Consider the following 144,179-nt stretch of genomic DNA (forward strand, 5'->3'; position numbering starts at 1 on the left):
ACCACGTTCACCGTTACCATAACAACAACCGATGGCACAATACCCTACCCTGACCCATCTCAACAACTATTAGGTGTCATCATAGACAATAACCTCACATGTGACATACATGTTACCAGATTAGCCAAGCCATCAATAGAAAGCTAGGGTCACTTTACAGAATTAAAGCCTTCCTAGCCCCTCCAGCTAGAGGTGCCATAGCTTCTCACACCGTGTTGCAGCCCTTCTGTATGCATCCCCTCTACTCTCACATATGAACAAGACTGTCCTTAACAAGCACTGGATTTGCTACAACCACATTGCCAGGCTTGCCACTGGCCCGCCTGGTAGGACACATCATTGCATCAATCTAAATCAGCTTGTTTGGCTTGCAATACCCAGCCTAATACAGTATAACCAAATGATTATGGCCTATAACATTCTGTATAATCCGGACAATACTCCTGCACGTAAATTCCACTCACCCCCTATGACAATCCTAGACCGCTTCGGGCCTCTAACATTGTACTGCTACAGCACCTGTACATTGACTACATGTACACTATATGGGCCAGACCAGATGTGTATCCCGTGCTGTAGGTCTTTCACCATGGACACCCACACTGTTTAGGGACATACCACGTGCGGACCCTGCACAGCAGGACACACTGTCATAATGGTATACATTGCTAATACCATTTATCCACACAAAGCATGTGTCAGACATGGTAACTACTGCGGCTCACAGGTATTTCTGTGTATGTCACACACATACATCATGTGTGCAATGCCATTGCTGGGTTAGGCAATGGCATGCATTGGAATGTACACACACCCGCACAAGGTCATACTGTGTGACACAACCACACGCAATAGTTGTGGGTTACCCAAACATACCTATCTGTACTCTGACGATGGTAATAGACACAGTAGCAGAGCACACTATTGGCATTACTAGCCAAATAGCCCCGTCTGGCTGTGCTGATAGTGTGGTGACATCTCCTGTGTTTACTGGTGGGGTATGCAGCATCTGGTGTACAGTATTATTTGCCAAAAGTATCTGTACCCTCACACTTGCATTTACACACACCCTACTACCCCCACACACATGCAAACGTGCCATATGCAGGATTCATTCCCCTACCTACCTATGTCATGACACATGGGAGGGACGCATTAGCAAAGCGCACTGTTCGGTTCACTACATAGTTCCTCGTCCCCGGATATACTTAGAGGGTGCTGACAACATCAGTACTTTGAAAGGGTAATGTGCATCAGGTGGTGTGATCACCTGATTGCCAAAACTAACATGTCTTTCATATGGACATGCACACACACACATGTATGTACAGGTGTCAAATCCCTACGTAATGACATTATGATACACAGGGGAAACACATTAGCAGAGCGCGCTATTCGCATTACTGGGAGCCTTCCCTTCTCCTGCTGTACCTATACGGTGCTGACATCATTTGTGTCAAGAAAGGGGTGTGAGCATCCTGTAGTGTGTTCTCCTATCTGGCAAACGGAACATTTCCCTCATACATACCTGCACACACACAATCACCCCCCCACTTCCACACACACACACACACACATGGCATCTGCAGGATTCAAACCCCTACCTAACTATGTTATGACACTTGAGACGGACGCATTAGCAGAGCGCGCTATTCGCATTACTGGGAGGTTTCTTTCCTCCTGCTGTACTTATTGGGTGCTGATGTCATCGGTGTTTGGAAAGGGAATGTGCATCCTGTAGTGTGTTGTCCTATTTGCCAAAAGGGACATTTCCCTCACACACACTACCCCTCTCAGGCAGGCACACACACTTGCCATTCACAGGATTCAAACCCCTACCTAACTATGTTATGACACTTGAGACGGACGCATTAGTAGAGCGCGCTATTCGCATTACTGGGAGGTTTCTTTCCTTCTGCTGTACTTATTGGGTGCTGATGTCATCGGTGTTTGGAAAGGGAATGTGCATCCTGTAGTGTGTTGTCCTATTTGCCAAAAGGGACATTTCCCTCACACACACACACTGCTCCCTTCAGACAGGAACACACAATTGCCATTCACAGGATTCAAACCCCTACCTAACTATGTTATGACACTTGAGACGGACGCATTAGCAGAGCGCGCTATTCGCATTACTGGGAGGTTTCTTTCCTCCTGCTGTACTTATTGGGTGCTGATGTCATCGGTGTTTGGAAAGGGAATGTGCATCCTGTAGTGTGTTGTCCTATTTGCCAAAAGGGACATTTTCCTCACACACACTACCCCCCTCAGACAGGCACACACACTTGCCATTTACAGGATTCAAACCCCTATCTAACTATGTTATAACACTTGAGACGGACGCATTAGCAGAGCACGCTATTCACATTACTGGGAGGTTTCTTTTCTCCTGCTGTACTTATTGGGTGCTGATGTCATCGGTGTTTAGAAAGGGAATGTGCATCCTGTAGTGTGTTTTCCTATTTGCCAAAAGGGGCATTTCTCTCCCGAAGACTTACACACACACCAACCCCACTCACACACACACACTGAGCATTTGCAGGATTTGAAACCCCTACCTAACTGTGTTATGACATTTGAGAAGGACGCATTAGCAGAGCGCGCTATTCGCATTGCTGGGAGGTTTCTTTTCTCCTGCTGTACTTATTGGGTGCTGATGTCATCTGTGTTTAGAAAGGGAATGTGCATCCTGTAGTGTGTTTTCCTATTTCCCAAAAGGGGCATTTCTCTCCCGCAGACTTACACACACACCAACCCCACTCACACACACACACACACACACACACACACACACTGAGCATTTGAAACCCCTACCTAACTGTGTTATGACACTTGAGACGGACGCAGTAGCAGAGCGCGCTATTCGGATTACTGGGAAGTTACTTTCCTCCTGCTGTACTTATAGGGTGCAGACATCATCTGTGTTTAGAAAGGGGAATGTGCATCCTGTGGGGAGGCAGACACCAAGCACACTCTGGCTAAGCTGTCATTCCCTAGGGCAAACGGCCTACTGTTGACCTCTACACCCATATGTTTAATTGTCAAATGCACATTATTTGTTGCTGATAGACTGTTTGCACATCTTTATTGCCATAACATTCCATGTTTGAATGAACAACTTGTTCATCTGTGGAAGATGTTTGCATATGGGAGGGATCCACTATATCACGTATGTCTCTGTAGTCATCTAGCTGTGTGCACTGGGCAGACTGCTATAATGTGGTTGGTTCCTGGATTACAACATAACAATACCAGCTATGTGTGTCCAACTGCTACACCAAGATTTGGCCTAAGTGTGTGAGCATGCCCAGTTCAGCCTTCCCATGGCATGTTGTCAATGTGTGTGAGCATGCCCAGTGTGAGCATTCCATATGTTGGACTCTGCAGCCCACCACATTTGTGGATGCGTGTGAACTTCAACTACTATCACCCGTTTATGGTTGTGTGTTGTGTGTCATGTTGTGTGGTTACGGTACAACTGCTTTGTGTGTGAACACAACAGGGTTATACTGTGCCTGCAGTGTTTGCATGGGATACTTTGCATACAGTTGTCAACATCCTTTCACACTGACCTAACACTGTAGTACTGTATAGTGTACTGGTAGTACTTTGACTGTGGTGGGCAGTATCCTAGGCTTTACTGCTATCACTGCTTTACATTTCGATAGTGGGCACAACAGCCTGGTTACGGGCCAGTTGTGTACATCTGACCATGTTGCATTCTGTTCAGATATGAACTACTTACACCAGGCTTGTCCGACATTGGTAGTGTATTCCACAACATAGGTGTACATTTGCAAACACTAGTGATGTGCCCTAGTCCATGTGTAATGCTAGTTGGGGAGTATGTTTGTCCTTCAACACACATTGTAAGTGGAGTTTGCCATGACATATGTCATGGTTTGTATACTGTGCCTCTGTCTACCTGTGACATGACAGTGGTACCCAGGTTAAATGTACCATCTCCCATCCACTCATCTGGATTCCTATTGAGGTAGATTGATATGTGACTCTATGGGTAGCCTGTGCTGGGGTGGCTTCTGTGTTATGGAGCACACTTGGTACAGCTTGTCCTATGTAAGTCAGTGCTGGGGTTCAGGTCTCTCATGTGCATAGCTCACTGCCATTCAGATTGTGCAAGGTGCAGCATGTTTATTGATGCCAGCAACACAGGCAACACATGGCATATGGGCGAGCTCTTTGATACTCCTGATGAGGTACTGTTGGGGACTTTACAGTTGCTGGAAGTGTCTGCTGAGGTACATCCCACAGGGGCGATTGTAGTCAATTGTACCGCTGATGATGGATGACTGCAGAGCCACAATGACCTCCCCTTATCTAGATCTGACAGCCTTCATGATTAGGTGGGTATATGGTATGTTCCTGTAAACACTACAGCACATGTTTGTCCAATGCAGGATATCTATCACCTTGTGTCCCCAGGTCTCTCATTACATGTTGACTACATAATGGGTTAACACATATGTGGTAATTGGTGGGCACTTACTGTATATCCACGGGGTTGACTATACACGTTTCTGCACTGAGCTTGCTGACATGGCTATGGCACGGTTGTCTGTTTCTATGTGGCCCTTTGTGGGATGCTTGTGTCAGCTGGTGGATCATATGTGGTGAGCAGTTTGTAGTCCTCTGCAACCATGTTTGGACACAGTCCTTCCATGTTTGCCTGTACCTATGGGACATATATACCAGACAGGGGAGATCCCAGGACGAAGCCTTGTGGGATGCCAGTTATATCTGGTTTGTAGTCTGACATGGCTGCAGCATGTCTGACCATGTCTGTTCTATCCTTGGTCTGGTTTGCAACCCCTCTACTGACATGTGGGTTTATATTTAGGCTGGTGAGCATATCTATGATGAACACGTAGGGTATTGTATAGATGCCTTTGCAAGGTCCAGATACACTGTGTGGAGCACATTGCCCTCATCAATGACCTTACTGGCTGTTTCAATTGAGTCAAACATGGTTAGGGGCAGGATCTGCACTTGGGTGATCCACACTGGGTTGGGTCCAGTGTCAGTAGGTCCCCAATATCTTTATGTCTGTGGTACATGCTGATCCTTTCCATAGCTGTGCAAACCGAGCTTCTCAGGATTCTGGGGTGGTACTGTTCAGTATCCATTCAGGCAACACCTTTGTTGAGAAGGACCACTGTTGTTGTACACTGCTCTTTGGGTACATATTCTTTGGTAAGGCTGACATTGAGCAGTAGTGTGGTTTTGCATTCCATTCATCTTGGAGTCCATGTTGCACTAAGCCCTGGACAACATCTCATACCTTTGCTGCTGTGTGTTTTGCTTTGTAGATGTTGGCTGTTACCTCAGCATCTGCAATGTCAGGGGGCCAGCAGTCTGCTGGGATAGATATTCTGCATTCGGGGGGTGGGGGAGTTTGCACTGCACCTGTCAGGATGTATGTTGGCAGTATGTGTGTGTGTTTGTGATATTTGTGTGATTCAGGGCATATCTGTGAATTCCCAACATGGTTCCTACCATCAGTTGTGATGGCCTTGGGATTATCCTTAGTGTCCTGTACGATTTGTATCTTCATAGGTTCATAGGGTCATACTAGGCTATCCACCCTGGGCATTTGTTAGCCTAGCCAGAGTGTGTGTGGCTTTTGACACCCCTTGCTATGTGCATATTATGGCCATTGATGTTGTGCTTGGCTGTGCCCTGTCTGGACATGACACAGTGAAGACCCCCAGTGTAACTCTACAATCATCCATCCACTTGGCAAGATTCCTGTTGAAGGGTGTCAGTGAGGGGCTCTGCCTAACATGGAATGGGATTCTGGTCCAGGGTGTGGGGAGCCTCTGGAATGTGTATCTGTCCCACCAGCACATCCTATTTCATTATTAGTTGAGGTTGACATCTCTCCCTCTCACAGCTCCAATGGCTTTGTGTTTTCTAGGGTGGGGCATGTCCATTACTCCTGTGTTGGGCATGGCCTCCTACAACAGGCATGCAATGCCTCTGTGTAGGCCGTATGTGACTGGATTCAGCTGGGGTGTCTACAGCCAGGCAGCATATGACATGTATTTGTGACCCTTTATCCTATTGGTGAGGTACCTTTGAGGTCTTTCTAACTGCTGCAGGTGTCAGGTAAGATACATCCCATATGAGGCATTGTACTGGATTATGGGTGTGATTGGAGAAAGGTATAGGGGCACAATGACCTCTGTTGCCGTAGATGTGATTCCTTTCCTGCTACAGTGTCACATGTAGACAGTCTTCCTAGCCACATTGGCAATGTGGGTGTCACATAACAGGTTACTGTCCACGTGTGTCCCTAAGTCCCTGGTTCCTCTTTCTATACATACTGGTTTACCACCTATGTGGTAATTTGTGGTACCTTGTTTGTTATTTGGTGGGACATTCATACTGTCCATTGTCTTTAGGACTGGGTGGGGTTATTGTGTGAGAGTGCGTTTGTAGCATACTACAGACTGCACAGCAGTCTTGCCTACAGTTAGTTGCACATGTGTGTACTCCAATGCCTTGTGCATTGTCAGTTACCTGGACGTATGGGTGTCTGTGCTGACTAGGATACTCACCCTCCTTTTATGTTTCGTTCCAGGGTTTGGGGCCATGACACATGATACGTGGTATAACCTGGTAGTGCTGGTGTGCTGTCAGGAGGCTTGCAGCAGGATTCTGTCACTGCACAGACATCGATGTTCTCCATTCTGGGGATGGCCTCGGGAGCATGCATATTGGGCGTACACATCTGGCATTGGTCAGCATTTCCCTTATGTTTCTTCCCACTTATGTTTTGTAGGGTGGTGGGTCAGTCTTTTCAGCCTTGCCTACGGAAGGCTCTATGGAGGTGGCAAAGGCCTTATCCAATATTCAGACGCCCAGGGGTAACAGGTGCAGGCCATCCCAAGGACAGCTGCGTGGCTTGTCAAGCATGCCATCCCAGGTGGACAGACATTGCATCCCCTTGGACTAACACCAGTAAGTGTGCCACTTGCTATGACTGATCATTCCGTGTTTGTACTGTGGCATTACTCTTGTAAGGGTAGGATGCTGTGAACGGTGTGTGTCATACCGGCCTGGACTACATAATCAGATAGCTCTTCTATGTCTCTTTTCCTGTAGTCTAGGGTGGTACATCTCAGGTCATTCACACCGGCATGGACTATGACTGCATCATATTTCTACTTGCTTTGGAGTGACCTACATACTTCTGTTATGTGGCATATTGTGGCAGCCTACAGGCAGCTTACTGTACCCTTTCCCTTGTTCAGTCTGGTGTGCAGGACAGTGGTGTGTCTGACTATGGAGTCACCTATTACAACTGTATCAGGCATGTTGTTTCTCCTTCTGGCCTCAGACTATTTGGCACACCAGCTTTGTGTGCTATGTGTTGCATGTGCTATGTTTGGGGGCTGTTGGATTGGGTGTCTGCTTTAGAGGCCTCTGTTGATGGGCTGTGTTTCTAATTTGTGCCTCTGGGAATGTTTGTCTGTGTTTATGTGTTTGGTTTGCAGTTGTGATAGGTCTATGTGGGACTGTGTTTGTGGTGTGTGTGGTTACCTTCTCCTACTGACTTGTTTTGGGAGTACTGGGTTGAGGGAGCTCAGCCTCCTGTTTGGATGGATGGTTGCATCTCTCACATATTTTTGTATTTCTTGGGTGGAGTTGGAGGTTGTCTGTGTACTTGGGCCAGGTGTGACATTGCCTCAGGATTCACAGATTCCACTTGTTGTGGCTGGCCTTAGTGGATTGCATGTGTGGACAGATGTTATTGCCATACTACTGATCTGTGCTTACGTCATTGTTTATGTTTGCTCTATCATGTAGTAGCTTCCTCGTTCTCTTGCATGTTTTGGTTATGGGTGGTGTCCACCATGCCAGATATAGGCACTGTGTCTTGTTTTAATTTAGGACTGCATAATCCAAGCATTCCTGGCAGTGTTCATGGAATGGCTGTATTACAGGTTCTGTGGTGTGGCCCATATTTTGCACCTGCACGGGACCTTTAATGGATTCCACATCAGTTTGGAGGGGGTGCAGATATTGCTTAACACATGTTTTCCACTGTGGTTTCCTGGCCAGGGACTGTGGTCAGGTTTTGGATATCCAGTGTGATTACTCTATGGTCTGGTTTTACCAGTGAGCAATACACTTCTCATCTTGACATCCAGTACCCATGTTGCTGATTATCACATCCGTATGCTTACCCTCTTGTGGGCGTGGTACGTTGTTCCTGGGCCTTTGGTTTGTGGATTCTATGAACCTTTGTCCGACACTGTTGGAGCTAGTATAATGTTCCAAGTCTATATATGTCTGGTATTTGCAGTCACCCAATATAATGTGGGTTGGGGACTTGATATATTCATGTATTCCAGCATAGGCCAGATGCAGTTCCTGGTGTTGGGACAGTAGTCTGTAGCAGGCTATAAACTGGGGGCAGTTTTAGCCACTGTTACTTGAGCATGGCTAGTCCATGCTGCTTTTGTTGTGGTACCGACATGGGGTGTGGTTATCCTTGCCAATTCTTGCTAGTCACCCTCCTTTTGTAGCTTGTTCCAAGTTTTGCGGCTGTACAGCACAGTATGGGGTGTAACCTGGTAGTGTTAGGGTGCTGCTGTGGGCCTTGCCTCAGTTTTCTGTTACAGCACAGTTATCAACATTCTCCATACTGGGTGAGTCCAGACTGCATGCATCTTGCTGTTTCAACTTATCCATTATCGTATTCTTATCCCTTCTGGTACCTATGGAGATAGGTTTGTCTTTTGTGCCTTACCTATTCAGGGCACACTGTGGGTGACGACAGCCTTTGCCAGTATCCATACGGCCTGCACTGATAGGTGCACGCCAGTCCTAGCAGGTGGTGCGTCATGTCATGCTCAGCATGTCATACAAGACTGACACACATTGGGTCCCCTTTGACTAACTGCGATACTTCAGTCAATTGTTGCACTTGATCATCTCGTTGTCATGTTGTGGCATGATGCTTGGTGAGGATAGGATGTTAGTCAGGGTCCACAGGTGTGCATATAGTACTTGGTGTTACATTACTTGACACATAGCATTCATGCCTCAGGTGGTGCAGCAGGGCTGCCTCTGTCGGATGCGCATATTACACTTCCCTGTACATGTTTGAGAGCAGGTTGTGTCATGTTAGGCATCCCTGTTACTATATGAGTGAATCAGAGAGGGTATCATTCCCAAGGTTCCTACTGTGCCAATGTATGTGCTATCGTTGCCTCTTTGCCAAGGCCAGGGCATACTGGGCACGCCTCCTTCTGCCTACTGGGGCAGGCTCAGGTTGTTCCTCCTCCGAGTCACGCCTGCCTGTGCTGGCCTTGGCAATGGTGGGGGGCTGTTTGGCCCGGCCCTATGCTGGTCCTGCTGCAGCTGTTTTCGCAAGATCATATTATGTAGCATAGCACATACCATGACAATTTGGGTACATGTAGTTGGTGTGTACTGCAAGGCTCCACCAGATGTGTCCAGACACCGGAACCGTGACTTGAACAGCCCAAACACATGCTCTATCACATTACGTGTTTGTGCGTGTGCCTCATTATGGCGTTCCTGTTCAGGTGTGTGTGCGTTTCTGATGGGTGTCATCAGCCACGGCTCCAGTGCATAACCTGCATCCCCCACTAGGTGTCCGTGTGGGATGTCCCCATTGGCAAATGTCTGGTACAGCTGCGTCAAATGCCAGATGTGGGAATCATGGTAACTCCTAGGGCAGCCAGCACACATATTCATTATTATGCCCTGGGCGTCACACACGACCTGGCAGTTGATGGAGGGGAAGCCCTTGCCGTTTATGTAGGCCCTACCCCACTCTCCTGCTGGTGCTTTGATGCGTATGTGCGTGCAGTCTATAGCACCCAGTACCTCAGGGTATTCCGCTATTTGCTGGAAGAGACGCATATTGCTGGCCAATACCTCACGGGCATTGGGGAAATATACATGATCACTGACATGTGCTGACATGGCATCCAGGAACTGGTGTAGTACCCTGGAGGCTGATGCCTGTGATATCCCCATCATATCGCCTGTTGGTCTCTGGAAGGTACCTGTTGCTAGTATTCTTAGGCCAACACATACCTTGGTTTCCACTGGGATGGGTTCCCCTCTGTTGGTTCTGTGTGTGAGGCGTGGCCTGCACAGCTCAACAATCTGCTGCAGGAGCTCTCTGTCCACTCTATAGCGCTCTACTATCTCCAGCTCATGTAACCCGTGGTAGGTGACCCTGGGCCTGTACACTCTTCTCCGCCTCCTCACTGTGGGTTGTCTGGCACCATCTGCATTGTCACCACCCTCAGCAAGTCGCCTATGTCTCATTAAGACAGCTATGGTAGCCCCTAGCATTTCTGCTCTGAGTTCAGCTTTTCAGTTTTCACTTCTATTAGCTTACTCCTGTTTTGCAGTGTCTCTTAATGACAACATCCTGCAGTACTGTTTGCAGTGTTTTAAGTGCTGGGCTGGCCTACTGATTTGCCTGTGTAATTGCCTGCTTCTAATTATTTTCACCTGCTAGCTTCAGCAGTTATCCCTGCTAGCTTCCTATTAATTCTGTTGCTTCCTTTTTCCTTTCTGTTTCCTGAGGGGGGAGCAACTTGCATACTACCTGAAACACGCTCACAGTGGTTTAAACGCGCTACGTGCTTACAAGGTTTAGGATCTACTTATTCAGGTTTAGACGCGCGTACACCCGCGCAAACACTGTTACACGTCTGCCAACAGCCTCCAACATACTCACACTGCCTTCCACGCTGCAGACCCGCAAACAGTGTTAAACATCTCCCAACACGCTCCCACATGCTCACACAGCCTTACACGTGCACACTGCCTTACTTGCTTCATTGCGCGCACGCGCATGCACAGCCAGCAAGAAACTTTAGTGTAGGTAACAGTGTACACCTTCCATTTCTTGGCTTTCCTTGACTTATCTAGTGGCACACCTCTTTCCATGATCTGTGCCTGTCATCTGTCATGTTACACTGGCCTCCAATGAACTGCGGTTCTTTCTACCATTCCCCCCAGTGATGTCACCTATCTCCTACTCTATTCCTCCCCTTTGTATCTCTTACACTACTCAGGCCATGCTCATTTGTTATGTGACTGTGGTATTCAGTATCCTAACCCTCATTTACATAAGATTGCCTACTAATGCTTAGTTACATGTCTTAGACTCAGCTTCCCCCCTTAGCAACCACTACACGGTAGCCATGTTGGTTTTGGTCTGCTGGTCCCTGCATTGTCATTCCATGTATTACATGAATCCCACATTTGTGGGTTTATACCCTTCTTTTATGCTTTTATACAGCGCAGCCCGCTTATGGGGCTGCGCTGGTTTAAACATCGGCGATTGCGAAAAAAAATTATATTTTGATATTTTTGCATCGGGTTATCATGCCAATGGCCACATATTTGGCCATTGGCATGCTGCCTGATTCATATGCAACCTTTTTTGGGAGCTGACATCGCTCCGTTGTGGATTTTGCAGAAATGTACTCAGTTGTCAACTGAGTACATTTCTGCAGCTAAAACGTCTCTACACGGACTGGCTTGCTTGGATCGCTAATATACCTCACTTGCATACCTTTCTGGTGCAAGTGAGTTATTTAGCTTGTCCACGCCAGTCCGTGTAAGACGTTTTAGCTGGTCTCTTACACGGAGTTTAGGGCTGTTCCTGGATCGCGAGGCTTGCATGGAGTGTTGCACGTCTCTTACACTCCGTGCAAGCCTTCGTGAATCCTGCCCCCGGTCTAGTTCCATTTGCTGGGTTTACTTTTTTAATGAGTTCAGCTTTAACTATTTAATTTTAATTTATTTTATTTTATTTTACATTTGTTAACCGGGGGTGTCTGACTGAGCTGAAAAGGCCCTTTTTCAGCAGTGGCCCGGGGAGAAAAGCTCCACATAGAAAAATTACAGATACATTTAGATATTTGGACATGATCAGTATACACACAAATTACTATATACATGTTTTTACAGTGGTATGCAGCACATCAACAGTTACAGTGGAGAGAACAAACAAGAAAATATTAATTTAAAATAAAGTTAATTAATAGATTTGTGGTGTACAGTTGAAATTTGGAACATAGGTAGAATACATACATAGTACACAGGTACAGTACATACATTGTACATTAGCCAATGTTTGTGAGTAAGAGTGAAAACTATTATCAAGTACTCTAGGTTTAGTATGTGTACCTTATCCGCTTTCACTAGCCTGGGGAGCAATCATGGCACTGCCAACTTTGCTTGAGATGTTGCCTAATGAGGTTTTTAAAGGAGGATTTGGATGATGTGTTTTGTATGCTAATGGGGAGAGAGTTTCATTCCTTAGCCACCAAACTACTATATAATGTGTCTCCAAAGCTATTGTAGATGTTGGTGACTTCTAGCAGTAGTTTGCTTGAAGATCTCAGAGGCCTTTTGGCTGAGTGATGTCGTACTAGATTTTTGAAGGCAGGACACTTATTGGGGAGGTAATAGATAGAATGACAGAGGCAGAGCTAATTGTAGGTTAGGAGGTTGGGCAGTTCAAGCCAGTGGAGCTGTCTCAGAGCAGTACAGTGCTGAGTTCTATATGAGCAATTTGCAGCAAAGTGGGCAATTCTGCTATCGCAGGCTTCTATTTTGCTTAGTTCAGTTTTGTTGAGATTAGTCAGAATGGGAGATGCATAGTGTAGGGTGGATAGAAGTTGGGAGCGAGCAATGGCTGATCTTGTGTTGTTGGTAAGAAATGGTTTGATACGGCAGAGTGATCCCAGTCTGGCATGTACTTTTTTAATAGTTAAGTTGACATGACTCAAATTTTAGGTGGGAGTCTATGGTTATTCCCAATAGCTTAGCCTGTGCCACTGGAGCGATTGGAGTAGCATTTGTGGAGTAGATAGTTAATTGACTGTTATCAGTGTTTTTGTTAGAACTGGTTATAATCATAAGCTGAGTTTTCTTTGGAATGAGGATAAGGTGGACTTTGGTAAGGTAGTTTTCAATGTCAGAGATTGCTAACTGAGTTGTTTGCAGGAGGGTGGGAGTGTTTTGTGCAGCACGGATTAAGGTAGTATCATCTGCATATTGAATGATAGATGCATGCTGGGTGGAGGTATGGAGGTCATTTGTGAAGACTGTGAATAGTAGTGGTCCTAAGATAGAACCCTGTAGGACTCCTATAGTTATGAGCAACTGCAGAGAGAGAGAATCTTCCCATTTCACAGCTTGGTACCTGTCAGTTAAGTAGCTTTGGAACCAGGTAAGATTGGAATTTGATAGGTGATATTGGTTTCGTTTGTTTAGCAGGATTTGGTGCGAGACTGTGTCAAATGCTTTGGACATACCCAAAAAGAGTTGACACCTGTAGGCCTTTGTTTTTGAGATGGTTTACTGTGTCTGTGAAGCAGAGGAGGGCTGCAGTGGTACTATAGGAAGGTCAGAAACCATGCTGAGTAGGTGACAGGATGTTGCTGTCTAGGAGATATTTTAGCACCTGGGTATGGATGCATTTTTCTAGGATTTTGGCCAGGGGGAGAGTAAAGCAATGGGTCTGTAGTTATTAAGTTCAGTGGAGGTCCCGCCTTTATGTATGTATGTAACATATGATATTTTCCAGAGTTTGGGCACATAGTTTTCAACAATTGATCTGTTTATGAGAGTGGAGATTGGGATAGCAATAGCATCTGCTGTGAGTTTCAAGAAATAGATGGGAAGTAGGTCGGCTGCTGTTGATGAGGTTTTTAGTTTGGAGAGCATGCTTTTGATTGAAGTGGTGGAAACTGTTTTGAGGGTAAAGCTTGTATTAGTGTTATTTGTGTTGGGGGGGTAGTGAGGTAGGAACTGTACTGTGATACTAAGGATAGAAATGAGTTCACAAAGTGGGAGTTGAATTGTGTTTCGATGGGAACTTTAGTGTCAGGGGTGGTTGGTTTGGGGGAGGGTAGCCTTTTGGGTGGGTTTTAGTAGCTGGTTTACATTTTTCCAAAATTTTTGTGGGTTGTGTAGGTATTTAGTTTGTAATGTCATGTAGTAGGATTTTTTGTCCAGACGAATGCATTTTTTTGCATGGTTGCGCAGTCCTTGGTACTTAGTTAGGCTTTGTGTTTCTTTGTTTTTTTTATAGTAAAGCCAGGCAGTGTCTCTGGACTTGAGGATTTGTTTGGTTTCTTTTCCAGTGCCATGGGTTTGTAAAGCTTCTAACCTTGATTTTGCACAATGGAGCAACAGTGTCTAGGTGTTGTAGAAATGTTTTGTTGAAATATGCTACAGTCTGGTCAGATGGGAGAGTTTTTAGGTGGGGTCCAGTCACAGTTACAGAGTAAAGTATTGAGGACCTCAGAAGAGAATGTTTTTGTGTTTCTAGTGGATTTATAGTTAGTGGTTTTGCATATGCTTGTTCTACTACATATAAGGTATATTATGTTTTGGTCACTTAAGGTGTCTGGGAGACTGCCTGTGTGGGGGTACAATGTGGGGTTGTTAGGACCCAATCAAGGATGGAGTCCCTTTTAGATTTTTTATCACATTTAGTTAGAATTTGGACTAGCTGCTGGTAGCCATGGAGATTTATTAGATTACTTGGTGGTTCTGATATACAGGTGAACCTATCTAGGTTGACATCTCCCAGAATAAGGGTTTCCTTGTGAGTATGTGGAAGAACACCAGGATAAGAAGTCTTCAAGGCTAGCAGGTGTATTACCAGGTGGAATATAGATCACAATTGTGGTGATGACTTTGTTATGGTGAAGTTGAAGTTGTGAGATAAGTATGTCCCAATTATTGGGGGAGGGGTGGGCATTTGGTAATTGTCGGACAGTTAAGTAGGACTTATACAGTAAGGCAGTTCCACCCCCTTTATGAAGTGGTCTGTCTTGTCTAATGATATTGTAGCTGGTAGGGAGAACTTCTGAGTTAGCTATGTTTTTATTTAGCCAGGTTTCTGTTAAAGCAACTGTCTGGGGAGTAGTGTGCTATTGTGGCCTGGAGTTCAGGTATTTTTTTTTTGATACTTCTAATATTAATATCTAGCATTAAAAGATGGTTGGTTTTGCTGCTGTTGTTGATTTGCGCATTGTTTATTAGTTTTAGCTTTTGATTGGTTTGTGTATTATGACAGCATTATATAAATGTTTAGTAAAAATGTTGTTTCATTAGGGTCTGAAGAAGCTATGATTCCATAGCGAAAGTGCTTACCAGTTTGTATATGCATTAAACTTGGATTTATTTAATCTGCTGCCTGTTGTTTTGTGGCCTACTTTACCTTTGGATATTTTAAATTGTGAGTGCTGTGTTTCCATACTTGGATTTATTTTACCTGATGCCTGCTGTTTGCTGCCAATTTTACCTGTGGATATTTTGAACTGTGACTGCTGTGTTTCCACACTGATGCTTTTCTTTGCACTTAGTTTTGATTTCTGGGTACTAGTGTGGCTTGTCTGCTTGTGGAATTTTTGTGGTTTACATTTTAGATATTGAGTCAGCCACTAAATTGTATGGTGCACTGGTATTCAGTTTAAAGAGAACTACTTTGCTTTTAATTCACAGCTTTTCAGACTGACATACCATTTTGTTCTCTTTCATAGCTTAATTAATATGTATGCAGTCAATCTGGACATCAATGAATGCATTATCATTGCATTTACCATACAGTGTAATCAAAGACTATATTTCAATGGGGCTCACAAATATTTCAGGTCATTATTTATCTTTAGTTTCAATAACGTTAGTGATTTGTTGTACTTTTTCCATTTCATATGCACTCTGTTGAAATTATTAATGCCTCCACGTAATATACAGACTTGCCTTTTAGGTCTACAGCATGTTTTTTTATGTGCAATGGGATATTATTTAAACAGGGTATGGGTTCTACCTCTTCATTTGTTTCTCAAATGCCACCTTAGTTACTATACAATTTGGTTATTTCTGTTAATTTCAACATCACATCATTTTCATACACAGTCTGAACACATTGCAAGAGCTTTAGTAATGCCTTTACTCATTCATGCCTACAACATCAAACTCACTGAGCTCTTCTTTATACTTAAAGCATTAGATGTATGTGCTGCTTGTCACAATCTCACATACAGCACTGATCAAGTGTGAAAGATAAAACACACAGTGCTGGTTGCTATAGAATTTGTAGTGTTATGTGTTATTATGCAGTTTAAATGTGAGAAAATTATTTTAACTATTCATATAAGACAAAAACCTAATTGGCATGTTCAGTTGGAAATATTTGCCTGTCATTTAATGTTTGCTTTGAGTCTGAAACCCAGTTAATTGTTGTGCCGCATGCCTGAAATCAGGAATATGACACCTCATGAAAATGTCTGCCTGGAGAAGAGAATGAGTTAATTTGCCCAGTCAACATTTCATTGAAATGGTACGCATCTATGATTTTATTGTCAAAGTTAAATCACCTTCTCTCAATAGTTTGCCACTTAAGTATTCATTGTTTTTTTACATGCAGTTGTGTCTTTTACTAGTGATTCGAACAAGTAAATAATTAGCAGTTTAGTTGCCTATGCTTGGAATCAGTGACATAAGCACCTATAATGGCTTGAAACCTCTTGCATTTAAGGTCAAAAATATGTCACTTGTTGCAGGTTCTTCACAGACATATGGTGTTTATGGTATTTGTTTTTAATTCTGCAGTTGTGTCCCCCACTTTCTCTTTAAATTTCATTTTGTTTAATATATTTATGGCTACATTGCCTGCAACATTTTCAGCGAGATTCTCCAAATATTTAAGTGCATAAAAACAAGATAATTTTCTAAGTGCAGTTTTAGAATGACTGTGCAATAAGAACACACTCATTTTCATTTGTTCATATGTTCATATATTCAGATACACTGTTTACACCATTCATACATCAAAGAACACTGATTCCAGAATATGTGGCATGTAAACATTATCACCACCCAAATATCCAACGCCCTTTTAAAACTACAAAAACTATTTGAATTACATATGCTTATAGGGAGATTGTTCCAAAGTCTTGTAAATTTAACAGCAATAAACTGCTCTCTGAATTTGAGATTTCCCTTTTTTAGTACAAACATCATATTCTTATGTTTGTACTTTTTAATACATCCATTAAACTCAATGCTGTACATAATTTGTAATATAGGGTCATGACAGATCTTATATGCTAATAACAACTTTGTGCATATATACCTGTAGCAGGGACTATAATGGAGACTATATCAATTTTTAGCAACACGTCATCAAAATATGAAGAACAAGATAAATGACAGGGTAACCATACAAGTCTTGCACTGTCTTTCAGTTGTGTTGTCTATGCTGTATCTCAAGTACAGACCCAAAGTAGAAAGGATGTGGCAATAGGATAATATATCAAGCACAGAGCCAAAACAGAAAAGTTTTTCTCAGAACCCTATATAAAATTTTTCTTCTGACATCATATCAGCTCTGTAAATAAAGATCAGGTTAAATGTTATAGTTTAGAGGATGGGAGAGACACATAATCATCACAGACACAGTTGAGAGGCTTATTTACTACATAATGAAGATCAAAACCAAGACCAGATTAGATGACTCAGGATACAGATCACTGATTCTTTTAAAGACATGTAACACCATATGCTGACTATTTTTTTCAACACCATAAAGTAAAATTGGTGAGGAAACAAATATAAGTGAACTCTTCTTATTGCATGTGATGAATACTTTATACTTGTAAGGACCCAAGACCAGAACAGTGTCTAGATAAATAAAAATGTGCATCTCAATACAGAGCAGGACAGGTCAGCTGCCATCTTTTTTTTCTATTTTAAAAACCTGTAGAGGTCATTGAACAAAAGTTGTAACTTATGTCAGGGAGTGCAAGTGAGCCAGAGTGGGCACACATTTTCACTTCTGTTACTCAATGCTTGCTATGTTTGACTGCACATGTAAACTGTAGTGTAGAGAAAAAAAAAAACATAAAGGAGAAAGCAAGAGGAAACAGTAGCAAAAGTGTTAAAATGTAATGACTTTGTAAACACTAAACATCTTGAGGAGGGAGCCTGTGAGCTTGAATCCTGAATGTGATGATATGTACTTCAGATCACTGGTTTGCCTACCCACATGATGTTTAAAATTAGTGAGGGATGAAGAAATGTGGACGAAATTGGGCAAATGATTCTATAAACTAGCTCATGAATGTAAAATAATTGGTGTTAATACTTAAATAAAACTGATCAATAATGAAGATCCAGTCTATATTTCTTGTGGCAATCAAATAATCTAAAAAATGCATATTAGCACAGAGTTGGTGAATTTCACTGCTCTTGATCTTGTAGACAGTAATCAGATCACCCCTAGCAGATCTGTAGTACACTGAGTACATACCAAGTTCACTCAGTCTTTCATGATATCCTATATTAGTCCCACTGTATGCTTAATTAAATCACTTTGAATCTTGATATGTTTCTTAATGTCAGAAACTGAACATCTACAAAAAAATAGTTGTATTCAAAAACTGCCATAATTAGGCTTTAAAAATTAATAAAATGACTGATGTTTCCTTTGATGCAATGGAATTTATAATTTATTTTATAACATAAAAAATATACTATGATATTGCAGATGGTAGCAGACAAAAAGTGTTTTGTTTGCAGATCTTTATAACAATAGGATAAACTGAAAACTGTCTTTTTATATAACAAAAATATACGAACCACAAACAGGATGAAATCACTTCATCAGTAGAAACTCTTCACCAAAAACAAAAACAAAGTGAAAACATCAGTGAAGAGCAAATGATATATTTGATTTAGCCAAACATATTTTAAAGTGGATATTCTTAATTGGAGAAATTGGATAGGGATGCTACAATTACGAAAACTAAGTTACTTAGCCTCATCATAAAGCTAACAATAAGAAAAACAGGAGAAATAGCATTGTTAACTAGGCCAACAATATGGTTGAAGTTAATACTTACAGTACTTAGGAAGTTCTGGCTATCAGAACTGTTGAGAATGTTAATGAATTAAGGGACCAGGGTGGAGACCTAGATGACCTTTAGAGTTTCCCCCTTTATGAAGATCTGAGAGAATAGCACAATCAGAATCCTTGAATAACACAAGGTGTTATCCCTGGTAAAATAATCAATTTCAGATGTCTGGGGAACAAGATAACATGGAAATAGAAAAGGAAACATGAAAGACTCAGAGCAGGAAAGGGTGTGAGAAATCTTTTTCACAGATAATATTGAATCCAAACAGATTGCATTATTTACAAAAGGAATGGCTACAACATTTTATTTAAAGCCACTTTGGAATTATAGCCACCTATTTTGATTTGTTTGAAAAGGCTTTCTCATTTGTCCCAATTAAGTGGAATGATTTGGCAAATATACTAGTGGAGTTTAAACTATTTATTAGGAAGTTTAATTTAGCATGTTTAAATGTTAGCAAGGACATAAACAAGTCAAAGGAATATTGCAACAAAGGGTTTACAAAAAAGTATATTTATAATCCACCCCTTATCCATCTGGTTCAAACTTTTGACAGGGTATGTAAAAGTGAGAGATTAATCAGATGTTCTCTTCAAGATAAAAAAAAAACAATGATATGCAACTTTAATTTAGAGCAAAGAAAGCTATTGTAGTTTCTCTCTCACATGATTCATTTATACATGTAATGAAATCAGATGGGAGCATTATTATGGATATCACTAATTATTCAGGCAAAATGTTTGACATGCTACAATGCTATAATAAATTCATGCAGCCTTCAAGAAATCTTATAGATCCGGCATACAAAAAGATTGATTTATTTTTATACAATTGTCTTATGAGGGGTGATTAATATTCACCAATACAGAGTTTTGTACATGAAGGATCCCCTTGTTCCAGTTATTTTGGGAATACCCAAGGTCTATGAAAGTGTAGAAATCTCCCCTTTAGGCCCATTGTGAGAGCACAAGGGTCCAAAATATACTCCTTACCAACAGACAGAAGTTTGAAACTTTTTAATAATAAACATTGCTATATTTTAAGAGGTTTCCTTCATTTTTTTATCAAATGTCAATGACCAGCTATGAGCAAATAAGTTTTTAACTGTGGAGTTTAATAATTTGTTTACATGCATACCACATGAAGGAATTGATATGTTCTGGCAAGTTATGATTTTTCTGGACACTAGGAGAGTAGAATATTTTGCAACCCTGATTGGGAGTGCGTTAATTTTTTTTTTTTTTTTTTTTGTATTTTGAGGGCAAATTTTATCAACAAATCAGAGGTGTCGCTATGGTGGCCACTTATGCCCCCATTTATACCAACATTGTTAAGTGGAGATGGGAGTTGGATTTTATTTTAAATCCAGGTTTATTTCTAATTGGGCATGGTATGCCAGATGTCTGGATGATATATGTATTTTTTGAAGGGTAATGAACAAACGACAGATGAATTTATTGATTAAATAAGTAGCTAAGATAATTTTTTGGGGTATTCCCACTCCCATAATCATAATAAGGTTCATTTTTAGATGTTACTGTCATCAAAACTGAAAGAGGATTTGATTCAAATATATACAGAAAACGTACATTCAAATTATTGTTTTTTATTTCACTAGTCACCTTATATTAAAAAATGATGAAGGGACAATTTGTTAGAATATCTAGGATGATCTCTCAGGATTCATTTTTTTGCAAGGAAAGGGATGCCTGAATAATGATGTTTTTATAAAGAGGCTATCCACAAAATGTTGTTAAAGGATTAGCTGAAGAGGTTACTAAAGCAATTTAAACCCTTACTAGGGTGTGGTATGAGTAACCTACAATCAAATAACAAGAGGGATGGTAGTTCAGCATATTTTTAAAGAGCCATGGTCCTACAGTTTGGGACAGATTCAGATTTAGTTAACAGCATTATTAACACAAATTGAACTATATTTAAATTGGCTGTGAATTTATGTTTGCTGCAAGGGTGGTATGTATTTCAATCAGCAGTATGCAAAAGGGATAAAAATCTCAAAAACGGTTTTGAGATCAGTGGCAAGCAGGTTGACAATACTGGAAATTACTTCAGTTTTAGTTCCAAAAAATGTGCGGGGGTGCAACTAATGAGAATATACATGTATGATAACAGCAATATTGCTATTTATGATATGAGAGCCCGTTTTTGAAATTAATTGGCTTTACCCATTGTGGTAGCATGTGAGTTATTTATGGTGCCATTTGTCAGCTGTATCACTCATTTTCATAGGAGATACTGGACATGCATTGAGAAAAATAATTTATGAGCCTCACTATAATTCTAAACATGCATTAGTCCATGACTGTCCTGCCAGTTTTATGTTTCTAGTTATTGAGAGGATTATAAAAAAATGTGTGGGGGCTGTCCATGGGAGACTAGAATTAAGTTTAAGGACTTGCTATGGCAACTGAGGCTGAATGCAACCATACCCCAGGGTTTGAATGAATATATTTCAATCAAAGGTATACTGAAGTTATACTCAGCCAAGTTGTAACTCAGTTCCATATTTGTGCCTAATTTAGTATAATTTATATAGGATAAACTTTATATTGCATATTTTATATGGCACAGACTTCACAGAAACATTTCACAATATTTATTTGATTATATATAAGTTTTAATAATTTTATATTCAATTTTTTTATTCCAATCACTGTTGATTCCTATTTTACTACATTTAATGTTTATTAGTTTTTGTGGAATTTAACATTATGACATATATGTTCCTGATGTGATGAGTATAAAACACAGGAAGGTATTTTTTGTTCTTTCTTTAGCAGAGCTTGGATGTTATATATGAATGTGTATTTTTAGGTTTTTAGCTTTGATGTTTTAAAAGTTGTCTTTAAATGTTCTGAAATATACCTAAGTAATGAGTTTTATGGTTAATTAATCTCTTGAGAAGACTGAATTAGGAATTGTGAAATATGTGTTTTTTTTATTTATAGGTGGTCTTGTGTGAATGGACTTTAGTTCTAATGAAGTTCTGTTATATCGATGATGAAAGTGTTAACTAAAGTAAAGAAATACATTTGGTGCATTCAAGTGTATCATGTGCTGTAGGCTGCTGATTTTTCTTTATAATGAAAACATACACTATTAGACCCAAATGCCTTATTGTACATTTGGTGCTGTTGAACTTCATTTTATTATCTACTTATCACTGTCAAAGGTTATCTAGATAAACTTGAAGATCTAATTGTCTTTAACCTGTGAAACCACTGATCCAGTTTCAGAATCATCAGTGAATTTTGTACCTCAGACATTAAGGGCACCAGTTGCTGAACAGACAGAGTATTACAAAGGAATGGATCCAATCATTATCCCTGTGGGATGTCACATAAAGTGTATATATTGTGATAAAGCACTTAATTTTAATGTGAATGATCTGGGTACCATAACAAAAGAGACAGTTCCTAAGCTCCTAAGGCCCCATGTATATATATATATATATATATATATATATATATATATATATATATATATATATATATATATGTGTGTGTGTGTGTGTGTGTGTGTGTGTGTGCGTGTGTGTGTGTATATGTGTTTGTGTACTTGCATATCTATCTGTCTCTGTGTCTTTCTCTCCTACTGTCTCATGACAGTGCATGGGTACATCAGGATTTACCCACAGTAATTCCAAAATGGTGGTGGACAGCCTGTAAGCACACTAACTGTATAGCTCCTCCACTCTTAATCATTATCTGACCTTTTGCCGGCACATCATTCAAAGAAAATATCCTAAACCTCTAAGGCTTGAGGGAATAATACAAATATAATCTATCTTTACCATTATTTTTGATAGAAAATTCATTTTTGCACCAAAATATTACTTACTGGATGCTAAATCCTGAACCGCATGGTGTGGACACTTCCAGACACTGAGGCCTAAACAAAAGAAACAACAGAGGAGAAGAACTGTGTGACTTGGAATTAGCAAACTGAATTGCATTCTGTAATTTCAAACAATTACTTCTTTAATTGAAATGGATAATCAGTCAGACCAAATGTAAACATTAACTACTAAAACCAAACTGTCCCTGATAACTACTCCAGAAAAGGGCACCTCTTCCAAAATTCAAAAAACTAGTAAGCCACAGCAACAGGCCATGAAGTTAGCCCTTAGATCAAAACACGATCAATCTTTAACAATCGAAGACCTTAAAATGGCATTGCAACCTCTGCAAACTGAAATCCAAGGTTTTTCATATAAGCTAGCCTCGTTTGGTTCTAACCTAGACAAAATTATGCTCAGACTTGAACAGAATGAAGCAAAATCAATGGACAATGAAATTAAAATAAATGAACTTAAACAAAACCTGCAGGCTAGTGATAACACCATCAAAGACTTACATCAAAGAATGCTAGATCTTGAAGCCAGAAGACAGGTATTCCTGCGTCTTTTGAAAATGCCCAACTTAATGCAATAATAAAAGAAGTTTTAAATACACTACTAGACAACAAATATCTTCTTAATGACATAATAATAGAAAGAGCCCACAGGTCTATCAGGCGTTCTCAAATACATGAAACCCCAAGGCAAATCTATGTTAGACTGTTGAATTCAGCACATGTTCAACCATACTTGCGACCTTCAAAGCCAAAAAAGAACTTTACCTGGAGAGGTCATAAAATGACTATACTACAAGGCCTTCTTTTAGAAATTAAGCAGAAATGCCAAAAACCTCAGCAAGCATTCTTTTCCAGATGAAATATCCTGCAACTTTAATCTTCTATCATAAAGATACCAAAATATCAGTTGAAACCCCTGAGGAGGCCAAATCAACTTTTTTGCATGTTTTCTAAGTGAATCCTGCATGAAACAACTTACCCTGTGAATCGCTGAATCAACGACAAGCAAACCAAAAGGTTTTCTCCATCTCTATGCCTTAGCTGCTTTATTTTAATGAAATAAGCTTCTGTTTCCAAGGTTTGATATCCGTTAGCATCTCAGCATTCTATTTCCCAGAAGGCCTTTCAAGCTTATGAGGAACTGCAGACCTGTTACCTTTAACCTAAACAACGTCATCTCTGACTCACTTCCTGTCCCTGTGTCTCACTGGGAGCAGCTAAACGATAGAAACAAGTCGTGAATGTCATTTAATATTCTGAAGTTCAGAAACCCTTCTTTCTTTTATTCTTCACATTAAATTACTTCTTTTTTGTGTTAAACCTCAAGCCATTAGGAAATACAAGAAAAGAAGAAGAAATTGATACTCGCACTCGCCCATACAAACCAGAAAATGTAAGAATCAGCTGCAATTCAGTATTAAACTTGGGTACTGTTACCTTTTTTCTTTCTTTACTGGACTGGAATTGCTTTTAATGAGTAACACATTTTAATAGTGCAGCATTATTCTGGCTGTATTAACTGTACTCCTGCTACTGCCAATGTAATATTGTGACAGTTTTCTTTCTTTTGTAAATAGAAGATCAAAAATAATATTAGGCTTGGAAATTAGATTTTGACAGTTGACTATAAAGTTACAAGCCTAAAAGGAAAAACAATTTTCTTTAGCTTGGTATTAGAAAAATGTTACAAGTTCAATTATAGCAAAATGACTCATTAGATCACAAGGAAACAGACGAGACTGAACATATCAGCAAGTAGTGTAAAAGGTTTTATTTTAGATTTAGTGTTTTATTTGAATTAGTTGTCTTAGAATGACCTCTGCAATACCCAGTAAATGACTAACCAATTGTTTATAAAGCATAGGTCTTCATATTAGTTGCAACTTGCAAGTTAATAAAGCTTAATAGCTAGATGTACATTTGCTTTACAAGACTATCCTAAGGACAGAAATAGACAAAACTAAACTTTTGCCAAAAAAATCTGCAAATATGTATTTCATTGGTAGAAGCAGCAAACAGACAGGGCATCTGTATGACTACAGAACCAAGAAAACAATGAAGTGGAAGATTTCTATTTTTTTATACATTGGCGGTGATATATCTGCAGCATTTTGGAACTCTTGAAACCAGCTGCTACAACCACTTCTATAGAGTACTTAACCCTATTAATGTATGAGAATTTCTAACTGAAATGTCCTGCATATAATTCCTTTGCCGGTTTGACAATTATAAACAAGAATGACTCTGTTTATCTTTGTATTTGATATAATAGTAACGTAAACACCCCCTAACTTTTGATATACCAATGGTTTCACTAGGTACATTCTAACCTGATGTAAGGTTTCCTTCTTCCTTCTATACCATTACTTTCCTAAGCGACTTAATATGTCTTAAAAGAACTCCTACTAAGCTGTGTATAAAAATGTCTGACTTTTGGAGCTTATTACTCTTATCAGATTAGTATACATACAGAGATATGTTTGTTTTAAAGTTAAGCAATATCTTTATAAGTGAGAATGCTGTTAGTATTGACTGTTAAAGCTTTGTTATTGTACTATTATACTTCTGCCAGAATTATCCTAATTTTTGTTTTGTCTACTTAGGATATTTTTATCATTATCAAGACCTGAACCATTCTAACTGCTGGTATTACCGAATATCCCTGTGCTTTTGCTTTTCCAGTTCCAGCAAGATATTTAAGTAGATATTACTACTATTAAACTATGAGGCTAGATAATGACTTCCTTTAATTGTCAATAACTGAAAGGAATAGTTTTGCACAGTTTGTAGCTGATGCCTGTTTACGTTTGGATCACCTTAGGTAATTTTATCATCCCTCTGCTACTTACCTCTCTCACCTTAGCTCAAACTCTAATTATTTCCCGCTATCCAATAAATATCTCCACACTTTCACAGAGGGATGGGTAGTTAGGCACCTACATAGGGTTTAGGATTATAGACGTCACCTCATTTAAAGTATTTTCTACCATAACAACTATAAATATACACCTTCATTCTTACTTTTATCAATCAACAACATTCTTAAAAACAAATTCAGATTGTGATAATGATTACAATAGATTCATGGAACATTAAGGGGCTATCAGATAAAATCAAAAAAGAAATCTAATCGTGCATCTCACATTTCAAAATAAATCTAATATAACTTTTCTACAAGAGACTCATATGACCAATCAACTTTGGGATAATGAAAGAAAGAAGAAATGGATGAAAAAAAATAAGTGCTGCAGGATATAACTCATCATCTAGGGGAGAAGCCATTATAATAAATAAATCTTATCAAGGAGAGATCACCTCCATTAAAAGTGATCCTAATGGAAGATGGGTTCTGTTTACTAGTAACTATCATACCCTAAATAAGCCCATACTCTTTGTTAATGTTTTTAGCCCCTGTTCAAGCCAACATCTTTTTATCTATGATATATTCAATATCCTAGTTAATTATCTAAATCATTTATACATTATAGGAGGGGATTGGAACGCTTTGCTTAGTCCAGACAAGGATAGGTCACATAAAGAGACTAGGCAATCTCAACATACTACAATAGCCCTAGAAGAATTACAAAATACCTTTGATTTAATGGACCCCTATGCAAAATTCCAACACAATAACTCAATTCCTAGATTCATCTTTTTTCTCAGGCACACATAAAACCTGGCCAAGAACTGATACCTTTCTAATTACCCACACTTTCACTTCTTATAGACTAAACTCAGAGTCTCCCCTAGATCCATATCGGGGCATTCCAAAATCAATACCTCCATTAACATCTTGACTTCTAACCAAAGATCCTCCTATTTCAACAATTGGACTTTACATCCTAATATCATTCAAATACAAGAAGTAATACAGGAAATAAATGCTACTTTTGCCCAACTGGATAATGATCTTATCTCTAATCAAACCCCTATGACATGCAATGGGCTGCTGCTAAATCAGTCATAAGAGGTCTCATTATTCAAACATCCTCGGGTATAAGAAAAAACATAATCTTAATCTCAAACTGGAGACCCAAATCAAAGATATTGAATTAGAACTCCAGCATAAGAACTCAAATGAGTTAGAAGATACTATGACCAATTTACAAAAGCAATTGCACAATCTCTACCTAAAAAATATCTCATTTGTGGAGATGAGATCGATATACCAATATTCAGAGTGGGCACAAATTCCCTCAAGAATACTCACAAGATTAATTAATATTAAAAATAAACCCCCTGGGATCAAAGAAATCAAGTTCAAAGGACTGCTGAAATATAAAGACCAAGACATTATAAATACATTTGAGGCTATTTACAAAAAACTATATAATCTACCAAACTCTCCCTCTACAGACAAATTAGAAGAGTTTATGCAGAAGCTAAAATTCCCACAGATTGCCGATTATCAAAAGAACCTATTAAAATCACCCCTGCATCTAGAAGAAGTCAAAATTGCAATTAATAAACTTAGACCAGGTAAATCTCCTGGCCCTGATGGATACACGGCGGAATTCTACAAAAAAATCTCTAAACGTGTTTCTAAAATTTTATTAAAAGTATTTAACTACATAATCCAGTGTGGCATAATGGATAGATATTTTATCAACTCAAAAAACATTCTAATTCTTAAGCCAAATTCTGACCCATTCGACCCAGGCAGCTATAGACCAATTGCTCTTATCAATACTGACCATAAGATTCTAGCCCAAGTTATTGCTAATAGATTGAAAAATATACTCCCTTCCATTATCTCACACAAACAAATGGGTTTTATGCAGAAAAGACAAACATGTGATAACACTCTTCTATTAGCTACCATTATAAGACTTCTAGACAATGATAGGCATCCTAGGTACATCCTTACTGCTGATGCAAGCAGAGCATTCAACAGAGTAAACCTAAACTTCTTATTTGATGTCTTGCCCTCTTTTGGAATCCCACAAGAATTCATAAAAATAATTAAAGTACTTTATCAAAAAGCCTCCACTACTATTCAAATAAATAAACTCAAATCCAACCCTATCCCCATCTTTAATGGTACAAGGCAAGTATGCCCTCTCTCTCCATACCTTTTTAATCTTTATTTAGAACCCCTGCTCTTATATATATATATATATATATATATATATATATATATATATATATATATATATACATATCCTGAAAAACCTTCCACCATATACCTAAAATTTCATACATAAAAGTTTTATATTCTGCCTTTGCTGATGATTTAAATTTATATTTTGAACTTCCTAACACCATCTTCCCAAAAGTACTTAATTCATTAGACTCATATTCTGTTATATCCAATTATAAAATAAATCTGAGTAAATCTCATATATTCCCCTTAAATCTTCTAGGCCATAAAGAATTCTACTTTCCTACTAGTGAGGTTAAACCCAAGTACCAGATAAAATTCCTAGGCATAACTTATACTTCTAACTTTACAGAGATCATTAAGAACAATTTATTGCATACATGGTCAAACATTGAAAATTATATTAACAGATGGAGAAATATTAATATGTCCCTACTATCAAAAGCTAGTGTGGTCAAAATGAATGTCTTATGTAGAATTCTCTTCCAGTTATATGCTACTTTCTCAATCATTCCGCAAAAATTATTTATGATGGTAGAAAAAGCCATATCTAAATTCTTGTGGTATCCTAAATCTGTTAGAATCAAACATGACAAACTTTCCCTAACAAAGGATAAAGGTGGCTTGGGGTTGCCAGACTTTAAACTTGACTGTAGTATAATCACTTCTTGTAGGGTGATATATAGTAAATTATGACCCTAACCTGAGTTGCTGGACACCCCAATGGATTAAAATCTGGTATAATCAACTTAAATCCCTTGACATTAACCCTAAATCTCTCCCTTTTTAAAATTTAAATCAAAGAGACTCTTACACTAGGAACCTACACCCACTGATCAAACATATGATTTTAACGATCCAAAATGTATTCAAATTTATACAACCTTCCAATGTCCTTGCTTTTATACAATCGCTCCATCTAAATCCTAACCTATTAATTAATAACCAACCAATAAATTTAACAAACTTCCCTCTAATAAAGGATCTCACAGTGTGGGAAATACACAAATGTCAGGAAACTAATATAACACAACTAAGGCAGAGACTTGAACTCCCAAAGAAATATGCTACCATTCTTACGCTGTTCCTTTATCTAATTAAAACTGTTACCTTTTATTAAAATTGACCATCAGGATATTAACTCAGCTATTATAATATTTAAAAACCCAGCCGCTAAAGATAAAATGATTTCTAGGACATATAAATTAATAACGAGCATAAAATCTCAGAATTCACTCTTATTCTCAACCTACTAGCAGGGGAAAAGCCAACTAATTTCAGACGAAAATAAAAAATTGGCCATTGAAAATATGATTGAGCTTATTCCCTTCAAGCGTTTGTTATACACCCAAATCATGATTAACAGCAACACTTACTATATGCCATCAATTCGTAATAAGTTCAATCCCAAATATTCAGCAAACTGCCCATATTGCCCAAATGAAGTAGCAGACACTTTACATGTTTTTGGGGCTGTAAGAGAGTCTACAATGTATGGTGTTCCCTAAGAGTAAGATTAGAGAAGATGGGGTATGAAAAATCCACCTTTTCATGGGAAATGGCTATCTTACATATCACCACAACCAAACTTCCTAAAATCTTAAAACATATTCTTATCACTATTTGTGCCCTTATTAAATTTTATATCACCAATAACTGGACTGATAAATCCATAATCTCATGGGAAGATTTTTGTAGTGTGGCTATTAAGTATATTTTCTCCCATAAATTGGCATACGCTGCTACAAAACAAAAATGATACTACCATAAATACTGGGGATACCTGCTGGACTTAATCCTTAAGAATTAAATGCTGACGTCATACAAGCCTACTCTGATAGACTCTGACACTAACTTGTTGCAATAGAATCAGACTATTCCTTTCATTATCTTAACTTTATAAGTATTTATACAATATACCTGGATCTAACAGAGCTTATGTACTTCATCCACACATATCAATATGATATGCTCCTTCTCTTATCTCCCTTCTATTAGTTACAAACATTTTAGTTTGCAGATGGGACTTCTACTGTATATAATGTGCATAGTTATAGGTTTAATGTTTTAATTTTCTTGTTGTAAATACTTGCTTTTTGTTGTTGTTAACTTGATCTACTGTTATTTTGCATTACAAAAATTTAAATAAAAAGATTTTTGAGAAAAAAAAGAATTTACCCACGGTTGTTGTAGTCTGATCATGAGGGCAAAACCCAAGTTATTAAACAAAGCCAGCTGTGGAGAAATCCTGATATAACCACAAACAGGTGTGAATTATTGCTTTTATACAATTAAATTATTAAATAAAGAAATAGCTTACCTTTCTTAAATAATGTCTTTGTATATTCTCAATTCAGTCTCCTTCCGCATTGTCTTCTGTGGGCAGATGCACTGTACATACATATGGGACTTACTTTCCCATGTTTTCACAGTAAATCAGTGCAGTGCAGGAGAAGCAACAGAAAAAAGACAGTCTACATTGTTGTTTTTTCTTTTTAATGTTTAGAAAGTCAGTATTTTTATGAGGGACAGCGGAAAAATACTGGGAAAATCAGGTATGTTTCTGTTTCTTTAGTTTTGCAGAACATACCTGATCTTTCTCGTATTTTGCTGTCTGCAAGCATATGACAATAGAAAGTGTGGCTGATTAGTGGTACTTCAGCAGCTGAACTTTTTTTCTTTTGGTATATGCTTGATTTGCAGCAAGCATGCTGGTTGGACTGTCCAATCCGTGTGTTTATTTTTGAATATCAATGAGCAGTCATTCTATATATATATATATATATATATATATATATATATATATATATATATATATATAAAATATATAATATATATATTATACATGTATATAACAGTGCAAATGCATATACACACACACACACACACACACACACACACACACACACACACACACACACACACACATATATATATATATATATATATATATATATATATACATACACAATACACACATGCATACAAACACATATAATTATAATTTGAAAGAGTGAACACTCATATAAGCAAACACTATTTCTGATGAAAAAAGTGAACTGAACGTTCTCTCAAATGGAGATTTTGCTAAAAGCCTTTTGTATGGGATTGCACTGCAGTGAGGGTAAAGGTAAAAAAATTAATTTTAGGTTTCAATATTTTGTGTATATGGGTCTACCTGAAAACACCGAATGCTGACAATGCCGACAATGAGATAACTGACACCGGAAGATCGACAACAGAGATGACCGACGATTGAAAATCCCGACGCTGAGAACACCAACATGTTAAGGTAAGTGTGTGATAGTGACGGACGTTAGGATCAGGCTGCAGGTAAGGTAAGTGGGCGATAGTGACAGACTTTAAGGTTAGGGGTAGGTTAAGTGAGTTAGGGTTAGGGCGCGGGTTAGGTGAGTGTGCGATAGTGACGGACCTTAGGGTTAGGGTTTGGGTTAAGGTTAGTGCATAGATAGTTGTATATGTAAGGTTTAGTGTAAGTTTGTAAGGTTTTTGGTGTGCTTGTGTTGTGTGTGCGTTTTACGGAAAAGGTATTTGTTTTGTTTTGTTGATTGTCGGGATTGTGGTTTGTCGGGCATGTGAAGTTTCGTGTTTTTGAACTTTTGGTTTTGTGGTATCGGTTATCTCATTGTTGGTGTTTTTGCATGTCGGTGTTTTCAGGTAGACCCGTGTGCGTGTGGGTGTGTGTATGTATATGTGTATATATAGATATATAGATATATATATATATATATATATATATATATATATATATATATATATATATATATATATATATACACACACACACACACACACACACACACACACACACACACACACATATATATATATATATATATATATATATATATATATATATACACACACACACACACACACACACACACACACACACACACACACACACACACACACACACACACACACACACACACACACACACACACACATGGACTATGAGAGTGAGATCAATAACAATTCATTTTCAGTACAGATTAGGATAATGTGTTAAAGTTAATATGTGTTTATGATATAATTGTATGGAGCTACTTGACATAATTGAAAACGCAAAACACTGAATTTCATTTGACTGAAACCACAATACCTAATTTTAAAAATATTGAAAACTCATTTGACTGAGTCTCATTATACTGAAAGCTTACAATGCTGAATTTCAAAATACTGAAATTTAAATTAAGCCATAGACATGCACACTTACAACACCAATGACTAACGCTTTCTAAAACTTAAAAACTACTTGCTTACCCTATTAAAAGAAAGTGGACGATATAAAACTGAACTAGTTGGGGGGCTTTGCCCGCCACACCCCACAACTATATATACTAACTCCAGGATCACTATACATTGGGGAAAAGGGCATATACCTTATAGTTACCTTACAGTACTGTACACACTACCACTACTGCCAGGAGCGTACAAAACATATGCCATATTAGATATTTCCCATAAAAATGTAAAGAGACATACCCACATTTAGAAACAGTATGACACTAATTTCTTCGCTACTATCGGTATTCTGACAGTTGGCACTTTAATTTATAGTAATTGTTTTTATCACAAGCAAGTCACAGGTGAAGGGAAACACAACACTTCTATGGGTTAAAATTCAGTATTTTGAAATTTAACATTGTAAGCTTTCAGTATAATGAGACTCAGTCATATGAGTTTTCAGTATTTTGAAAATTAGGTATTGTGGTCTCAGTCAAATGAAATTCAGTATTTTGAGTTTACAGTCAAGTAAAGTAGATCCAATTGATTATATATGCACCTGTGGCTATGAGTCTTCTTACAGACTCATAAGCTAAATTGTAAACTGCAACATGTTCAAACGTATCATACTACTGTGAAGCAGAGCTGTATAAATATAACTCGCATTGTCCAGTTGTACAGTTACCCTGTAGCAATACAAGCAAGCTACATTTTCTTTGCATTGTCACCAGTTACATTGTGACACATTCTATAATAATTATTTTCTTCATTTTCTTCACATGCTAAGAATTTCTTTCAACTTTTAACATTGTTTTAGCTGAATAAATGTTACTGCTGTTATCAGTGAAACATTCTAAATCTTGGAAATCCTTTTAACAGTGTGTGGAAAGGAGATCCTGTTGATATCTACTTTAACTTCAAAAAAGTAATTTAATACACTTCTTAGAAACGTTCAAAGTAAAAAATACATCAGACCAACTAACATATTCTTCTGGGTGTGTAGTTTCTGCTGTCAATCACCAAAGTGATTTAGTGCTGCAGGTTAGTAAGAAAGTATGTTATTATCACCTTAAGCAAGTCTGGTGTGCTCCTTTAAACCCAATAACCCAGAAACTAAAAAGTCATAGACAACAGTGAAACTCCAGTTATTTTCTTTCTTTATTTATTTTGGTAAATAGACATAAATGCCTCTTTAAGGGGTGACCTTTAACCTTTGTTTTGGTTAAATGAAATCTTGAATGTCACATGATGTAGAGGCAGAGAGTGATGGAATGAAGTTTATGACCTGATATAAAATATTCAAAGCTGTTTATACATACAATCACAACACCAGGGTAAGAGAAAATATCTGTGACTCATTTAAACACTTAAAAAACAAAGGCAACGTCATATATGTGCAGGGATATGGTCTCAAGCTTGTTTTACTACAGAAACACATACCCAGTATACAGAATATGATATAATCAAACATGAAGTCCTAAACAGGCTATTATTAGCAAATGCACATCTTTTCACTTATTAGATTTAAAACCTCAGTTAATGATCATTAACAAAGTATTTTTTGTTGCATAAAATATGCTGTTTCTTTAGCAGTAAGATTTTATGATTGCATACTATTTCTTCTGTAGCATTAAAAAGTTACACAGACACAGTATACTCAATGGCAACCATTCTGGGATTGACGTAGTAACAGGCTCCTAGGAAGCCATCCTAATCTTCACTGCTATCCCCAATACTCTTTGAATTACTGTTATAGCTGATGAAATAGTAGATGCCTCATATGTAGCTAAGACATGCTCTCTCTGTTTCAAGGTTTAAGTACTGGTTTTAGAAGCTGAGGCCCGATTCCCTTGTTTGAGGCTACTCCTAATACTGATGCACATAAGAATACATGGGCATTCTCTGGTGGACAGCTTGTTTTTCCAGCTCTGAGTGAGTTCTAACCCTGCTCTGCATGCATCACTTACATTTGCAATATTCGGACAAGTAATGTAATCTAGTGGACTCAACTAGTCCCTGTGTGATTTGTTGTCCATATTGTTTTATGACATTTGTCCCATTCTTTACTTGGTAATTACTGATACATACAAAAATAGAAGGCAAGTGTTTTACAATAGCAAACACATGTTTCTAATAACGACATATTGAGACCTATTCTGTGAGAACAAAATAATTGTATCAAAATACTATGCCACTAGGAGCTATTCAATGAATATAAATGTAGCAGCCCAAAATAACTGGCAGACTGCCAGAGTGGCAATCTGTGACTGGTAACCAGTAAAATATCCAAATATATATATAGAGAGAGTGAGAGATAGCTGAGAAAGCCTTACTTTTATAGTTAGAAGTTCAACATTGAGCAGCCAAGTGCAGAGACATTATGAAAACAAACTTGCATGTGTTGTTTTCTCAGGACATATAAAATGAGTAATGCAAGCTTTTCTGGTGATATATGCACACACCAAGACTAAAAATGTATGGGGACATTTCAGGAATGCACACTGTCTAACTCTAACTAAACCTAAAGTTCCAGGGAGATGCACAAAAGGAATTCTCATTCATGAGAACACATATACAATTCTTTGTGGAAAACACATGACAATAGATTGTGCAACCCATTATTACCCTTAATCAAACTTGTGCTAGTCAGGTTTCTTCAAACGTGGCGCTTTGTTTTTGTGCTGGTGTTGGTTCGGCAATTCTTATGCAGTTCTGCAGAACTAACAGTCTTCCTTTTCAGGTTAAGGCATACTTAGTAGAAATGGTTTTACAAGTTTATTCTTGCTTGGTATGATTGATTTGATGTGATACTAGTAAACTATGCATATACCTGTTTTAACCCTTCCCATTTATTATAGCCATACCCAGAATTCAGAATCTTTTTTTTCCCTTTTATTCTGAACTAGAATGGTGTCAAATGTTTTTTTCATGGAAGATTACATTATCCCTTTATATATTTTAAAACACAAATAAAATAAAGATCACATGATTTCAAATATATTTACTGAGGAGCCTCCTGTACATACCCTTTATATCCTCTTAATGTTCACATGGGTTTGCACCACATTCTTAGTTTCTTCATAAAGAGACATACAGTAAGTGAATTTAACATTTTCCATTTACCTGTAGTCCTGTATGCCATGTACCAGTTATCATGCATGCATGTGTGTGTGTGTGTGTGTGTGTGTGTGTGTGTGTGTGTGTGTGTGTGTGTGTGTGTGTGTGTGTGTGTGTGTGTGTGTGTGTGTGTGTGTGTATTCCACAATGGGCTGATGCCCCATTCAGGAATAGCATCACTGCCTTGCACTGAATGACTGTTGGCCTAAGGTGGTCATCAGAGATTAAATACACACATACATACATATATATATATATATATATATATATATATATATATATATATATATATATATATATATATATATATATATATATACATGTATAATGGTGATTCTGTGAGTTTAATCATAAGTCCTCAAATATATTGCAGTATAAATCTATAATATATATTTTTGTCAAATTAACATCACCTGAATGTCACTGACTGCACTTGCACAACCGTACTCAAACATACAGTAGTTCTTTAAATGAACTTATATGAGCTTATATAAAACATTCATGCAATGTATTCTAACATGTAAATTTCTAAAGAATGCTATATCAATGTTGTCATACACTTCACTTATTTTTATATCTCTCTTCCTTCTTAAAAAAATAGAGCTCATTCAGTATGCCTTCTGTGAACACATTACTGCTTAAAAAATACCCAGTTGAAAAAAGGACCTATAGATTCACTGCAATATATTTTATTTGCTTTTTTCTTTATTAATAGGATCATAGAAAGTTACTAGGGTAACGACCCTAGAGCCATTTAAGCCTAGCCATTCATGCTCCAATTTTCCAAATTATCAATGCCCGTGGGCTTGAATGGGTTTGGTATATGCCTGTGCCTTGGGGCATCTACAAAATGCCCCTGTTCTTACTAAGCTGAAAAGACCCTTTCTGGTAATGAAGGACTGCTTTCCTGTTGTGCTTTGACCCTTAAGCTTGGCAATATACCTACAAAGAGTGGAAGTGATTCAAAACTTGTCAGAAGTGGGAATTGAACCAGCACCTACAGAAGGAGCTGCAATCTTAGCTTAACACCTTAGACCACTCTTATATCCTAGCATTTACAATATGTTAGACTGCTGTGTATGTGTGTAAGTGTTATTCTATAATTAACTCATATTTATTTTTATGTAGAATGAAGACTGGAAATGATATTGTCTTGCATTCATTTATTTACTTTTCTTATGAGAACACTAACTTAGTTATTGCAGCTCTTTTTTTCACACTGCTATGCTATGCTATTTTTACTTATGAAGCTGATTTATCTTAGCAAATGATAACATTGTGGATGGCTCAGATGATGAAATAACTCCATTTACAGGATTTTTAACTTTAAACTTGCACAAATCAATGGTTTGAAATAAAAAAAATGGAAAAAATCAAGTGTTTGAATAAAAAAATAAGTTATCTACCTTCATTTCAGTTCAGGATAGAATATGGATGGTGCAGTGGTAGTGTTGTCACCTCACAGAAAGAGGTTCTCTGATTCGATTCTCAGCTGGAGTGCCTTCTGTGCGGAGTCTGCATGTCCTCCCTACATTTCTGTGGGTTTTCTCCCACATTAAAAAGACATACATCTGGAGCATTTCTCCATGGGCCTCTGCTAAAAATTGGCTTCATTCCAAGTCAGACTTTCCTGATAAACAAATATTAAATAAATAAATGTTGTTAATATAGTTAAGGTACTAGAAGATAATAACATTTACATTAACTTGAACCCATTAGGTCTAATTATAATGCTGTCTCACTTCCCAGACTGCTACAGTAAGTGCTTATAGTTAACAAAGCCATAGCATGTTTCCATGTAGCATAAGCACTAACATTGCTTGTTTAAATGCAACCAGTGTTACTGTAATTACCTCCTAACTTCACTCACTTTTTTTGCTCTCTTTTTCCATGCTGTTATGTCAATCATCAGTCCCTTCCCAGTCAATCAGCCTCTTTATTTTCCATCTTCGGGGCAAGGGTTTACCAGAAGGAGCTATAATTTCAAGCAACTATCAAGGATGGTTTGAAGTTTTTTTCACCTTTTTTACAGTCCTACACCCTGCATGGACTTCACAAAGCTCCCGGGAAGGATGCACAAAGAGCTGTCTGTGGAGGATATCTCTGATTTCTTCTTTTCTGCTAAGCAGTTATGTCCCTCCTGTCAACACATGAACAAAACTTTCAGATGTCTCTTCTGGGGAAATTGAATGACCCAGTGTACCCTTGTGTGCATGCATCCATCCTCACCCTCCATGGAGGTGAGTAGACCACACCCTTTCCCTTCTCCTCCTTTCTGCCAGGATCCTCCAGTGCTGGGAGTGATAATTAATTTCCAATCACCTGAATCCAAGTGAAGGATCCACACCTCTGTGCTGCAGAGCAAGGCAACCTCACCTCAAAAGAAGTAGGCATACTTCAGGTAAATGGGATGATTTTCTCTTCATATGCATTTGGTTATAAAATTAGACACAGAAAGCCATATAATAAATTTTATAGGCAGTTGTCCTGCACATGCAACAATACAAAGCAATAATTAATCTTTTTTTTTCAGTGGGACATTTTCGGGACACACATCAGATTTTACAGGCCGACACATACCCACGGTCAGTACAAAGGATAGAACTTAACTTTTTTGCCTAAATTAAAGCTTATTCTTGTAGCAGTTTAGTTGCGTATTCTGTTTCTTGTAGCATTTATGTATTTTAGATACAGAAATAACTATTTTATGCAACTATTACATAAAATATGGGACATAATTATGTCCTACAATCTCAGGACATTTGCCATTTTTAATATTTTTTGTCAGGACACAATTGCCAAAAGAGGGACTGTCCCTTGCAAAGTGGGACAGGTGGTAACCCTAACGCACGCGCGCGCACACACACACACACACACACACACACACACACACACACACACACACACACACACACACACACACACACTACTACTACATCTATCCCTTAACTTACCCCTCACTTTAACTGTAACCCTCAAATATTTGCACATACACTCCTACCATCAATCCCCTTTCCATGCTCTTACTCAATTTGTAACTGACAAACACAAGTTCACACATAGAAATGCACACACACACACACACACACACACACACACACACACACACACACACACACACACACACACACACACACACACACACACACACACACACACACACACTGCTGCATCCTAATGGGGAAAATTTCAGTACATCTGAAAGTTTTGGCAAAAAGACTAAAAACCAAAATTAAAATTGCATTGTTCCTCTATATTACACAAAATTATATATATATATATATATATATATATATATATATATATATATATATATATATATATATATATCCCCTTCATATGAACGAACTTTCAAAAGTTCAACTTTCATATGGCCGAGACCATATGATCAATCTTTTAAAAGTTCAAACGTTCTTAACGGAGATCTCCATACAGCACGGAATGGGAAGATTTCTCTTTTATGCACTGTAGTGCGATGTTTGAGTTGCTATATTTAAATAGCAAGGGGTGTGGGGGGTGCAAGGGGCTTGCCCGCCTGCTAAAAGCATTCAGTTAATTTTTTTGTTTTGTTTTAATTTTTTTATTAGATATTCAAACTTTTAAATGTTCGATCATATGGTCTTGGCCATATGAAAGTCGAACATTTGAAAGTTCGATCATGTGAAGTAGACACATAACACATGCAATAACATGCAGACACACACACACACACACACACACACACACACACACACACACACACACACACACACACACACACACACACACACACACACACACACCCACACATACACACTGCTACATCCTAATGGGGAAAGTTTCAGTGCATCTGAAAGTTTTGGCAGTAAGACTAAAAACCAAAATCAAAATTACTTTGTTCCTCTGTAATACACAAAATGCATATCAAACATGCTAAGTACAAATAGGCCAAATTGGGCAAAATACTCATTCATCCACTGCCCAGCATCCCATATATATATATATATATATATATATATATATATATATATATATATATATATATATATATATATATATATATATATGGGTCCCCTTAATATTATCGAACTTTCAAAAGTTTGACTTTCATATGGCCGAGACTATATGATTGAACTTTTAAAAGTTCGAACGTTCTTAATGGAGATCTCCATACAACACGGAATAGGAAGATTTCTCTTTTCTGCACTGTAGTGTGATCTCGGAGTTGGTATGTTTAAATAGCAGGGGGTATGGGGGGTGCAGCAGGGCTTGCCCCCCTGATAAAAGCATTTGGTTAATTTTTTTGTTTTGTTTTAATTTTTTTATTATATGTTCGAACTTTTAAATGTTTGATCATGTGGTCACAGCCATATAAAAGTTGAACATTTGAAAGTTCGATCATCTGAAGTAGACCTATATATATATATATATATATATATATATATATATATATATATATGTAAAATATATATCTACACACACACACACACACACACACACACACACACACACACACACACACACACACACACACACACACACATATGATTAATCTTATCAACCATGGAGAGGGCTGAAGTACATAAAAAACAAAAATAGTCATTTTTTTAGGGGGCAAGCTTCCCTGTATCCCCCATTCCCCTGTTACTTAAATATACCAACTCATTTCCCCTCTATTCCATGATCTTAGAGAAAAATGCAGTAAAAGTTCTAAAGTACCATTCAATCAAAAACAATTAAATGAAGAAATATGATGACTTCTTTTTTCAGTCATACAGTCATATCAACAAACAATAAAAGTCTATGTACACACACACACACACACACACACACACACACACACACACACACACACACACACACACACACACACACACACACACACACACACACACACACACACACACACACACACACACACACACACACACACACACACACACAGACATTTATGCGTGTATGTTGTTTTATCGAAAAGCAGCAAATTACATTACATTTCACTGAGTACAAATACTTGAAAATCAAACTACTGAAAAAAAATAACCAAAACTCCTCTAACTTTTGCAGATGGGAAACCTCAACTGCACGCCAACAATCCCTGCTAATTATAGTTATCAATGCTGCGATCACACTACAGTGAGAAAAGGGTGACTTCCTTTATCTGTACTGCACTGCAATCTCACACAGAAATAAGTCAGGATGTGAGATAAGCTGATTTTTGATCACACAAGCCAGCTTTTATTTCTTTTGCTAACAAACAAGTGTAGACTATATGACTATATATCAGTTGATGAAGATGGTTAATGCTGTCTGCTGTAGTTCCTGTGGTACAGGGTATGATTCCCTCAGAATTCATTTGCCTGCTGTGTTGCTTTGAACAAGTCACTTAACCAGACATTGCTCCTGGGTTGCCCTTTAAAATGGATTGTTTATCCAGTTGGCCTACCTGGTTAACAATCGTGTATTTTTTATATTGTTGCTGCAAGAATGCTTGAACAGAGTTTAGTCAAGTACAATTTATCCATCATATTCTGTTGAGTCTAGATTGTTCATGTGCATTAACAATTTTGACTTGAACTCAAACCAACTGTAGCACTCATATTAGAGAGTTGACCATTTCTGATGCAATGTTCAGCATCACTGGGTTGTTTTCTTTCTCTAGTGCAATTCAACAACATAATTGCTGTGATCTACTGTGGGTGTGTGTGTGTGTGTGTGTGTGTGTGTGTGTGTGTGTGTGTGTGTGTACATTGCTGTATGACTTAGGTGCTAGTGGTGCAATCACCTTTGGTGCAGAAAGCTTTGGATTTTATTCTTACTCCAGGTAGATGGATTGCTGAATCTGCAGTGAGGCATAAGGGGAGTGCTGTATGCCTGAGTGTGTCATTCTTTGGATGAGATGTTAAACCAATGTTCCCATATGCTTGATTTGGTGGTAGCTCAGGTGGATGTAAAAGGTCACGGCACCTATCAAAAAAGAATAGGTGCTTTATTTATATATACATTTACACAAAACCTATTAGACAATTTCTCAAAAGATCATTAAAAAAGGAGCGTAAAAATGATTAATCAATCAAAGATAATAAAAACTAAAAGACATTGAATTCTAGAAGATATTATCAACTCCCAACACTTATTATACAACCATTTTTTGATATCATTCACAACACTCCACACAGCCTATGTTTTACTATAGAGTAACTTGTTACATCTCATATTTCAAGTAATCCATATATAAGTATTAAAATATTCTTTCTTTTCTTTTTCTTCATAATAACCATACAGTACCATACCCATAATTGTTTTATAACTCATATTTTCATTATTTTTTACATAAAACCCAAACCTCTTTCATTCAACTATATTCTTACAGGAAATTCTCTAAAGTTTCCTCTACCTAACACCTATTACACATTCTATCATTCACTTGTTAATATTTCAAGTATGCCTTAAAGGTAGTTTTCTAACATCAACCTCCACAAAAATCTAATTCTAAAACATACTTAAATCTTTCTAACCTTTTATAATTTCCCCACTTTTATTCTCCCATGGTTTAATTTAATAATACTTTTCCATAATATACAATATGCCATTCTTTTCTTGTCTTAATAGCCTCATTCACATTCAAATTATATCTTTTTATCATATTAAAATGTTCTAACCAATAGAGATATTGCCAACTCTCTTCTTTTTTCAAGCACACACACAGTCTTATATCTTTGCTATAAACCACTTAGTTTTGAAAAAGAAAAAAAAAAAAAAACAGCAAAAAACACCCAGTTACGCTAAAAATGGATTTATAAGTCTCAACACATTGTTTTTTGTCTTTGCAATATAGCATAGCCCGTTTAGTACCTGAAACCCCATATAAAACTAAAATGAATTCATAACAATTCCTTTTCTGTATTCTGAGGCAATAAAAACACCACCAAAATAATATGACCTAATTTTCCATAAACCTATGATTGAATCAAATAAACTTCCCTAAAATAAGATAACTCAAAAGTCGTCCACATATTAATCATTCTTTAACTTTCTGAAAAAATTCTCACTACAGATCCTTAACCATCTTATAATCCTGAAAGTTAACATCCAATAAACTCACCTCTACCCTTGAAAAATATTATAGTTATCCATACCCTTCACTGTTTTACCAACTCCTTTATACTTTTCCTTATTCATTCTTAAACCTGCTTTATTCATTCAATATTCAATTTCACAAATACCCACCTTAATCCACCCTTTTTAATTTACAGTAACTACCAAATCATTTGCATAAGACATATGCATAGGAATACCCAACATTTTCAAGTAATTCTAACCTGTCTTCTTTAACTCTTAATTTTGTCATCTATATCACAGCAAGCATAACTATAGGGAATGATATGCCACTTAGAGGACACCACTTCTTTAGTCCTTTCTTGATCCTAATCTCCTTACTAAACAACCTATTGACATATATTTTGATAAATAGCTTTCATATACTGCTTTAATGAGTCCTAACAATTTATTACTAAATTTATAATGCTCCAATATCTCTATCACCTTTTAAGACCAACAGTATCATAATCCTTCTCGATGTCTCACACATCTATCATACTATCTCCGTTCTCTTCTTTAATATTATTTAAAACTTCTTTATTATTAACATATCCTTAATATTTCTTTCTTCAATTCCAAATATTCTATCACCAGCAAGTTGCAATATAATTTTAGTCACCCTGTTTTGTAAGATTCTCAACAAAAATTGTAATCTGTATTATTAAGAGTTAAAAGCATCCAAGTCCTAACTCTAGCTCTCTGCCCCTTTTTATAAATACATTTATAATGCTTTCACATAGGTTTTTATTCTCAAAACCATTCTCAAGCCATACATTCATCGCTTTTAAAATTATTATCTTTTTATCTACCTCTATTTCTTTATAAAATTCATACTGCATATCATGTGGACCCATCAAGCTCATCTTTTTAATTGCTTGTAATACATATTTCTACTCCTTCAATTCTATCCTTTCACATCAATGATTTTGTATACCCTTACCTACTTTCCTAACTTTCCATAAAATACTATTTTCTATTATACCTCCCTTTTATAAATTCATGGCATAAGTTCCCATTTCTCTTGTATTTTTTCATATTACTGCAAACAGTTCCTCATTTACTTTTAACATCCATCATTTTCTCCTAATCCCTTTTAATTTTTTTCCTTAAAAAAGGGGAGACTTCCTTAATTCACCATTAGACTATTTTTTTGCTTGTAAATCATAGAAATATTTTTACTGATATTTTCCATAATCATTCCTTTTTCTTTAATACCCTTTCCTTTTCATTTTTTTCTATCAGCTCCTCATATTCTTTTAATAAATATGCATTTTTCTATTTTCTCATGATCCAAAGTTTTATTTCTAATCTTATATATTCCATCTTACATTTCTGTTTCAAGTTATCAACTATCCAAATATTTATAAATATCTACTGTACCTAAATGTTCTTTTGACAAATATTCTACATCAAACTTAATCACTATTTCCCCTATTAAACACTTATTTCCTCTCCCCTTTTATAGTTTCTTCACAATTCAATTATATAGATATTATATCACAATGGTTAGAAAATATAACTTAAGTTTTTAATGTAACTTCCTTTAGTCCATCTAAAAACAATAATTAATTTCTATTCTAATTTTATTGCTGTTGTATGTATAACCTCTTTTTTCCTCAGTGTTAATGTCCCATCCCTCATCATTCATCTTCAGCTTAAAACATCTTTCTTTACTTTTCCTATTGCTTTTTTAAATTACAATTAAAATCATTAATTACTATTCTATCTTTGTTAATGATTATAAATTTCCTAATCTCTTTGAATAATAATTTCTTCTTTTATTTAAAGTAATGAACTACACATCTCCTAGGCTGAATAACAAAAAAAAAAAAAAAAAAATCTAGCTCCTTAATATCAGACCTTCTTGTCATCATTGCAGTGCCTAAACATACATCTTCACCAAAAAAATCTTCCTTCCCCACACAGCTTCTACCTGATCTTCCTGTTTTTTAATTGAATAATCTAACACTTAACAAACATTAACATTAAACATTGTTTATTGCACCATGAAATTACACCTAATATATTAGTCTCATTAATATTACTGTTTCATTTGATGGTACAATTCTTAAATCAACTCTTTCATTCTTTGCAGCTTTTTCTGCAATAATTTTATTCTCCTTTTCTTAACCCTTTTTACCTATAGTGCCCTTTTCTGTAATATCATCCTGTTTCTCATCCACTTCTTCATGATTCAGGTTTTCAAACTGGTTCTCTACTTCATCATTAATAATATTATCTTCACTTTCTGTTTTATCTGTAATTAATAACTCCTTTTCATCATTAATCAATCCCCCACTTCCTTCCTTTGCACTTAATCAAAGCACATCAGCCACTTGTTCAGAAAATTCCTCAGTGCTTTGTTGCCCTTTATCATGGTCAAGCCAAAAATGGCCCCCACTACCACATTTCCTGCAGTTTATCATACATTCCCTTATTCTATGCCCCATCACCCCACACTAATAACATCTTTGTTTAGGACATTCATTAATTAAATGATCCCCAAACCACACTGAAAACATGCATTAGATTGTCCCGAATATCTCAACATTCCCTTATTTCCATTAATAATTACAAAATGTAATTTACTTTTACTTCTTTACAGTCGAAACACACCATGATTTCCACCCCCATTCCATAATTTATGGTCATCATAGCTTTTCTTAATTTCAAATGAAGTTTTACATTATTGTTAAAAAACATATTATTTCACTATCCACAAGATCAGTAGTTCAAAATTACAAACATAATTTTCTGTTAAACATCTTATCAGTGCCTTTAATAACATAATTATTCCATGAAAAGCATAGTCTTAAACATTATTTCACAAAAAAGTCTCATTTTCAATATGAATGAAAGCCCTTGTATCTTCTGATTTAAAACATAAAGGGCTTATAACATTGTCCCATATATAACATTTATTAATTATTTCTCCCCTTTTTCGTTCTATTTTACCACAGGTTTCTGTCTTTCGGAGTTGTTAATGGTATCAGTAACAGCAGTGCCTTTAGCACCAGCTGCAGTATATGATGCATTTCCTGAAACTACATCACTGTTTGCATACTTTAATAATTCTGTACTTTTTTCACATTTTCTCCTGATTTTCACTTTCTGCATGTACTCCATTGTCACCATTTACTCAAACTGAATTCCTCTTAACCTGTGTCTCAGTGCCATCTAGAAAATGTTCAGGCACAATGCCTGACCAAGAAGCATTCATGTCATCTATTGGTTCTACCTGATTTGTCACTTCACACAATACTTAATTTTCCAGACTCCCCTGCTGCACATCAGTGGTTATTAAGTGTGACAATCCATCCCCTCCTTGCAGCTGAAATGACTTTTGCACAAAGCATTTTTCTACCATCTGCATCTCAAGCTGCTGGACTTCAAATACATGCTCTCTGCCACCTTTACGCACATCCCCATGTCTCTCTCTCTTTTCCAGCCTCATCTCTCTGGCTACATTGTCACAAAAAGAGTAGGAGATCTTCCCGGATGCCTTGGCCAAATTTCCTCTAGTGGTATAAATACCACCTTGGGTTTTCCTTGAAAAAGGTCTTTAGCCTAGTGGGACTAACCCAGTCAACAAAGGATAAATACAATAAAATTTGCAATTTTGGTTAAAAAGAAATGTTATATTAAAATAACTAGCTGTTACGAAGATTTAGGGTTACTCTGGCATGCCCACTTTCCTAAATTTCTAGGGAGTGCCCTTTTAAATTTGTCTTTAGTGAAGACTTCAATAATTTTACTTGCATTATTTATGTGAGGTTCTACCTAAAGCTTTAAAGTATGTATTGTGTCATCCTTTTCACCCTTACTAATGTGCCCATACTGAATGTCCTGTTGTAAAACTGAAAAAAAAAACCTGTGGTTCATGTGAAACTCCAGTCCTTGCCAAAATTTCTTATTTCATTTCCTGGTAGTCATGTGCAAAGCAACTCTTAAATCCATTTATGTCTTCAGCGAGTCTCTGGTTAAATGTGATGAATTAATTCTGCTCCACTCAGCTTCAACCCAGTTCTGTGCAGTAGTGTACTTTTCAAATACCACCTTCCTTGCTTCCTTAGTTTCTTCAGGGGTTTAATAGCATCTGATATTCCCAAAGATGTAAGAAGCTGGTTCATGATTGTGGAAATCTGTTGCTCCAGGATAAGCAGTGCTACAATTCTTTCTAGGAGGCTAAATGGGTGCTGGTCAGTGGCTGCACACTTTTCTTTAAGAATCTTGTTAGAACTCTCTAAGACCTCATGTAATCTTTCTAAAGTCAATAACTAAAGTTCAATACATGCAGGTGTTTTGGTTTTGTCAACAGAACAACAGCTGCACTTTATTCAGGACAATCCCTTTCACTGCCACGAGGATCCCCCCCCCCAAAAAAAAAATCCCATTATGGGCCCAGTGGTTTTTACCAGTTTCCCAGATTAACAATTTTTACTGCCACAGTGATTCATTTGACTATAGAAAGTCCCGGTATGGGTACATGTGTTTAATATTTATATATTTCGCAGAAAGCTTTCCATTCAATACAGCACAGAATTTTAACACTTTAAAATGTAGCATTCACTTTGGAGGCTTACTTCTGTTAAGCAGTCAGTGAGCAAGTGAGTTTATTCTGGAGTGGGGAAAACTCAACAAGAGCAAGTGGGAAAATCAGTTATAAAAGAAACGCTGCTTTTTTGCCTCCATTATCAACCAATGTAGTATGTTACAGTACGAAAAATAAAAGTCTGTAGTCAGTTTTTAGTTTCAAGCAGGTGTATTTGCACAGAAAAAAACTCCAAACATTTAGTTTCTTTCCAAGTGTGCGGAATAATGAAAAATAATATCATTTCAACAAAGACACCACTGCGGTTCTTAATGAGTCACAGAATAAAAACAGCATTGCAGGGAAGTATATCCATAGACCTTTTTGTGTCTTTCTAAGTTCCACCCCACAGCAGTCAGAACACCTTTTGACTACCCTCAGCACTCTATGGTGACTCATCTGTCACATCTCAGGAACCAAGAATCTGACCTTAGCAGGGTAAATAATTTTGATATAGGTCCAATGGCAGCTGATGCCTATTAACGTCCTGGCTTTTCCTGATTCCCACATGTACCCTTTACCTGTACTACAGCAGTCGTTTTTCTAGCTCAGAAATCATGTTATAGTGTAAACTATTTAAGAATATGAGGAGGATAAAGGCTTCCTGCTGAAGCAAAAGATGTTTACACTGGGAATATATACCCCATAAGTACAAGGAATTTCCTGAATAATACTGGGCCAAACTGTTACACATCAAACACGTGTGTGTGTGTGTGTGTGTGTGTGTGTGTGTGTGTGTGTGTGTGTGTGTGTGTGTGTGTGTGTGTGTTTGTGTGTGTGTGTTTGAATATGATTGAGATGAAGATTTCCTATAAGAATGGATATGCTAAAAAAAAATCCAAACAACAGTAGTAATCTCTTGAAGAAACTGTTGTAGTGTACTATGCAGTCATGTGTGCAGCTCAACAACATGGGATGTCTGCAGTAAGTTCAGCTTATAGTATTAGTGACTCCTGCAGGAGTGCAGCTGTAGCGCCAATACCAAAAGCCCAGTATGCACACACTGCACAGCAGTGAACCACTTAGTTAGGAGGTTGCTCGTGGAAGGTACCTTGCACACACTTCCTGACAGCAGCAATTGTGGAACATACAGGCTACCAAAGGGATGGCAATAGGACAAATCATAAGACTGCAACACTGACTCACTCTTGCAACTGAATGCTGCATCCACTGAGCAACAAATGGGCCAGAGGCTGTTACCCAGATGGAGGGACAAATAACTGAGTGAAGTAATGGAGATCCACTAGGCAGATATTACAGACCTCAAAAAAAGAAAAATTAGTGTCCCTGATTATTAAAGACAGTAGTGAGTTTTGTAGCCAATGAACAAACCATCTGACATAACTTGAAAAGGTACAGTGATTTGTTAACATAAAAGCAATACATTTAGAACTCTTGAACTACTCTGAAAGGCTTTAGAAATTGTCAATATATTTTGTTTGCTACAGTTTACTTAACAGACACCTCTGCCTAGTCTATAGGTAATGTCTGATCCAATTCCACCTGTGAGTCGAGATTTGGAGCATTATGTTTTGGAGCTAACACCAGAATACATAAAGTAATGTAAAAACGAATATCTGGAGCAGAATAAAAAATGTGGATGTGTTCCACAGCACTTTGTAAGATTCTGATCGAAGTCTTATTACATATAGTTGAAGTAGAAGACACCATCATGGGCTTACAGCATTCAACATTCTTAAAGGCCAGAAGATAATAAGCTTCAAGCCTTTGGATAAGTAAGGTCTCAGTATTCTGCACTCTTGCCAAACTCTAAAAGGATGACACTACACTGAAATGTAAATGGCTCCTTATCTTTATCAAAGCAGAGTGAAAGTGAAAGGGAAACATCTCCGAATTTACCTGACATTCACAATGTGCAAAAGTGCTAAATTAAGCTACCTGCTAGGACATTTAGCCCCCTGCTAGATGTTTTGTCAGGAGCTGGAGGGTGATGCACAGGGAGAGATAACAGAATTCCATGGGTATCCTGCACATATTTTGTGAAAGAATGCTACCCTGCTTCTCTGTCTACATTGTAATCATATTGTTCTGTGTCATCACTGGAAGAACTCAGTGAATTCAACAGCTTTTGAAAGTTCCTAAGGCAGTGATGTTTACTAACATCTTCATAATGATGTGCAGTGGGATTTGCAAAAAAGAGCAGAATCTTTGGGCTATCCACAACTCTATGTGCATGCTTCACCCTATTTCTGCTGCATCTGTCATCAGGAAATAAGATGGGGGAGGGACTGAACATAGGTTCATAGGTTCATAGGTTGATACTAGGCTATCTGCCCTAGGGCATTTATAAGCCTAGCCAGAGTATGTTTGGCTTTCGCCACCCTTTTAGATTATTTGACTGTGTCTCTGTATAGTAGGTCACAGAAGGTAGCCCTTTTAAGGTTTGTTTACTGTACCTCTGTCAAGCAGCAACACAGAAGAGATCCCAGGGGTAAACTTATGATCTCCCATCCATTCGTCAAAATTTCTCTTGAAGAGGGTCAGTGAGGGGCTCTGCCTGACATGGATTGGGATTTTGTTCCAGAGTGAGGGGAGCCTCTGGGATATGAATCTGTCCCTCCAGCATGTCCTATTTATTTCTGTGCTGAGGTTCAGGTCCCTGGAGCGTGTAGCTCTAAGGGATTTAGATTTCCTGAGGTGAAGCATGTCCATTAATTCTGGGTTGGACATGGCTTTATACGTCAGACACAGATCGCCTCTGAGTAGGCGGTACGCAACTGAGTAGAGCTGGAGTTTCTTTAGCCGAACTGCATAGGGCATCTGTTTGAGCCCCTTGATCCTCTTGGTGAGATACTTTTGGGGTCTTTCCAGTTGCTGAAGGTGTCGGGTAAGGTACATCCCAGACAGGGCATTGTACTCAATTATGGGCCTGAAAAGTGATGAGTAGAGGGGCACAATGACCTCTCTTGATCTAGATGTGAGCCCTTTCATGATAAGGTGGGCTATATAGAAGGTCTTTCTAACCACTTTGGCAACATGATTGTCAAAGGAGAGATTGCTATCTACTTGGGTCCCCAAGTCCTTAATTACTTCTTCCGTACTTAATGGATTACCACCTATGTGGTAATTTGTGGGCACTTTGTTTTTTCCAAAGAGGATGACTATGCACTTTTTGGCATTTAGCTTTAGGCCATGGCTCTGTCACCAGTTATCCGTCTCTGTGAGACCCTTTTGGAGGATGCTTGTGTCAGTTGGAGAGTCGATTATAGCACCCAGTTTGCAGTCATCTACGAACTTGGTCAGCCATAGTCCACCCATGTTAGCCTGTACCTCGGAGAAATATATACCGAACAAGAGAGGTCCCAGGACTGAGCCTTGTGGGACACCACTTGTAACTGGTTTAGAGTCTGACATGGCACCTGCTATTCTGACCATGTGGGTTCTATCCCTGAGCCAGTTTGCAACCCATCTTGTGACATAGGGGTTGATATTTAAGCTGGTGAGCTTATTTATGATGCCCGAGTGGGGTATTGTGTCAAAGGCCTTTGCAAGGTCCAGGTAGGCTGTGTGGACTACCTTCCCTTCATCTATGGCTTTGGTAACTGTTTCAAAGAAGTCGATCAGGTTCAAGAGGCAGGACCTTCCCTTAACGAAGCCGAATTGGGTAGGATCCAGTGTCTGGAGGTTCCCAATGACTTTGTTTATGATTTCCATGATGATATGTTCCATAGCTTTGCAGACCAGGCTAGTCAGGCTTATAGGGTGATAGTTTCCGGGGTCTGTTGTGGCACCTCCTTTGTGGAGTGGGACCACTGTTGCTGTACACCATTCCTTGGGAACATATCCTGTAGTAAGGCTGAGATTGAACAGTGACTTTATATGAGGGTTTAGTTCTTCTTGGAGCTCATGTAAGACGCAGCCTGGGACACTGTCTGGTCCCATTGATGCTGTGTTTTTAGCTTTGGAGAGGGCAACTCTCACCTGTGCATCTGTGATCTCAGGAAGGCTACACTCTGTTGGGATAGACATTTGCTCTTTTGGGGGGGAAGGGGGGGGGGGGTTTGCACTGAACCTTTCTGCCAGGATGTTGGCAATGTCTGTGGGTTCAGTGAATTTTTTGTCATTTTGCACTAACTCAGAGCATATCTGGGAGTTGCCTCCCAGGTTTCTGACATAACTAAAGAAGGCCTTGTGATTATCTTTAGTTTCTTGTGCAATTTTTCTTTCAAAGCTGGCCTTAGAAGATGTTATGAGGGATCGTAGTTTCTTGCTAGTACTGATCAGTGATGCCTTCCCTTTTTGGGATTTTGCTCTGTCATGTAGTAGCTTTCTCCTTTGGTTGTATAGCTTATTTATGGCCGGGGTCAACCAGACAGGTCTCCTGCCTTTGGAGGAGTGAGTCTTGGTTTTATTTGGGATAGCATGCTCCATGCATTCCTGTAGGTGTCCATAGAATGCTTTTGTAAAGGATTCTGCATTTTGGGCCATATTTTCCACTGTCCCGGGGGCTTTGAAGGATTCCACCTCAGTTTTGAGAAGTGTGAAGTTTGCTTTTGAGAAGTTCTTCACCGTGGTTTCCTTGGCTAGGGGTGGGGATGGAATATGGATGTCCAGTGAGATTTGTTTATGGTCTGATTTTACCAATGAGGGGTATACCTCTGGTGTGGAACATAGAGACCCCATGTTGGTGATGACCAGATCCAGTATGTTTTCCCCTCTTGTGGGAGTGGTGACCAGTTGTTCCATAGCATTTGAGTTTATAAATTCTAGGAAGCGTTGGGCGAGGATGTTTGGGCTTGAGTAGTTTTCCCAATCGATGTTTGGGTAGTTGAAGTCACCCAATATAATAGTGTTTGGAGAGACCTTCATATTCTCCAGTGTTCTCAGGAAAGCCGAGTGAGGTTCCTGTGTTTGGGAGGGTGGTCTGTAGCAGGCTACAAACTGAAAGGCAGTTTTGCCCACTGTTAGTTGCACATGGATGGTCTCCGAAGCTTTGTGCAGTGCCACTAGCCTGGAGGTGTGGGTATCTTTGATAAATATGGATACTCCCCCTCCTTTTGTGGTTTGGTCTGAGTTTTGGGGCTGGAAAGCATAGTATGAAGTATAGCCTGGTAGTGCTGGGGTGCTCTCGGGAGCCTTGAACCAGGTTTCTGTTACTGCACAGATATCGATATTCTCCATACTGAGGAGAGTCTTGAGTGTGTGCATCTTGAGGTTTAGACTTCTGGTGTTTAGCAGCATTATCCTTAGTTTTTTTTTCTTTGTCTATGGGAGTGGGTTTGTCTTTTGAGCCTTGCCTAAAAAAGGCACTATGGGGGAGGCAAGAGCCTTAGCCAGTATTCGAAAACCCAGGGGTGACAGGTGCAAGCCGTCCCTAGCGAAGCAACGTGGCTTGTCGAGCATGTCATCCCAGGCTGACAGACACTGGATCCCCTTTGAATGACACCAATACTTTAGCCAATTGTTAAAATTGATCATTTTGTCTTTATACTGTGGCATCATTCTTGGTGAGGGTAAGATGCTACCCAAGGTCAGGGTCATACCGGCCTGGGCTACATGATCAAAGAGCTCCTGTACATTTTTTTTCATGTAGTCCAAGGAGGACATCTCAGGTCATTCACACCAGTATGACGGAGTCATACTTGTACTTGCTTTGGAGTGACCCGAATGCTTGTATTATGTGGCGGATCCTAGCACCCGACAGGCAGATTACACTGACCTTCTCCTTGTTCAGCCTGGTGAGTGGGATGTCAGTGTGTCTGACAATAGAGTCACCTATTACAAGTGTATTAGGTGTGTTGTTTAGTCTTAAGGGCTGTGACTGTGTGGCACACTGACTTTGTAAGCTATGTGCTACGTGGATATTGTTTCGTGGTAGGTGTTGCTTGGATGTCTGCTTTGGAGGTCTCTGCTGCTTATGCAGATTTCTGTTTAGAGCCTCCGAGTATGTTTTTGTGTGTGTATGTGTTTGGTTTACTGATGCGATAGGTCTATGTCAGACTGGATTTGTGGTGTGTGTGGTTACCTTCTCCTCCTGACAGGCTGTGCCAGTACTGGGTTGAGAGAGCTTAGCCTCCAGTTTGGCTATATAGTTGCATCTCTCACATATATTTGAGCTTGCTGGGAGGAGGAGAGGGTGGTCTGTATACATAAGGCAGTTGTAACATTGCCTCAAGATTCCCAGATTCACCAGCTGGACTGGAGAGTAAACTCGAAACTGACCATTGGACATGCCTGAATAATATAGGGAACTACTTATTGACTGATCAGAAAGAACCAGTAGGGAGCAAGTGCTTTGAAGGAGCCTTCACTTATTCATTTGACTGCAGGATGCTATCACTGAAACTCCTAGAACAAGAACAGTTCCACAAGGCCTTCTAGGTGGTATCATAGATGTCTCAAATAATGCCAACAAGTTCTATTTTACAGCCTGGCATACTGCATCATTATTTTGTTTAGGGCATTGACAGCTCTGAATTGAGCACCTGGCAGTATCAAAAAAAGGATGAAACTTCACAACGGTGAAATGAGCAACACATGGTGTATTTTTGTGTAGTGGCTGTAGATGAACTTTGAAACTTTTTTAACTATGTGAACTGAATTTGTTATGAAAAGGACAGCATTCCTTAATGCAGCCACTGTAAGAATGTTTAGTGTGTGTGGTACAGTTTCAGCAGCACTTTCCTTTCAGGTCCATGCCACTTTTAGCATTAGAAACAACTTTAAAGTAATTTGCCACTGTCTGACAGCTGCTGTCAAAGAAATCAGTGCAAAAGCATTGCTTTCTAATTATGTTTCTTGTCCATGTCTATAAGTAAATGCAATAAAAATAACACAATAAAAAAGTAAGAAAATAAACACAATTACTACAGTCAGCTGCAATATCAATAGATGATGTAAGAAGAAAATCTGTGTCAACAGCCTAAAGCAAAATTTGTTACAAATCACACAACGCTTTCCTATTAATCTGTGTACAGTTCATTCTCAAAGATGATGCTCATGCCACTCATGAAACTTTTGAACACTGGTATGATTCTGTTTTTCTCTGGTATATGATATTAGCTGCATATGTTATTTTAAAGGCACAGTTACAAATGTCAGCAAAGTGCTGTTCACCCTTTCCAGGCAGATATATTATATTGCAGTCTGCATCACTCCAAACACCATTCTGCATTCAGCCATCTTACTTGAACCCAGATCTCTTACACCTGAGTGTGTCATGTGTAACCTTTCTAGCTTGCATTAGCCTCTTTACCATGACCAGTACCATAACACATTCATCTCAACTTTTTTCTACTGACAAGGGCTTTTCCCATCATGTATCTGAGTTCACAAATGAATATTTATTTATTTTTTATTTTATTTATTTATTTTTATTTATTTTACATTTGTTTACTGGAAAAGTCTGACTGGACAAAATGTCCTTTCTCAGTGGAAGCCTGGGGAGAAACGCTCCACATTTATAACTAACAGTACAATACAAATACAATGTACAGATACAAATGTTGATTTAATCTCAGATGCAAGCACAAAATAAAAAACACATATTATACATTTCATTAATACAATCATATGTGCCAGGCAGGATAAAAAGAATAGCAGTACAGTGATTGAAGGTAATAAACAAGCAGGTTAAGTATACAGATGTTTAGTAGGGTATACTATTCAAATACAAAAAGCAACTGGTTTTGTTCTTTTAGCTGCCTTAAGGCATCTAGAATAGAACAAAATTCCATTTTATGGTTAGGTCCTATCGGTACGAATACCAGTCCTTTTTTGAAGCTATCCTACCCTGATTGCCTGTCTGGCAGAACCCTTTTTCTTTAACCTGCTGTATGTATTTCTTGTCTCTCCCACGCACTTGAGTCATCTACTTCAACAGAGTGACAGGTCTAAAGAGGTTTATGTATGACCCTTATGAGTCTTTGGGTGGAGAAGTACAGATGCTGTTAGTTCAACTGTTTTGCTTTGAGATTTCTGTGACAGATAGCAGAATCACTGGATAGTATCTATGGCTGATAGTGCTCCTTTTAGTGTGAAATCCCTCAGTCTTCTCAGATATATAGCAATGCATGTCTTATTCTGTGTGGGTGATGGATGCAAAACAAAAAAATGGAACTTCTCCATTTGGTGTGTTTGTGTGTGTGTGTGTGTGTGTGTGTGTGTGTGTGTGTGTGTGTGTGTGTGTGCGTGTGTGTGTGTGCGTGTGTGTGTGTGTGTGTGTGTGTGTGTGTGTGTGTGTGTGTGTGTGTGTGTGTGTGCGCGTGTGTGTGTGTGTGTGTGTGTGTGTGTGTGTGTGTGTGTGTGTGTGTGTGTGTGTGTGTGTGTGTGTGTGTGTGTGTGTGTTTGTGTGTGTGTGCTTGTGTCCTCTTTTTAAGCTTATTTGAAAGAAATGTTAAAGAACTGTAATGCAAATCTGCCCTTTCCTGACTATATTAATAACAAAAACACATGCTTTCCATATAGCTTTATTAGACCCCCATTTGTGTTTGCTTTCCTTTGAGGCTTATCGTTGTAACAAAAAAGAATGCTTCTTGTAAATTTAAATTTGTTAGACAGAAACTAATCAGTGCAGTGTCAGTATAAGTCATTTTTTAAAAAAAAGTTTTGTTTATCAGAATTAACTTTTTTACATACTGTCTGATTCTTATAGGCCTTTGTTTCTCCACCAAAATAAAAAAAAAACCCTAATGACTCACACTAAAAATAAATTCCATCTTTATGTAGCACTGTGAAAAAAAGCATAACTTCAGAGATGGTGGAGATGAGGTTGTAAGGGTTTTTAGCAGCAAGTGCTTGAGAATATAAGTAAACATGCTCAAGTTGGGGAGACCCGAATACTGTGTTATAGGAGAATACTGTAATCATTGTCTCACTTCAGGAATATGCTTTGTGTAGGAACATTTGTAATCCTACTGGTGGGCTAAGCTGTAAATTTTTGGAAAGTGTAGGATACTAGGAAAATAATTTTGATTTAAATTAAGATAATGGATCAGGCAAAGGAACACATGGTTGTAGTGCTGGGTACAATGTTTATTAACACTCATGGAGCCCAACAACATCATGTTCTCAAAGGTATAGCAAGACACTTACTTTTTTGTATAGAATGCCCAAATTGTAGCTTCCATACAGTGAAATAAGAAAAAAAAGGAAGCAAACAAATCCACTCCAAGACAGTGATAAATCTTAAAATATTTAATAAAGCCAGTTATTCTTTTTCAATGTAATCACGCACTGTCTTAAGTACAAAGATCAAATAGATCTATTAATCAGCTAATTAAAACAATTACATTAAATTAAAGATAAAGACAGGATAGAAAAAGGTAGCCCCAATAAAAATGTATCTCGTAATATTTCATGCATATTCAATCAGCTCTTAACTTCAACAATGGCTTAATGCTAATATCTGCATTTATACAAGTTAATAGGATCTGCATGTAATAAATAAATCCAGTAATATTCAACCACCTGTTGGATAAAGATATAATTTCTACATCCCTAAACTTAAAACTATGATCACTACCAGCATCTAAAATGTGCTCTCACACAGCATTAGTGATAACAACCTCACCTCAGGCTTTGTGTCCACTGAATGGTGCACAGCAATGGTTATCCCACTCCACAAAGGGGGAGCAACCACGGACCCTGGGAACTACCACCCCATTAGCCTAATGAGCCTGGTCTGCAAGGCCATGGAATATATCATCATGGATCTTATACACAAAGACATTGGTAGTCTCCAAACTCTGGACCCCACCCAGTTTGGATTTGTAGAAAGCAGAGCATGTCTCCTAAACCTGATAAACTTCTTTGAAGCAGTCACCAAAGCTGTAGATGAGGGTAAGGTGGTTCACACAGCCTATCTAGAGCTTGCCAAGGCTTTTGACACCATCCCCCACTCTGGAATTATAGATAAACTCACTAAACTAGGTATAAATCCCTATGTCACAAGATGGGTTGCCAACTGGCTCACTGACAGATGCCACACTGTGAAAGTAGCAGACTCCAAATCCGACTTCAGACCAGTGACAAGTGGAGTACCACAGGGTTCAGTCCTGGGTCCTCTCCTGTTTGGTATCTACTTTTCTGAATTACAGGCTAACACAGAAGGTCTTTGGCTAATGAAGTTCACAGATGACTGCAAACTAGGAGCCATAATCGAAACTCCTAATGATGTGGACATCCTTCAAAAGGGCCTCACGGAGACAGATGCCTGCTGTCAAAGCCATGGCCTCATGCTCCATGTCAAAAAGTGCATTGTCATCCCCTTTGGTAAAAACTGTGTACCCATGAGCTACCACATAGGTGGTAGTCTACTTAACACCAAAAGTGTGAAAAGAGACCTTGGGACACAGGTGCACAGTAGTCTCTCCTTTGATAATCCCATCGCCACAGTAGTCAGGAAATCCATCTACATGGTGCACCTCATCACAAAAGGTTTCTTATCCAGGAAAAAAGAGGTCATTGTTCCCCTCTACTCGTCACTCATTAGACCCATTATAGAGTACAATGCCCCTTTTGGTATGTACCTCACAAGACATCTACAACAACTGGAAATGCCGCAGAAATACCTCACAAAGAGGATTAATGGCCTCAAACAGATGCCTTACGCAGACCGTCTCAAAAAACTCCAGCTTTACTCCGTCACATATCGCCTACTCAGAGACAATCTCTGCCTAACATACAAAGCTATGTCAAACCCAGAGCTGTTGGACATGCTCCACTTAAAGAAATTACTGGCCTCAAACAGATGCCCTACGCAGACCGTCTCAAAAAACTCCAGCTTTACTCCGTCGCATATCGCCTACTCAGCGGCAATCTCTGCCTAATATACAAAGCTATGTCAAACCCAGAGCTGTTGGACATGCTCCACTTAAAGAAATCCCAATCCCTCCCAGCTACACTCTCTAAGGACCTAAATCTTGTCACTACAATAAACAGAACATGCTGGAGGGATAGATTCCTGTCCCAGAGACTTCAAATACTCTGGAAAAAACTATCTATATCAAACAATGCTGCTCATTAGCACTCTTCAAGAAAAACCTTGATGATTGGATGGGAAATATGAAATTTACCCCAGGGATCACCTCTATGGATCTGCTCGACAGGAGCACAGGAAAACAATTTTCTTGGGTGGCGAAAACCAGGATACCTTTTTGGCTAGACTTTTATAGGCCCTAGGGCCAATAGCCTAGTACCTACCTATGAAGCTATGAACAGCTCTCCTTATATATGATAGATGTGCTAAAATACTCTCTTTTAATTTTCTATTGTTCTTATCTTTGTAAAACACAGTGCATATTACAGGTCACTAAGCAGACAATATTTTTAGATGTACAGGAAGCAAAATATTTAAAGGTAAACTTTCTTTTGTTGATAAGGTGTATAAATAGATCACTATTAATGCAAGAACAAAACTGACAAAACATGGAACAGTATAAATCATTCTAATATTCCTTCTCAGAGTTTAGAAAAATCTTTAGAATGTATTTGCTGCTAGAAATTTCAATTTCTTTTCTTCTATTTCTTTTATAAAAAAATCACAGAATATTGCATACAATATTTCCCAGTTCAGGAACAGTTTGTAATATGTAGCAATTATTTTTAATAATATTCATTATTTGGATAGATCTCTTATCATATACCTAGTATAGGAAGAATATTATTGCTAGAATGTTTGAAATGATTATTAGAAAAATGTGGTTTTGGACACTGTTCTACATTCGGCTAGAACTTGCACTTTATTACTTGCTTGGGTTTCTATTCCATAGCATGTAGCTAAAAAAATCATGAGACATTTGGTTCATCTGCCATTCACAACTATCAATATTAGTATTAAGCCTACTAGTATTAAGAAATTGTCTTTGTACAATTCCAGTAACAATTTGTTTGGGATGCATACTTGATCTATTAAGGCATCTATTTACATGAATATCTTTCATATGGATCTTAACACTAATTTCATTACCAGTAACATATACTGAAACATTTAAAAAATCAGTTTGAAGACATGAAAAATTCAATTTATAGGTTAAAACTGTAGTTGTATTATATAAATATTCAATAAAATTACATAATAGTTCCTCATCACCTCCCAATAATAAAAATATCATCCACAAAGCACTTATAGAATGAAATATATGAGGAATAATCACCATTATAAACAAATGTTTCTTCCCAGAGAGAAAATACAGTGCTAACATATGTATTTGGTATTGGAGTATCCACAGCCACTCCCTTCTTATGATAAAATATATTTTCATTAAATATAAAAATCTGTCAAAACTGTTTATTGCAATGTACATATAGTTTCAATCTATTTAGCAGTCTTATCAGTGTACTCACACATCAAATCTCCTACTGATTGTATCCAATATTCATTAGGGATAACTGTAAACAGGGAATTGACATGAAATGTTACTAATAAAAAATGAGTTACAAATTTATTTTGCTGAAACCACAAACAAAACTTTTGTAAAAAAATCATTAGTTTCCCTAATAAAATTTCTACAAACTTTAATATATATTTCAGATTAAATTTAAGGTGTACAGATGTAGATTCTGTAATCCATGCATTCCCTGAAACTATTGAACACGTAAGTGGTTTTAGTGTATCATTATAAATGTTAGGAAATCCAGATAGGACTGGTATAATAGGAAATGTCATATACAGGTATCTATATTCATCTATTGTAATACAACGTACAGCAGACAGACTTTTTACTTTAAATATAACAAACATCTTTTTTTGAAGAACCACTTTTATTGGTTTAGCACATGTGACACAGCAAATGTACATTTATATAAAGTAAACAAACCATATTAAAAAGTTCACATTTACAAACATTAGATATCACATATATTTTTCTCTACCATATGATCAATCCAGCATTGCATGAATTGTTCAATTCCTACATTTTCTTAAACCTCATTAATCCTGCAAAACATTTTTTCTGCGTGTATTGTTCCTACAAATTATTTTTTTTCCCCTAGGAATTTGCTCCTTCTCTTTTCTAAAGATCCTGTTATATTGTCTCTGTTGCAATATTTACTACTTCAAGTGCAGCTGGTTTAGACTTTGATTTCCATATTCTAGTAATTACTGTTTTTTTAGCCACCAGAATTAAACTTAACAAGCCCTTGCTATGTCTAGGCAGTTCGGATCCTGTATCCCTGCTAAAAAAAAAAATCATTTCCTTAGTTATTTAGTTAGTCATTTGCTCACCTAGTACTCAGAAGGTATTTTTTAAAGTTTGCCACTTCATTATAGTCTGAAAACATATGCTCCCAGGTAACTCTTTTTTTCCCCATCACACCGTCAACATTTGCCATCTTCCTGAGGAAAAACTTATTTAACAGACATGTTATTCACTGTCTCAAAAGTTGCTGAGTCACATATAAATTCTAACATTGGACACATATAGTCATTTTTATTCATAGGACAACACAACCACCTTTGTCTACTTGTTTAATGATGAGACCATTTGTTTCTAAAATATTTAAAACTAGAATTTCATTCTCAGTCATATTATTATAATGTTTCTTATTTATTTCATAAAACTTAATAAATGTGTTTCTTACAAATATTGTAAAATGTGTTAATAACTGATTGACTCACTAGAACAAATGCAATGGGATGCTTCAAACTGAAAGTAGAAATACTTACATTATCATGAAAAATAAATTTAAACTTTCAGTTTCTAACAAACAAGCATATTTCAGTAAGAAATACATAAAGATAGCCTTCACAAAATAGTATAAATGTTAATTTTTTGTTAATCACATTAATTTTATGTTCAGTCAATGAAAAGTCAGAGCAATTAATGACAGAATTCACTTTGTCTACCTGATATTGTTGCTGGACCTACTTCTGGTTTCTGGTCCTGTATTTCTGTCCTGTCCTCCCAGCTTTCTTCCTTGACTTCTGCCCCTCATTCTAGAAGAGTGTCTCTTCCACAATGAAACTGTTTTTGGCAATTGCATATTTATTTATTGTTGATTTAATAAAAAATATTGCATCCATAATATAACTATATTTAAATATGAATAGTAAGTCGATATGGGCAGATATGGGTGAATTAATTATTGCCTTAGAATGAACTACATGAATGGACTTATTGACAGTTTGCAATAAAATTAAAATTAAATTAAATTTGAATTTCAACAATGGTTTAATGCTAATATTTGCACTGATACTACATGACATACCTCTCAATTGTCCAGATTTTCACAGAATGTCCAGATTTTTTTCCACATATTTTCAGTCCATTCCTCATAAAATGTTATTTTTCTAGCCAATCTTTAACAAATCATTGAGGACTGAAGTTAGAAAATATTAATAGATATTTGAGTTTCAACTTCATACCCTTCAGAAAATTCATGTTGGTGGCTTGAAGTTATAAAAACAATGGATACATGACATTATGTACAGCGTGGCTGACAAAACAAAAGAAAACAAAATATATACATGCATCATAGACAGTATTGCTATCAGAGCTGGCATGGCAAATAATCCTATTGAACAGTATCATCTGAGATACATAGGGACATAGGGTATGAAGAGGCTAATTTATATCACCAGAGAGAGAGCAGTTACATTTTCCTAGAGTATTATAATGTGCTTTTATCTCTGAATGAAAAATGAGTTAAGAGGAATGATCTTTAAGAAAAGAAAGGAGAGAGTCCCAGAGTTTAGGACCAAAGATTGAGAATGCATGGACTGTGCACTGAAGCCTAGTTTGAGATGTTTGGAGGAGAGGACCTGAGTGGTTAAGATTTCTAAGGTTGTATCTTGGTCCATCTGCGAATAGTCTAAATGCTATTAGGGGGAAGTCCTCAATCTTGATAAGTTTAAACAGTTGAGAGGCAAACTATTTTTATTTAACATTTGTTAACCAGGAAAGTCTGACTTGGAACAAAGCCAATTTTCAGTAGAGGCCCGGGGAGATATGCTCCAGACGCATGTCTTTGTAACGTGGGAAGAAATTGGAGTACCCGGAGGAAACCCACATGAACGCAGGGAGGACATGCAGACTCCACACAGAAGGCACCCCAGCAGAGAATCGAACCGGAGATCCTCTTGCTGTGAGGTGACAATGCTACCGCTGCATCACTGCACCGTCCAAGTGTCCAAATTGAAAGTCAGCACATTGTTTCACAGGTATTCAGTTAGCTTTTTCAATGGTTTTACAGTGGTGTTCATTTCTAGGTTGAGAGTGATGAATCTGCATATGGCCTTTGAGATGTATTATATGGTGGGTGCATTTCTTTTAGAGGGTAAAGCAGTCAGAATGAGATCATATTCTACCTGTGCCAATAAGATATCTTTAGCTATACCAATTCTACAGTGTCTGGAAAGAAAAAGGGAGATTATATTAGCCCAGAAAGTTGATTTTGTGTTTGTATAGTCCAGGTGGGGATGGACATTTATCAATGGGTGTAATCAAACCCATAGGTATTTAAATGAAGTGACATTTTCAATAGTGTTATTCAGATGATCAGTGGTTTGTACGGGACTGGGGACAGAAAAGAGCATTTGCCTAGTACCAAAAAGCATAGTTTATTTTTAGAGGACTTAAGCAGTAATTTATCATTGATCCACTGAATAAGGGCATGAAAATCAGCCTGAAGTTTGAGTTCAAGATGGGGAATAGAATGGTTGGAGCAGAAAAAAATCATGTCTGCAGCATAAGGTAGGAGAAGAAGCTGAGGTGAATCAGAAGGAAGTTTGTTAAAGTAGATGGAAAAGAGTGGAAGTGCCAGAAGAGATTCTTGTAGTGTATCTCTCAACCTCTTAACACAAGAAGTCTGGACAAAGGCAAAAATAATGGGGGGAGAAAGGACAAAAATTGGGACAATTTTGACATATTGCTTGAATAAGTTTACAAAGCTGCTAGAACAAAAGGTTGTGCGTTACAATACATTTTCTGAAGGACATGAAGTTTGAAACTTAAATGTCTGTCATGATTTAGTGAATTCAGTATTCACTGATTTGCCAGAAAACCCTATGTTTTATGAGGAATATAGCAAACATATGAGGCAAAAATCTGAACATCCTGTAAAAATTTGGACGGTTGAGAACTATACCTTTGGGGATGTCATTCTGAAGAGGGACCAACAGAGAGGCTGAAGAACTGAAATTTACTGAGAGGTAGTGGTTAGAGAGGTAGTTTATAAACCTATTTAAACCATTAGTGAGGCAGTTACCTAAGTTTTTTTATCAGTAATTGTTTCTCAGATTTGGGTTCAAGACTTTTTGAATCAGCTCTGCAAGTGGATGTCAAATGCAGGTCAGCATATGTGGGGAAAATGGAGAGATCTAGTGCTAAGAAAAAGTATGAAATAAAGCTATGCTTTCTTAGTGTGAATCTGTAGAAGTATTGTAGACAATACCTCATACAATTAATGTATAACTGGAGTGCACTTTTAGTTCTAATAACGTATTTGCAATAATGTTGTGAATTGCAAGATAACTTCTAAGTCATTTACTTCCAGATTCAAGTGAACTACTAAGAGTATGTTCCAGTGTTTTATATGCATTTAGAGTGTAAGCACCTGATGACTATTTCATCAGGTGCACTGTTATTTCAGAGTGGTATACTCACGTTCTGTAAAAAGCTGCATCAAATTTAAAGAGAGTGCAGTGCAGCTCAGTTGTTGAGCTCTCTGCCTCCCAAATTAAGGGTCTGATGTTCAGTACTGATCCCTATTCAGTGTCTGTAGGGCATATGCATCAGTTTTCTCTGGGCTCTCCAGCTTCCTTTCACATCCCAGAAAACAGACAACTTAATTGACCAGTTTAATCTGTTTATATATTGATTTATTCTTTCCTTGAGGTTGAAAAGTGTCCAAAATATTACTTATCTATTAATAAATGAAATAAAATAAATACATACATACATAAATACATTTATTATAAAAGGTGACATTTGAGACAACATTGAGTAACTGGTATTATTTACTCTTATTATGATTTGTACATACCTTTATTGTTTTAATTATAGCAAATCAGTTTAGTTTGTACTTGTGTAAGAAGTTCAGTCCTTATAGCACTAAATTCCTAGTTTGTTAAGCCTCACATTATTTTATTGTTAGAAAAGCTTTACTGCTTGTTTTATAATGATGATATATCAGTGTAATAATTGTATTCTTCTTCACTTTCATTTGGAGAATCTTTCCTTTCTCACACCATCTTTCTCCATATGAATGGAAGCCATCAAATGATGTATCCAAGACAGAATTATTTTATAAAAGAGTTTAGATGTTGTTAAATGGAATGATTGAATTTATGGCATGGCCTTTCCCCAGGAGTACTAACCCATCCCCACTGAGGAGGGGGGGGTCTCAGATATTCCTAAAAAGATACTCTATTTCACAGGGTTCTTAATCATATCAAAATTGACTTAGCCTTAATGCAATAAACTTACTCAAACCAATGTGAAGTGTATAAAGTGAGAGTTTTTGTAAAAATGGATAGCAAGATACTTACATGGGATAGAAATAAGATATTACAAAAATCAGTTTGAATAGCACACTTAAGCATTCTACTTTTTCACTTCCATAGTAACTATAGTGTAACTGACAACTGGCATTGTCAGCAAGGGAAGCCTCTTAAGTACCATAAATAGATCTAAACCTTCTACAACCCATCTTAGACTATAAATGACATGCTCACTCTTTCAGATTTACTTTATTATAAGCAAATCCCATTGTTTGGGAATTTGTGACTCTAAATCATTAGACCATCTTAGAGCTACTCCTTTTAATTTACATAATTCACATTATGCCACCGGACTCTATGCCTAACTTCTACTGATGGACATTTTGAGAATTATCAGGCACTTGTAAAGTCATTTTAGCTATAAGGATGTTTAAACTGCACAAAAATATGCTAACTTGTTTCTAATGAAACTTGAAGAGAACATCCTGTATATACAAACATGGATGTATGTTACTAAACTGAAACACCAAAACATCAAACATGATGTGACTGAGCATAACAGCTCAAATCACTACAAAATAAAAACAAAAATAAAAATACTTGAAACTTTTTGTGGAGAGGGCAAGGCCACTGCATCTCCCATATCCCTCTACTAATTATATATAACAACTCCAAAATTGCACAATAGTAGGGAAAGGGTAAATTCTGCAGTTTCATCTGTACACTGATCTCGCACAGAAAAAAAGCCAGTATGAGAGAAATGTGAGATCAGCTGATTTTCAATCACATATACCATTTTTTTTCATGTTTGGCCAATGACATTTTTGACCACAGGTATGTATCCCATATAAATCTATATCTATATCCATCTATCTATCTATCTATCTATATATATATATATATATATATATATATATATATATATATATATATATATATATATATATATATATATATATATATATATATATATATATATATATATATATATATATATATATATATATATATATATATATATATATATATATATATATATATATATATATATATATATATATATATATATATATATGGGATCACTACGAAATACCGAACGCTCAAAATCCCAAAGCGGAAAACACAGAGACCAGATGACCAAAACCCCACATTACTGAAAGACCAGAAGCGCGAAATGCAAAATCCCGATGTTAAGGGATTTTGCGTTAGCACTTCTGGTGTTGTGGTTCAGGTAAGTATGTGTGTGCAAATGTATTTGTGAGGTGTGTAGTGTGTGTAAGCGTGTGTTGTGACTGTGGTATGTGTGTGTGTGAGGGACTGTAATGTGTGGGTGTGAGTTTGCCTTGTGTGTCTGTGCAATCTCGGAGTTAGAATAATAAAGTAGGGGGTGTGGGGGGTGTAGGGGAGCTTGCCCCCCTGCCTATGTCTAGTGTAGGATGCATTGTTTAGTTGTGGGGGGAAGGTGTATGCTGTTTGGTTGTGTAACTTTCACGATTTTGAATTTCACGGTTTTACCTATTCGGTATTGTGGGGTTTTGGGCATGTGGTCTCGGTGTTTTAAGCGTCGGGATTTTGGGCATATATATACAAAACATATATGGATCTATTAAATTGATTGACAGACCAAATGACAATGGAACACAAAATACTGACAATGGAAAAATGGAAATGTTGACATATTAATAAGAAAGCAATGTTAACTACATGCAAAAAAAACCCAAAAAACAAAACCCATCTTTTTGCAGTGGGGCAAGCCCCTCCCTGCACCCCCATACCTCCTGCTAATTATATATACTAGCTCTGAGATCACTCAGTATTGGGGAAAAGGGCATATTCTCCAACCTTGAGAACTGTGCAGTGGCACACACCTGTTAACTATCTGCTTAATCTCATTTTTCAATCACATTTCAGAGAAAGTTCTCTCTGGGTGTTGGCTTTGATACTGACAAAAGGAGATAGACCAGCTAAGGGAAAGAAGGGAAAGAAGAGGAGAAAAAAAGAAAACAAATCCCCCTGATGTTGTTTATAAGAAGATCTGTCAGTTTAGTAAAGATATTGACTCTAAAATATCCCTAGAAGTAATAACAGGCACCACAAATGTTTTCTCTTTATTGACTCAACAGGTTGTCATTGATGAACTTCAAGATAAGCTGTATAAATTTGCCAAAAGTTCTCCAGCCAGTTCTTTCTAAACTACTTTCCAGGAAATCATGACATGAACATATAGCTGCACTGAATTATCACATTAACATCAAACCAGGAAAAGGCCATGCTCATTGTTCTAGGCCAAACTCCTCTACAGATGCTAAACAAATGCTTAATTACAGCAATTGATCAGCAGCCATTTTGACCTCATGGAATGTTTAGTACTGTCCTGGTATGAATCATTTAAAAATCCAGTCCACTGGTTAACCCCATAGTAGTTGTTCATATAAACTTTGAGAAAACCATTAACACAGTGGAATGGACTAACTGCTGCAACATATTAAAAGATTTTAGCTTTGCACATGGCTTTACTGAATTCCTACAGAGTGGTGTCTAAAGTATAACAATTGATAAGTTCCAAATCATTTTTTGCTGACCACAAGTACTAAATGACACAGTCCTCTTTACCAATTATTTTATCCTTTGAAATGCTGTAAGCAGGAAGGGATTAAGTCTACTCACAAAATCTTTGCAAAAAAATTGTTCATCTTTCCTTTAGCCTTCCAAAGGATAGCATTGAACTATTTTCTATATTTTGATATATTTTTTGTGGCTGTCCTGCGCTAAGCATTAGCTCTTCTCCTGGCTGACCCAATGATCTGTTATGCTATATGGTTCATTTGTTCTTTGGGTGAGAATTGGATGAACTTGGAGTGTCCCCATGCATTTTGTTTACTTTAACCTTACCAGTTCCATGTAATGTGGTTAGCAATGTACATGCCTGCCTTCATGAGCACATAATAAATGTCCCTATCCCCTTATAGAGATCATTTAGTGTGACCACAGATCTCAACTGATGGTTGCACCTCCCAGAAAGTGTAGGCAGGCACATGTTCTGAAACTCTTCCTCCTGAGAGTGGTGAGTAGGCTCCTCCCCTTCAGTTTTTCCTCACTCCATCTGACTCTTCCATTTTCAAGGATAGAACCCTAATTGCCTGGGATGTAGTCAGGGCTCCATCCCTCTACACAATAGGGGTGGCCTTAAGATATTTGTACATATCTCTGTCAAAGGAGAATTTTAATAAAAGAATGTTCCTAACAAGCTCATCTGTAGTCATATTTCCATATGGGTGACACTCCTCTTAATTTCCTTAATCTAGATCTACTTCTTAAGCATTTTGTTATTCAATTATGCAAGGATTCTTCCAAGATAATATCAAGAAATCTGAAGCCTTTCTATTAATTGCTATATATTCCTGGAAGGCCTGCCATCTATTACTTATGGGTCAACAAATACAGTGCTCAGATAACATGTCTTTTTCCACATCACCATCTTTTGCAGAGATAAGTGGTTGCAGAAAACACTTAAAAATGAGTTATGATTGCATACAGTGTGGGAATAATGTTAGGGTGAAACTGATATTCTCCATGTAGATAGCAGGGCAGAAGACTGAGATTCTCCATCCTTGGAATACATGCAACAACATTTATATTATAATATTGAAGGCAGGCCACTAAAATCTGCCTCTTTGGCACTGAATGGAACCAAGTGCCTTTAAAACTCATCAGAACAGTTTTAAACTGTACACATGTAAAGTCACCACCTTAATTCCCTAACTCATGAAACCACACTAACATACTGATGAAATGCAAATAATTAAGATGAAACCCTCATGACATTAAAGGTATTATAACATTTAGCTACTTAGAAACAATACCGGAGGGTATGCCAATAATATTTTTTTCATCATCTTGTCTATCAAAAACAACATGGCTTCACAGATATTTGTACCTGTCTGCTGTGGTCTACACATGGGCAGGTGTTCTGCTAAAGCATGTGTGAGCTTACTTTTCCTGAAAGAACTAGATATAGCCAAATTAGGATTACTTCCTCAACCAGCATTAAAACTTCTGATACTTTCAGATCCTATTAAAAGCACCCTGTGCTCATGAGACTAAATACACTTAAAAATTTGAATTTAATTTCTGAGAAGCTCAGAAAGATGTGCTGAGGGTGTGCGGAATTCTTAAATCATTAACTTCCCAGCTTAGGTCTATGTCTACTCAACTTTTGTTTTTGCCATAATAACAAGAATTTGCACATATTTATTGGGATATCCTTTCTAGCTGTATGCTTAAATAGATCATTTTATCTCACCATTGTTAAAAGCGGCAAATTGCTTATCACTCTTGGTTAAAATTAGTGAGATATACTTACTTTATAAGTGGAAATTATCATCTTGTTTGCTGGTTTCCTTTGTTTTTAATAAAGATGTGTTTACATAAAAATAAGCAGCATTATTTAAAACTGTCAAGCATACAATAAAGGGGACATAAATATATGAAATTAAGTTTCATATATTTTAGTCAGTGCAGTATGTGATAATTAAAGTGCACAACAGTTGTTTGATGTATACTCTGTTTTGCTGTGCAGTTTCACTTCTCGTCAATGTGATTATCGGTTATATTTCACAAAGCTAGGTTAGCACACAGTGTTTGTTTCAGAAAGCTGTGTTGTACGCCTTCTGAGTACTAAGGTATTGCTTACTGTGAGCAACTGCTATTATGCTGATGTGGTTTTCTTTCATCTGCCTACATAAAGGAAGGCGCTCAAGACACTCAAGCATGGTGCTTTTTCTGGTAATGTACCTGCCTCATTTTGGAAACAAAACCACTTTTCAGTGGTCTCCCTCTGAGCATTCTTACATCAGGTGCACATTTAGTAAATCTGATTTTTGAAAGAAGTAAATTGGCCAATGTTGTAGTTCTTGGGGCTGTTCAGTAACAGTTATAATCCAGAATAAATACTGGCCTTAGGTATTACCTTTTTACCCATCTATCAATCATGACTAAATCAGTCTAGTTATATTTAGTTCCTTCTTGTGGCTGTATTAACAGTAATAATGATGGAAATTACTTCCTGAGATGTAGAGACACATCACCATTTGTTTTGCTTACCTAATGCTTCAGTTCTTCATTTCTGGGTCACAAATAAGAAAGTCAGTTCATAAGACAGCTGTTTCTTCTTGATAAAACTGTGATGAGAGACAGTATATTGCCCTAAAAGAAAGTGATCACTGGCAGTTCAGAAAACGACATAGTTTATGATAAGTCAGGGGTTCAAATGCTAGAATTGTAAATAGAGTAATGGCTTATCTTTTTTGCCTTGTAAATTGAAACTAGATACTCTAGTTTTATTCTGTCAAGGTCACTTTCTCCTTTAAACATTTTTGAACTAGAGTATGTGCAGACAATGGGCCTCACTAACATTTTACATGTTCAAGGCTGTTACACCTCTCAGCTTTTTCATTAAAGGTCAAACAGTGGAAGGCAGGAAATGGTTTCAGACAGCTTCAAATTTACTACTTGGTGGAATTTTTTCTCAAGATGCACAACTCATACAGTGTGGTGTGTTACAGGCTTGCACATTTGGACATAAAATGTCTGCAAGCACTCACTATCCATATTGCCACGTGCAGCCAGGCTGTTACTCCTATGTCAGTCTCTACCAAAGGTTATGGTGAAGTAACCCCTTTTCATTCTCCACCATGGAAAAGCAAAACTCCTTAATTCTCCGATCAATCTTCCTATAGCACTGTCTTGCAGTCAGACTTGGACTGTCAGCACTGCAGGCGGGCATGTGGCCTTTAGGTTGTTGGTCAGGGTTATTGTAGTTTTTATAATGATTTTAAAAGTATTTTGCCTGAATATAGTGAAATGTCTGCTATCAACTCAGACATTTTTTTTCTCTAAATACTATATAATCTATGGTGGCAGTTCTGAACAGCTAGATATTGCCTGTTAACATCAATGATGCAAGAAAACACGTTAAAATGTGTACTGGTGTATTACATTGAGTTACTGTCATATTCAACAACAAGACCTACCTTATTAATGACATTTTTTGAAGTGCTACTATACACATATCTTATAATTTGATTTAAAAGTAGAAGCAAGTTAAACTTCTAATCTCTTTTGATTCTGCTTTAATAGATTGTTTACATTTTTGATCTTTCCAGATTTTTAATAGTTAAGGGATTTATATCATACATTCTGTTCTTTGTTACTACCTTCAGTGTAGAATACTACACACTGACCTTTTTTATCTTTCTGAATAGTGTTTTGCTATGTTGTACATCCATTTATCTATTTAGCGGCTCTGCTTAGTAGCTTATGGCAATGAGTGCAAATGAGCTCTTAACATGAGTTTGATTCTTACACTTGCAACATGTATATTCTATGCCACAAAACAAGCCATTTAACCAGACATGTTCCCAGGTCACCACTGAAAGAGTAATTTCATGAGCATGGAGCATCACCTACCCTAATTAAAAAAAACTACAACATACAACAACAGCAAAAATGTTTATGGTGCTGTTTTAGTTTGGGGTAGCTTACATTTATTCAGAGTATTTCTTCACATTTTCTACATAATCTTGCTCATTTAACCAATCCTTGATAACAAACAAATAACCTTTAATGTCCAAGCTAATTAGAATATTCCCTACTGACTTGGTCATCATTTTCTGTGTAGAATTACTATCAGTCTAGCTTGGTAGACAATAGTTTTTTTTTTACTTCTTCACTCCCCCTTTTACCATTTACTTGACTCACCAATGACTACCCTGCCTTCACCCAGCTAATCCTTTTGTCCTTTGTCCTGAGGGATGTGAACTAGACAAAGTGGGAGCACAATACCCCACTATGGGTGTGTGTGCCAGGCCAGTCCAGACATGGCAAGAACCATTCAACCCATTTGCTCCTTGACTAAAGAGATTTCCATAATCACATACATTGTGATAGAGATCAGGCCCACCCCTGCCAGGTCAAGAGCCCTGTGGCCCATTTTTCATCCAGTAGGATGTCACTAACCCCATTTCTACAGTAGAGATGAGGGTTGGATGGTAGTGAGTGGGTGAGTCAGTTGGCTGAGTGGATCAGATGCCAAACTGGACACCCTGTGGCCACAGAAGGCACGTAGACACAACTCCTTTTTTATCTACTGGTAAGAGGTACAAAACTTGCAGCCTGAGTTAATGCAGACAGTACATTGGCACTTTTACAAATGCCACCAGTGTGGTGGGTCAATATCACTTCTCTCTGTCTCTCTTTTCCTCTCCTCAGGATGGGCAGGCCAGAGTTTTCTGCTCAATCTCCCCTTCCATGTCCACTCCATCTAGTGCCTGTATCACTTAACAGACACAAGTTATCTGTAGCACAGTCATGTCTTCATCCCTCTATGCAGGTGCTAGGAGCAGTAAGTGGGTGGCTCATCCCTAAGAGATTTTGGAGAGTACTTAAACTTACCCAGATCTTTTTATATTAGTAAGATTTTAAATTAGTACTCTTTAACATTAATGCCCACTGAGGTGAAGGTACTCAATCAGCTTTGGAGCCCCATCACTGCTGCTGAGATACCAGTACTTGTCACTTCCTGTGGCCCATTGTACAACCTCCTAATTTGGACTCCTTCAACAATAGTACTTTCTATTTCCGAACAGTTTCTGACAAAAGTGTCAGAATATTGCTAGTAGACTTGAAGGACAACCTGATCCATACTTGTAATCAGCAACAGCCATTCCTGATAAAACAGCAGCACCACTGATAATTAAGTCTCCTGCCTAAATTGTCAGTCTGTTTGTTCTTACAAGTACTGTTCCTACCAATTGTAAACATGCAATCATCATTTTATCACCTACTGTTCCCTGTCTTACAAGTGTTAGAGATTGTAGAATAATATGTAACTGCAAGCCTACAGTAAAGAAGTGGGGAAAATAAGACATATAAGTAGCCACTTCAGCAATGGAACAAGAATGCCCTTCTTGTCCATAGGTCCATAGGTTCATAGGTAAGTACAAGGCTACCCCAATGAGAATAACTGGGATCAGATAAATTGAGGGGACCCATGGATTGGATAAAAGATTTAGGAGCTGCATCTGTCCATTAGTACTACAGGGGGTAGTCTTCGGGTAAATTTTCTGCTTCCCATCATACTTGTCAACCTCAGACAAATCCGTAAATAGTGGAGGAATAAAGGCCAAAAATAGGAACAGTTTTTAATTATTGCTCTTACAAACTTAGAAAGTTGAGAGAATAACAGGTTTTGGATTATCATGAATGTTATAAAGGATGTAAAGCTTAAAACTCAAACTTCTGTTATTTTTTGACTTCAGTCCTCAATGACTTCCCAAAAAACTAAATTTTTGGAGAAACAGACCAAAAATATGAGGCAAAAATCTAGACAATCTGAGAAAATCTGAACAGTTGATAGGTATGCTTCCCATCAATAGATCTAAGTTGCACTCCTGGGGTAAATTGTCTGATTCCCATCCATAAATCTAAGTTGCACTTGAAAATGGACAGGGATGAACTTTGTTTTATGTGAATGGGGAGTCTGTTCCACAGCAGAGGTATCCTCTGCAAAATATACCTGCGCCTTTAAATCATTCTGCAGAAAAGGTTCATATTCTTAGACCAAGTATTTCTGATGCCATTTGACTTGCTGACATGCAATAAATCCATCAGTAATGGGTCGGAGGATGCCTTGTATGCTAGACACAGGTCACATCTTAGCAGTCTGTAGGATGCCAAGTATAATGACAGGGCTTTGATATGGTCCATGTAGGACTTGTTGTTTAGGTCTTATATCATTTGAGTAAGGTATCACTGCAGGTGTTCCAGTTGTTGCATGCATCTGGACAGATACAAGTCAAAGGGGGCATTATATTAAATTATTGGCCTAATGAGGTCTGAGTAATGGGGGACAATCACATCCCTAAATTTAGACACAATCCCTTTGTTTATAAGATGTGCAATATACAAGGAATCTCTTAGAAAAATAGGCACATGATGGCCAAAGGTTAGATAACTGCCCATATAAGTTCCCAAATCCTGAACAACTAGGTCAGCTCTTAGGGGAGTATTGTCAATGTTGTATTTCCCTGGGGTAGATGACTTACCAAAAGATACAATGATGATTTTTCTGACATTTAGTTTAAGAATAAGATTTTGACACCAGTTATTTATTTGAGACAAACCATCCTGCAGGATGGCTAAGTCATTTGGGGATTCAATGACTTCTCCTTGCTTACAGTCATCTGCAAACGTTGTCAGCCCTTTGGTACTGACTTTTAGTTCAGAAAAGTAGATGTCAAACAGGAGACATTCCAGCACAGAACCCTGGAGGACTTCAATGGGGACCGGACTCTATGTGGAGGTAATTTCCCCTAATTTGATTATCTGCATCCTATCTGTGAGCCAGTTGGAAATCCAGAGGGTGACATAGGGGTTTATTCCCAGTTTATTTAGCTTTTCTACAATGCCTAAGTGGGGATTGTGTCAAAAGATTTGGCCAGGTCAAGGTATGCAATGTGTACCATTTTGCCTTCATCCACTGCTTTGATGACCTTTTAAAAAAAATCCACCAGGTTGAGTAAGCAGGGCATGCCCTCGACAAATCCAAATTGAGACAGATTCAATTTTGGAGGTTATCTACATCCTAACTGATTAATTCTGTGATAAATCTGTCCATGGCTTTGCATATGAGGGTGGTCAGTCTTATGACTCTGCAAATTCCTGGGTCTGTGGAAGGTCCTCCCATATGCAGGGGAATGACTGCAGTCATTCCCCATTCGCTTCGTACATCACCTGTATGGAGGCTATGACTGAACAGTATTGTTAGGGGTGTGGCTAAATTGTGCTTCATACTATTACAGATGCATCAAGGAATATTATCAGGACGCACTGATGAAATATTTTTAGCTTTTGATAGCACTTTTTGGACTTGGTCTTGTGTAATAGCTGGAGGTGAGGCAGTTTCAGGTATATCTTGAGGGAGAGATAGAAGGGAGAAAGGAGTAAAGTTAGAGGTAAGTTTATTGGCCAGTAGCTTTGTTGTATTCATAGCCTCATTATAGGTACCGTCATTCACAACCAGCTCAGCACATTGCTGCATTGTGCTTTTGAGATTACGAACATAACTAAAAAATGCCTCGTGATTGTCTCTGGCTTGAGAAGCTATTTTAGCCTCGAACCTGGCTTTGGTGGGTTTTATTAAGTTACTGAACTGTTTATTTCAGTGACAAGGGCTTTAACATTCTGGGAATTACTGTTCTTACTTTTGGTCAAAATTATTTTTCTTTTATTATAAAGCTTGTTGATATCCTGGTTTTACCATGTGGGTTTGTTCCTGGGGTTTGCCCTGCATTTATTCCTGTGTGGTACAGCTGCATCTATGCAGCTGTTTATATACTGGTATAGTGTGGTGGTGTAATTTTCTGCATATTCAGAAAAGTTGACTGGGATTGATGGGCATTTGAAGTTTGCCACTATTGTTCATGCACAACATGGCTTCTGAGCAGGCTATAGTACACACCTGGCCAGCCATGTATACTGTAAGCAAATAGCTAAATAGTCATATGGGTAAAGGCCAGCTCACTAATGGGGTATATGTAGACATTCACAGGACATTTGAAACTGCTAACCCTGCTCTACTGATATTAAACCTAAAGATTTGGGTTTGGAGAAGGCTCCTGTCAATAGTTAAGAAGCTGCCTCAGTGACTTTATTTATGCCCAGTTTGTTAACCCTTTATGCAGATGATTTTGTTTTCTTAAGGAAAGGTAAAACTGCAGTTTTTATACAGAAGTTTGTCACTGTCATTCTGAATTCAACTAAACCTGTAACTGTGCTATCTTGTACCCATCATATACATTAGAATGCAAACAATCTTCAAGTTCTGACTAAGGAACAAAGAGGAACACAAATAACTAGGTAGTTTTAAGCTATACATATGTAGGCCTATAATTAAGTCTTACTATTTCCTCTTAGTTTCACACAAACAGTAGTTGACACGGTTCTTAAGAAAATAAGTTTTGTTAAACTTCCAAACCTCCTGACTCAGGTAGCAGTGAAAGTAATTGCAAGGCTACAGTATCCCATCATACTGCTTGAATTTCAGTGTCCTAACAATACCCACTTACTCCACGAAACTCACAAAAGATCTGCTATTTTATCCCTCTTTCTCAGGAAAGAAAATATCACTCTGTAGCACACCCCATCACACACCACAGTATTATTATTATTATTATTATTATTATTATTATTATTATTAATTTATCTTTAAATTATTACATCTCAGACACTTATTTTTCAGTAACACTCTTCTATTATCCATTATGATCCACCGACTAGGGTTGTCTAAAACTCATTTGCCCCATATTCGCTAAAACCCTTGGGGAACATAATTCAGAAGGATGGCCTAGCATTGCATAGTCTCAAGAAATTATAAAACTGTATTGACCATTAAGAAGTTAAAGCAGCACTTCTGTGATGCCTGCAAGTGTCACCATAACTCTTTTAGAGACAGTATCTTATCAGAATTCTACCAATGCACTTGGCTTTGGCAGCAGGGTTATGAATTTCAGTCCGTTTCATGTAACTATGGACATTTTGACACTGGCCCTTATATCAGTTTTAAAACTCACTTATGTTGAGAATAGGAATTTTGACTTGCCAGGCTTCTTCAGTATCAGGCATAGACAATACTAAGCCTAGGAAAAACACTTTCTAAACATTATTTTCAGATTTATTCTAAGATGCAACCTCTTTAATTAATGTTTAGTTACAAATAACAGCAAAATGGCCTAGCCTTTTATATATCTCTTACACCATCTGCCTTCTAAACAAACAACAAAAATCTACATTTTGCAGGGGGCAAGCCCCCTGCTCCCCCTACACTCCCTACAAATTATATATACCAACTCTGAGCTTGCACTACAGTGGGGAAAAGGGTAAATTCCCTGATCCCCACTGTACTGCAATCTTCATACAAATGCTTTGTTTTTTGAAGGTGAAACATATGGGGCAGGATTCACGAAGCCTCCGTGTAAGAGTTATAACTCATACACGGAGGCTGCAGTTAAACGGAGTGATGTCAGCATGCTCTGCATATTCATGAGAGCATGCTGAATCACACCTAAGGTTAACACGGTCCATGTAAGACAGTAGGGGGCGTGTCCGTAGGCCGAGCCCTGTAAGCGGACACGCCCCCAGAAGAGTAAAAGTGCCCAAAGTAAACACCCACGACAGAGTCCATGGAAATCTGAATAAACACAACACAACACATGTCCCCACAGACTACGAACATAAAATGTACAAATGAACATCACATAATTTTTTTCTAAATTGTAAAGATGTTTAACTGTGAGTGCGCTGCTATGCATGCCCATAGCGCAGCTACAGTTAGCAGTCAGTGGGAAAGCATATAAGAACTAAATATGCAAAATAAGCCAAAAAGCAATAGCGTAGCGGTAGAGATGTTGGCTGAAGAGCAGGCATTCATGGTTCGAGCCCCCACAACACCAATTTTTATTTTTAGCAAAATAAGCACAAAACAAGTCCCTGACAAATATGTACACATAAAATCACATTTTATGTAAAATGTAATGAAATAGCCCATTTATATTGAAGAAATGTGAGGTAACAAAACAATAAAAATGCCAGATGTGCCCATAGCTGAGCTACAGTTTAACAGGGTGAGTGCATCTGCCCGTAGGTGAGCAGTGGTTTAACTGGTGCAAAATGAGTGCCCGTAGCTGAGCAGTGGTTTAACACGCTAAATCTATGTGCCCCTAACTGAGCTGAGCGTAATATGCGTGCTGATAGCCAAATGAGGCTTAAACCAGCTGCACTCGTTTGTGCGGAGCTGCGCACCGCGCAAACAAGCTAACCGACGGGCAACGTTGAGCAAGCCGTATCAAAACTGCCTTTACACAGACACACCCCTCAGCTTGTCTAGACAGTCATAAAAAATAAAAAGCAGTGGCCAGGTTCGAACCCAGAATACTATACACCATAGTCAAGGTACTGAACCACTAAGCCATGACAGCAGTACCTATAAATGCAATAATAGCTAATATATAGGAATGAATACAAACTGGAGCATGACAATGCAGGTTTACTGAAGTTGATACAATTCCAAAATGGCCAATCACAGATATAAAAGGGAAAACGGACTATATAAGCCCCATAGGCGGGAATACACAGCATAAACGATTGTAGAACTGACTTGCAGCCAGAATGACAGGAGTAGGAGAGAGTAGTTGCTTTCGAGCACAGAGGTGGGGCGTTGAGGAGTCCAGGTACATGGTCTGGCTCCTAGTCCACAATCATGAGGCCCAACTCATGCAGGGCCAGGTCCTGTGGGAGCATATAGGGCTGAGGCGTGGGACCGGTTGGCTCATGATCTCACCAGTGCCACAGGGATTCCAAGGACTGGTGAGCAGGTCCGTCACCACCATGCAGACCTGAAGAGATGCAAGCAGGACCAATTGAACCTTTGGATCCAGGAGGCCCGGCAAATGCCCAATGCCCCACTACTGAGTAAGTTACATTTAATTATGTATGTAAGAAATTAAACTAGCTGATATTATGGAGATGTGTATTCCAATATTACTTCATTTATATTACAGCTGCAGGTGTCCTTTCTGTGAACCGCAGAGCCTATGGCGATAGGCTGGTGCGGTTGCGCCACCAGGCAGGTCAGTAATCCACTACCAGTAACTGTAAAGAAATATAAAAGTATGACAGTCAGCAAAAGAGTGCAGTGTAGTCACTAAGGAATACAATGTGCAAGTAACAGTGTGAAAGTGTTTGCAAGTATTGCTTGATTACAAAAGTGTGTTGCAGCCTGTAAGCCAAACAGAAGAATGAAAATGTCTGACATAAATTCTGAAATAAAAATGCCCCACCTGTAAGAAAATAGTACACAACCTGCAGCAGGCTGAAAAGTATAGCTGCAGAAGATGATGAAATCACATGTGTGAAATATATCCCTGTTGAAATACTGAAACATGACAGAAGTGAGACTGCTGGAAAGGATTGTAATAACTACAGGTAAAACATGTCAATAAAGCCTTGAAGTAAGTACCATCCTGAATAGTAAAATGAAAACAAGTGAGAGAGTGTGAGAAAGTGTCATGAATCCAGCAATACAGTAGTAATAACCCCTGAATAAAGTATACTGCAGTCAGTACAGAATGAAATGCATGTGAGAATCCAAACCAAACAACGAAATCTGTTCAAAGTGTTGCTGCATCTGGAATGTGTATCCCAAAATCTGGATATGTTGCTCTCAGTCTGCAATATGCAGATAGTATGATTGTCTGATATACCAAACATCCACACTTGTCTACAGCTATATAAAGCAAATGTAGCAGGATGATGTAGCTGAACAAAGCTAGATATGAATGTGTATGAAGAACAATAAAATGTATATTGATGTTGCAGTAACAGTCCTATCACCAAGTTGAAATAGTTATCATATAGGAAACTGTAGTTAGAACAGTAGTGTGTATAAATGTGCAGCTATTAGAAATGTACAGCATATGTATTGGTATTCGAAGGTGTTAATATTATTTTCTTCACCCCACCCTATAACCATATATAACCCATTCCACGTGAAAATGGTATGTGCAATCACAATTAACACCCCTGGACATTTGTCCTGTTGGGTCATATATATTTGCATGTGCGCTGATGTATCTGCCCTGTTCATACATCCAAACCTGATGGCCTGTTGCCATCAATCAACCCTGCATGTTGTTGGACTGTGTATTGCTGTTCAAATTATTCATGTGTTATGCTCGCTGTTCAATGGTGTGAATATCTGGGTGTTTGGTTAATGGGAATACTAATGCATGCTGTTACAACTAATTGTGAATGGTATTATATGTCACTAACCCAAACTGTCATGACATAATGCAAAACATAGGACGACAGGGAAGGCAGGTTCCAGCGGACCCACCTCTCCCACCTCAGCTGGCGAGTGCACCTGGCACTAGTGCCCAGTCTGGACCCTCCTCCGGTGGCCCTGTGCCACCTGCGGGTGGAAGCGCTGCAGGGGATGGGGCTCGTCCTCCTTCTGCAAGTGTGGCCAGAGGAGAACCACCACTCACCCTCCGTAGCGTCCGGACTGTGGTGCGTAGGGAGATTTGGGACTCTGTTCTCGAGCCCCTACGCCAGCTTGAGGCACGGGTGGCACAACTTACGGGCATGCCTGTTGCCCGACCTACACAGCCCCCAGCACAGCCCCATCCTGGGCAGTGAAGGAATAGTGGCAACTGCCTATGGGTGGGGATATCAGTTCCACTGTTGCCATCTGTGGGCTCATGGGCTCTGGATATCCAAACCTCCGTCCCCGTCAAATGTGTAACCCCCCCACATGTGTCATACACCGCCCCTGTATGCGTCTTGTTTGACTTGTCTGTTTACCTACCCAACCTACCTCCTCAGCTGTACCGACTTCCTTCACCTGACATACCACTCTCACCTGAAAAAAAAAAAAAAAAAAAGGGCACTCTGTACCCACAAAAAAATTACGCCCCATACATAGCTGCCCATTCCGCACACATGTCTGCCGGACATGGAAACTATCAATTACAATTGGCTGTACAACAAGTATTATTGTTGTCCTGACACCTCTGTCAGGGGTGGAAGGTTTCAAATGTCACACCAAATTACATACATATGCACAGCTGCTGCTGAAAAAGAAATGGGCAGCTATGGGCCTTACCTACGTCCCTCCTGCAAATCCCAAGCTTGTTTCCCTACTGTCTTACCCTCTTTGTGACCCCTTTTTCACCACTTTCCTGTCTCCCCATTTTCATTTCTTTCAAAGAAAATAGCTGGTGTAAGGCCAGAGTAAGCACTGTTAAGCGGTTGTAAGCGGGTGTGCGTGTGCGTGGAGCTAAACGCCAGTGCGCATGCGTGAGCTCCGCGCAAACCAGCGCTAACCCAGTTACAACTGCTTAAAAGTGCCTTAGTCACTTTGATTAACAGGTCCTGTACTCAGTTCAAAAGCAAAATAAAATCCCACTGTCAGTACCGAACCCAGGACTTTGGCAACAGTAGTCTGTATGACCTACCACTAAGCCATGACTCTTATACAAGAACATTGTGCTAAAATAAATATAACATGTAATAGTAGGGATGAATGTAAAGGGAATATAGGATGTGTAGTACCCAAAGCATGTCATGTAGAATTACTGTCAAAACTACTGGATTCCCATAATAGTAGTGTGTGAACAGAAACAGCCATGCTAGTTGGTAGCTTGTAGGTAATAATGTCAGTTAATGTACATATATAAATGTATGTATATGTACATATATATATATATATATATATATATATATCTATATATAGTTGTAGGTGTCATTGTGCATACACACTTACTACAGGGAACATGAATCTACAACACAGCCTGAATCATGAGAGAGATACTAACCTTTACACTCACAGAACAGTGTCCACAGCATACCAGCATGGTCCCCGCCCTTACAATCTGAAAGGGCAACGCCTATCTCACATACCCTTTTATAGCACTGTCCTGAAATCACAGTGAGAACTGCAATCAGTACACAACTGGCTGTATGCAATTAGCAAATGCTGGCTTACAATTGGTGCAGAGGCCATCACATGGACCTATGCAGATACCTACAAAAGCATCCTGTACTACCACTCCACACATGCAATACATTCATTGCACTGTCTGGAAGCAGACAGAGGGAGAGAGACAAACCGAGACAGAGAGAAAAAAACAAAACATGCTACACACTGTGACTCTAAGCTGTCAGCAGTGACAGTAGCAGCAGGAATCAGAAGCAGTGGTAATGCAACCAGCTGCGACAAACACAGGTAATGCAAAGTAGCAGGTTAATAGTGTGCATACTGTGAACCCTCCAAATGTGTCATAGGTCTGTATCTATAGGCATGTCCATGGGATATGTTGTGTGTACGTAGTTCCACCAAAAGGGGATGACTATACATTACATGTCAATCAGGGTTAGGCCATGATCCTGGCAGCAGTTGTCTGTGCGTTGCCCTCAGCAATGGCTGTAGTGACTGCCATAATGTCATACCCTGTCAGGTGGCACGTCATATATACTACATCCTGGACAAACCTCAACCCCAATCCCTGCTGCTACTATTGATAAAACCCCTGAAGATGTTTCTGATAGTTTTAACCAATTCTTTACCGAGACATTTCAAGCCCTAGCTAGCCAACTACCTCCTAGCTCCCCTGGTCCTGAAAGTAGCACCCCTAGAAACTTACTTGTGTTCAGCTTCCAACCAGTCTCCACTTCACTTATCCGTACCTTGATCGAAAAATTAAAACCCACTACACTTTCTGCTGATCAACTCCCTGCCGAGTACCTGCAAAAATCAGCTGATGCTATTGCTTACCCCATCTCAAAACTAATCAAACGAACCATAGTAGAAGCTAAAATTCCCACCATCTGGAAAATATGCTATGTAATCCCACTTCACAAAGGAGGCAGCTCTACTGAATTCTCCAATTATAGGCCAATAGCTATACTCTCTCCACTTGCAAAGATTATGGAAAAATGTATTCATAGACAATTCATGCACCACCTAATCCAAAATCGCCTTATGGCAGACACTCAGCATGGCTTCTGTCCTCATCACAGCACTACTTCAGGCCTCCTAGCCTTTACTAACACCATAAACCATAATCGCAACAATAATTATATATCCTCAGCCCTCTTTTTGGATCTTTCCAAGGCATATGATATGGTTGATCACCAACTTGTAATCCACACCCTGCAAACATTCTGTCTAGATACTGGAGCCCTCCAATGGTTTCAATCCTACCTGAATGGTCGACAACAGGCTGGCCTCTGGCAGAACAAACTCTCTAACCTTCTACCTAACACCCTCAGAGTACCACAAGGCTCTATACTAGGGCCCTTGCTGTTCTCCATCTTCATTAACGACCTTTATACTGTCATCCCAAAAGTCAGCTGTATCCAATATGCTGATGACTCTACTCTGATTTGCTCAGCCACATCTCCAGTAGAGTTATGGTCAGCTACCCAGACCACCTTTAATACAATAGAAAACTGGCTTTCTGAACATCGTCTGATCCTAAATCCCAAAATAAATAAACTGCTGTTATTTCACCAACACGTAGGTCTACCGCTTTCACCTTTACCATAAAATCAAATGATGGCACAATAATCTCCCCTGACCCAACTACTAAACTATTAGGTGTCATCATAGACAATAATCTCAAATGTGACCTACATGTTAACCAAACTATCAAAACCATCAATAAAAAACTAGGGTCACTTTACAGAATAAAAGCCTTCCTAACCCCTCCAGCTAAAATTGCCATAGCTCGCTCACACCTTCTTTCAACCCTTCTGTGTGCATCCCCTCTACTCTCGAATATGAACAAGACTGTCCTTAACAAACACTCAATTTGCTACAACCACATTGCCAGGTTTGCCACTGGGCTGCCTTTTAGGACACATCATTGCATCAATCTAAATCAGCTTGGTTGGCTTGAACTACCTAGCCTAATACAGTATAACCAACTGATTATGGCCTATAAAATCCTCTATAATCCGGACAATACTCCTGCACTTAAAATATTATCACCCCCTATAACAATCCTAGACGGCTTCGATCCTCTAACAAACTACTAATTCAGACTAGCAAAATTAATAACACAGCCGGTGATTCTCTCTTTGCAAACTCTGTAAGTAGATCCTGGAACTTACTTCCAGCTGATATTACCTTACTTTCCACCTTAGATCAATTTAAAACTAGACTCAAACAACATTTGTCACTTAACTGGCTATGTCAATGTATCAAGCCTGGCTAACTCAAATGTGTAAAATCTGTTAACCAGTTTACTGTGTAATTTAATTTAATCCTGACTTGTGCTCAGGACTACCTTTAACCTGTGGAACTTGTTTAACTTGCTTACTTATGTAATCTCTGTAAATAATCTGTTTGTAATATGTAATGCTGGTATTATGTAATGCTGTATCTGCTTACCCTTGGAGCTTTTCTCCCTGGGCCTCCGCTGAAAATGGACATGCATCCAGTCGGACTATCCCGGTCAACAAATGTAAGATAAATAAATAAATAAATAAATAATATTATAGTGACTAAAATACAAGTCAGACATTGACACGCACTGACAGCATGCTGAACACACTGGGGCATACGTGGGGACTCAGAATAGCATCCTGCTTGAGCATCACACACCTCCGCAGCTGGTACACAGGCATATGTTCCGTTGGAACAGAGCACATGCCACACATGGCACACACATCCCGTGTGCCATACACTCACAGCCTGTAGGGCTACACAACACACCTGCTACAGACGTGTCAGGTACCTGTCTTGGGTGCTGCACTGGGGTCCCGCTCAACAGTCTGTATCTGGTGAAGGTCACAGTCAAATGCCTCAGGGGCACTATGGTCCACCACAGAACACATGCATACAGGTCAGTCAGAGGCATGGACACATATGACTCACTCATTGACCATGCCACTATGGCTGACCTGAGACATACCTCCCTGGACTACATGATAGGGAACATAGAATGGATCTCTCAGCATGTGGCACAGGCCAGTATGAGCCTGATCTTGGTTGCCAACATACCCTCACCAGGTATGCTACCACTATATGTAGGAAGGGTGTTGTATGTCTACATTCTGCTCAGTCTCCAATGTCATACATAGGGTATCCGCTGGCTGTCAACGTGTGCTTACATGCTAGGGAAGCCACAATGATGCGCAAGGGTCATCTTGCACGTGACACCCATGGCCCGATGTATATTGGCAAAGCTCCTTGATACACACATACTGCCTTATGCTACAGGACACGGTTTACATAGCCACCTCCGTGGGTATCACACAGGTTAGGACACTAACAGTGCTGCTACACAACAACAGCAGTGTACACCGCAAGATGCATGCACTGGACGCTGTCCTCAGCACGGTGAACTGCAATGTCTGTGCAGTACCAGAGTCCTGATTCATGGCTCACAGGTGTTACCCATCACTGACAGGTTATGCCCCATACCATGCCTGTCCCCTACACATGTAACACACATGGACAGGGGGGTGTTATCCCAAGGCACCACAGATACACACACCTCCAGGTTGTTGGCACAGCACAAAGCATCAGTGCCTAATCATGTGCAGCTAACAGTGTGTCGGACTGCCATCTGGTTCATAGCCTGGCACACACAACCCTCCCATACACAGGAAGACCATCTATCCTCCATAACAACACTGGCAATATGACAGTCTCAAGAACTGTCTTTATATGGCTGGACTGCATCCAGCCAAACATTGTGCGTGAGCATTACTGTAGCTACAACACACTAGTTGAAGGGTTCACAGCATGTGGTCACTGAATTGCAGTGGAATGACATGTTACCACTACCACAACAGGTGGGAACATGCAGCACCTGTACATCGACTACATGTAGACTATATGGCCCAGACCAGATGTGTATCCCCTGCTGTAGGTATTTTACCATATACACCCACTCTGTATAGACACATACCGCGTGCAGCCCCTGCACAGTAAGACACAGTCATATTGGTATACATTGCAAATACCATTTATCCACTCGAGGCATGTGTCAGACATCGTAACTACTGCAGGTCACAGGTATTTATGTGTATGTGTCACATACATACATGTGTGCAATGCCATTGCTGGTTTAGGCAATGGCATGCATTGTTATGTACAAAGACCCACACAAGGTCATAATGTGTGACACAACCACACGTGGCAGTTGTGGGTTACCAAAACATACCTATCTGTACTCTGACAATGGTAATAGACACACTAGCAGAGCGCACTATTGGCATTACTAGCCAACTAGCCCTGTTTGGCTGTGCTGATAGTGTGGTGACATCCCCTGTGTTTACTGGGGGAATATGCAGCATCTGGTGTATTGTAGTATTTGCCAAAAGGATCTGTTCTTTCACACTTGCATTTACACACACCCTACTATCCCCACACACACACTTGCCATTTGCAGGATTCATAACCCTACCTAACTAAGTCACGACACGTGAGAAAGACGCGTTAGCAAAGTGCGCTATTCGGATTACTAGATAGTCCCTCTTCTCTGGCTGTACTTATAGGGTGCTGACATCATCAGTATTTTGAAAGGGTAATGTGCATCAGGTAGTGTGATCTCCTGATTGCCAAAACTAACATGTTTTTCTTACGGAAATGCATACACACAAACTCCCCACATCCAAACACACACACACACTTACCACTTGCAGGTTTCAAACCCCTACCTAAATATGTTATGGCACTTGAGAGTGACACTGTAGCAAGTTGCACTATTCTGAATACTGGCAGATGTCTCTTCTCCAGCTGTATGTATAGGGTGCTGTCATCATCACTGTTTGGAAAGGGTAATGTGCATCATGTAGTGTGATCTCCTGATTTCAAAAAAGCACATGTTTTTCATACAGATTTGCATACACACAGAGTCCCCACATCCAAACACACACACACATGCCATTTACAGGTTTCAAACTCCTACCTAACTATATTATGACACTCGGGAGAGACGCATTAGCAGAGTGCGCTATTCGAATGACTTAGATGTTTTTCTTCTCCTGCTGTACTTATAGGGTGCTGACATCATCAGTGTTTAGAAAGGGGAATGTGCATCCTGTCGTGTGTTCTCCTAGTTGCCAAAAGGGATATTTCCTTCATACAGACTTGCACACACACTAGCCCCCTCCACACACACTGAGCATTTGCAGGATTCAAACCCCTACCTAACTATATTCTGACACTCAAGATGGACGCATTAGCAGAGTGCGCTATCCGCATTACTAGTAAGCTTCCTTTCTCCTGCTGTACTCATAGGGTGCTGACATCATCTGTGTTTAGAAAGGGGAATGTGCATCCTGTAGTGTGTTCTCCCAGTTGCCAAAAGGGACATTTCCCTCACACAAAATTGCACACACACTAACCCCCCTCATGCAAACACACACTTGCCATTTGCAGGATTCAAAACACTACCTAACTATGTTATGACACTCGAGTTGGACGCATTAGCAGAGCACGCGATTCGCATTACTGGGAGGCTTTCCTTCTCCTGCTATACTTATAGGGTGCTGACATCATCAGTGTTTAGAAAGGGGAATGTACATCCTGTAGTGTGTTCTCCTAGTTGGCAAAAGGGATACTTCTTTCATACAGTCTTGAACACACACTAAACCCCTCCACACACACTGAGCATTTACAGGATTCAAACTCCTACCTACCTATGTTATGACACTCGAGACAGATGCATTAGCAGAGCGTGCTATTCACATTACTGGGAGGTTTCCCTTCTCCTGCTGTACTTATAGGGTGCTGACATCATCAGTGTTTAGAAAGGGGAATGTGCATCCTGTAGTGTGTTCTCCTAGTTGGCAAAAGGGATATTTCTTTCATACAGTCTTGAACACACACTAACCCCCTCCACACACACTGAGCATTTACAAGATTCAAACCCCTACCTACCTATGTTATGACACTTAAAACGGATGCATTAGCAGAGCGTGCTTTTCGCATTACTGGGAGGTTTCTCTTCTCCTGCTGTACTTATAGGGTGCTGACATCATCAGTGTTTAGAAAGGGGAATGTGCATCCTGTAGTGTGTTTTCCCAGTTGTCAAAAGGGACATTTCCCTCTCACACACACAAACCCCACTCACCCACCCACACACACACAGCATTTGCAGGATCCAAACCCCTACCTAACTATATTATGACACTTGAGGGAAACGCATTAGCAGAGCACACTATCCGAATTACTGGGCATCTGTTCTGCACCTGCAGTATTTATAGGGTGCTGACATCTTTATTTCTACAGAGGTATGTACATGTAGTACTACATGTCAGGTGGGGGATAGCATATATATGCATTTGCAGCCACCTACGTCAGGGTCAGATATGCACATCGCACTGGCAGGTTATGTTCTATACCATGCTTTGTGACCACAGGACCTGTAACACACAACACAACCAGTCCAGAACACCACACCCACATCCAGGACACACACTTAGCTTCCCTGGGAACAGTGCCGGGATATGCAGGTGTTCACATACACCATTCCAGTTGTTAACATCAGGTGCAGGCATATTTTGTGTGAGAACTACTCAGGCCTCTACCACTTTACCCTACAGCCACTACAATTTGTGGGTCCATGTGCTATGGCAGAACCACACACCACAGCCACATGGGGGAATACATATTGCACCTGTCCATCTGCAACGTGGGTACTCACTGTTCCACACCAGAGGTAGACCACCATTGTTGATATCTGACCATACCCACCTTTCGCTGGACATCCATATCCCATCTCCACCCCAGGCAAGGTTGTCACTGCACACAAACTGTATTTAGCACAAGCAGACTCTACACTTGTGAAGACTGGGGTGGACGACTTCAGAGGACCCATGCTGGGGGACTATACTGGCCACTCAGCATAATCCTTGACAATTGCATTCTATGAGCATGTGTACGGTTTGCATTGATCATGCTATCCCACATATACCCATGACTGCTCCACAACAAGACACCTGTCAGCTGTACACCAGCCATATATCCAGGCTACAACAGACAGAGTGAGCTAATACATTGCAGAGCTGTAGCCCACAGAGGGAGGACATCTGTGAACAGTTCCGGCACGGCACTTCATTCACACATAATCATTACAACACAGTGTTGACAGTGGAATCATCCAGAGAGTGCAGATAGGGCTCCCCTCAGTCTGTTATTGACGGACACCTACTGTCAGAGATCCTCAGCAACCCTCCCAGCACACACCGACAACATGGCTGGGGCTTAGCACATTCAATCCCTGGGACCTCCACGGTGCCCCTGCTTGACAGAGGCACAGCTCACTAGCCTCACATGTTGCCTTCTGTGACCTACTTTACAGTGGCACAGTAGCCTACTGTCCTGGGGATGCAGATGCCAAGCACACTCTGGCTGAGCTGTCATTCCCTAGGGCAACAAGCCTAGTATTGACCTCTACACCCATATGTTCAATTGTCGGATGCACAATATTTGTTGTGCTGTTCTACTGTTTGCAGGTCTTTATTGCCATAGCATTCCCTGTTCCTATGACCAACTTGTGTATCTGTGGAAGATGTTTGCATATGACGGATCCACTATATCACTTATGTCTCTGTAGTCATTTACTGTGTGCACTGGGCAGATTGCTGTGTTGTGGTTGGTTCCTGGACTGACATGTACAAATACCAGATATGTGTGGCCAACTGCTAAACGGAGATATGGCCTAAGTGTGTGAGCATGCCCAGTTCAGCCTTTCCATGGCATGTTGTCTGACATATGCCTCATTTATCAAAGTGTGCGAGCATGCCCAGTGTGAGCTTTCCATATGTTGCACTCTGAAGTCCACCACATATTTGGGTGTGTGTGAACTTCAACAATATCTCACGCTTATGGTTGTGTGTTGGGTGTCATGTTGTGTACTAACTGGCCAACTGCTTCGTGTCTGCCACAACAGGGATTATACTGTGCCTGCAGGGATTGCATGGGATACTTTGCAGACAGTTCTCAACATACTTTCATAATGACCTAACACTGTAGTACCATATAGTGTACTGGTTCAGTACTTTCACTGTGGTGGACAGTATCCTGGGCTTTAGTCCTATGACTGCTTGACATCTTCATAGTGAGCACAACAGACTGTGTAGGGGCCAGTTGTGCACATATGACAATGTTGCATTATGTTCAGACATGGACTACCTACACCAGGCTTGTCCAACATTGCTAGTGTATTCCACAACATGGGTGGACATTGGCAAACACTAGCAATGTTCCCTAGGCCATTTCTGATGCTAGTCACAGGGTGTGTTTGTCCTTCGACACACATTGTAACTGGAGTTTGCCATGACATATGTCATGGTTAGTATACTGTGCCTCCGTCTACCTCTGACATAACAGTGATACCCAGGGTTAGTCTACCATCTCCCATCCACTCATCAGGATTCCTCTTGAGGGGTGTCGATATGTGACTCTCTGGCTGACCTGTACCAGGAGTTTACTGAAGAGTGGGGGTGCCTTCTGTGTTATGGATCATTCTGTACAGCTTGTCCTATGTATGTCATTGCTGGGGTTCAGGTCTCTCATGTGCATAGCTCACTGCCATTCAGATTGTACAAGGTGCAGCATGTTCATTGATTCCAGGTTGGACATGGCTTCATACATCAGGCACAGCTTGCCTGTAGCTGGGCAGTATGGTGTGTGGGGCTGCAGTTTGTTTACTCAGGCAACACATGGCATCTGTTCATGCTCTTTGCTACTCCTGGTGGGGTACTGTTGTGGACTTTACAGTTGATGGAGGTGTCTGCCATGTATATCCCACAGGGGCTATTGTAGTCAATTGTGACGCTGATGGAGGATGACTGCAGAGCCACAGTGAGTTCCCCTTATCTACATCTGCCAACCTTCATGTTTGGGTGGGTATATAGTATATGTTTCTGAACACTACAGCCACATGTTTGTCCAGTGCAGGATATCTATCACCTTTTGTACCCAGGTCTCACATTACATGTTAGGTACGTCATGGGTTAACACCTGTGTGGTAATTTGTGGGCACTTACTGTATATCCACGGTGGTTGTCTATACACAGTTCTGCAATTAGCTTGCTGACATGGCTATGGCTCCAGTTGTCTGTTTGTAGGTGGCCCTTTGTGGGTTGCTTGTGTCAGCTGGGGGTCGGATATGGTGGGCTGTTTGTACTCCTCTGCATACATGTTCAGTCACAGTCCTTCCATGTTGGCCTATACCTATGGGACATATATACAGAACGGCGGGGCAAGACCAGGCCTTGTGGGATGCCACTCATATCTGCTTTGTAGTCTGACATGGATGCGGCATGTCTGACCATGTCAGTTCTGTCCTTGGTCTGGTTTGCAACCCCTCTACTGACATAGGGGTATATATTTAAGCTGGTGAACATATCCATACTGAACTCGATGGTATTGTCTAGAAGCATGTGCACGGTCCAGCTACGCTGTGTGGACCACATTGCCCTCATCAATGACCTTAATGACTGCTTCAAATGGGTCAAACATGTTTAGGGGCAGGATCTGCAGTTACGACAGCCACACTGTGTAGGGTCCAGTATCAGTAGGTCCACAATAGCCTTCTGTCTGCGGTACATACTGATCCTTTCCATAGCTGTGCAGAACAAGCTTGTCAGGATCCTGGGGTGGTAGTTTGCAGTATCCATTCAGGCAACACCTTTGTTGTGATGGACCACTGTTGTTGTACACTGCTCTTTGGGTACATATCCTGTGGTAAGGCTGACATTGGGCAGTAGTGTGATTTCGCATTTCATTATTCTTGGAGTCCATGTTGGCCTCAGCCCAGGACACCATCACATACCTTTGCTGCTGTGTGTTCTGCTTTGCAGATGATGGCTGTTACCTCAGCATCTGCAATGTCAGGGACCATCAGTCTGCTGGGATAGGTATTTTGCACTCTGGGGGGGGGGTTGCACTGCACCTGACAGGTTGTATGTTAGCAATATGTGTGTGTGTTTGGTATGTTGTTTGTAATATCTGTGTGATTCGGAGCATATCTGTGGATGCCCAACATGGTTCCTATCATCAGTTGGGTAAGCCTTGTGATTATCCTTAGTGTCCTGTACGTTTTGTATCTTCATAGGTTCATGGGTTCATACTAGACTATACACCCTAGGCCATTAGTAAGCCTAGCCAGAGTGTGTGTGTATTTCGCCACCCCTTGCTATGTTCTATTATGGCCATTTATTAATTTCTTCACTGTGCCTCTGTCTGGTCGTGACACAGTGAGGACCCCCAGTATACATGTACGATCATCCATCCACTTGGCAATATTCCTGTTGAAGGGTGTCAGTGAGGGGCTCTGCCTAACATGGATTGGGATCCTGTTTCTGGGTGTGGGGAGCCTCTGGGTTATGTATCTGGCCCTCCAGCACATCTTATTTCATTATGTGTTGAGGCTGACATCTGTCACTCTCACAGCTCCAATGGCTTTGATTTCCTGTGGTGGAGCATGTCCATTACTCCTGTTGGACATGGCCTTGTACAACAGACATACAATGCCTCTGTGTAGGCAGTCTGTGACTGCATTCAGCTGGGGTGTCTACAGCCAGGCAGCATATGACATATATTTCACACACTTTATCCTGTTGGTGGGGTAACTATGAGGTCTTCCAAACCGCTGCAGGTGTCACGTATGGCACATCCCATATGAGTCATTGTACTAGATTATGGGTCTGATAAGGGAACAGTACAGCGGCACAGTGACCTCTGTTGATGTAGATGTGAATCCTTTCATGATATGGTGTCCAATATCGACAATCTTCCTAGCCACATTGGCATTGTGAGTGTCACATGACAGATTACTGTCGACCTGTGTCCCTAGGTTCCTGATTACTCTTTGCATACATAATGGTTTGCCACCTATGTGGTAATTTGTGTGTACCTTGTCTGGTATTTGGTGGGACATTCATACTGTCCAGTGTCTTCAGGATGTCTGGGTGGAGTTCTTGTGTGTGAGAGTGTGGTCTGTCGCATGCTACAGACTGTACAGCAGTTTGGACTACACTTAGGTGCACATGGGTGGTCTCCGCTGCTTTGTGCATTGTCAGTTACCTGGCCATATGGGTGTCTGTGCTGCATATGGATACTCCCCCTCCTTTGATGTTTTGTTGCAGGTGTTGGGGCCATAACACATGATATGTGGTATAACCTAGTAGTGCTGGTGTGCTATCACTAGGCTTGCAGCAGGCTTCTGTCACTGCACAGACATCGATGTTCTCCATAATGGGAAGTGCCTCAGGGGCATGCATATTGCAGTTTACACATCTGGCATTGGTCAGCATTACCCTTATGTTTCCTACCACTTATGTTTTCTAGGGTGGTGGGTAGTCTTTTTGGCCTTGCCTACATAGGCTCTATGGAGGCAAAGGCCTTATCCAGTATCCAGACGCACAGGGGTAACAGGTGCAAGCCATCCCTGGAACAGCAGCATGGCTTGTCATGCTTGACATCTCAAGCAGACAGACATTAGACCCTCTTGGACTGACAGCTGTAACTGTGCCAGCTGTTAAACATGAGCATTCTGTGTTTGTACTGTGGCATCATTCTTGGTGAAGGTTGGATGCTGTACACAGCCAGTGTCATACCGGCCTGGGGTACATACTCAGAGGGACCATCCATGTCTCTTTTCATGTTGACCAGGGAGGTACATCTCAGGTAATTCACACCAGCATGGACATTGAGTGCATCATATTTCTGCTTAATTTGGGGTGACCTGCGTACTTGTGTTATGTGGCATTTTGTGGCAGCCTACAGGCAGCTTACTGTACCCTTTCCCTTGTTCAGTCTGGTGAGTGGGACAGCAGTGTGTCTGCCTATACAGACACCTATTACAACTGTATCAGGCATGTTGTTTCTCCTTCTGGCCTGTGACTGTTTGGCACACCAGCTTTGCGTACTATTCATTGCATGTGCTATGTTTGAAGGTTGTGGTTGCTTGTGATCTGCTTTGGAGGCTTCTGTTGGTTTGGTGTGTTTGTAATTAAGGCCTCTGGGAATATTTGTCTGTGTTTATGTGTTTGGTTTACAGTTGTGGTAGGTCTATGTGGGACTGGGTTTGTGGTGTATGTGGTTACCTTCTCCTCCTGACTAGTTTTGACAGTACTGAGTTGGTGGAGCTCAACCTCTGGTTTGGATACATGGTTGCATCTATCACATATATTTGTATTTATTGGGGGGTGTTGTGGTTGTCTGTGTACTTGGGACTGGTGTCACATTGCCTCTGGATTCACAGATTCTACTTGTTGGGGCTGGACTTAGTGGATTGAATGTGTAGACATATGCTATTGCCATACTACTGGTCAGTGATTACTTCCCGTTTTATGTTTGCTCTATCATGTGGTAGCTTCCTCATTCTCTTGCATGGTTTGGTAATGGCTGGAGTCCAGCATGCCAGATGCCTGCGTGTATGGCATTGTGTGTTGCTGTTATTTGTGATTGCACACTCCAAGCGTTCCTGGCTGTGTTCATGGAATGCCTGTATAACATGTTCTGTGGTGTGTCCCATATTCTGCACTTGCACAGGGCCTTTTGTGGATTCAACATCAGTTTGGAGGGCTGCAACCTATGCTTTACACATGTTTTTCACTGTGGTATTCTGGCCAGGGACTGGGGTCAGGATGTGTATATCCAGTGTGATTACTCTATGGTCTGGTCTTACCGGTGAGGGGTACACTTCTCATCTTGCCATCCAGTACACATGTTGCTGATTATCACATCCAGTATGCTTACCCCTCTTGTGGGAGTGGTACATTCTTCCTGGGCATTTTGGTTTATGGATTCTGGGAACTTTTCTCCTACTGTGTTGGTGCTAGTATAATGCTCCCGATGTATGTCTGGGTATTTTCAGTCAAGCAATATAATGTGGTTTGGGGGACTTGATATATTCATGTATTCCAACATAGGCCAGGTGCAGTTCCTGGTATTAGGACAGTAGTCGGCAGCAGGCTATATACTGGGAGGCAGTTTTAGCCATTGGTATTTGACCATGGCTAATCCATGCTGCTTCTTGTTGTGGTACCAACATGGGGGTGTGGTTATCCTTGACATTTATTGCTAGTCACCCTCCTTTTGTAGCTTGTTCCATGTTTTGCGGCTGTACAGCACAGTATGAGGTGTGACCTGGTAGTGTTAGGGTGCTGATGTGAGCCTTGACCCAGTTCTCTATTACAGGACTGGTATCTACATTCTCCATACTGTGTGCGTTTACACTGCACACATCTTGCTGTTTAGACATCTGGCATTGGGTAGCATTACATCTAGGTTCCTATCCCTTGTGGAACCTATGAAGGTGGGTTTGTGTTTTGAGACTTACCTATTCAGGGCATGCTGTGGGTACTGACAGCCTTTGCCAGTATTCATGAGGCATGGCATGATAGGTGCACGCCACCCCTAGCAGGTGGTGCATCATGTCATGCTCCGCATGTCTTACCAGCCTGAAACACATTGGCTCCCCTTTGACTAACTGCATTACTTCAGCCAGTTATTGCACTTGATCATCCCATCGTCATTTTGTGGCTTCATGCTTGGTGAGGGTGGATGTTAGTCAGGGTACTCAGGTGTGCATATAGTTCATGGTGTTACAATACTTAACACATGGCATTCATGCCTCAGGTGGTGCTGCAGGGCTGCCTCTGTCGGATGCGCATATTACACTTCCCTGTACATGTTTGTGAGCAGGTCATGTCATTTTAGGCATCCATATTATTATTTGAGTGAGTCAGAGGGGGTATCATTCCCAGGGTTCCTACTGAGCCAGTGTATGTGCTATGCGTTGCCTCTTTGCCAAGGCCAGGGCATACTGGGCACGCCTCCTTCTGCCTACTGGGGCAGGCTCAGGTTGTTCCTCCTCCGAGTCACGCTTTGCCTGTGATGGCCTTGGCAATGGTGGGGGGCTGTTTGGCCCGGCCCTATGCTGGTCCTGCTGCAGCTGTTTTTGCAAGATCATATTATGTAGCATAGCACATACCATGACAATTTGGGTACATGTAGTTGGTGTGTACTGCAAGGCTCCACCAGATGTGTCCAGACACCGGAACCGTGATTTGAGCAGCCCAAACACATGCTCTATTACATTACGTGTTTGTGCGTGTGCCACATTATGGCGTTCCTGTTCAGGTGTGTGTGCGTTTCTGATGGGTGTCATCAGCCACGGCTCCAGTGCATAACCTGCATCCCCCACTAGGTGTCCGTGTGGGATGTCCCCATTGGCAAATGTCTGGTACAGCTGCGTCAAATGCCAGATGTGGGAATCGTGGTAACTCCCAGGGCAGCCAGCACACACATTCATTATTATGCCCTGGGCATCACACACGACCTGGCAGTTGATGGAGGGGAAGCCCTTGCGGTTAATGTAGGCCCTACCTCACTCACCGGCTGGTGCTTTGATGCGTATGTGCATGCAGTCTATTGCACCCACTACCTCAGGGTATTCCGCTATTTGCTGGAAGAGATGCATATTGCTGGCCAATACCTCACGGGCATTGGGGAAATATACATGATCACCGACATGTGCTGACATGGCATCCAGGAACTGGTGCAGTACCCTGGAGGCTGATGCCTGTGATATCCCCATCATATCGCCAGTTGGTCTCTGGAAGGTACCTGTTGCTAGTATTCTTAGGCCAACACATACCTTGGTTTCCACTGGGTTGGGTTCCCCTCTGTTGGTTCTGTGTGTGAGGTGTAGCCTGCACAGCTCAACAATTTGCTGCAGGAGCTCTCTGTCCACTCTATAGCGCTCTACTATCTCCAGCTCATGTAACCCGTGGTAGGTGACCCTGGGCCTGTACACTCTTCTCCGTCTCCTCACTGTGGGTTGTCTGGCACCATCTGCATTGTCACCACCCTCAGCAAGTCGCCTATGTCTCATTATGACAGCTATGGCAGCCCCTAACATTTCTGCTCTGAGTGAAGCTTTTTCAGTTTTCACTTCTATTAGCTTACTCCTGTCTTGCAGTGTCTCTTAAGAGAAACATCCTGCACTACTGTTTGCAGAGTTTTAAGTGCTGGGCTGGGCTACTATTCTGCCTGTGTAATTGCCTGCTTCTAATTGTTTTCACCTGCTAGCTTCAGCAGTTATCCCTGCTAGCTTCCTATTGATTCTGTTGCTTCCTTTTTCCTTTCTGTTTCCTCAGGGGGGAACAACGTGCATACCATCAGAAACACGCTCACAGTGGCTTACACGCGCACACACGTGCTTACACGATTCAGAATCTACTTATTCGGGTTAAAACGCCATGACACCCGCAAACACTGTTACACGCCTGCCAACAGCCTCCAACATGCTCAGCCTGTTCTACACGCCGCACACCAGCAAACAGTGTTAAACATCTCCCAACACGCTCCACATGCTCAGTCTGCCTTACACAAGACACTGTCCTACTCAAGGCTTCATGGCACGCACACGGGCATGACGCCCAGCAAGAAACTTTGGTGTAAGTAACAGTGTACACCTTTCATTTCTTGACTTTCCTGACTTATCTAGTGGCACACCTCTTTCCATGATCTGTGTCTGTCATCTGTCATGTTACACTGACCTCCAATGAACTGCATTTCTTTCTACCATTCCCCTGTGATGTCACCTATCTCCTACTCAATTCCTACCCCTTATGTATCTCTTACACTACTCAGACTGTGCTCATTTGCTATGTGACTGTGAGATTCAGTATCCTAACCCTCATTTACATGAGATTGCCTACTAATGCTTAGTTACATGTCTTAGACTCAGCTTCCCCCCTTAGCAACCACTACACGGTGGCCATGTTGTTTTTGGTCTGCTGGTCCCTGCATTGTCATTCCATGTATTGCATGAAACCCACATTTGTGGGTTTATAACCTTCTTTTTTATGGTTTTATACAGCACAGCCCATTTGCATCGGGTTATCTTGCCAATGGCCACATATTTGGCCGTTGGCATGCTGCCTGAGTCATATGCACCCTTTTTTTGGAGCTGACATGGCTCCATTGTGGAATTTGCAGAAACATACTCAGTTGTCAACTGAGTACATTTCTGCAGCTAAAATGTCTCTTACACGGACTGGTTTCTGCTTCGTGGATCGCTAATATACCTCATTTGCATACCTTTCGGCTGCAAGTGAGGTATTTAACATGTCCACGCCCAGTCCGTGTAAGAGACGTTTTAGCTGGTCTCTTACACGGAGTTTAGGGCTGTTCCTGGATCGCGAGGCTTGCATGGAGTGTTGCACATCTCTTACACTCTGTGCAAGCCTTCGTGAATCCTACCCATGGTTTCAAACATGAAATCTGAGTTTCCAAAAACTCGATCATCTGACATAAACCCATATATATATATATATATATATATATATATATATATATATATATATATATATATATGCATTTTCTTTTAATTTCTATTGACTCATTACTAAATAATCTCCTGTCTTGTCATTCTTTTATGTATAATACTGTAATAAAATCTTTTGGCTTTTCCCGGTTAGAGGTCACCACAGCAGATCACCAGTCCGCTAATGATTGGCAGTGGATTTTTACAGTGTCAAGTTGCCAGCCCAGTTCTCAACCTTCAAAGAAGGAACACCCACACATGCACACACCTACCTGCATGTCTTTAACATTTACTCCACTGTGGGGCGGACATGCAGACTCCACACAGAAAGAACTCCAGCCAAGAATTGAACCAGAGAACCACTTGCTGTGAGGCAACAATGCTAAATGCTGCACCACCACCACGGCCTTTTTTTATGTATAGTACTGTAATTGTAACTATTTAAAACTGTTATTCAGTCTGACAATGCGACACATATACCATGACTACTGTGTATAATATCTATTTTGCCTGACAATGCTAACATTATTTAGGGACTTGTATGTGTTATTTTTGATCTGATCAGAAATTTCTTGTTTCCATAGGCTGAATCTGAAAATGGTCAAGTAAGATCAGCATTCTACCGTAGTACGTTTGTACTAACTAACTAACTAACTAACTAACTAACTAACTAACTAACTAACTAACTAACTAACTAACTAACTAACTAACTAACTAACTCATTTTAAATGTAGAAATAAGCGTTTCATTTACAAATGCCATGGACGTTTGCTAGGACACATTGCACCACTAGATGTCACGAATAATACATACATTGTTATCCTCTATATGTAAACTGTGCTCCTAATGTGTAAGTTCACATAATGTGCACATCTTCCCAGTGCAATCACTCATTTACTTAAAGCCTGTCATTTCTGTGAAGCTGAACTTGAATGTTCTTCTATTATAGACTGCATTAGAATCTATATTTATTTATTTAACGAGTAAGTGGATGGCTCTGTTAACCCGTTTCAGCAACGCCCCAAGCTCAGAGGGCAGAAAATACATTACAGTCTTTCTAATGAAAAAAAATTATAGACAGAATGAGTACATAGCAAATTCAGAACATAATGGGAATTCAGTGCAGATAGTGTAAAAGATCCATTTAGAGTGCATTGAAAAAATATATTTTAATATACAAAATGCAAGCTAAGAAATATATAAAATGCAGTGCAATCAGACATACAATACGCAGACACCTATTTACATGTGAAATATATATTTGTAAGATGCCACATTAAGACACTGAGAAAAGTTTTTAAAATGTACTCTATTATTCATGATATGGGATGGTAAATTAACTAACCATTATCATGGTAGCAGTTACAGGTAGATTCCATAAACAGATTCTTCTTTCTCTTAATATCACTTATGCATTCTATAATTCTGATTTGCAAGTATTCTTCTTATCCATTTAAAAGTGACCACAAAATCATACAACAATAAATGTAAAGGCTTTATCTGGCAATTAGTAAAATGAGAAGACTCTTAGAATTTTACACTATCTGATGAATTTACGGGCACTACAATGGCCACAAGAATAATATCCCTTTGCAGATATTGTGAGTTTTCTATTAAAATTATGGTTTCTGACTACTTTGGCAGTTAATGTTTAAACTTTCTGCTTTGTCATCTGAAGTATGTCTCCAACAGCTCTGCTTAAAACTGTAAGTGTATGAAGAATGTACAGATGTATTGAAATGTACAGCTTAATAACCTTTGCACTTAGCTTGCAAGCTGTGGCAACCCTAACCATTTGAGGTGATTCAAGACAAGTGCCATTTTTTTCTTACCTTTCCAGCAACCCATTCTGAGACATATTATATAGCTTGGTTATACCCTTATCTAACTATACTACACTGTAGCCTCTCTGGATAAATCTAGCCCTTTTCTCTAATAGCTTTCTATTTACCATATTTTCTAATGAACAAATTATTTGGACATTCATGAAGTATTTTCCTCATATCTGGCATTCGTCTATATACTGTATATTCTGATGAAAAAGTTCTATTAAACCTCAACAAAAAGATATTGCCACTGGGCCCACAATAGGCTTGCAAAGACCACATGGAAATCAGCGTTGATATAGTTAAAGAATAATTAAATCTAATATGGAGGGGGTTAGGGCTGGTTCTAGCACTAATTGACTAACTGACCTTGGCAACTGCCTAGGGCCCACTGGCTGGGGGGTGGAGGTGCCACAGGGCCACAGCATTCATTTAATTAAAGTTAAAAAATAAGCATTTTCTTACTTTAGTTTTTTCTGACTCTCAGTGCTATGTCCACATGGATCTTTCCAAAGCAGTGAGATGAGACATAAACACACATCACATGAGATTTGATTTCCAAAGTGGACAACTTGCAGCAGAAGTCAGAAAGCCATTTTTTTCAAGTCTTTATTGTTTTTGAAGTCAGAAAGTCTTAACAATATGGGCAGGAAATTTGATTTCCTTAATGATTTTACTTGCATGTACAAGCTGTGTTACTTCTTTAGTGAAGCCAGCAGATGCCTTTTTGAATTCAGAAAGCCTTAGCTGTGCAATACAGGAGAGATTTTGTGTGCATTTGTGTGTGTGTGTGTGTGTGTGTGTGTGTGTGTGTGTGTGCGTGCGTGCGTGCGTGTGTGTGTGTGTGTGTATATAATGCCCTTGTTCACGAGGACAGTTTAATTAATTAAGTTGCTCAAGTTCAAACCCTGAACCTTGACTACAAGACACAAGAGCCATAATTTTCTATTCCAACTACCTGTTGATGTCACCAAATATATTCTGAAATGAGTACTATTGTCATTTATTGTCTCATACATTTTTTTTCGCTGCTTATTGGAAAAATAGTTCAAAACTACAAATTTAACATTCACGCTAATGAATGCTGCTGCATTTAACAAGACATACATTAAATCAGGAATGTGCATCAAATAATGCATGCATTTATCTGTGGTCCTAAAAATTTTATAGGGGGCCCATGGTTAGAAAACAGCCTAGGGACCTAGGTTCACTTAATCCATTACTGGCTGGGTGCGTTTTCAATGAATGTGAGTATATTCAATGAATGTGAGCTTCAATGCATTTTCAGTTAATGTGTGCTTCAAGTGAACAGAAGTTTACTTTTGCTAAAGATTAGCTTGTTTTCAATGTGCAACAATTTTGTTTAGCAAATGGCCATCAGTGTCTGTGCAATAAAATTTGAAAGCGGTGTTAGTAGCACAACAAGAAGCAAACTCACCTTTGGTGCAGAAAGCTGTAGGATCTCCTCCCTTACCATGTAGATGGACTGCTGACACTGTGATGCAGTATAAGGGGGGTGCTGTACTCCTGGGTGTGTTGCCCATCAGATGAGATGTTTAACCTGAAGCCCTATCTGCCTACATTGATGGTAGGTGCTGTGAGACCTTTTATATCCACTGGAGCTATCAAAAAGAGAAGGGGTCTTTTATTAACACAACATTATTTGCATATTTGCAGGTACATAGCTACACATTCCTGTATACCTTCCTCATCATTATTATTCTTCCATAGTTGACCCGCCACTCTTTCTTCCAAAACCATAATCTAATTTTTCACAATATATCAACCAAAATCCATTTCCCATTAAACAAAATTTCATTAAGTATTTTGTTCCAAATAACTCATATTACATAAAATAAATTCTTATTTACATGTCTCACATGTTCTTTCTTCTTGCTTTTATAATATCCATATGTAATCATACTCATATGAATATCATTTAATATCCTCAGCAACTTTTTCTTCACACAACATTTTCCAGAGTTTAGCCTCTCTTTCACATTTCAAAAAACATGCTCTGTGGTCTCTTCCTCCCCACAAAATAAACACACTCTTTCAACTTTCTTTTTATATGGCATATTCCCTTTTAATAGTAGCTTATTTATTACCGGTCTTCCATAGGAAATCATGATCCTCCAGAAAATGAGTACATCACTTTTGCCTTACCTTAAAGGATTTCCTTGCTTTGTCTGGTACATTTTCCCCTGGATTTACATAATAATATTGTTTAATGACATTATTATACCAAATCCTTTCATTCTTCTTTATATCATCAGTTTTCTTTTTCCATGTTAGTATTTTTTCATGATAATCTTTAACGTCTTCATTTATATAGTCTTTATCTCTTTTTCTTATTCTCATCCTCTCCCAATTTTTTGTACTTGTAGTTAAACATTTTCACTATTATTTTTTCATTTTCTTCATTACCCACTTTACTAGCCTACAAGTTTAAAGAAGCAGAATAAACGACTGATTTAATAACCCACATTCTGCATCATCTTCGCTCATATTCAACACACCTCTTTTCATGGGTTTCATTTTGAACCCTCATATAAAGCAAAATACTGATTTGCACTATTTCTTTTTCATGCTTTTCTGGGATCACATAAACATTTGACATATATGCTATTTTTCTAATTAAAACATAATTCACCAGAAAACCCTTTTTCTTGAATACTAATCTATAAGTTCTCAGCATAAAACATATTTCTTTTATTTATTTTATCATATCCTCCCATTGTCTTATAACTGCATCATTTTTTCCTGAATTTTGTCCCTAACAAATATACTCTATTCATAGAAAAATATACCACACCAGTCTTCGTATCATCCAAACCCTTAATTTTATCATTATTCAAAGTAATTCCCATTACTTTAAACATCCATTCAAACAAACCAACACTTCCTTCATCCATATTTTGTTCTTAGCTACCACAGCTATATAATCTGCATATATCAAAAATACTGGAATCACCACTTCCTTTTGCATCACATATCTAGCATGTTTAATTTTATAAGCTACTCCAATCACTATCACATTCATTATTAATGCAAATAATATCCCATTCATAGAACATCCTTTCTTTATACCACAATTCATGCCTATTACTTTACTCAGCCACTCATTCACTAACATCTTCACTCTATTATTTTGATATGCTGCCATAGACACTCCCTTATTACATATTTCATACTTTTCCAAATATCCCACAAAGCATCATTTCCTACTGTAAGAAATACCTTACCAGTATCACCTACCATAAGTTTTACATATTCCCTTTTACTTATAATATCATCCGCAATTTATCAAACCACCAATACAAATTCCTAGTATTCCTTCCCTTTTATAGCATATATACTTTCTTCCATATTGTCATTCATCCTTCCTTCTATTCTCCTCTGCATTATTCTCAAAAAACATTTATTATCTATTTTATTTGATTAACATTTCAAAACACCATCTTTGCCAATCCCTTAATTTCTTGCAAATTTCATACCCTATATCATTTGGACCTGATACTGAATAAACATTTACTTTCCTAAGTATGCATCCAATTCTCTAATAGTAATTTATTTTTCAAATTCATCCTTATCTTGTTCTCAAATGTCTTTTTTTCTTTCCATCTTCTTATTTTCTTATATGTATTTTATACATTATGCACTACAATACTCATAATTTGCTCTTATATTCTTTTTACCTCTCCTTTTACATTTTTAATTTTCCTTATAGTATTAATATCCTCATTCTTCCCAAATATTTTTGAGACCTCTTCCCTTAGCCTTTATAAATATATATCTGCTTAAACAGCAATGTCTTCATTTTTTCTGAGTTTCTTTTATATATCTCCTTTTCTATACCACAATACTCTCTTGTATTCATATCTAAGTTCTCCAGTACATTTCTATATGTCTATCCAGACTTCACTTTTTCTTTCTTTCTCACATCGTCCTGCCACTGGAAAAAAAACACTGTTTATACTTCTTTTCAAATTCAGTCCACCATTTGATCATTTTTTATAAATATCCTTCATGGCTGTATGATCTTTCCACAACTACAATGCTTCCTATTCTCCAAATTCATCCCATAATTTCTCACGTTCTTTTTATTCGTATTTTAATACACTCTGTTTCTTCCATCACTTCTATCCATATTGGTAAAGCATCTAAAAAATATCTAATGTATAACCATCTGCTACACTCAAAATTGCAATAGTATAAAATAATCAATTTCACATTCAACTGACCCTCTTCTGTAAGCCCATTGACTTTTATTCCACATAGCCAACTGACCACATGTTATTACTTCTTGTATTTCTTAACATTTTCCCTTTCTTTCTACATTTTCCCCTTAAATCATAATTAAAATCCCCTGCAATAATAATTTTCATGTTAACTACCAGATAATCATAATATTTGATGAAACATATTCTCTCTTTTCTTGCCATCTGTATATGCATATAATGCTATAATTCTATAATATATTCTCTCTATCTCACATCAGCAACAGTCAACAGTCAACCTTTTCATCCTTGCCAACATTGCGTCTAATATTTTTAATGTTTGTTTACACAATATGGCCACTTCAGAACAACACTAGCTTTCTAAATTCCATATTATTTTTCCATCCGACAAATTTTCTGTTTGTGATCTTTCTTCACTTGCCAGGAATCTTTCATCCTCTATAAGAATAGTGTGTGTGTGTGTGTGTGTGTATATATATATATATATATATATATATATATATATATATATATATATATATATATATCATATTTAACACACCATTCCAATATCCATAACCTTCTTACAATATTAATAATGCTATTAATATTTACTAAAAGCACTCTAAAATTATTACTTTTCCTTCCTTTTAAGTTTAAGGGAAGTATTTAAAATTTTTGTTTCCTTATTTTTTATTCTTTCCTCAAATAACTATTTTTCTGAGTTTATGTACAACTATTCAGTGATCCTCAGAATCAGATTTTTTCACTATTTTCATTAACTGAAAAAAATCTAAAACTACTCTATACCTTTCTTTCTAATCTTTGGTGATGTATTTTTAAATCTGCATTTCCTCACACTTACCCTAGCGCCTATCAAATTCCTTTTCCTAACATCCTTTACACTCCCTTTACAGTCTTATCACTTTCAATTTCTTCTTCATTTTCAACTGTCTCAGTGCAGTTACCTTCATCTTCTGAAATATAACATTTTTACCTGTCATCTTTTATTACATCATCCTCTTTTTTCTGAACACCTTTTCCCCTTTTCCCCTACTTCCTCATTACTTTCAGACATTACAATGCTTTCTTCATCCTCCTGTTCAACATTATATTGCTTATTCATTTTATAACTAAACCAAAAATGACCTTCACTTTTACATATTCTACTTTTTTACACATTGATTACATCTTATTTTTGTACACTCATTTACTAGATTATTAAAATTCTTACAACATGATAAAAACAATTTTGGCTGTCCCATACACCTAATTGTTCCTCTATTGCTATCTACATATATAACACTTGGCATATGCTTTATTATATCTTTTTCATATTTTAAATAGCATCCACTTCCCATCCTCCATTTCAAATACCCCTCTTACCTTTAACTTTCACAATATCAGTAACTAAATAACAAATAAATGAAAAATAATTTTAATATCTTTTAACTCAATTTTGACAGAACAAAATTGAACAAATATTTTTTTTAATCAAGTCCCTTGTTTGGAAAATATAAATTAATTCTACAGGTAACAGTCCTTCTTTTTTTCCCAATTAAACAAAAATCTTTCCATTATGTCTTCTGTCTCAAATGTTAAGTCAAAAAATATCTTTTTTTTCAAGCAAATCAAGGATCCAATGTCTTTTGCTTCAAAACCCAAAGGTAATACTAAATTATCCTCCACAAAATAGCTGTCTATTATTATTTCTTCCTTCTAATTTTTCTTATATGAACAACAAATCCTTTTTTCTTTTTAACAAAGTTTACAGCACCTTTTGTTCTTCCAACTGCATCAGCATACAATTTATCAGATTGCATCCTACCTGTAATCTTATGTCCACCCAGCTTCCAGTCATTTCCTTTCTGCCCAATTCACTGTTCTTTTTGAAAACCTTTTCCGTCATATCCAACCACAAAATCTCAGACTCTTCTTTAGAATCACCTTTGTGCAATAAAACAACCAGTTTTTCATCAGGCAAACCTCCAAAAACAATTTCAGTTGCAACAACTTATTCAAAATCCTGATTTTACGGTCAGCTAGACCATGACTATTTGTACTATCCACTCATTTGTCACCTATTTTCTGTCTGACTGATGGAACCACACTGCTATTACCAACAGAACAACTCTCTTTTAAGTCCATTACGGAACAGGTTCTCCCAGCTGCCTCCACACCAGGAACAGAAACAAGAAGTGCAGGAGGAAAAACATTCCCTCTCACAATGAGTAGTTTTTTTGTTTTAATACATATATACATTATATATTTACATATTAACACTATTTACAAGTATTTACATATCTCCATACATTTTTACATTTTTAAATATTCTCCCTCCCACTCTTTTACCCTCAACCAAACCATATATTTTCCAAAATCTTTGCCAAACTCCATTTCCCATTATATTTGATTTCATTGAATCTCTCATTCCATATTATACATGTAAAATAAAAAAAAAATTCTGTCTACCTTCTTTACTTGTTGTCTTTGTGCTCCTTAATAGCCATATTCTATCATGTCCATGTTTAATTGTTCATATTTTAAATACTTTTTAACCATATCATGTTTACATATTTCTACCCATAAATTCTTAATTCTGTCACACTTCAAAAAAACATGTTCTGCAAATTCTATTTCCCCACACTTATTACAAACTATCTTGTTTTCTCTTATAGTGCATATTTGCTTTTACAGACAGTTTACATATGGATAATCTTCACAAAAATCATTGCATTCCTTTATTTTCTTATAATTTTTATATCTTTTCAATATAGTTTTTTTTATTCATTTCAATATCTTTCCATGAGTCAACAAAATAAAAGTTTTCCATTATACTGACATGCCATTCCTTTCTGTTTTTTTTTCTGTAAAATTCTTTCATATTTTCCATAATACAATTTTATTCTGATATTATTTTATTTCATTATTAATACTTTTACCTCTCTCTTTTGCTTCCATTCCTTCTCATACATTTTTATATTTATTATGCATTATCATTTTTATCAGATTTTTTTTTTTCCTTCCTTCATAACATTTTTTTGTATAAACTTAAGGGTGCTGGGCGGCCAAGGTGGTGCAGCAGTTAGCGTTGCCACCTCACAGGAAGAGGTTCTCCGGTTCGATTCTTGGCTGGGGTAACTTCTGTGTGGAGTCTGCATGTCCTCCCTGTGGTCACGTGGGTTTCCTCCGGGTACTTCAGTTTCCTTCCACATCCCAAAGACATGCAGTAGGTGGATTGGACACACTAAATTGGCCCTAGGTGTGAGTGTGTGCATGTGTGTGTGCCTTCTGTGGAAGGTTGGGCACCAGGCTGGCAACTCAACACTGTAAAACTCCACTGCCAATCATGAGCTGACAGGTAATCCATTGTGGCGACCCCTAACTGGGAAAAGCCGAAAGAAGAAGATAAACTTAAGGGTGCTGCATCCACAATATGATCAATTAAACCTATACCCCCTTGGTCTTCTTTCACATTACAATGTTCCTTTTTTAGCCGGGTTCAACCTTGAACCCCAAATAAATTAAAATATTAATGTCATTAGTTTGTTTTCATATTTTACAGGTGTCATATAAATGTTTGCCATATACACTATTTTACCTAATATCATACTATTGATTAAATGTGCCTTTTTTGTATATGAAAGCCTATATGTTTTCCAAAACAAAAACATGTCCTTTACTTCTTTTGACACTTTATTCCATTGTTCCTGTTTGTATTCATTTTTCCCAAATTTTATTCCCAACACTTCTATATAGTTATAATTAAATTCAACACCTCCTATTTTTCCATTAAAACCAAATTGTTTACTTTTTTCTTTACTTCTGTTTAATGCAATATTTCTCAACATTATACCTAACTTTAGGTTTACTCTTTCCATTGATAATGTGTTCTTTGTTACTATTACAATATCAACTGCATAAGTGTACATAATTGGCATTGTACTTCTTTTACCATATTATAACAACCATTTCTTAACATTTTGTTAATTTCATTCACTATTATATTCATAACCAATAAAAAAATTAAACTACTGGCTGGACACCCCTGTGTTATTCCACTTTCTATTTTTATTTCATCCCCTATCCATCCGTTCACATTTGTAACACATAATCTTTTCTCATACACTGATTTAATTGCACTTAAATTTTTTCACTAATATTGTATTCTTGTAAAATGCTTCATAATAATTCATGTTGTATGTTATTAAAAGTTTTACTTATGTCCCCATCATTATTTTTGTCTCTACATTCTTATTAATAATATCATCAGTGACTTCTCTAACTATCCATAATAATTCCTGACTTCCCTTTCCTTCTCTTCCAAGTATATTCTGGTCATATACTTCCTCCATTTTACATTGTAATCTTTTTGTCATTATTCTCATAAATATTTTGCAATCTTTGTTATTCAATGTCATTGGCCTTCAATCTTTATTTCATTTCTGTTTCATTTTTTTAATATAAATTTTGTTACTCCAATGCAGACCTTTTATATTGAATCCCTGTTTCTAGCCATTCATTCATCATCTCAGTAAACATGCTTTTATGCCAGTTCTCCATTTCTTTATATGTTATATTCAATTCCATCTATTCCTGCTGCAGAATTCATATTTATATCTTTCATAATTTCATTATGTTCATTTATTTTTATTCTTTTTTCTAAATATTTGTTATCCTCTTTGTTCAATTTCTTTCCATCAAACATTTTTTTCTTATATTCACTTCTTTTTTAACAAATTAATTTAATATATGTTCTTTAACTATATCATATATTCCTTCTTGGTTTTTAATTACTTTACCTCCCTTATCTTTTAATTCTCTTATTATCTTTCCTTCTTTTAATATCTTACACAAATAAGGTGCTACCTCTTCTTTTTTTCCTCGTAACAAATATTTTTGTTTATATAACAGATTATGAATCTTAACTAGATTCATTTTATACATTTCTTTTTCCTTTTTGCAATTTGTTTTCTCTTTTTCTAATAAATCTTTGAGTATCTCTTGACTTAGCATATTGTATTCTTCCTTAACATTTTTCTATTTTATGCATTCTAATAATTTTTTAATATTTTTCTTTAAATATAACCACCATAACATCCGATTTTTATAAAACTCTCTCATACTTATATGATATTTCCAGAGTACAATAATCTCTTGTCTGTCTACCAAATCTATATTTTTCATTGATAATTTTAATTTATTTTCCTATCCTAATATATTCTTCATTTCTTGTATTTTAATCCAAATTGTGATATGATCAGAAAACTCATTATACTTAATTCCTTTTTGTTTTACTTTTAAACTTTCTGAAATTAAAAAATAATCTACTTCAGTTTTAATTTCATTTCTCTTTTATATGTCCAGTGTCTGTTTTCCCATAACTTTAAGTTACTACTCCTTATAATTTCATCTATTTTTCTCTTAGGTTACAATTAAAATCTCCTGCTACTATATATTTACACATGCAAAGTTAAGTATACTTTTGAACATTGTCTCTCTCTCTGTTTTTGTAACATATGCATATAAAGTTACAACTCTATATACATATTTTTCCACCTTATGTCTAACACCGTTATTCTACCTATTTCAACTATTGCAACATCTAATATCTTAATATCTTCTTGACATAATACACATATACCTGAACAAGTTTCTTTACCTATATTCCAAATAACATTACCCTTCCACAGTTTTTCTATTTGTGTTCTTTCTTCTTCCATTAATATTCTTATGTCTTCTAATACTATTACTTCATCATCTATTCCAGCACTCCATTGCAATATACTAATTCTTCTCTTAATGCTTTTCAAACTGTTCACGTTTAAAGCTAATATTCTCAGCTTTTACAGAGCAGTTACTGTAGTATAATTTCTTATCGTTTAACTTTTTTTTATTTTCTTTGTACATTGTGTTTTTGAATTTTCTTTTCCTATCCATAACCATTTTCCCTGTTGAATTCTTTATGCCTTTTACTTTGTGCCATTCTAATACTTCTTCACTTATCTCATCTGTTACTCTTTCTTTACTTTCATGTATAACCTCTTCATTGATTTCATTTTGTTGTACTTTTTTGTGTCAGTATTTCTTCCATTTCTTTCTCCTGTATAACTTCATTTCCCCCTTTTCCCTTTCTTCTATATCTATTTCACATTCTAAGCATGACTGTCCAGTATTGCCACATTTTTTTACATTTTAAATCACGTTTTTGCCTTATGCCCTGTTTTACCACATAAATAACATTTTATCACATTCATTTATCAAATGATCATCTTTTCCACAAAAAGAAAATGTTTTTGGGTGTCCTCTATATCTGACAAAACCCTTATTACCCTGTACATTAATAATACTTGGCATATGCATCACTTTATTATATTCCATTTTTAGTATGCTTGCACATTCCCATGCCCCAATCCAAAGTCTTCTTTCATCATATACTTTCATAGTGTCCAATACTTCCTTGCAAATACTCAATAAATTCATTCTGAAGTCTATAGATTCAACCTCAGTTCTAAATTGCATCCTTTTTTTAGTCCCCCCCCCAAAAAAAAATGGTTGAAAAACATATTCAGACCATGGATATACTTTTTTTGGTTTAAATTTTCCTATAAAATTATCCATGAATTGTCCATTTTCAAATAATAAGCCACAAACAGTCTCATTGTTAATAAGAATAAACACTCTTACCTCTTTGCATTCACACCTAATGGTGCAACCAAGGAGTCCCACATTTCATACCTGTTTAGTCCTTTCTCCTGTTTACTGCTTATTCATACAGTGTACCTTCCCTTTGGATCCTTCTTTTCTTCCACTCTTCCTTCACCTTCTTTTATGGTTTTAATTATGTCTTCTCACCGGTCTCCTCTTTCCTACCTTCTTCTTTTATCCTCTCCATTATATCATTCCATGATACTGATGTGCTGTTTTCTTGTTTACTTTGATTTACCATATTTTCTAAATAAGCATCCTGAAACTCCCAGGACTGGAGGGTTGTAATAATATATCCATCCTGTTGCTCTGTTTCACCCTGGAATAACTTTTGTTAAAATAACTCTAGTTGGGCTCTACCTCTTCCTGTACAAAGACCTGCTCCTTCCTCCTCTGATAATGACTCATTCTCCACGATCACATTTTTTTCTTTCCTCTGGCAGCAATTCTGCCAACTCCATATTTTTGTCTTCAACAACCATGTTATAATTGATTACACACTGCATTACATCCTCCATGGCTCTGCTGTCTCTCCGGGCTGCCTTTGCACCTGAAATGGAGACAGAAACCGGATGCGCCCCTTCAATGCCGTTCCCCTTACGCCAAAGGGTAAGGGAAGTTCCCTGATGTCCTGGCCAAATAAAATTCCAATTATTTCTTAGATTAAATAGCACCAAGGATCTACCCTGAAAAGAGACTACTAGCCAAGTGGGACTAATCTGGTCAACAAAAGATAAATAAATTTAAAGTTTTAAATTAAATCCACATCTCTGTCTTCATTTCAAAAGTAAAGAAGAAAGTAGTATGCATGCTGACAGTTTTGGACAGTGTTAATGGCAATTATGGGGAGAGGGACAAGTAATGGGACACTGAAATGGCTGTGAGTGAGAGCCCTGGTCAATCACCCTGTCTATGGTCCCATTTGACCATGATCTGGCTATGGAGAGGGGTTGTATTCACCATCAGCCCTCTATTTGGGTTTCCTCAACTGAGTGCCCATTCCACAAGACTTAAAACATAGGCTTCATAAAGACTGTCTCCAGGGGACAGACATGCTGAGAACCAGACAATGGGTCCTTTGGACTACTGAGGATAAGAGTTAGAACATCTCTGAAGCATTACAATGCTTCCCAAAAATGAAGCATCATCTCAGGAGCACTAGGAGGAGACAAGAGACAAGAAACTTCATAAGGCTTAGTTGTTTTGAAACAAAAATGTCTCACTGATGAACCCAAAAGGGAGTTGTCAAGGAAGGAGTCCTCCACCCTGTTGCTCTGCATTTAGCATCATGCCTTTGTTTGAGTAGATGAAAGACATAAGTATGCAGGGGTTTTGACAAAAGAAGGTTTGCATGCAGACAGTGACAGACCTGTTTTGGGCCTAGGCTTTTACCAAAACACACTCCTTGAGGATGAAGTCCAACCACCACAAGTGCAGCTAAAGCAAAGTGTTGAACAACTAAATGATCTCTTGTGCCTGGATCATGGACGTTGATGAAGGTTGAAACTTCAATTCCTCCTCCTTCATCACAGATGTCTAGTCTAGCAAAGCTATATGGAAGTGCAAGAAGAAAAAATTCTAGGAATGAATTACCCCAATATGTGATCTGATGACTCAAGTGGATACTACTTATGATCAAGCTTGCATGCGGAAAAGGTGCATTAACATGCAGGGATGCATCCTCCAGACAGGAGTTATGAATGCTCTTCTAGCAAGCCTCAAACACTCCACAGAAACAGAGGATGACAATGGGATCCAACCTATGCTAATCAGGGGTGTTTCTCCACCTTGGGAGGTACAGAGGGCCTCAGACACTCTAGAGATACCTCTCAGAAGGCTAGTTCTCAGCTGATCTTCTGAGTGATATTTCAAGCACTGAAAAATCCATTTCACCGCTAAGTGAGTCAAGAGGGACATTAAGTGAATACCATAAAGGGTTTTCTTTCATGATATTTTGGACACTATCGGTACTGAAAATTAATTCAAAGGACATACAAATGCTCAAAATCTTCACCAATGACAGCAGGGTTTGAGATCTGAATTTTGCAAGTGACAAAATAAAACTTACAGGTATGAGGGATATGTGCAGTCAGTGTATGATATCACAGTATGGTTCCTTATTAGAAGACCAAAGATGCATTCTTTCAAATGCGGCTTGGTCGAACTCAAAAGCCTGAAACAGCAAAATATCGAAGCGGCTTTTGAGCAAATTCTTTCCCTGGGAAAGAATTTGCTTGGCCGCTTCGTTACTTTGCCATTTTCGGCACTGTAGTGTGGTCTCGGAGTTGGTATACATAAGTAGGGGGTTGTGGGAGGTGAAGCCCCCCCACTTAATGTAATGTTTAAAGTATTTTATTTATTTATTTATTTTTGTTGGAAGAGTGATTTTTTTTCCCCTAGGAAAAAAAATCACTGTTCTGACAGTTCAAAATTGTAAGCTTTCACTTGCATAGGGTTGATTAATCACCGTTTGCTCTTTTTAAGCGTTCGGTGATCTAATATAGACCCCGCAATATATATCATCCCTGAGTATCAAGACCTTCTTGAAAATTATAGAGAATCCTGACTAGTGGAGAGGATAATTCTAATCATAGAACTCATCCAGTAAGGTTCTCAGTGGTACATCTATGTAACTTGAATGCAGAGGTGGAGATATAGGACAGCCCTCAAGAGCCTTCTTAGTCCCCATTGGTGAGGTAGGTTCACCAAGGGAGAGGCAAAACAGATCTCAACAGTCTAAAGCTCATCCTCAGAACACATTCTGTAGACTTCAGGACTCACTAAGCATGATACGGTAAACTACAGTATAGGACAAAATGACAATGTCTGTCCCCCGGGGTTACTGTTAAAAAGCTGTGACTTTAAGAGGCTCTCCATTTATATCTGCAGTCACCCAATGATGACCAATGGACCAGTGACAACTCAAACTCATTAATATCAATGCTTCAAAAGTTGTCTGTTTTTCAATGTGATATTCATGTCCCTATCTTCATTCAATTAGCAACCTTCCTTGACTTTCAAAAGTCTGCACTTAAATCACTAGATATCCTTACTCATTTCTCATCTAGGATGCCTTCTATGTGGAGTTTATATTTAGTCCACATGTCAAAAACAGTTAAGCAGGTAAATAGGTAATGCACAAAAATGTCCCCAGGTGTGTGTGCTGCATAAACATGACTGCTTACATGCTGTAATAGGTACTTGTCCCATCCAGCACTGGTACACTACTTGTCAAGATAAGCTTGTATTTTCTGTGATCCTGAACTGAAAATGGGTGAATATAACTTGCCTTTCTTCTTTACTAGGGCTTTTTGGTAAGTTTCACAGGCCAATGAGATTTCTTGTTTCTTTGAAGCCTGACTATTCATCCCTCAGCTGCTGTTTTCTTTTATTTCTGTTATTAAACTTTCCTCACTTCTGATTCCTTTAATGGCCACCACTTATTAGTGTATGTAAAATTTGTTTGTTACTGCCACAGAACCAAGTCACAACCTTGCAAATTTTCCCTAAGCCTGTTGTTTCTTTAAAGATTTTATAAAACTTTCACCTGTTTTGTATTATGTCTTTCATCTTTGGAGCATTTTCATACCAAAGGATCTCTCCAGACAACAAAGCAATGGTGGTTGAACAGAATGAACAGCTTAAATCCTTGTTCACCCATCCAGGGATAAGGTGGGTGGGCTGCCTATCTATGGCTGTTGATATGAGACAGGTGTTCAGGTTCAGGTAGACAGAACGAATTGGGGAAATGCAGACAGATGGTCTACTCAGGAAGGTAAGCACACAGCAGGAATATGATATAAAAAACTTGAGCAAGAGGGAGTTGATAAATATTTGGGAACTGATGAAGGATCAGCAATAAAATATGAAAAAATGCGAATATAACTTAGTAAGGAATATTTTAGAAGACTAAAATTAATACTGAAAACAGCTTTGACATCTAGGAACAAAGTCCAGGCAATAAACCAGTTTGCTCCAGCTATCCTTACAGTTTTTGTAGTGATTGACTGGCCCCAAAAGGTATTGGATCAGTTGGAGAGGAAAACAAAAAAAATGCTCCATGCTTATCATACGATTTATAAAAATAAGTGTATAGGAAGATTATATATTCCTCATTCTGAAGGAGGTATGGCCCTTCTCGAAACTGACAACATGTACAGAGCCACAATTATAGGTCTGCATACGTATCTGCTGACCTCACAAGAACCAAATGTAGTGAAAGTTTTAAAACAAGAGGAGAATAAGTCTAAGATGACTTTGCTGCTTAGTTTAGCATAAGCATATTGGTGTCAAGCTGGAATGGAAATCAAACCAGAAGTAGATAAAAATCAGGCAGCAACAGAATGTGCCAAAAAACAAAAGAAAGAATATAAGTTGAAGGATCATATGAGAACGCAAGAAATGTGGAAAATGCATAAATATAGTTGCAAGTACAGACAGCCTCATGTCAATCAGGACTGGATGCAGGAATGGTTAAGGAGAGTTGAATTTAAACCAAAAGATGAAAGGTTAATATTTGCTGCCCAAGATTGTGAGCTACATACATGTTGGTTCACAAAGTCCACTGAACATGTTCATAGGTTAGTACTAGGCTAACTGCCCTTGTGAGCCATTTTAAGCATAGTCAATTATCCCTTGTGAGATTCAAACCCTGTTTCTTGTGTTTGTAAGGCAAACACCTTAACCATTAGGCCACCCTCCCAACCCAATTATTGGAGGGTGGCCTAATGGTTAAGGTGTTTGCTTGCAAGTGCAAGATGCAGGGTTTGAGTCTCATAAGGGTAATTGGCTAGGCTTAAAATAGCTCACAAGGGCAGTTAGCCTAGTACTAACCTATGAACCTATAAAACATAATTTTGCTGTTCAAAAAAGCTGGTACATAAATGTGCTTGGAGGAAACTGAATGTTCTTCATCTATAAACAATGAGTTTGCCTGTTTTGCAATTGGGAGAAACAGACAAATGTGGGAGAAACAGACAAATGCAGATTTGTAAAACAGAATTTGAAACATTTGCGCATCTTGTTGCTGGGTGTGATACAATAATGGCAGAAGGACTGTATTCTGAAAGGCATAATAATGTGGCAAGACTGTTGCATTGGGGATTGTGCAAACATTATAATATTGAAGTAGCTGAGAAGCATTGGAAACATCAGCCACAAAGCATTATAGAAATGATGAAGTTTATATGGGATCACCTATTACCAAAAGTTCAAAAAATAGATGTGAGAAAGCCAGATACAGTATTCCAGGAAAAGAAGACAAAAGTAGCATTAATCATTGAAACTGCCACTCCTAGAGACTACAGTGTCTTGTGTACAGAGAGACGCAAAGTCATAAAATACTAGGATTTACAGGCAGAAACTAGGGCAATGTGAGAGAAGGATACCCAGATAGTTCCAAATGTAGTAGGAGTAAAATAAAAAAAGAATTTACAATCGTATTTACAGATGTTACTGATACATGTAACTTCATATGAATTTCAGAAGGAGTCAGTTTTGGGCACATTGTAGGTACTGAGAAGAACTCCTGGCTAACATCAATGATTGAAACAATACTAATTTCATGAACTTTAATTGTGCTTTGACTTAGGAATGGGGTCCATTCCTATCATGGTATTAGAAATCCAAAAGACTTGGAGAGATTAAACCAACAGTACAAGCACATCAACCTATCTGATGTCATTGCAGGTTATACACAGGGAATGGGCTAAAGGGTAGGCCAAAGCAGAAATGCGTCTTCTAACATCAATGTGGTGCCCTACCAAGACACTGCTGTCTTGTTTCTGTCCTGCTTTGCAGAGGAGAATAGGATACAGCAAATGGTGCACAGTGGGGGAGGGGTAAAAGTGCAAACCATTATTTTGACAATTGCAAAACAGGCAAACTCATTGTTTATAAATGAAGAACTTTCAATTTCCTCCAAGCACATTTATGTACTAGCTTTTTTGAACAGCAAAATTATGTTTTGATGTTCAAGTTGCTAACTTTATGGAGAAAACATCTTCCCTCACTCTTACTTTTTGTTTAATTAGCAGTCATTTAGAGAGAAATGTTTTTACTGACTGGACATACATTTCAGACTGCATAAGCAGTGTATACCGGTGGTCCCCAACACATGAACCGGTACTAGACTGTGGATCATTTGGTACTGGGCCACACAGAAAGAATAAAAAACTTCAGAAAAAAGTGTCTGTGTATATGTATGTGTGTGAGTGTGTTTATGTTTCTGTCTGCATGTGTGAGTGAATGTGTGCATGAAAGCAGAATGCATGTGTGTGTGTGTGTGTGTGTGTGTGTGTGTGTGTGTGTGTGTGTGTGTGTGTGAAAGCAGAAGAGACTATGTGTGTATGAGAGAAAGTGAACCGTGAGATCGACTGAGCTGTTATTTTACACTTGCTAAGCAGTGCTTTTGCTGTTTAGCGAGCATAAAGTAAAAATAAATGAAACTAAAAAAAGTGTGCGTTTGTGTTTGTGTGTGTGTGTGTGTGTGTGTGTGTGTGTGTGTGTGTGTGTGTGTGTGTGTATGTGTGTGTGTTTGTGTTTGTGTGTGTGTGTGTGTGTGTGTGTTTGCATGTGCATGTGTGCGTGTGTGAGTGTGTGTTTCTGTCTGTGTATGTGAGTGAATGTGTGCACGAAAGCAGAAGAGACTGTGTGTGTGTGTGTGTGTGTGTGTGTGTGTGTGTGTGTGTGTGTGTGTGTGTGTGTGTGTGTGTGTGTGTGTGAAAGAGATAGAGAAAGAGAGACAGAGACAGAGAGTGAAGAGTGAGAGCGATTCCAGACAGCAGCAGCATCTATTAAGAACATACCTCTAAACCATACCGAATTTCTCGGTATTTACTGGTTTTGAGGGCAAAATATTGGGGTGCCATGAATTTCTGAGTGGCCCCTTTAATTCCTGATTTCTTTCAATTTATTTATTTTTTACAAGTTTAAAGCTTTGACTGACGTCACCACGCTTCACCGTGCAGGTGTGTGCATACTGACATCTGCTTGTCAGCAAAGTACAGCTGTGTACACTTACCATAAATGTAGATGTTTGAGTGTATTCACTGTTGCAGTCATTACATTTGGGTAATCTGCTGGCAGGTTGCCTTCAGTCGGCCTGATTAACAAAGTCTTGGGTCCTGTGTCGGTTGCTGTCCCTTCTTCCATAACGTCAGGTCGTCAGGGGTATAAAACATGCAGCAGATGCCATTGCATCAGTTTTTCTTGCCCCAGATGTCAGGTGCTCCCCAAATGGGGAGCAAATATATATATATATATATATATATATATATATATATATATATATATATATATATATAATTTAAAACACAAAAAATATACCTCCAAACAAAAGCAAATACACCAACAAGGCTTTTAAGCATAGTAAAAGAAAGTAGAGATATAGTAAGAGAAAAACAGGGGGCTGGAGGGTGGGTAGCCAGGACTGCAACAGTGAATACACTCGAACATCTACATTTATGGTAAGTGTACACAACTGTACTATGTTCTTCATGTTTCACTGTTGCAGTTATTACATTTGGGTAGATTCCCATAGCTAAGGTTGGGAGGATGGATTTATACAGCATTAGGACCAGCTATAAGGCCCTGCAGGACAGCAGTGGCAAAGCCAGCTCTGGATTTAGAGAAGAAAGGTAAGTGGTAATGCTTGGTGAACGTATGAACTGAGCTCCAGGTAGCAGCTTCTAGAATGTCTCTGGTAGGAACCCCTCTGAGAAAGGCAGTAGAAGTAGATGCAGCCCTGGTGGAATGAGATATGATCCCCTGGGGGATAGTTTTACCATGGTGCATATAGCAGAAACAAATACAATGGCTTATCCATTTGGAAATAGTCTGCTCTGAAATAACCTTTCCCTCTGGCCCTGCAGCAAATGCCACCAGTAGTTGTTCAGATTTTCTTAGAGATTTTGTCCTGTTTAAGTAAAATCTAAGTTGTCTGTGTGCATCCAATAAATGCAGAATTCGCTCCCCCTTGGTCTGTAGATTGGGAAAGAAAGTTGGCAAATGAATGGTCTGATTAAGAGCCACACTGGATACCACCTTAGGCATGAAAGATGGATTGGTCCTGACAGACACCCTGTCCGCATGAAAAATAATGAAAGGCTCCGCTGTCATAACAGCCTGTAATTCAGAAATCCTTCTAGCTGAAGTGACTGCTAAAAGGAAAGCTGTTTTCCAGGAGATAAATTTTAAGTCTGCAGTAGCAGCTGGCTCAAAAGGAGGGAGAGTTGAGTTTCTCCAATACAAAATTGAGGTCCCAGGCAGGGGTTGGAGCTCTCCTGGGTGGTCTTAAGTTTTTGGCCCCTCTGAGATACTGCTTTAGCAGATGATGAGAGAAGAGAGGAGGTTCTGTGTTGTAATGAGCTGAAATGGCAGAGGCATGGATTTTTATGGAAGAAAAGGCAAGACAATGTACCTAACACTTTAGTCATAGGTGACTCTATAGTCCGGCACACTGATGTCCCTCTCACCAGGTTGAATAAGGAGAAAATTACAGTCAGCTGCCTGTCGGGTGCCAGGATACGCCACATAATGCATGCACTCAAGTCACTCCACAACAAGTACAAATATGACTCTGTCATTGTCCATGTTGGAGTGAATGACTTGAGACGTACCTCCCTGGACTACATGAAAAAAGACATGGAAGAGCTCTCGGATCATGTGGCCCAGGCAGGTATGACCCTAGCCCTGAGTAGCATCCTGCCTTCGCCCAAAATGATACCACAATATAAGGATAAAATGATTGACTTCAACAATTGGCTAAGCTTATGGTGTCATTCAAAGGGGATCCAGTATTTGTCTGCCTGGGATGACATGATTGACAGACCACGATGCTTTGCCAGAGATGGTCTGCACCTGTCAGCCCTGGGATTCAGGTTACTGGCTAAGGCTCTTGCCACCCCTATAGTGCCTTTTTTAGGCAAACTTCAAAGGACAAAACCACCACCATAACAGGTACAAGCATGCAAAATCTGAAGGTAATGCTACTCAATGCTAGAAGTCTAAACCTCAAAATGCACTCTCTCGAGGCACTCCTAAAAATGGAGAACATCGATATCTGTGCAGTAACTGAGACCTGGTTCAAGGCTCCAGAGAGCACCCCTGCAATACCAGGCTACAACTCTTACCACACTTTTCGGCCACCAAACCAGGACCGAAACACTAAAGGTGGGGAAGTGTCAATATTCACCAAGGATATTCACACCACCAGGCTAGTTGGCCAACACAATGTGTCTGAAATTCTCCAAGTGCAACTAACACTAGGTAAGACTGCAATCCAAATTGTAGCTTGCTACAGATCCACTACCATACCCCAAGATTCTCACTACACCTTTCTAAACATACTGGAAAATATTAAGATAGAACCAAACACCCTAATACTGGGTGATTTTAACTACCCTGCCATTAACTGGGAAAACTACTCATGTCCCAACACCTTTGCACAACGGTTCTTGGAATTCATAAATTCCAATGCCCTGGATCAACTTATCCATAGTCCCACCAGGGCTCCAATATCCTAGACCTGGTCATTACCAACATGGGAAATCAATGCTCCATACTTAAGGTCACCCTTTCGTTAGTCAGGTCTGACCATAAGCTAATCACCCTTAACATCCACATCCCACCCCCACCCCCTTGTAAAGAAACCACCATAAAAAACTTATCCCAAGCCAACTTCATGCTACTCAAGTCAGAAGTGACAAACTTCATGACACCCATGCAGACGGGAACTGAAAGTTCAACTGCTGAATCCTACACTATGGCACTGTACGAGCACATCCACTCATGCATGAATCATGCCATCCCAAATAGAACCAAAATGCTCTCATCCAAAAGGAAGCCAATCTCGTGGTCCCCTGCCATAAACAAACTTTACAACAAAAGGAAGAAACTTTTGCAGAAAAGACGAAAATCCCAGGATGCAAAAACTCCTTACTAGCCTCAGTAAGAAACTGAGATGCCTCATAAAATCCTCCAAAGCTAGTTACGAAAATAAAATTGCCAAAGATTCCAAAGACAACCACAAAGCATTCTATAATTATGTCAAGAATCTAAATGGCAATGCTCAGATCTGCTCTGAGCTAAAACAGAATGGCATTAAAAATACTGATCCGAAGGATATTGCCAATATCCTGGCAGATCGATTCAGTGCCAAATTCACCCCACTCATCCCTAAATGGCCCATCTCAATACCGGAAGATTGCCAAATTCCAGTAATAACGGCCACACAGGTACAAAACGCACTCTCTAAAGCCAAGAATACAGCATCCATGGGACCAGATGACATCCCGGGCTGTGTACTACATGAACTACAATATGAACTGGCACCTCACCTAAGTGTCATGTTTAATCATAGCCTCACCTCAGGTTTCGTGCCCACTGAGTGGCGCAGAGCTACAGTTATCCCAATCCACAAGGGGTATCCACCTTGGATCCCGGAAACTACCATCCCATCAGTCTGACAAGCCTTATCTGAAAGGCCATGGAGTGTATTATCATGGAACTTATAAACAAAGACATTGGCAACCTTCAAACACTGGACCCCACCCAGTTTGGGTTTGTGAAGGGCCGATCTTGTCTCCTGAACCTGATTGACTTCTTTGAATCAGTCTCCAGAGCCATGGACAAGGGTAAGGTGGTCCACACAGCCTATCTAGACCTTGCCAAGGCCTTTGACACCATCCCCCACTCTGAAATCATAGATAAACTTACTAAGTTGGGCATTAATCCCTATGTCACCCAATGGGTTGCTAAATGACTTACTGATAGAACCCACACTGTAAAAGTAGCTGACTCCAAATCCAGCTCCAGACAAGTGACAAGTGGAGTACCTCAGGGTTCAGTCCTGGGGGTGCTCTTGTTTGATATCTACTTCTCTGAAGTACAGGTCAACACTAAGGGACTCTGGCTAACAAAGTTTGCAGATGACTGCAAACTGGGAGCCATTATTGAATCCTCAAATGATGTGGATACTCTACAAAAGGGCCTTACAGAAACAGATGCTTGGTGCCAGAGCCATGGGCTCAAGCTCAATGCCAAGAAATGTATTGTTATCCCCTTTGGGATAAAACATGTATCCATGAATTACCATATAGGTGGCAGTACACTAAACACAGAAAGTGTGATAAGAGACTTAGGGACACAGGTGGACAGTGGTCTCACCTTCGATAACCACATCGCCACAACAGTCAGGAAATCCTTCTATGTGGCACACCTCATCATGAAGGGCTTTTCATCCAGAAGAAAGGAGGTCATTGTCCCACTGTACTCATCCCTCATTAGACCCATTATAGAATACAATGCCCCATTTGGTATGTACCTCTCAAGACATCTGAAACAACTGGAAAGGCCTCAGAAATACCTCACTAAAAAAATCACAGGCCTAAAGCAGATGCCCTATGCTGACCTCCTTAAAAAACTCCAGCTATACTCTGTTGCATATCGTCTACTCAGAGGCGATCTCTGCTTAACATACAAGGCCATGTCAAACCCAGAGCTGCTGGACATGCTACACTTAAAGAAATCCCAATCCCTCAGAGCTACACGCTCCAGGGATCTAAAGCTTGTCATCACAATAAACAAAACATGTTGGAGGGATAGCTTCCTGACCCAGAGACTCCCCAGACTCTGGAATAGATTGCCCATACATGTCAAGCAGAGTGCCTCTTTGGACCTCTTCAAGAGGAACCTTGACGATTGGATGGGAGAAAGGAAATTCACCCCAGGGATCACGTCAGTCGCCCTGCTAGACAGGGGTCCAGGAAAGTAAATAATGTGGGAAGAAATAGCCAGGGAATTGATATGGCTAGGCTTGCATAGGCCCTAGGGCTGATAGCCTAGTACCAACCTATGAACCTATGAACCTATGAAGAAAAGGACAGGCCCTTGTGAAGCATCTCAGTTAAATATTACAAAATCTGAGGAATATTGGGCGTTGCTGTGCTTATTCCTTGTGATTGGTTCCAGGCACAGAATCTTTTCCATTTGTCAGCATAAGATTTTCTAGTACTAAGCCTTCTCATCTCCAAATGACACCCATCATAGGTTTGCTGAGGGATGCCAAGGGTGAATTTAGGTGATTAGCCATGCTGCAAGATTCAAAGTTTGAAGCTGATTGTGCAGAATTTGGTTGTTCTGCTGAGACAGTAAGTAAGGGGTCTGAGGCATGTGCCATGGTGGAAGGTGTGACACATTGCGCAGGAGTGTGTACCAGTGTTGGCGAGGCCAGTCTGGAGCAATCAGAATCATTTTTGGTTTGTCCTGTTTGACTTTTAGTAGAACTTTGGAGAGCAGAGGCAGAGGGGGAAAAACATAGACTGAATGATAAAGCATCCACTTTCCAAGCTTTTTTGTGATGAGTTCTTGTGCAGAATTTGTCCAACTGATATTTCCGGGGTGAGGCAAAAAGATCTATGTCTGGACTCCCCCATTTGAGTGTCAACATGTTGAAAATCCATGGTCCCAGTTTCCATTCGTGAGGGTCCATGTGATTTCTGCTTAGTTCCTCTGCCAGAGTATTCAGCTTTCCTGGCAGGAATTGAGCTTGTAGTTGTACTTGATAGGTCAAGGCCGTGTTCCACAATGCCATGGCTAGTCTGCATAGGGGGTAGGAAAGTGTACCCTCCCGCTTGTTTATGTACCACATAACCGTGGTGTTGTCTGTCTTTGTCATTAATTGTCCTGGATGAAGGTAGTTCTTGACGGCTGTCAGTGCATTCTGTACAGCTAGCATTTCTTTCTGATTGATATGAAGGTGCATTTGATTTGGGCTCCATTTGCCCTGAATGCACTTTCCTGCCAGATAAGCCCCCCAAGCATAGTCTGATGCTTCTGTAGTTAGGGTTTGGGCGGCAAGGGGTGGAGTGAATGTTAGTCCCTTGTTTTGGTGGCAGACCACTGCCCACCATTGTAACTCTAGTTTCAGTCAAGGTATGGTAGGAATCATTGTTTCCAGACTGTGACAATGTTGACTCCATAAACTTTTTAAGTACCACTGAAGTTTCCTCATATGCAGTCTTGCAAATGGAATTAGAAGAATGCAAGAGGCCACGAACCCCAAGGCTTGCAGAATCTGTTTTACAGATAGCAGGGTTTTTGTGGCCACCTGTTTGAAGTAAGTTACCAATTGAATTTGCTTTTCTGGTGGTAAGCCATCTGGGCAGTTGTATTCAAGCTTGCACCCAGGAATGTAATTTTTTTAGAGGGTACCAGTTGTGATTTTTTTTCGTTTATTGTGTACCCTAGACAAGTTAGAACCCTTTTTACAAACACCAGATGCTTTCGAAGAATGCCCTTGTTTTCTGCCTGAATTAGACAACCATCCAGGTATGGATATATTTGAATATTTCTTTGCCTGCAAAATGCAATTACTGTAGTCAGGCACTCTGTAAAGACCCTGGGCACAGTAGATAAGCCAAAGGGCAGTGTAGAGAACTGGTAATGCAAATAGCCTGCATTGAAGCGGAGGTATCTTCTGCAAGATTCCCTGATTGGGATATGCAGGTAAGCCTCTTTTAAGTCTAGAGTTACCAACCAGGCATATTTGCCTAGCATAGGAAGTAACTGTTGAAGAGTCAGCATCTTGAATTTTGGAATGCCCAGAAATGGGGTTAGAGTCTTTTCTGGGTACCAGGAAAAGTCTTGAATAGAAACCTTGTCCCTTTTCCTCTTATGGTACTGGTTGAATAGCCCCATGTTTATGAGGGACAGAATTTGTTTCTGGGCCTCTGCCCACTGATTTGGGGGCAGGTCTGGCCATCCCTTCGGGATTGGCAATGTGTGGAAATGAAATCTGTATCCCTGGGATACTATATTTAAAACCCATTTGTCCTGGGTTATAAGTTGCCAGTTTCTTGCATGAAGCGCCAGCTTTCCCCCCAAAGGGGTGGCTAAAAGATAAGTGCTTGGTGAGTGTAGAGGGAAGTCATTGAGACTGTTTACCAGAGGGAGGTGCCTTGTTGGTTCCAGATTTGGAGGTGGAGGCACCCCATTGTTTTGTTCTAAAGGTCCCTTGTGACTGAAACCTGGAGCCTTTGGAATGTCTGGGTTTGACTTGAGTGGCTCTCGAAGGAACTGGAAAGGACCAGTTCTTAGTAGGCCAGTGCCTACTAAATTATGGAGGTTGCTCTTGTAAGAAATATTTCACAGTTTGCATAGATTTAGCTTTATCTTCCATCTTTTTTAAAACTTCTTCAGCCTTATTACCAAAAAGACGGTCCTGTTGTAAAAGAGCATCCAGCAATTTTGCTTTAACATGATCAGGCAGAGTTTGCTCTTTGAGCCAAGCATGCCTTCTTAACACAGACCCAGTCACAACAGCCCTGCAGGAGGCCTCCAAATAATCAAAACCACATTGCAAAGTATGCTTTCCAACTTGTTCAACTGCATGCAATAAATCCTGTAAATCTTTATTTTCCACATAGTCAGAAATTAATATCATTTTCTGTTAAAGCAGTCCCATAATATGCTGTTGATATTTAAGCATATGAAATTGACAGTTTAAAGCCCTGATTGCCAAGGTTGCAGAAGTGTAAACCTTCTTACCCCATCTATCCAGCACCCTGGAATCTCCATCAGAAGGGGTAGGATTTTTAGCAGTAGAGGACTTAATGCCCTTGGGACCCTGAGAAATGGTTTCAGGATCTGCAATAGGATTTTTGAAAAGGAATTTGTGGGAGTCAGGAACCCTATAGTATCTGTCTGGCTTACAAGGAGCCGGAGGCAGAGAATCAGGAGCCATACTAGATTCTGAAAAAACATCATTAAGAATGTCAAGAACAGGAGGTATATATAGACAAAGGCCTATGCTGAGGAAGAAGAAGAAAATCCCTGTCTCTTTTTAGATTCAGAGAAATCCTGACTTTCCCAGTGGAAATGTTCCCTTAAGGTATGTAAAGTTTCCCCAAAAGAAAAATCCTCAGGGGGAGAAGCAGAAGGAATGGAATCTTCTGCATCAGAGTCCTCATAAGTAGGTATAAAGAAATCCTGTTCATTAGAAGAGTCAGAAGTAATATAATCCTGTTCAGAAGATTCATACTCAATGTCTTGCCTAGGCCTCTTGGAAGGAGGGGGTTGGCTACCCCTGATTAGAGTAATTAAATCTTCAGCCATTTTGATCATTTGTTTTTTAGGCATAGGGGCCTCCACATGTGGCCCAGGTGTCGGGTTTCTAGACATATATTTAGATTTTGGCTGTAGTTTTGAAGATGGCGTTGGTCTAATATACAAATCTTTAGGCCTGAAAACACCCTCAGAAGCCGGTGCCTGCACAGTGGCTCTGGACCCATCTAAGGTAGAGACATCCACGGGTTCCATAATTGAAGCATCTCGCTGCATACCAGACTCTGAATGGGTCTCAGTAGAGGCCTGCGAATCAGAAGTAGCGGGTATCGGGGGCTGCAAAAGTGCCTCACTGAGTACCGGTGAACTGGCTACTGGCTTAGGAGAAGTGTTGTCATCAGTTTTGGACCTCGACGGTCCGTCTCTGTCTTTTTCTTTGCATTTTTTAGGTATTCCGGTAGTTGGATTGCTAACCGACATTTCTGGATAATTAAATTGTGAGCCAAAATATTTAGAAGCAAAAATATACCGACATTTAATAGTGCGTTGATTAAATTTAGCACAAAACCGACAGCAAGGTACATTGTGGTCAGGGCCTAGGCAAGGAATACAGTACAAATGAAAATCCTTATGAGGTATTTGCTTTTCACAAGTAATGCAATTATTAACTTTTACTGACATCGGTAAGGAGCAAAAAAAGTTTCCCCAATGGGGTACTTAGCTTTTAGTTGAAGACTTCGGTTCTGAAACTCGAAAACGAAAATTTCAGGAGTTGACCAACTGGCACTTGCAAACTTCTTCTGCTTCGGGCACCGTGCGGCAAGAAAGACTGATGTAATGGCGTTGGCTGCATGTTTTATACCTCTGATGACCTGATGTCATAGAAGAAGGGACAGCAACTGACGCAGGACCCAAGACTTTGTTAATCAGGCCAACTGAGAGCAACCTGCCAGCAGATTATCCAAATGTAATGACTGCAACAGTGAAACACAAAGAACATCTGCCTGTTGGAATTGGTTGGCTAACTCAGCTTGGAAGTTTGGAATAGCAGCAGCAGCAGTGGCAAGCAGAGCTGTGCAGTGTGTACATTACGATTTACAATCTAAGTTTTTTCAGAATCCGCCCAGCGCCCGCCCACCTGTCTACAGACTGCAAGAAATGAATGACAAAATTTAGTTTCTCAGGCAGGCTCCAACAGCTAAGGCTTGACTTCCATGTAAATAAAAAAAAAGAATAAAAAGTTACAACACGTATGTAATATGCATGCAGATTAAACTGGCTTTCTGGAGGTCTAGCGCACAGAACTAAGGCTATGACCTGTTAACTCATTTGAGTTTATAATCTCAATTTGACTCCTTCCTTCTGGAGATATTTGCCTGCTGCCTCACTGCTATGATAATTCCTGATTTATTATTATTTGTTGGGGTAGAACAGTGATTGCAGACTTTGCCATAATAATCCAATCGTCGCTATGTCACTTTGTACAAGTAAATAAAACTGTAGAGTGTAGACTATGTGTACGTGACTCAGTGAGACAGTTTGGATTTGGGAGAAATGATGCAATACACTGGTGGAACTGTGCACTCAATAGCACCAATGAATTGAGGGTCTTCTAAATCTTATTTCTTAATTTCCGGGTTTTTTGTATTTTAATACTTGAGATAACTAAATTCATTGGTGCTATTGATTGCAGTTCCGCCAGTGTATTGCATTGTATTGAGGGGAATTGTATGCCATACACATTGTCACATCCATGTAATTTTAACAGTTCTAACTACTACTTGTGTTGTGATTTTTTAACAGTAAAACGAGCAGTCGAGCACTCATTGTTGTTTCAAAATGTGAACTGATTTGAAGTGTTTGATGAATCTATTTTTAAAGTGTGCGCCAACACTACATCCTGTAAAGTTCTGAATTTGAATTTCCCGATAGAAGACACACAAAGAAAAATCAATATTGCCATTTGACATGAAAATAGCACATTACATTTGTTCACTTTCATGTCAACAACACAGCCTTAATTTGCTTTGCAACTCTAGCGAACTTTTGAAGCACAGTTCAAGACTGTGACCGAACTCTCCTTAATTGATCAGGAATTGTCTCCCATAATGGTACTGGTGGGGATTCCCTCTGTCTAACTTCACCTGTTGGTGTTCCCTGTAAGTTGAGCAGGTGTATTCTAAAATAAGACTTTCAAATAAGGGAGATGCTGAACCAGTGCTGACTGTTGATTTGTGAGAAGGGGTTATATTGTTACCAGGAGACAAGTAGGCTTACATAGTCAACATGGGTTCTCACATTGTGTGCTGTTATGGGTGTTTGTCTTTCATTGGACTTCATAGGTCAGGTGATAAGCTAAGATCAGTTACGTATGATATTTACACACAATTTTCTTTTGTTTTTGTCACTTTCTAATTAGACTGAGTAATCTGTAGTAGCAGAATGACAGAAATAACCATTACAGTAGTCGATATTAACTGACTGAAATTATGACATTCATTTGGACATTTCACCATTTTTTATGCCTGCAGATGTTGCTTTGAGTCTTAAATTATGTGATGACACCTATGCAGTAAGGTAAATGTTCATTAGGGACGAAAACATACCATTCATTTACAAAGGGTGAAACACTGCTAATTTTGTTGTTCTCATCACAATCTAAGATATAATGCCTGAATTAATGTTGTATCAAGACTACAGACAAAAGAAAATACACTGTTTTGTACAAATGCTTACCGTTCCTTCCACAACCTTAGGGAAAGCTTTGTAACTTCCTTCTTGTCAAGGACGAGGCATAATGAATGCTATATTTATCTCAAAATGCTGATATGATACTGTCTTTTAAATTATGTTTAGTTTGAGTCTGAAACACCTGATGCACCTTATCAAAGCATCATAAATGAAACTTACATGCTTAGTCTCCAAATTATGAATCCAGGAATCTAAATATTTGTGCCACTAATTTATTGTTCTTTTGCTTTGTCTGTAAGAGTATTAAAATACATACATCTGTAGAAGTATCAAGAGGAAATAATATATTGCTGAAACATCTGTCTGCTTACTTCCAGAGTGTAGGAAAATGATTAGTCAGGCCATGACAGAGGATGCCATAGGTGTCAGCTGTCCAGATTTTTGCTTCATATTTTTAGTCTGTTACTCATAAAAAATGTAGTTTTCTGGCAAATCACTGAGGTTTAAAGTAACTAAATAAAGATATAGATTTGACTTCATGTTCTTCAGAAAATGTATGCTGCCACTACCCCCCCAACACATAACACAAGACTCAGCTCAACTTCACAGTGAACCAAGCAACAGAGAGGCTATTCTCTATTTTCTCTTTATTTTTTTCCTGCGGTGGCATCCAGACTCCAAGGGTCCTGTGACTTGTCTGTGGCTTTTCTCTAACAGGAGTTCATAATTTAGGCAAGTTACAGGTTTCTATCCCAGCACACATGATCTTTGAACCACAAAAGTAAGTTACAGTGTTTTCTCTCAATGTTGTGTTTTTTTTTTTTTTGCTTTTGCTGGACTTCTCCCCACCCCCAAGTCTCTTCCAATACCAGGAATTTTAATCATGCCTTTGCAGCAGTGTGGCACAGGGAAACTTTTTATCATTTTTCTTAAATTCCGTCATCCCACAATCTGTCCAGAGTGAAAATAAAGACCAAATTGATTATTCTACCCCACTTTGGGCCTGGTTGTCTTGGTTCTCAATCCCTGCTAGAAATACTTTTGCTTTTATTTTCCTTTATTTCCTGTTCAGATCAGGCCTATATTGTTATGAAGAATTATGTTCCGATGTGAAATAAATGAATCAATTGAATTACCACCTACAGTATGTGCTTTATTCTGCAACAGCAATGTATTTTTGTTCCATATATATTGATATTTGTCATCTGTGCATAGTTTTGGATTTAGTAGCAGGTATAGAAATAGGATAATATATGTCCCCTTGTATTCCCTTGTTGGTTTATCTTTGTTCAGCTTGTTGTATTAGACGGTTTTATTTTTATACATGTTATAATGGTCCAGACCGTCCAGTAAATTTTATTTGCGCAAAAAAGGAGCACAAACAGGAGAAGGCCTAGAAGAGACACCTGATATACAGCCTTGCTTAGTTTAAGAGGTTTGGAGAAAGAGACATTTAATAGAAATTTAACCATAGGGTTACTAAGGAAACTTGAACCAGTTTAAAGTGGTGGCATATAGGCCGTGGGCTTTTAATTCACTTAGGTGGAGTGGATGAGAATACCGGCAATGACATACTTTATGCAAACCTTTGCTAAGGTCAGCAAAGATAAAGTCTTGTCTGAAAACCATTTTTCTTCTTAGTGAGAGAGACATAAGACTTGTAGAAGTGATATAACTACTTCTGAAACCATGTTTTTTTGGGGCAGCCTGTAAAGTAATAGGCCACTATGCATATATCTTGCCTAAATGCAGGTTCGCATCTGCGTAAGGGAGAATTCTCATCATATTCTGTTTGTTCCTTAGTTTGTGTTTAAAAGTTGGCGTCCCACAATTCCATTGGAGTGGGTGGGGTTACATAATTATGTATGCAGATTTTATGTTAATCAGCGTACAGATTTGTACCTATTTTTCATGGGCCTTTGTCCAGATTTTTGATGTTTCCAGGTTGAGAGGTGTAATTAAGAGGTTTGCGTACCTCTTGAGTATATCTCTCCATACAAGACATTTGGACAGTGCACAAATAATGGGGGCAAATGACCAAAAATAAGGACAGATTTTAAATATTGCTCTTATAAACTTAGAAAGCTGTTAGAACAACAGGGTTTCCATTAGCATGTGCATTATCTGAACAATATCAAATCTGAAACCTCAAATGCCTGTCATTATTTAATCACTTAAATCCCCAGTCATTTGCCAGAAAACTATAAATTTTATGAGGATGGGACCAAATATATGAGCCGAAAATATGGACATTCTGCAAAAACCTGGACAGTTGAAAGGTATGCTTTGTTCATAGGTTCATAGGTTCATAGGTTCATACTAGGCTATCTGCCCTAGGGCATTTATAAGCCTAGCCAGAGTGTGTATGGCTTTCACCACCCATTTTAAATTAATTTTGCTATGCCCTTTTTTGAGGTTAGTATACTGTGCCTCTGTCTAACAGTGACACAGAAGTGATACCCGGGATAAACCTATGATCTCCCATCCACTCATCAAGATTTCTCTTGAAGAGAATCAATGAGGGACTCTGCCTAACCTGGACTGGGATTTTATTCCAGAGTGAAGGGAGCCTCTGGGTTATGAATCTGTCCCTGCAGCATGCCCTATTTATTTCAGTGCTGAGGTTTAAGTCCCTCGAGCGCGTAGCTCGATGGAATTTGGATTTTCTGAGGTGATTAATTCCGGGTTGGACATTACTTTATACGTCAGGCACAGATCACCTCTGAGCAGGCGGTATGCCACTGAGTAGAGCTGGAGTTTCTTTAACCGGGCAGCATACGGCATCTGTTTGAGCCCCTTGATCCTCTTGGTGAGGTACTTTTGGGGTCTTTCCAGTTGCTGCAGGTGTCTGGTAAGGTACATCCCAAAAGGGGCATTGTACTCAATTATGGGCCTGATGAGGGATGAGTAAAGAGGCACGATGACCTCCCCTGATCTAGATGTGAATCCCTTCATGATTAGGTGGGCTATATAAAATGTTTTTCTAACCACTTTGGCCACGTGGTTGTCAAATGAGAGATTGCTATCAACTTGGGTCTCCAGGTCTCTAATTACTTCTTCTGTACTTAATGGATTACCACCTATGTGGTAATTTGTGAGCACTTTGTTTTGCCAAAGGGATGACTATACACTTTTGGTGTTTAGCTTGAGGCCATGGCTCTGGCACCAGTTGTCTGTTTCTATGAGGCCCTTTTGGAGGATGCTTGTGTCGGCTGGAGAGTCTATTATGGCACCTAGTTTGCAGTCATCTGCGAACTTGGTCAGCCACAGTCCTTCCATGTTGGCCTGTACCTCCGAGAAATATATACTGAACAAGAGAGGTCCCAAGACTGAGCCTTGTGGGATGCCACTTCTAACTGGTTTGGAGTCTGACATGGCTCCAGCTATTCTAACCATGTGGGTTCTGTCCTTGAGCCAGTTTGCAACCCATTTAGTGACATAGGGGTTAACATTTAAGCTGGTGAGCTTATCTATAATGCTCGAGGGGGGTATTGTATCGAAGGCTTTTAGAGGTCCAGGTAGGCTGTGGACCACCTTTCCTTTGTCAATGGCCTTGGTGACTGTTTCAAAGAAATCAACCAGGTTTAAGAGGCAGGATCTGCCCTTAACAAAGCTGAACTGGGTAGGATCCAGTGTCTGTAGGTCCCCATATCTTTATTTATAAGGTCCATGATGATCCTTTCCATAGCTTTGCAGACCAAGCTAGTGAGACTTATGGGGTGATAGTTTCCAGGATCCGTTGAGGCACCACCTTTGTGGAGAGGGACCACTGTTGCTGTACGCCACTCTTTGGGCACCTATCCTGTAGTAAGGCTGAGATTGAACAGTAGTTTTAGGCTTGGGGTTAGCTCTTCTTGGAGTTCATGGGGCCAGCCAGGACACCGTCTGGTCCGTTGATGCTGTGTTTCTTGCTTTGGAGAGGGCAGCTCTTACCTGAGCATCTGAGATGTCAGGGGGGCAGCACTCTGCTGGGATAGATATTAGCCCTTTGGTGGGGAGGGAGGAGAAGTTTGCGCTGAACCTGTCAGCTAGGATGTTGGCAATGTCTGTGGGTTCAGTGTATTTTTGTCATTTTGGACTAATTCTGAGCATATCTGGGAATTCCACAGGTTCCTAACATAACTAAAGAAAGCCTTGTGATTATCCTTAGCGTCCTGTGCAATTTGTCTCTCGAAGCTGGCCTTAGACGATTTTATGAGTGCCCGTAGTTTTGCTAATACTGATCAGAGATGCCTTCCCTTTTGGGATTTTGCTCTGTCATGTAGTAGCTTCCTCCTTCTATTGTATAGTTTGTTTATGGCTGGGGTCCACCAGACAGGGCGTCTGCCTTTGGAGGATTGGGTCTTGGTTTTATTTGGGATTGCATGATCCATGCATTCCTGAAGGTGTTCATAGAATGCGTTTATAAAGGATTTTGTGGTCTGGGACGTATTATCCACAGGCCTGGGGGCTTTGAAGGATTCCACCTCGGTTTTGAGGAGTGTGAAATTTGCTTCAGTTCACTATGGTATAATGTACCAAATAATCTTCACATTTTTAAATAATGATTTTCACTTAAATACTAGGCGGTATTACCTTAAGAAAGTATTTGCATATGTAATTAATTCAATTGAAGTAAGCAAATGTATATAAAAAGCCATTTATGCAGCTTTCATGGTACTTGATAAAGCTCGGTAGGAACCGAGTGAAAGCGCTTGTGTTAAACGTTGTGTTTTACGTGTTTTGGTGGAATAAAATATCAGATTACTGTTAGCAGCATTGGAATTATTGCATCCGCTCAGCCATCGTGGAATTTACTGTACATAGGGGTTTATATTTAAGCTGGTGAGCTTATCTATAATGCCCGAGTGGGGTATTGTATCGAAGGCTTTTGCGAGGTCCAGGTAGGCTGTGTGGACCACCTTCCCCTTGTCAGTGGCCTTGGTGACTGTTTCAAAGAAATCAACCAGGTTTAAGAGGCAGGATCTGGCCTTAACAAAGCTGAACTGGGTAGGATCCAGTGTCTGTATGTCCCCAATATCTTTATTTATAAGGTCCATGATGATCCTTTCCATAGCTTTGCAGACCAAGCTAGTGAGACTTATGGGGCGATAGTTTCCAGGATCTGTTGAGGCACCACCTTTGTGGAGAGGGACCACTGTTGCTGTACGCCACTCTTTGGGTACATATCCTGTAGTAAGGCTGATATTCAACAGTAGTTTTAGGTTTGGGTTTAGCTCTTCTTGGAGTTCATGTAGGACGCAGCCTGGGACACCGTCTGGTCCCATTGATGCTGTGTTTCTTGCTTTGGAGAGGGCAGCTCTTACCTGAGCATCTGAGATGTCAGGGGGACAGCACTCTGCCTGGATAGATATTAGCCCTTTTGGTGGGGAGGGGGGGGGGAGAAGTTTGCGCTGAACCTGTCAGCTAGGATGTTTGCAATGTCTGTGGGTTCGGTGTATTTTTTGTCATTTTGGACTAATTCTGAGCATATCTAGGAATTCCCACCCAGGTTCCTAACATAACTAAAGAAAGCCTTGTGATTATCCTTAGCGTCCTGTGCAATTTGTCTCTCGAAGCTGGCCTTAGACGATTTTATGAGTGCCCATAGTTTTTTGCTAATACTGATCAGAGATGCCTTCCCTTTTTGGGATTTTGCTCTGTCATGTAGTAGCTTCCTCCTTCTAGTGTATAGTTTGTTTATGGCTGGGGTCCACCAGATAGGACGTCTGCCTTTGGAGGATTGGGTCTTGGTTTTATTTGGGATTGCATGATCCATGCATTCCTGAAGGTGTTCATAGAATGCGTTTATAAAGGATTTTGTGGTCTGGGCCGATATCCACAGGCCCGGGGGCTTTGAAGGATTCCATCTCGGTTTTGAGGAGTGTGAAATTTGCTTTAGAGAAGTTTTTCACTGTGGTTTTCTGGGCATGGGGTGGGGTCGGGATGTGAATATCCAGTGAGATTAGTTTATGGTCTGATCTTACCAGTGAGTGATACACTTCTGGTCTGGAGCATAGAGTCCCCATGTTGGTGATGATCAGGTCCAGTATGTTTTCCCCTCTTGTGGGAATGGTAACAAGTTGTTCCATAGCATTTGAGTTTATAAATTCTAGGAACCTTTGGGCTAGGGTGTTGGAGCTAGAGTAATGCTCCCAGTCTATGGTTGGGTAGTTGAAGTCACCCAATATAATGGTGTTTGGAGAGACCTTCATATTTTCCAGTGTTCTCAGGAAGGCCGAGTGGGGTTCCTGGGTTTGGGAGGGTGGTCTGTAGCAGGCTATAAACTGGAAGGCAGTTTTACCCTCTGTTAGTTGCACATGGATAGTCTCTGATGCTTCGTGCTGTACCACCAACCTGGAGGTGTGGGTATCTTTGACGAATATTGATACTCCCCTCCTTTTGTGGTTCGGTCCAAGTTTTGGGGCAAAAGCATGGTATGAGGTATAACCTGGTAGTGCTGGGGTGCTCTCGAGAGCCTTGAACCAGGTTTCTGTTACTGCACAGATATCGATGTTCTCCATGCTAAGGAGAGTTTCGAGCGTGCATCTTGAGGTTTAGACTTCTGGCATTGAGTAGCATTACTCTTAGTTTCTTATGCCTTGTGATACCTATGGAGGTGGGTTTGTCTTTGAGCCTTGCCTAAAAAAGGCACTATGGGGGTAGCAAGAGCCTTTGCCAATATCCGAAAGCCCAGGGGTGACAGGTGCAAGCCATCCCTAGCGAAGCATCGTGGCTTGTCGAGCATGTCATCCCAGGCTGACAAGCATTGGATCCCCTTTGAATGACACCAATACTTAAGCCAATTGTTGAAATTTATAATCTTGTCTTCATACTGTGGCATCATTCTTGGTGAGGGTAAGATGCTACTCAAAGTCAGGGTCATACCGGCCTGGGCTACATGCTCAGAGAGCTCCTCTATGTCTCTTTTCATGTAGTCCAGGGAGGTACGTCTCAGGTCATTCACACCAGCATGGACAATGACTGAGTTATATTTGTACTTGCCTTGGAGTGACCTGAGTGCTTGTGTTATGTGGCGGATCCTAGCACCCGATAGGCAGCTCACTGTGACCTTCTCCTTGTTCAGCCTGGTGAGCAGGACGTCAGTGTGCCTGATGATAGAGTCACCTATTACAAGTGTATCAGGTGTGTTGTTTAGCCTTAAGGGCTGTGACTGTTTGGCACACTGGCTTTGTGAGCTATGTGTTGCACGTGTTTTGTTTTGGGGTAGCGGTTGCTTGGGTGTCTGCTTTGGTGGTCTCTGCTGCTTAGGCAGATTTTTATTTAGAGCCTCCAAGTATGTTTTTGTGTGTTTATGTGTTTGGTTTGCTGTCGTGGTAGGTTTATGTGAGACTGGAATTGTAGTGAGTGTGGTTTCCTTCTCCTCCTGACTGGTTATGCCAGTACTGAGTTGAGAGAGCTTAGCCTCCAGTTTGGCTATATGGTTGCATCTCTCACATGTGTTGGAATTTGTTGGGAGGAGGAGACGGTTGTCTGTGTACATTAGGCAGTTGTAACATTGCCTCAAGATTCCCAGGTTCACCAGCTGGACCGGAGAGGAGATTGACAACTGACCTTTGGACATGCTAGAATAGTATTGGGAATTCCTTTATAATTGAAAAAAAGGGCCAGTGGGGAACAAGTTACTCAAGGGGAGTTTGTGAGGGTGTAGTGCTTTTAATTTTTTAGTGCTGACTTATATAATTGCTTTAGTGAGCAAGTGCTAGGCTTTAGCGTAGGAATAGGGTGTTTATTATGAGAACTAGATCAGTTCCAAGGCTCAAACCCAAATAAGTGGCGCTGCTCAATGCCACGCTATGCACAAAATCACTCAAAGCCGTGCTACAGTGGGTTTTATACAGGCAGACTTGAAAGAGCTAGAAATTGGCCCAAAACAGCTAACAGACTACCAGATCCCTGCTCTGGGAACACTCCTCCAGGGACAGATAGGCTACTCCAAGCTCCCCACTGCCACTGGTGAACAAAGAAGCCTCCCTCTATCCAAGAAAGGAAATGGCAACACAGGAACTTTCCAAAAGTCCAGAATACAGCAAAGCCTGTATTTGGACTACTCTAGGTCAGGAAAGATGGAAAACAAGGATAACTTTTTTTTTTGCAACAAACAGCAGGAAATTGTAATAAATATGTAACACAGGCTAGCGCACTTGAGTGTGAAGCCTCAACAAGTAAATGCAACAAACAGGACCAACTTTAAAAGTGCAGGTGCAAAAACAACTTTAGACAGTTTAAAACAGTTCAAGAAGCAGAAATATTTGCAGTTTAGCTAGATCGGACAGTCGCCCAGGTAGTAGCAGGAAAAAACACTTTTATCAGGTTAGCAGTCGCTCTTTTAGCCTCTCTGCTGCTAGCACCACTCTGCAGGACCACGAGGAGCTTGGCTGAGTAGTAACAAGCGCAAAAACCTCGCCAAAGCGGGTTTTATACAGGGGGATTTGAAAGAGCTAGAAATTGGCCCAAAATGGCCAATAGACTACCAGATTCTTGTGCTGGGAACACTTCTCCAGGGATAGATAGGCTGCTCCAAGCTCCCCACTGCCACTGGTGAACAAAGAAGCCTCCCTTAATCCAAGAAAGGAAATGGCAACACAGGAACTTTCCAAAAGTCCAGAATACAGCAAAGCCTGTATTTGGACTACTCTAGGTTAGGAAAGACGGGAAACAAGGATAATTTATTTGTTTTTTTTTTTTTTTTTTTTTGCAACAAACAGCAGGAAAATGCAATAAATATTTAACACAGGCTAGCGCACTTGAGTGTGTAGCCTCAACAGGTAAATGCAACAAACAGGACAAACTTTAAAAGTGCAGGTGCAAAAACAACTTTAAACAGTTTAAAACAGTTCAAGAAGCAGAAATACTTACAGTTTAGCTAGATTGGACAGTCGCCCAGATAGTAGCAGGAAAAAAACACTTTTATCAGGTTAGCAGTCGCTCTTTTGGCCTCTCTGCTGCTAGCACCACTCTGCCGGACCAAAAGGAACTTGGCTGAGTAGTAACAAGCGCAAAAACCTTGCCAAAGCGGGTTTTATACAGGGGGACTTGAAAGAGCTAGAAATTGGCCCAAAATGGCCAATAGACTACCAGATTCTTGTGCTGGGAACACTCCTCCAGGGATAGATAGGCTGCTCTAAGTTCCCCACTGCCACTGGTGAACAAAGAAACCTCCCTCTATCCAAGAAAGGAAATGGGCAACACAGGAACTTGCCAAAAGTCCAGAATGCAGCAAAGCCTGTATTTGGACTACTCTAGGTCAGGAAAGACGGGAAACAAGGATAATTTTTTTTCTTTTTTTCAACAAATAGCAGGAAAATGCAGTAAATATGTAACACAGGCTAGCGTACTTGAGTGTGTAGCCTCAACAGGTAAATGCAAAAAACAGGACCAACTTTAAATTACAAGCGCAAAAGTGCGCTAAAGCTGGCTTTAAAGCAGGGGGTTAGAAAGAGATAGGAAATGGCCCAAAATGGCCCATAAGCTACAGGTCAATGGTCTGGAACCACTCCTCAAGGGACAGATAGGCTGCTCAGAGCTCCCCACTCTCACTGGTGAACAAAGAAGCTTCCTCCTATCCAAATAAGGATATGGGCAACACAGGAACTATGACACAAAACGGCCCATAAGCTACAGGTCACTGGGCTGGAACCACTCCTCAAGGGACAGATAGGCTGCTCAGAGCTCCCCACTCCCACTGGTGAACAAAGAAGCTTCCTCCTATCCAAATAAGGATATGGGCAACACAGGAACTATGGCACAGCCCAGAAATCAGCAATACCTGATGACTGGACTATTCTAGTTCAGTAAAGGCGGGAAACAAGGATTTTTTTTTTTTTTTTTTTTTTACAAAGTAGCAGAAATTAGGTACAGAAACACAGTAAATGCTTTAATTTGGCTAGCGCACTTGAGTGTGTAGCCTACCAATTAAAGTAAGCAAAAACAAACTTTAAAAGTGCAAAAAAACCCCTCAGAAATACAGGCAGGAATGCAATAAAATAACTTTACAGAGCTTATTTAGTAAAAGAAACAGAAAAGTCTATATATACAGAAAAACAGCTAAAACACACAAACACTTCAGATGCAGTGCAACCTAGAGCACTTGAGTTGTAGCAATATTAAGGCTATTACAGTTATAATAAATGCTCTGAAATATACTGTATATTTCCAAAATGTTTGAGAAGCACAGTCAGAACACAAGGAGGTTCAGGTGAAAGAAAAAAAAAGTTTTGTTTTACTTTTTGAAAGGGAAAAAGGAGGAACAGAAGGCCTTATCAAATGTTCTCTCTGTATTAGGCAGAATGAGCTAATGACACTAGACTGGGAGGAGTGACACAGTAGGGGCGGGCAACTGTAAAGCCACCAAGTATAAGAGCAAGACACCAACAGGGAGAGAGGGTGGGAATAGCCTACAGACAGCGAGCACTAGAGACACAAATGAAAGTTGACACCAACAGGGAGGGAGGGTGGGAATAGCCTACAGACAGCAAGCACTAGAGACACAAATGAAAGTTTTTAAACAGATAATGATTTGTAAAGATACAGAATAGACAAAGTGCTATATATATATTAAATTTTAAAAACAGTAATCTGTAAAAATAATAAAAAAAATCAAGATACTTATATTTTCAGCTCAGTTGCGGTCAACAACTAATCCAGTCTGCACTGTGTGTAAAGACAGAAACCCTATCAAAGTTAGGGCTTAAATATCAGAACAGCTTTTTTTTTTTTTACAAGAACACAAAAGAACCAGCCCCCACTAGCCAAAAGATAATTACACAGAGGAAAGGCTTCAGTTAAAACAATAGCCTACAGACAGCAAGCACTAGAGACACAAATGAAAGTTTTTAAACAGATAAGGATTTGTAAAGATACAGAATAGACAAAGTGCTATATATATATTAAATTTTAAAAACAGTAATCTGTAAAAATAATAAAAAAAAAAATCAAGATACTTATATTTTCAGCTCAGTTGCGGTCAACAACTCATCCAGTCTTGTTGACTCTTAGTTCAAGATATCTGGATATACCTAAAATAAACCTGGGACAAAGGCTCAAAATAGGAACATATTTTACTTGGTTATTAGGATTTGTGTTAGCATACATTTTCTGAAACATCGGTGTGCGTGAGACAGTGAGTGAGAGTGACAGTAAAAAGATTTACGTACCTCTGGACCTTTCAGCTGAAGAAATCTGGATGAACCCTAAAATAAAAAGAAACAAAGGCTCAAAAATAGGAACAGATTTTAATTATTGCTATTATAAAATTACAAACTTGCTTAAATGAATGGGAAACCTCACCCGGGCCAGACACAGAAAGGATTGGCAGATTGATAGCTCTTTCTCAATTCTGTGGGTGGTAGTGCATGGTCATTCTTAGTTGATGGAGCTATTTGTCTGGTTAATTCCAATAACTAACGAGACTCCACCATGCTAACTAGTTATGCAGCCCTGTGTGGGCATCTCAGTGGGAGGTTTGGCATAATGGTTAAGGTGTCTGCCTTACAGACACAAGGAGTAGGGTTTGATTCTCACATGGAGTAATTGTCTCGGCTTAAAATGTCCCACAAGGGCAGTTAACCTAGTATTATTCTATGAACCTATTTGGGTTAGTATGAATTTTCTGAAGAAAATAATAGCGTGAAACTGAAATGTATATATATGCCATTATTTAGTAACTTCAATCTCCAATGACTGGCAACAAACCAAACGTTTTGGGAGTAAGGGACCAAAAAATAAAGTAAATGCATGGATATGTTTAAGTGTTATATTCTGGATGTAAAATGCTTCCTCCAACACCATTAACATATACAGGTGGCCCCCAATAACCTTTCCGTGGATCATCTGGTACCGGGCCCAAAAAAAAGAATAAAAAACTTTTTATGTTGGGTGCCTGACTGTTCAGAAGAAAGTGTCTGCATGTATGTATGTGTATGAGTGTGTTTATGTTTCTGTCTGCCTGAGTGAGTGAATGCATGCATGAAAGCAGAAAGTATGTGTGTGTGTGTGTGTGTGTGTGTGTGTGTGTGTGTGTGTGTGTGTGTGTGTGTGTGTGTGTGTGTGTGTGTGTATGTGTGTGTGTGAAAGCAGAAGAGACTGTGTATGTGTATACGAGAGAAAGTGAACAGTGAGACTGATTGAGCTGTTCTTTTATACTCACTAAGCAGTGCTTTTGCTGTTTAACGAGTGTAAAATGAAAATAAATTAAACTAAAAAAAGCGTGTCTGTGTGTGTGTGTGTGTGTGTGTGTGTGTGTGTGTGTGTGTGTGTGAGTGAATGCATGCATGAAAGCAGAAAAGATTCTGTGTGTGAGTATGTGTGTGCATGTGTGTGTGTGTGTGTGTGTGTGTGTGTGTGTGTGTGTGTGTGTGCGTGCGTGTGTGTGTGTGTGTGTGTGTGTGTGTGTGTGTGTGTGTGTGTGTGTGTGAGAAAGAGAGAGGGAGAGTGAAGAGTGAGAGCAATCCCTGACAGCAGCAGCATCAGTTAAGAGGTTTGCATACCCCTCAACTATACCCATCAACCTCTGCACACAAGAAATCTGGACAGAGCCACAAATAACGGGGACAAATGACCAAAAATAAGGACAGATTTTAAATGTTGCTCTTATAAACTTAGAAATTTGCTAGAACAACACGGTTTCCATTAGCGTGTATATTATCCGAACAATATGAAGTCTGAAACTCAAATGCCTGTCATTGTTTAATGACTTAAATCCACAGTCATTTGCCAGAAATCTACACATTTTATGAGGATAGGACCAAACATATGAGCCAAAAATATGGACAGTCTGCAAAAATCTGAACAGTTGAAACGTATGCTCTGTTGACGCTTAGCTCAAGATATTTGGATAAACCAAAAATAAACGGGGAACAAAGGCATAAAATAGGAACATATTTTACTTGATTATTAGGATTTGTCTTAGCATACATTTTCTGAAACAGAATTGTGCATAAGAATGTGAGTGAGAATGACAGTAAAGAGGTTTACGTACCTCTGGATCTTTCAGCTGAAGAAATCTGGATAAACCTTAAAATAAAGAGGCAACAAAGGCTCAAAAATAGGAATAGATTAATTACTGCTCTTATAAGTTTACAAACTTGATTAAATAAAAGTATTTAAGTTAGCATGCATTTTCTGAAGAAATAATAGTCTGAAAATCAAATGTATAAATATATGTATATATGCCATTATTTGGAAACTTCATTTTCCAATGACTGGAAACAAACCAAGTGTTTTAGGAGTAAGAGACCACAAAATAAGGTAAATGCCTGGATATTTTTTAAGTGTTATATTTTGGATGTAAAATGCTTCCTCCAACACTATTAACATACTACAGCAAGTTTGAAACATTAGACGGGGGAACTATTTTACATAAAAAAATATATATATATAAAAATAATATAGTACTTAAAAGTAAGTAGGTACAGCACAACAATTTTGCAGAAAGCCCATTCTCCAGTCTAAGTGCAATAATGCTCTCCAGGGTGTGTGTTAATGTGCAATTAATTCCCTTCCAGGGGTATAGAGGCCCTCCACCCATGGTGTCAGGCCTCATAGGTTCGTACTAGGCTAACTGCCCTTGCGAGCCATTTTAAGCCTAGCCAATTATCCCTTGTGAGACTCAAACCCTGTACCTGGTATTTGTAAGGCAAACACCTTAACCATTAGGCCACCGTCATAACACCCTTAAGGGTGTTGATTATACATTAAAACACACCCTGTTGGGCATTATTGCTTGCTTATTATGAGAGCGATGGCTGGTCATGGAAAATTGCCTTACATGAAATGAGTCTTTGGTGCAAAAAAAGGTTGGAAACCACTGACATATATTGCAGCAAGTCTGAAACATAAGGTGGAGGAACTATTTTACATCAAAAATATATTAAAAAATGCTACAGTAGTTAAAAAAATAAATAAGTACAACACAACAATTTTACATAGAGCCCATTCTCCAGTCTAAGTACAGTAATGCCCTCCAGGCTGTGTGTTAATGTGTAATTAATGCCCTTCCAGGGGTGTAGAGGCCCTCTGCCTGCAGCATCAGACCTCATAATACCATATTTCTCAACCTCTTGGCACAAAAAGTTTGGACAAAGCCCTAAAAACAGGGACAAATTTTAAATATTGGTCTTATAAACTTAAAAAGTTGCTAGAATAAAAGGTCTTGTGCTACCATGCATTTTCTAAAATATATGAAGTTTTAAACTCAAATGTCTGTTATTATTTAGTAAATTCAGTCCTCACTGATTTGCCACAAAAATCCAGAAAACTACAAATTTTATCAGGAACAGACCAAAAATATGAGTCAAAAATCTGGACATTCAATGAAATTCTGGACAGTTGAGAGGTATGCATAACACCCCTGGGCAGGCGCTAATTACGCATTAACACACACCCTGTTCGGCATTATTGCTTGCTTATTATGCACACTATGGCCGGTCTGAGGACAATTGTCTTTCATGGAGACCACTGGTGTATACACATTATTAGAATCTATCCATCTTTGTGCAGTTGTTAAGGTCTTGTCTTGTGTCTTTCGGCTTTTCCCGGTAAGGGGGTCGCCACAGCGGAACTCCGGTCCGCTAATGATTGGCAGTAGACTTTCACGTGCTGGCTTGCCAGGCCTAATGCACAACCTTCAATGAAGGAACGCCCATTCATGCATGTCGACACACAGAAGATGCTCTAACTGAGAATCGAGCGTCTAACTGTGAGGCGACTTTATAATTCATGTATCACAGTTCAGCAGAGTAGAAACATCTGTTTTATTGCCACAGAACACACATACATGGGAGACTAAGCAGTCAAAGTCTTGTGTCCTAAAACAAAGGAAATACAGACATTCTACTGTAAAAGCTTTTGAGCAGCCATTCTGTTATTTATTAGGCTATAGCCAATGATCATTGAAAGTGTTGTTGTGCTTATTAAGAATCTAGAGGCACCTTATCTAAGCTTTCCTTTATTAGGCATTTATTCCGATCCTTCTTGCTGACACTAGGTAAGACCAAGACAGTGGAAACAAAAAAAAAAAAAACAACCAAGACAGGCCTATACTGTCAAGATCCATTTTGAAATAAGATGGTTTCTTCTGTCAAAGAAAAACGTATTATACAAAACACTTAAAATGTTCTTTCTTTTCACAATTCTCCCTTCTCAAGCCCCCATCTGATGCTGTGAAGCATCACTTAGGGCAAATGATTTTTGATGACCGGACAATAATAACAGGCTTTCAAATGGATAGACACTTTTTCACTTGAAATGAAATGTTCTTCACATGCAATTTCCTTTTGTCCTTTACATGCACAATGCTTGTAAGAAATGTCTGACAAAGTAGTTTTATGAGCAATAAACACTTGCCTGTTTCTGAATTGAATAAAGAAGCAGTTTGAATATTTTCAGTCATATTTTTGTTTTAAATATATTGTCATACATTTGTCCAAAACCTTATAATATGCATTCCTCACTATCTTCCTCCTCATTATACTTTTCTTTGACAGTAGTTAGTGGCAGTTTTTAATTTTCATTTTTAATATGTATATTTTGCAATTGGTACTTTGTCTAGATGTAAAAATCTTTATGATTATTACTCTGCATAAGAATAATATCATGCATAAAAGAAGTATTATAATTGCAATAAGCATAAAAATTTCAGAAGACCTTCTCCCCATCCTGTAAACAAGCTAGTTAACCATGCCCATTGAGATTCGTCTGTTACTTTGGCATGTGACAACTCTGCAACTCTCTGAATAACTTCTAAATGACTACAAATGGCATGTTTATTTTCTGCAATAAGTGAGCAGAGCTCCATTTCAATGAGTGTGCACGTACCCCCTTAAAAGCGAGGATAAAGTCAAGTGCCATTCGATTTTGCAATACTACACTACACTATGTATGGCAGACATTTCAATAGTGATCTGATTTACTAATTCAAAAGTTGCACTGCTCAAGACTTCTAACAATTTAGACAGCTTTCTCATTTCCCAAACTGATTTTGCTGCTCCATAGACAAGTTAAATATCTATTCCTGAAATGACATCATCACCCAGGTCCATGTGTGACAGTCCTTTAAATGCAGTCTGTTCTAAATCATGATGATAAATCCTGGAAGCATCTGCTTTTCCAACTAGATTTTTGTTGTCCTTTGTCACCCTCTACTGGCAAATATTGCATATTGTCCTACTGGGTAACATTTCTGTATATGGAACAGCTGCAGTAATGTGAGCAATGTGACATCCCGAATAGTCTGCTAGAAACCAGGGATATGTTTGATCTCCACAAATGTAATGCAGTTCTTGTAACATGGCCATGCCCTGTCCTCCAGTCATACCTCTCAACCTCTTAGAGCAGAAAATCTAGACAAAGCCTAAAATGATGGGGGGACAAATAGGG

Source organism: Protopterus annectens, chromosome 6.part1 (genome assembly GCF_019279795.1).
Source record: "Protopterus annectens isolate FY-2018-M chromosome 6.part1, PAN1.0, whole genome shotgun sequence".
Lineage (NCBI taxonomy): Eukaryota > Metazoa > Chordata > Ceratodontiformes > Protopteridae > Protopterus > Protopterus annectens.